The sequence below is a fragment of the Ochotona princeps genome, chromosome 3 (assembly GCF_030435755.1).
Source record: "Ochotona princeps isolate mOchPri1 chromosome 3, mOchPri1.hap1, whole genome shotgun sequence".
Classification (NCBI taxonomy): Eukaryota; Metazoa; Chordata; class Mammalia; order Lagomorpha; family Ochotonidae; genus Ochotona; species Ochotona princeps.
In genome coordinates this window covers 86,765,417-86,909,595 of record NC_080834.1, presented here as the reverse complement: position 1 = coordinate 86,909,595, position 144,179 = coordinate 86,765,417, and the positions used below count along the sequence as shown (strand labels likewise).

Sequence of the window (144,179 nt, the reverse complement as noted above, 5' to 3'; positions counted from 1 at the left end):
TGTTTTGCCTAATGGTTAGGCTACCAGTTAGGATGTCTTCAATATCAGAGTGCCTGTTTGATTCCAGGCTCTAGCTCCTGCTTCCAGTTCCTGCTAAGGTAGACTCTGGGATACAATGGTGATGGCTCCCACAAGTGGATTCTTACCTGGAATGAATTCCCAGATGGTAGCTTCACTGAGGGTATCTGAGGAGTGAACTAATGAATGAAAGACCTCTCCCTCTATGCCTTTCAAGAAATATCAATAATCTAATTAATTAAAATGTACAATGTAAGGGAAATTAAAAATTAAGATGAGTGGCTAGAACAGGGCTGCTGAGGGGTGATCCGGGAATTGGCATCCCTACCATCACACAGGACCCTGTAGGAATAATGGCCGTTTAGTCCAGTAACCTAAGTGGTCAAGTTTGAAAGTCTTGAATGGAGGATCTGGAAAAGTTTCTTGGCCAGGAAAAAAAGACACACCTGCTCCCCAATTAGATTTGACCTCAAAATTAATATATTTACAATAGGGTTATTAATTTAGAAAGAGAACCTTGGAGACTCAGCAGCGAAAGTAAAACTACTGAAAAGGGGCCCAGCACAAAGGTTCAATTCACTACTCTGTCACCTGCAAGTGCTGTGATCCAATAAGGGCAACAGTTCCTGTCCCAGCTGCTCCACTTCCCATCTAGCTCCCTGCCTGTGGCCTAAGAAAGCAGTCAAGGATGGCCCAAACCCTTGGGACCCTGTACCCGCATGGGAGACCCGGAAGAAGCTCCAGGTTCCTGACTTCAGATGGGTTTAGTTCTGGCTGTTTTAGCCATTTGGGGAGTGAATCAGTGGATGGAAGATCTTTCTGTCTTTCCTTTCTGTAAAAATCTGTATTTCCAATAAAAATATTAAAAGATAAAAAATAAACTATGGGAAGAGTTAAGATTGATTACAACTGCTGACTTAAGTCAGAGTAAATAAAGGAAGCCAATTTGTGTCAGTTCAGTCATATGTGCGTGTGTGCTAATCACAGCATTGAAAGTCCATTGGCTTTCTAGAGCTTTAGGGATTTTGGAATTGTAGGCCTATACTGATTTAATTCACATGGCCATCCTATCTGGCAATCCTCTCCTCATCCCTGTTGTTTGGATGAGGAAAGTAGGGCATGAAGAGGCTTCCAAGGTTACAGAACTGATACATGGCAGAGCCAGGGTTTGAACCCAGGATTCGAACCTGAATCCAGACTTTTCACAGTTGGTCTACATGACTTCTCACTGGCCCTAAAATAGGTACCCACTCCCATATTATTGGATACACATGTGATTTCTGGTGTTCCTGTTTGAAACACACACTGAAAAAAACAGCTTCAGAGGTAAGCCTTCTACTATGTTCTCAAATTACTTTTTGCTGATAGAGTCTCAGAAATAAAATTTCTTGGTCCAAGGCTGTAAATAGTTGTATGGCCCTGTTTTCTAAATAGTTTGATTTGAGGATAAGCAACCTATCACATTTCACCAGCACTATCTTAAAAGTCTAATAAGACTTGAGGAAAGTAGTGTACCAATTTTAAAATCCTTACTTTTTTTACTCTAGTAGAGGAAAATATTTTTATGTTTCACCATTTACGTACTTTCCCTCATCTGACAGCTGTCACATTTTTTGCTTACTTAAAAAAATTCATAGTCTGATTGTTCTTCCTTTGGAGTGCTATGATTTCTTCATATATGAAGATTTTAACTTTTGGCGCTGCAAATTTTTGAGCTTTTCTTATAATTTAATCATGACTTAGCATTTAGTGTTTAAGACACCTGTCATAAATTCATCAACAGTCTCTTTCATTAGTCGTTCCTATTCTCATGCTTAAAAAGTTCTTTCCTATAACGTGTCTACTGTCCCTTTCTCCTCCAAAATACAGAAACTTTCCAAGTTTCCAAGTTTTAGTTTGAAGCTACAACCCAAGTGAGTACATTTAATAGTAAGACATTCATTTCTTCCAAAAGCCAAACAAATATGTGTGTTCATTTTTGCCAAGGGATATTCTTTGAATTCATGAAATCTCTGTTAGAGATGCAACCAGTCGGTGGGAGTGTAGGACAGCAGGATGGGCGGCTGGGTGAGCGGCAGGAAGGACAGATCTGGACAGTCACCAGATCTGTCATGCAGAATGTGCTTTGATGGACAAGCAAGTCTATCTTTTCATGTCCTGGGTTCCTGGTTTTGCACAATTTGCCCATCTCCCTTGTTCATCTTCTGAGACATTCTGAAGAGCCAATGAGCTAACGACAGGAAAGCACTCCATCAAACACTGGCTGTTCCTCTGGTTCACACACTGAGATTTGCTCATTGACTGGTCAGGTTGTTTAGCTCCTCCCATCTACCAGGCTCTATGATGGTTCCTGGGTTTTTAAGATATGTTATCTATGTTTGATGACCTCAAACAATGCAAATGAGCTCAGCTAAATCTTTCAGCAACCAAAGAATATGAATGATTTCAGCTTTAGATAAGAAAAAGGGGACCCAGAGTGGTTAAGCAGCTTGTGCAAGGCCACACAGTCAGAAATCTAATATGAGCCCCGGCACTCCAACTGCACAGCCCAGCTTTTAACTATTCTATTGTACTGTCTTCTCAAAGTGATGGTGAAAATTGGCTGATAAGTACATATAAATAAGTCCTTATTTGGAATATTTTAATTTTTAAGAGTATGGAGAAAGAAGGCAACCTGGCCTCCTTAGCCCTTTTTCTCCCGATGTCTCCACTGACCCAGCACAAAAGGGCTCCCATGGGTAGGGGCTTTGGACACAGGTATGGGCAGACCCAGATGCTGACCCCCAAGGGCTTATGATGTGATGGACTTTGGGGCCTGCTGTTGTGGTGGAGAACCTTGGCCCATCGGTCTTCCTTTCCTTATACCCCTCTGGTTGGCTCAGACCAGCTGGCACCTACCTCACTGCTTTTCCCATCTCCTGCCCTCCTCCACAGGGCTGCCAGACTAAAGATTTGGGTGCCACATTGGGATCTATAAAAGCATAGGATCCACTCTACTTCTGGCTTGTTACTACTGATAACTACATGAAAAGTGTGCGCCAGGTTGCAAAGTGTTAGAAAGACTGTGTAATGGCTATGATTTTTCATTCAATCATCATCTTGTGTCAAGAGGTAGGAACCAATGGTGGGTATTAAGATGCAATGGATTAAGTCACTGTTTGGAATGCACACACCTCACATCTGAGTGCCTGATATGGAGTCCCAATTCTCTTTGTCTCCAGCTTCCTGTGAATGCAATCCTGATAAAGCACATGGAGATCTGAATGGAATTCCTGGCTCCTGGCTCTGGTCTTGCTCAGCATATGGGAAGTGAATCAGTGGATAGAAGATCTCTGTCTCTCTCTTTCTCTGTCACTCTTTCAAAAAAAGGAGAGAAATATGAAGCTTTTTCCTAAGGATAATAGCTCACAATGAGTGTGCAAAACAATTACAATCTGTTTGAACCTGCTTCTTTCACATAGACAAATGATAAATCAATAAGAAACATGTCTGTGAGGAACCTTGCTGATAGGAAATACGGGAGAAAGAAGTCAAATTACGCTGTTTTCTATTTCTTAGTAATTTTGCCTGTGTGCGTGTGAAAGGTTTGTTGAAAGAATTACTAAAATTAGCTTCCTCTTTGTAGGTGTCACATTACCTTCACCCCCATGATCATTGCTAAACATTCACTGGGAGGGCAGGAAAGCATGTTTCCACTCTAGTCCCCAGGGTGGGGGTGGAAATCAACTGTAGATGAGAAACACACAAAGCAAATTAATTCGGGTTACCCAGCCTACTAAGTCTTGAATCCTCCTGATGTTTTCATGTGAGGCAAGACCTCAGGGCATAGGTGAGCCAAAGGATATAAGCACTGTGTTAACCACTTTCTGAAGATAACTTATTTGAACCTTAGCAATCCCCTCTCACTTTGACCTTTGAACTAAACTTCAGTTTTACAGTTATAAAAGAAATGCCCACCAGCAAAACCTGAAGTTCAGCCAGGTTGATGTCTTGCCTAAGGTCACAGAAATTTGACAACTTTTAGATTTATTTGAGAATGAGAGAGAGAGATCTTTCATTCCCCAAATGGCTTAAAACAGCAAGGACTGGGTCAGGCTGAAGCCAGAGCTAGCAATTCTATCCTGGGTTCTCGCATGGGTGGTAAAGGTCCAAGTACTTGGGCCATCTTCTGTTGCCTTCCTAGGCACATTAGCAGGAAGCTGGATAGGAAGTAGAGTGGCTAGGACTTGAAGCAGCACTGTGATATGGAATGGTAGCATCTCAGGAGGTAGCTTAAGATTAGCAGAGGCTAACCACATGTGGCTGCCTCACTCACCTGGCACTGCTTAATTATGCTGTCTGTCATTTCTGTGACTTCAAGTAATAATACAATTGTTCAGGCAACTGAATCCAATAGTATACATTTAATTAACACTTTCTAGTATCCATTTTTGATGGACACAGGCACACTGTTCCCAGCAACTGTTCAACAAATGACATCACACAAGCCTGAATTATTTTTGCCTTATGAGATGAGGCGGTTACCAAGACTGCACTACCTTAGAAAGTAGTTGCCTCTTAAGACTTTGATACATTTGTATGGACACCACAATCAGGGATTGCTGGACTGTGGGAGGATGCTTGAGAAAAAGAGAAAAAATAAGTCAGGTTGGCATTAGGTGAGAGTGCATCCAAGTTAGCAGATGCCAGAGAAGGTTTTACGTGCCCTTCGTGGCAATGACAAATGGATGAAATCTACAGTTCACTTACCCTGAATTAAAAGCCTCCCAGAAAGAAGAGCAAGAGCCAGAGCCAGAGAGGATTCCACCTGCTATGGATCAACCCGACCTTCCTGATTCCCGCACAGAAGTTGTCAAGGAGTCTTCTGAATTAGAAAGTCAACATTTTTGGTACCAATCATGGCCTTCTGCATATAAGTATGTCCCAGACTATAAATTCCCATCCTGGTGGATACCCAGTTTCCTTCTATTTATTCCAAGAACACATAGGTGACAGAACTAAGGGATGATAGGCCCATGTCCCAGGTGTCTCCCTTCCTCCTATTGTCCTCCATAGCATGGCTGACAAATATCTGAATCCCATGGTGGAACCAGCTTTGGGGCTACCTCAAGCACTTCGCTCTTTATTTCTCCATGACCACTGATACAACCACCATAGCTCAGGGGCCATCATCATGAGTCCACAGGTGGCCAGAATGATTAGACTCTAAACAAAAATGCTAAGTTATCCCTCTAGGCCAAGTCCCCCGGCATCTGCCTTTGCCCTCAGAGAAACAAGGAAAATTGGGCCGAACCATTCCTGAGTGCCTGATCTGTGCCAGGTACTGCAGGTCTCATTTCCATGTTCAGAACAACCATGAGGGAGAATCACCTTTGTCACAGTTATTTACCGAGGCTAAGTTACTTGACTGAGGTCCCACAGCTAGCAAGTGGTAGACCTCTGACTCACACGTGGTCTGCAGGGCCACGCAAGTGCATCTTACAGCTATCTTACCAGTTTGTCCCTGGCGTCCAGAGCCTCATCACTCAATGAACCCTCTTTGTTCCGCATGCTTCAGGTTTGCAAGTCCCAGACCTTGACCTCTGCTGTTGCATGTCTCTGGTTTTGCATTGTGGTTGTTTTGTTGGGTATTGCAAGAATCTTTCTTTCAGAATTCTTTCTCCCCTTTGCCTGTTTGGTGGGATATCTCATCTTTCCAGATTCAGATCAAGTGTTACTTCTTTCATGAACTGTTTCCTGACCTCTTCTGATCTTAGCATGATTGACAGCTCCTTCCCTTATACATGGTGGTTCCTTGATTATACATCCATTATAGCCAGCACAATACTAACTGCCTTTATAGCAATGAGTCTAACTCTGCCTCTTAGACATCTATGAGTTCCTGCGAGGCTGGAGCTGTATCTTACTAATCCATTTTATCATAGCATCCAACACAGTGGTGGTTATATAGAAATTTTACTGCAAATATTATTGGATGAATCAAAATTTTTTTAGTATATGAAATATCTTGCTTGGTTGGAACATCCCATATACTACATTGTGTGATTCATATTACTTCCACATATAGCATCAATGCAAATGGTCAACAGTATTTCTTCTTTGCTGAAGAACTATGCATGAAGCCTTGGAGAGGTACATGCAGCTTTAGAATAATTAAAACTTTGGACACTCTCCCAAGTAAAGCAGTGATTAGAAGTCAAGAGACACTGTACCAGTTATCTCCCACACCTGTGTTTACCTGCATAGCTATTAAGCTGGTACAGTAAACCGTTATTTACATGCCAAGTTTGATATTATGGTTAAATACATATTTTCCTTCTCAGAGTACAGATTAGTTACTTTTGAACATATGCACACAATAAAATAAACTGTTAGGAATAAAATTCATCTAAGCATGTAATTCAAAAACAAGGATGCAATATGGAAAACCATAAGTAAACCCAAGACAACACCATGATGCTGGGCCAGAAAGGCCACTTCTGTGCATGTGCCCACGTAGTACAGCAGAGGAGACAGGATAGCCAGTCTTCCTGAGGACCAGCAGCCAAGTGTGGTTCCTGACTCATATACTGCAGTCCGACCTCAAGGCCAAATAGATCTCCAGTATGCCCATGTGCCCTTGAGTCTCAGCTCACTGGCGAGTCCCTGGAGAAAATGTCCTGGTGTCTCACGATCCAGTTTATCTGGAAACACTCAGAGAACTTTGCTTTTTTCCTACGGGAGCTTGTCTTAGTGTGTAATTTCACAGTAGTGACTTAGTTATTTTCCTAACAGATGCCTTCCCCAAGTATCTGTGAGCTCCAGGGCAACAAGGGCCTTGCCTGGTTTTACTCACAAATTTTACTCCCAATAAGTAGTACCTTGATAGGCTCACTCAAGACATTTTGAATGAATGAACGATGATTTCTTTCACTTCCTACCTACTGACTGCCCCGTTCCCTTAAAAATTACATGCAACTCCTTCCACGGCTGGAACTTGTACTCACCCTACCCCTCCTCCTCATTGGGAGCCTTCTCATTGGGAGCAGTCCCCATTTTCTCATCCGCTCCTCCCTCCCCACACCCCCACCTTACGTTCAATGAACCTCACAAGTGGCAGCTTCTAACCAACTTAAACTTTCCAACGTGTGGGTTCAGTTCAAGGTCATGCAACATGAAGAAATGAAGAAAAAGCATGGTGGCTGGAATAACTATTTGATTATTTTAAACCATGTGCACATCTTTTCATTCAGTAGGAATCATTTCAACCACTCCATTTCAATCACATAAACAAACATGGGCTGACTTGCTGACTTTTTGCTTTTTTTGCAGTTTCTCAATGTCTCAGCCCAGCACAGAAAAGGTCTTGGAAAAGAATTCAGGGTGCCTTTTGTTGGCACAAAGCATCCACCTTCCTAATCCTAAGTACCTACAGGTGAAAAACCCTAGGTGAAAAACCTTAGGAGAGCTGGGATGGAGGCAGGAGAGACCATGGGAAGATGGAACTGGCCAAGTTCTGCCTTACAAAATAGGAACTAGTGTGTTTTTCCATAGTGTCGATCCAGAGTATTTCAGGAAATACCTTTCAGTGCACCCTCCTCAGTCCCAAACTGCATCCAATGCACTTGGAGGGCACTGTTTCCTGGAGAGAAGAGGTGGGTGTACCTCGCTGCGGGAGTTAAGGCAAGCAAAGGAGATGCCTTTTCCTCAGTGTGCTCCCACCTTGAGGACCCCCTTGTGAAAGACACATGAGGACGGAAGACACTGCTCCAAGCAAGAACACTGGAGATGAGGGATGTGGGCAGGGCGGTGACATCATTTCCTGCTGTACTTTCCTTAGGCAAGAGGGGAATAAAGAGCCAAAGGCGACTAGAGGACAGGTGAAGTAGGTTAGGGATGACGCACATAGAGGGAAGTAGGAACTGGGCTGGTCCACTTTGCATTGTTGGATTTTTAAAAATCACGTGTGTGTTTTATCTGTTTAAAACTACAGTCTTCAATTAGTAAGAATAAAAGACCTCATCATCTCTTTCTGCTCAAGAAACAGGAGCTGGTGATCACGCCTGGGAATTAACACCCTCATTTGGTGTCCCCATGCAAGGCAGCTGGTGGCTTGGACCAGGAGTCCTGCAACGAGTATGACAACCCAGAAAAATGGGTGCTGACAGGTGCGCAAGCCTCCCACCCCACCTCCAATTAGGTACACTTCAGGATGCCACCTGTTTCCTTGTTAACACAGGAAACTTTAGTTTTCTGGCCGCATCACAGGCAGAGGCCAAGCAGGGATACCAGACAGGACACCGGGTCTGAGTCTTGAGCTCAGTTCAATCCTGAAGGCGAACCCCAGCCCCTCTGGCTGTCACTCAACAGTCAGGTCCCCAGCCTGGGTCCTGACTTTCCTCCACGCGCCAGCACCCAAGACGCACAAGTCCAGACTTCCCAGGTTAGCACCCCACCTTTGCCCAGACCCCGGTCCACCCTCTCTGCGCGCCTTCGGGATCCTACCTGACGGCCAGGCCTGGGTTCCCTCGCACAGGGGCAGGAATGCGTCTCAACTAGGATGGGCTAGGGGTTGCGCTCGGGACGGCACATGGGCCCCACTCGCGACACCAAGGTCACGATTTGGCAGGGTCGCGCGGCTCCCTGAGGCGCCCGGATCCTGCCCTGTACGTCCAGTCACGGCCGACCCCGCAGACCCTCTGGCGCCGACTGCGGTGGGCCGGGGCCCGGGAGCTCCGCCCCTCTCGGGTTCCCCGCCAGTCGGCCGCCTCGGGGTCCCGAAGAAGTCCCGCGCGTCTGGAAGCTCACCTGCAGGCTCCCTCTGCACCGGAGCCCGATTCCCTCACCGTCCCTCCAGCCCAAACTGAACAGAGCTGTCTCCCCCGCAAGCTGCCTCCGAAGGCGGGCGCGTCTTCCCTCCTTCTTAGTGCTGCGCGGCAGGTGAGGTGCCCGGGCGACGCGCACTGCGCGCTCAGGTCCTCCACCGTCTCTCCGAGGTCGCGCCACCAGTCCACAGCCTCGGTTGCTGTGGCTGCCGGCAGAAAGAACTCCCCTCGCCCTTTTCCTCTGCTTCCTTGGAGATGGAAAGAGATTTTTGTTCTTGTGGGCTTCTGATGACGCCTTCTCTGTGCCAAGCATGGGATTTTTTTTCTTAATAGACAAGTCCACCGATTCACAATGAAAGACATAGAAATATCGCGCCAGGACTCTTACTCATTCTGCAAGACTGGTCAAGTGCGTCCACGCGGCGGCCCTGTGGGTGCTGCAAACAACTTCTTCCGGACACTCCTGCGCCAAAGCACGCTCGGCGCTCCCTTTGCCTGCTCCGCCGTGGCTCCTCCGGCCAACGCCGAGCGCACCTGGAAGGCCAGCGCGCCCTCGCCCTGTCCTGTCTTTGGCACAGCCCCTGCCACCTGTCATCATCCTTCAGCGTTTTCTGAATACGCGGGGGGAATTGATTGGTTTTATAGAGAACATTTGTTTTGTTTTGTTTTCGCCCTCAATGCAGTTTACTCATTTGGGTGGACCATTTGTTAACTTCTGTAACAATGTACCAGATCGGATCTCCACACAAAACACTCCCTTCAATCTAGTAATTCCACACTTGTGGGAAGTTTTCATATCAAACATTTATATTCATGTACAGATGTTCATAACAGGAGTTTATATGACAGAAAGCAACACCTTTAAAAATGCGAATGAGGCTCAACTGTTACCAGTAAGAAACTGGCTAGATTAATTGTGGTAAGATGGCCTAATGGAATAGTATTATATAACCATCAGAATGATAAACACCAAGATGAAAGTGCCTTAAATTTCTTTTTGGACTAATACTTCATAAAGTTTTAAAACGGCAGTGATGAAGTGTTTACAAAATAATATCAAAAAAACCTAAAAATTGCCTAGAAACCATGCTCAATAATCTTAAATACAAATGCAGGTTTTTTTCTCGAATTGTACCTTTCAATTGAGAAATTCAAGAAAAGGACCTGATACATAGTTGATTAAAATTTTTTCCTTTTGTGTCTTTGAAGGAATACTAACTTGAATCCTGAGAGTTCAACACTATGTTCCACTTCTGCCCATGGGGCTTCTTTCCCTCAAATGAAGGGCAGGGGTGGAGCAGGCATTGAGTACCTGGTCAATGCCAGGATGAAGTGAAGGGGAGAATCTGGTTACTGAGAAGGAAGGCAAGGCCTCCCTCAGGGCCAGACACCCAGCAGAGCAAGAGTACTCCTCCCAGGACATCTCCGACAGCTCCCACAGCTCCAAGGTTTTTAGCTGGCTACCAATAGCAGGCAGTCAGTGAGCAAAAGTGGATCAATGATGTTCTGGATTCATCCTCTTTGATGACTAGCTCCCGCCTGGGCATGATGTTCATTTCTGGGAATGCTCTGAAGTTCTGTGAGTGTTCCCTACGTGAAAGATGAAGAAATGGTATGACGGCCTCCATGACTGGGCAGCTAGGAGGTCACAGAGTGGAGACTTGAACTTGGTCAGCTTCACCAGGGTGCTTGATGACTTTGCCAGTGTAGCCCAGGGTGTGCGACTTCCCCACAGATGATTTTGCAGGGCAAACAGACAATAACATTAAATAACAGTGGATGGCAACAAGAAAAATCTTAGGCCTGTTTTGATTCTCTTGTGCCTAGGGATTACGTCAAGGAAGAAGTAGCAGTTCTGTGAGATTTGTCTTCACTTCTCTCTCTAACGTGGGCTAATCTGTCGTAACAGGCAAAACTTGCCTCTCCTTCTCTTTCTCAGAACCTTTGCTAGGCAACAGCTCCTAAGTGGAATTTAATATCCTCACTTTCTCTTCCATCTGCTGTTATTCTTTGTGCTGATAATTTCCAACTGACACAGGTTTTCCGCTTACAAGGTGGTGTAGTTTTTATTTAAGGCAAGTTTAACTTAAGCAAGAAATATGGACGATTTGAAAGGAAACAAGAGGACCAATACTTTTCATGTTGGAAATTTACTTAGGAACTGTATGATCTAAAATCATAGTGTGCAGAATCATGGTCTAATTGGGTGACATACCTGAGTGATTATCTGAACCCCTGCATGCTGAGAGCAAAATCCCCTGAGGAGCTTATTGGAGAGGTAAGCTAGAGGGAAAAGAACATTCAGGCAGTCCCACGGGAGGACAGATTGTTTCCACTGGAATAATTGCAGCAGCTCTTGGGGTTAGAAAGTTCTTTCTGTTCTATTATGATCAGAGAAGATGGAAGATATAGTAAAGCAGGTTTCAGCCCAACTATCAGAGTTGTCTGGGAAGACAGTAAGGGGCTGCCTGGGGAGAAAAGGGGGAATGGAGGAGAGGAGAGGGTCTGTTGTCCACTTTTTCTTCATTCCAGGGCAAGAATCAGCAGCAGTTGCCTGATTGTCAGGAGTGGTATCCTGGGAGCTCAGATGTGCAGTAAGTTAACAGCTGCAGAGTCCTACCAGCCAGGAGAATCTGAGGCTGCTGACAGCAGGCCTTCCCAGGCACCTGACCCCTGGAGAGACAGATTTTGGCTTAAGATATCTTATGTCTCTTTGAGGGTAAACTTTAAAGGGGAGCCCCAATAAGCCTAGAGATACTGGTAGTAACACTTAACATGTGTAAGTTAACAGGGCACTAGTAGATTCTCCATAAGGTAACTGGTTTAAGAGAGAAGATGTTCTGGAGTATTTGACACCACTGGAGAGTTTGTTTACAATTCAGTTCTTTGCTCCCTCACAAAGCCTTCTGATGTAGACCTTATCTGACTGTAAACATCCCCAAGAGCAATTGCATGGGGCTGCTCCTCTTTCCTTTTGCATATCAACAGCCCCCAACCCCAGGCTCCACTGATCCTCCCAACACAGTTGCCCCTGTTGTCCATTTAAACCCGTTTGGACAAGAGTCTAAATACACATGTGGTTAAAGAGGTACAGCAAGTTTCCAGCAGTTAAAAAACCACCTCCTTGAGGGAGAGCTGGCGTTGGGTTTCATGGGTTAAGATGACTCTTGGGAGGCCCACACCCCATATCAGAAAGCCTGGGTCCAGTCTTGGCTCTGCTCTCAATTGCAGCCATCTGCTAATGAGAACCTTGGGAGGCAGTAGAGGATGGTCCAAGTGGTTGGGTCCCAGGCAAGTAAAAGACTTGGACTGAGTTCCTGGCTATTGTGGGCATTTGGGGTGTGAACCAGTAGCTGGGAGGTCTCTGTCTCTCTACCTTTCAAATAAAAAATTTTAAAAACCACTTTTGGTGTAGGTAATTTACTTTGGAGCTGTAATTATACCATTAGAGTCATGGTCCAATTGCAATATCCTAGAGATGTTCTGGGCTCCTGACCACTAAGAACAGAGTTTCCCTAGGAACTTATTTGAGAACTGAGTAATATTCAAACAACCCCAGAAGGACAAACTAATTTCACTGGAATAATTGCATCAAAGGTAAGCTTGTTCAATTGGCAGCTCTTTGGGCTAGAAAGTTCTTTGGAAAGGCATCCAGCTGCCTTTCATTGCCTTATCTGTTGAATCCATCCCAACTACAAGTCCTACCAGCCCTATCCTAGCTGTTCTTCTTGTGTCCACCTTTACCCCTGGAATCTCTTATTTCCAAAGCAACAGGAATCATGTATCTAAAACTTGAATTAAGTAATTTTGTTGTTCAAACCCTGTCTAGGAGTTGGCACTGTGGCAGAGCAGGTAAGGCTTCTCCCTGCAATGCTGGCATTTCATATGACATTGGCTTGTGCCATGGCTGCTCTGCTTCTGATCCAACTTCCTGCTAAAGTGCCTAGAAAAAGCAGCAGAGGATGGCCCATGTGCTTGGACCTCTGTACCCACTTGAGAGCCCAGGAAGGAGTTTTAGACTCCTGGCTGTAGCCTGCCCAAACCCTACCCATTGTGTCCATTTGGTGGATTTAAGCAGCAGATGAAAGCACTCTCTGCCTCTGTGAACCTCTGTTTTTCAAATAAATGAATAAGTATTAAAACAAAGCCACCCCTGTCTGTAATGACTTTCTTTCTCACTTAGAACATAACCCATGGCTAATTATTTTTTATTAATCTCCTATAGTCTTGCTTGCCTTTGCATACTGGTTTTCTGCTGGTCTTTGAAGGTACCCAGCTCATCCTGCCTTGAAGTCTGCATTTTCTTCTTTGGAATGCATTTCTCCCTTACTTCTTTCACTCTCTATTCAAGTATTATCTCTTTAAAGAGGCATTCATTTTGAGATGTCTATCCTTTAAGGATATAACCCTTTTCCCATCTGATTCCTTTCCTATTTCCTTACCCTCTTTTGCTATTGTTTGTAGGGTGTTTGGTGTGAACTTCACTGATGGTTTTGTGGCTTGGATGCCAGTTGTGTCTACCCAAACTCTTACTGATATTTTATCCCCAGGGTAGTCGTATTGAAGGTGGGAGCTTTTAAGCAGTGATTAGTTCATGGAAGCTCTGCCCTCACAAAAAGTAGAATGCAGCCTCCATGGAGTTCTTGTTGCCTTGGGCCTGGATTGGTTGCTGAGATTGGGTTTTGCAAAGTGAGCCTGATTCTTCCCTCATGCTTGTCACATGTGCTTATTTCTGCATGCACCTGCTTGACTTTCTGCTTTTCTGCCCTGTGTGGAGCAGCCCTGTTACAGCAACAGAAACTGGACTAGGACAAGTAGTTTGAGACCAGTAAGGTTGGATTGGAATTGGGATGGAGTCACAGATTAGAGAAAATTGCAGCACAGGAAACAACCTTGAAACTATCATATCGAGAAGTGAATATACATTGCAGTATTCACCTCTACTTCTGAATAAAACATGGATTCCCAATGAAACTGTTAAATATATCTTGACAATAGGATGCTGAACTTTCTGCCACTGTCTATACCTATAATGTCATGACACATTTGAAGAGCAAAATGATGGACTTATGACTGTTTTTGAAGAACTATAGCATTGTACTAACAACTAATGAAATCAGTGAGGGGAGAGAACATAACATGGGGAGGGGAGAAGGGAAGTACCTGAGCCTATGGAACTATGTCATAAAAAAAAAAAAAAGAGTTTAAAAAAACTTCAGCAATCCAGCTAGTGTGAACTGCTCATTGGCTACTTTTCCTCCTGGTTCCCAGTTTTCTACCTCATCCTGAGTTTTCTCACTCTCCCCTATAGCCACAACCCTTTCAAGTTATTCTAATAAACTCAAACCAGGGGCTGACACACAGTTGTGAGCCAATAAACTCAAAACAACCTATCTACTTCCAGGATACAACAGTGAGTCTAACTCTGGGCATACATTTTCATTTTACAAGGAGGGAGATTGGGTCTCAAGCAAGTCCCAAACCCAGCAGCACAGACTTTGAAACTTAAACTCTAGGTCTTGAATTCTGTGCACACGGGGGCTCAGAGTGAACACCCAAGGCCTTGGGCAGCCTTGCTTTCATGATTTTATTAAATGTAGGCCACACTTTGCATGTGTAGGCTATCCTGGGTTGGAGCTGCACATGGGTGGTTGTCTACAGCTGGCCCAGGCTGGCATTGCATTCTGCTGCTGTCATTCTGTGGTTCCAAAAGCATTTCTACATCCACGGCCTTACTAGCCAACACTGTCCTACTGTAGTCTCTCTGTGGTGGTTCTGGTTCTGTAAACTTCCCCATTGGTGAATTCAAGGCCACCTTTGAAATTGCAATGGAAGCCACCATGACTCAACAACCCACAAATTCTATACACCTCAGAATGTGGACACCACCAAAGCTTGCAGCTTATGTCCTCAGGAGCAGTGGCGTTCACTGTGCCTGGATCTATTTGAGCCCTCTGGTCAGCCAAGCCCTGTACTAAGGAACTGAGTCTCAGTGCAGTTGTGGGCTGTCTGTGGAGAGTATGCCAGTGCATTTTCCTAAACCCCAGCCTTGTAGTCTCTGGACCTGTGATGGAGAGGTGCTGGAGATCTGTGAAGGGCTTCCTGGCCATTTCCCCCTTGTCTCGGTGGTGAGCACCTGGCTGCCATTCACATTGAGTTCTTGAACACATGGCTGCTTGGCCATACCTTCAGTGTTCTTTGCCAAAGCTGGTTTTCTAGCCTTCACTTTCTTCCAAATCGCATGCTCTGCTTCGCTCTTAGTTGTAAAATCTGTGTTTAAGCTATCCCTTTGCTTCCATCTTTTGCTGTATGCATGGAAAGTAACCACAGAGCTGCCTGCATGGCTTATCATTTAGAAATTTCTTCTAAAAATTTCTTCTAGAAATTTCTTTCATTGCTCATAAATCTCTCTGGGAGGGACACAGTGCATCAAGTTCTTGGTGGGGCTGTGGCAGGGATGGCCTTTTCTGTAATTTCCAATAAGATATTCCTCACTTCCCTCTGAGACCTCACATCATGGCCTTTACTGTTCCTGTGTCACCAGCATTCTAGTCACAACCACCTAACCAATTCAAGCTTCCCTTGGGCTTTTTTGTCACAGCGTCCTCACCAGAATTGCCTGTGATGTTCAATGGTGACATTCTAGGCTTTTTTTCCTAGCTGCTGTTTCAAAATATTCTAACCTCCATCCATTGTCCAGTTCTTTGCTTGTTTGTTTGTTTGTTTGTTTGTTTTTTGGAGTTTTCTTTTTTTTTCTTGAATAATCTTACTTAGTTGATTAGGGTACAAAGGGTCAGGGGCTACAGGGTGAAAGTGGGTAATACCATTGTTTCCACACTAATGTTATCATTTTTCCCTGTATCTGGGGTTAGGGGAGTAACAAAGGGAAAAGCCCCACCCAACCTCCCACCCATCCCAGATCCCCAAGGGTCCGAGGGTCCTGCTCAAACAGTTTTGATATTTCATTAGTTCTGGATTGCTGCCAATCTCACAGTTCCATTGTCCAGTTCTAAAACTGCTTCCACACTTTCAGGCAGCATGATAGCATCAACCCAACTCTTGCTACCTAGTTTCTGAGTTCATTACGTGTTGTAAAAACAAGCTGCCTGTGGCTGGGTGCTTTATATTAAGAAGAGACATTTCTTTGGCTCATGACTCTGAAGAGTGGGGAGTTCAAGACTGAGTGGCTGCATATGGTAGAGTCTTTCTTGGTGTTGAAAACTATGCCGAGTCTTGCGGTAACACAGGGCATCCCAAGAAGAGAGCGACAGGGCTATCTAGCACGGACCCCTCCATCCTCCTCCTAAAGTCACAAACTCATTGGATGAGGCTCTCTCTCTCTATAGGAACATCTCACCTTAATGACTTTCTCAAAGTCTCATATCCTAATACTGAAGTCAGATTAAAACTTACATGCTCTGAGCACATCACCACAGGGATTACATCCTAACACGTTTATTGGTGGAGATGTTCAAACTATTGCATTTCTTTTTCTTGCCTCTTTGCTTTCATGTCTTCTCATTCTTCACCCTTCCTCAGCTGGGAAGAAAAAGACAAAGAGTTGAAGGAGCTCCCAGTGGCTGGACAGGAGCTGGAGCTGAGCCAGGGCAGCACTGTGTCACTTTTCTTCATCCAATTTTATGGTGGCAACAAAGGCAGATAACTTTTTGAAAACCACTAGAGGAACATCAAAGCAAAGAAAACTTGATCAAGCAACAAAGTCCAGCAAATAGAAAAATACAGCCCTCAAAGAAAGCATAGTAAATGGAAAATGGGACTGGAATAGATCCAACATGTTAATTATAATAAATTATTAAAGGGCACACATTGTTATTGTGGTTTTAAAGAAATCTAGCTAAAAGACACAGCAAAAAGAAAATAACATAAAGAAATTTAAAACCAAAGGAAGAATGGAGAACCTCCTGAAAGAGGAATGCAAAATAAATCTGACAAATTTGCTCACAAAAAGAAGATATATTCATAACAAGGCAAACATAAATTCATGGCTGAAAATATTCCATGAAAAAATAAATATGATATGTTACCACAGCTTGTAACAAATTATCAAGATGATTGACAGTCATTGATTCTTTTTTTTAAAGATTTGTTTATATTTTTATTACAAAGTCAGATATACAGAGAGGAGGAGAGAGAGGAAGATCTTCCATCTGATGTTTCACTGCCCAAGTGATTGTACCGGCCGGTGCTGCGCTGATCTGAAGCCGGGAACCAGGAACCTCTTCCGGGTTTCCCATGCAGGTGCAGTGTCCCAATGCTTTGGGCCATCTTCAACTGCTTTCCCAGGCCACAAGCAGGGAGCTGGATGGGAAGTGGAGCTGCCGGGATCCTGGGACGTTCAAGGTGAGAACTTTAGTCGCTAGGCCACGCCACTGGGACCAACAGTCATTGATTCTTTATGAAAATATCGAATTTGAAAAAGTTGTGTGGGTATTTTTAACCAAGTTAGATATAAAATTCAGATGCAACATTGGGCGTGGATGTTTGGTGCAACTGTTACGATGCCACTTGGGACCTCTGCATGAACATTGGAAGGCCTGGGTTCAAATCCTGGTCACTCCCAATTTTAACTTCCCAATAATGTGCATCTTGGGAGCAGCAAATGGTTACTGAAGCAGTTGGGTTCTTGCCTCCTATGGTGGAGACCCAGACTGAGTTCCCAGCTCCTGGGTTTGCTCTTGCCCAACCTTGGCTGTTGAGAGCATTTGAGAGGTGAACTAGTGGATGGGAGTTCTCTGTCTGTCTGCCTCTGTCTTTTTAACAAAGTTAAACAAAACAAAATAAAAGGTACCTTTAAAAATTTTTTCTGTAAGTGAATTGAAGTTCATTTTTAGTTTTAAGCTTCATTTTTAAGTTTTAAGTTCATTTTTAGTTTATGATCTTTGGTTCAATTTAAACTCAGGTTTTCCACACTGGATTTAATTACCTTCTTGGACTTAAATTCTTGGATTTAAACATATTCCAGGAGGCATACTTCACACCAAGTGGGTATGATATCTGTCCATTGTAATATTGGCTACCATGCTTGTTCTTGACAAGTCTCCCTTCACTGGCCCCTCATAGTCATTGAGGCAGGATCCTTCTTCTCACATCAATGCTTCTCCAGGTTCAGCTCTCTCCATTGGTGACCTCTTTTCCCCTCTTGGGAAAATCTAGAAAATTTTCCAAAACTATACAGAACAGTGTCCTAGTAAACGCATGGTACTGCCTCCATGTCACTGGTTCCAACACAGCAGAACTCAGGGTACTGATCACCTGCTCACGCTGTGCCTAGGAAGCAGATCTCAGGTCTGGAACCTTTCAATCCTGTCTGGAGTTGTTGGTGTGCCCTGTAACCATGGTGAGTCAGCCCCATCCTGTAAGGAGTGAGGGAGCTGCTGAGCTTCTCCAGGAGACACACTGATCCAAAGCTCTCCTAATTGCCTCCTCCAAAACTATTTGCTTACATTGGAATGATGGTAACTATGGGTTATGATAACATCAAGAACTCCTGTGATTCCAGTAGCGGCTTTGGGCCTCTAATGGCTTATGAATTAGGACTTTGAAACATAGGTGAATATAATTCACAACGTTTGATTCTGATGTTAGACTTTTTTCTGTTTTCCTTAACTGCTTTTCTCGCTTGAGACAATGAGTTAGAACAAAAGAGGAAAATACCAAAGCAAAAAGTATGTAGCTCACATACCACAAAGTTACCATGAAACAGACTCCAAAATCTCAAAAGTTACCTTGAAACAGACAAAGATAATCTATTAGCAGTACAAAAATAATTGTCAAATTGACAGAGGGAGAATTAGAAAACCCTTTTAAAGAAATAAAAAGGTAGAGGAGATAAATAAGAAGGCGATGAAATTAAGATGGGCTGAAAAAACACATAGGTATTAAGCTTCGTATTTAATAGAGAATAATCTTTTTCATCATTTCTAGCACGTATTTAAAAAATTGATCATGTGTTCAATCTCAAGGAAGATCTTAGAAAATTCTGTAACGTAAACCTCACAAAACATGTTTCTTGTCATAACACAACTAATAAAAATCCTCACACTTGGATATTTACAAAAAATGTTGTTTAGCCATCTACATATTTTAATACCAGTTGAATTTAACCAAAATATCATCTAGAGAAAAGTTTTTCAGGCTTAAATTTACCTCTTTGAAAAATATGGAACATAAAAATAATACTGAAGTTAATAAAAAAGACAACAATAAACCTTAAAATGTAGAAGACAGAAATTAATAGATGTCTTTTTATATAAATTAATGAAATACAAGCATTTAAAAAAATCAGTGCTTTGATTAAATCTGACACAATATTTCTGAAAAAAAAAAAAAACCAATAAAATGGATAAATTTTGCCAAGTCGAAAAGCCGCTAATGTCAGTGGAAAGCAAATTATATGTAATTACAATGATAGATGGGAAAACATTCATTAAATTAGTATGTTGATGATGCAAATAAGTTGTAATCAGAAAGCATAAGTAATCCAAATGTAATCAAGGCTTTGACTTTTGAATGGCAGAGTAAAGGCTTCAGCAATGAAAGTAATTCTCTGGGACCAGCACTGTAGCATAGCAAGTGAAACCACTGCCTATGATGCCAGGATCCTTACAGGTGTCATTTTCTGTCCCAGTGGCTCCACTTCTGATCCAGCTCTCTGCCAATGGCCTGGGAAAGCAGCCAAAGCTGGCCCAAGTGCTTAAGTCGCTGCCAGTGGCTTGAGGGACCTGGCTTCTGGTTGCAACTTGACCCAGCCCTGGCCATTATGGCTACTTGGGGAGTAAGTCAGCAGATAGAAGATACTCTCTGTCTGCCCCTGTCTTTTTGTAACTCTGACTTTTAAATACACAAATACATTTTTTTTTAAAAAGTAATTATTTTCCACAAAAATGACTAGAAACAAATTGACAAAACCGAGTTTCCTTTTTTTCAGAATCCTATATATTACACTCTTACAACAACCAAGCAAACTGGCTGAACCTCAGTAGGAATAGCAGTTTTTGTAGTACTTTGTTACTACTGTTGTCTTTCTCTACCCAGTCTTGTGATATCCCTGCAAACGGACAGTCTTGTAGTTAGGGAGATGCTCAAAATCAGCAGACTTAGAAGTTGCTGGAAAGCGCAGAAAGGGTTGGGAGTTCTCCCAAGTTCTGTCTGCAGACAATGCTCACAATCATGTTTACGTGGAAACTCATTAAAGCTTTCCTTTATTACAACTTTTCTTATTTAACCTGACTCAGAGCTCAAACAGTGCAAACTGTCCTACCTTGAGTTTGTAATTCAAAGCAATCATCGACAACAATTGTCTTCACAACAACCTGGGTTGGCAGTATCATTTAAGCCTTAAAAAAGTTAATCAAAAAAAAGGTTAGCAGAAAAATATAGTGACAAGGATGTCCACAGGGGGTGGAGAGTTTACAAGGTTTGACGTATTTCTGGGAAACTAGCAGGGCTGTGCATATGCTTAGGAAAGACATCTTTGGAACCTTCACAACTGATATTATACTTACACGATGTTTGTCGTTACACTTAGACAATGCTTTCCCTTTTGGATGGTGAAACATGCGAGTACATCTCCTCACGTTACTTCCATCCAACCTTGTTCTGGAGGTTCTAGCCAAGATCATTAGGAAGGACAAAGAAATAAAGAATATCCTGATTTGAAAGAAAGAAAACAAACAATTTTCATGACACACAATCCTGAGAAATCCATGAAAATATTAGAACACGTAAATGAATACATGAAGGTTGCAGAATATACAAAGCTCATATGTATTTCTATATACAAACAATGAACAATCTGAAAATGCAACAAAGAAGTCATTTACAATAGATTTTAAAAAATGAATCACCTTGCAATAAATTTAACAAAACAAGACTTTCACCCTGAAAATGACAAAATACAGTTGAAATAAATGAAGGAACACTTTACGGAAGATGTTTCATGAGGCAGAAGAGTTCATATTAAGGATGACTGTACTCCTTGGATTGGTCTACAGACTAAAGGTAATCCAATCAAAGCATCAGCTTCTGGGGTTTCTATTCTGTTACGGCAGAGAAGGATAGCCTAACTTCTTGGCTTTCATTGGAGACCTGGAAGAGGTTCCTGGCTCCTGGCTTCAACAAGCTCAGCTCTGACTGTTACAGTCATTTGGGTAATGATTCAGCACATGGAAGATCTCTCTCTCTCTCTCTCTCACTTTCTCTATTTCTTTCTCTTTGTAACTCTGCCTTTCAGATAAATAAATAAGTACTTAAAAAACAAAATATTTTGCAGAATATATGAATAGGTAATTCACAGATGAAAAAATATAGGTGGTTGATAACATAAAAGACATTAACCTTTCTAGAAACTGTGAAAATGTTAGTTAAAACCACAACATAGTTGACATCAGATTGACTAAAAAATAGCTAAATCTGATAATACCCATAGTAAGAGACAGTTTGAATAAATACACATTTTCATACATAGTTGGAAAAGATTTAATTGGCATGGCCTCTTTGGAAGCAATGTGATATTATTGACCAGAAGTCAAAATTTCGTACTTTTTGTCCTCATAATTTTTTTAAAAATTTGTTTATTTTTATTGGAAAGGTAAATACACACAGAGACAGAAAGACAGAAAGATCTTCCACCTGCTGCTTCACTGCGCAAATGACTGCATTGGCTGGAGCTGAGCCAATCCAAAGCCAGAATCCTGGAGCCTCTTCTGGGTGTCCCATTCAGGTGCAGGGTCCCAAGACTTTGGGCCATCCTCTACTGCTTTCCCAGATCACAAGCAGGGAGCCGGAAGGTAAGTGGAGCAACTGGGATTAGAACTGGTGCCCATATGGGAACCTAGCGGATTCAAGACAAGGATTTAGGCACTAGGCCATCACACCAGGCCCAACTTCATAATTTTTATCTGTAACAATGTGCCTCTACAAATGCCTGTCAAACTTAAGAACATCTCTCAACAAAGAATAAGTTGTAATCATTAGAGTTTTCCTTGGGATTCCCACTGGCATCTATGGAAGTATAAGCCATGTCATCAATATTCATCGAAGCTCAAAAATATCATATCATCAGCTCTGGTAAATTCCATTGTTCATAAGCTGTAATGAGGATTTTTTTCTGAAAATAATAGAAGCTTTGTGCCTAAATATGTTCATAGAGTCATTGTCCTTGATAATTTAGAATTCAAATTTATTTAAGAGTCCAGGAGCTGATGTGATGGCTCAACTGCCTAAATCTCTGCCTGCAAGTGTTGACATCCCTTGTGGGTGTTGGCTTGTGTTACAGCTGCTCCACTTCCCATCCATCTTCCTGCTTATGGCCTGGAAAAGCAGTATAGGCTGGCTGCATCAAGACCCTGCACCCGTGAGGGAGACCTGGAAGAGGCTCTTGGCTTCAGATTGGTTCAGTTTCGGCCGTTGCAACCATTTTGGGAGTGAATGAGTGGATGTAAGATCTTTGTCTCTGTTTCTCTTTCTCCCTGTAAATCTGCTTTTCCAATTAAATATGCCAATCTTAAAGAAAATTTTATTCTACCATAATTTTTTTAAAGAGTCCAAAATGGAGAAATGTTAAATAAATGATGGTGATTCTGCTAAGTAGACTATGATCATACTACCAAATGTTATGTTTATGAAAATAGTATGTTTTCTCTCATTGGCAGAAGCTCAAAACCCCAATCTGAATTACTAGAGGCTGGGTGGGTGGAGGTGGATGGAAGGAGTTTGGATCACAGGTGCCAAATCAAGGTAGGATCAAAGAAATCAGTTCCTAATATACCACAGCATAGTGAAGTGACTGCTGTTCACAACAACCTGTATGTATTTTATGAACAAACAGAAGAGCTTTAAGTTTCCAATCATAAAGTCAAGCCAAAGAAGATGAAATGCTGATTATCCTGCTTTGATAAGTAGGCATGAAATACATGTATTAAAATGTCACGCTGGAACTCAAGATGTGCACAACTGCTATTACTAAGGGAAAAAAGGAGTATTTAAGAAATGTGATTTCGCAAAAATTCATGGTATTGGATCATGCACAAGTTATCGAAACACATGTGTTGAGCAAATTTTCAATGAACTCACATCTGCCTTTCCACATAACAACAGTAACATTGATCATTTATCTGTTTCCTTGTTTCCTGTCCTCTGGTCAGCAATGTTTCTCTTGTGTCCTGTCTCTGAATTTGCTGAAACTGCAGGCCATAGCCTTTCCAGTGTTTTCTGACTTCTCCCATCTCTCAGTATCTGTAACTGCTCTCCTGTCTGCTCTGGCACCACCTCTTGCGTTCATTCCTCAAGGCTCAAGAACACGAAATGGCTATGGATATATAGCTGAATGCATGTTACAATGCTCCAGCCAAGGACAGATCATATTTAAGATGGTGGTTCCATAAGAAAATTGTGGAGTGGGAACTTTTCTCTCAACTAGCATTTTTACTGCTCTGAGTTTAGATACACAAAAAATCATGGAAATGTCCATTCTGTCTTGATTCCATCTTCTACACACTATATGAAGCCCACCTGAAATTACCATCACCTAACAACTGTCTTCAGTGTTCAGCTCAGTAAGGTGCTGTATACATTTGCATCCTAGAAGCCACAAGCTGGAATATGTATATATACACACACACACACACACACACACACACACACACACACACATATATATATATAGAGAGAGGGGGGGGGGAGCTTATGTGTGCAGTGGGCTATGCCACATAGGTAAGTACTGCACACTACTATGATGTTCACACAGCAATGAAATCACCTTTGGGCCCATTTCTCAGTTCATACCCCTGTTGTGAGGCAGTGGATGAGTGAGCCAGACACCTACCAAGCATTTAGGGATGGGAGACAGTGGGGGAGAGTGTGGAGGGTTGAGTGGACCACTGAAAGTGCATCAAGAACAAATGCACAATAGTGTTGCTAGAGCTAGTTATTCTTGTCCCTCTGGTGTAAACTGTTCAGAGTACGATATATTTTGCTCTTCCTTTAAAAAAGCATGCCTCGAAAAATAGCCAGGGACCTCCTCACTGCCTTGAGGCGGTGGTCCTGGCATGCTGAGCCCTCGTTCTCGGATCCGGCCTGGCTGGGCCGCCCCCCAGGACCACACAGAGTCCTGTGGGGCAGCCCAGCGGCTTCTGGTCCAGGTTCCAAGGTTCCGATCCCTCCCAAACTCGCCCCGCTTCTTAGCATATGGCCGTGGGGCGGAGCTAGCCCTAAGGCCCCGTTTGTTCCCCAGGTTCCCACGTGGCGCGCTTACCCAGGGGGAGGTGGTAGCTCCTGGGCCTGGAAAATAGCCAGGGACCCCCTCACTGCCTTGCGGCGGTGGTCCTGGCATGCTGAGTCCTCGTTCTCGGATCCGGCCTGGCTGGGCCACCCCACAGGACACCAAATGGTGCCAGGCTCTGGCTGCTGGCCGCCCGGCGGTGAGCTTCGGAGTTTTTATTATCAGAAATCGCTGCTTAGGGCCACCCTTAAATAAGGCCAGCCTTTGTGTAGGTGAGAGATAATTTTCTGTGTATTCCCAGTAATAGTAACCATAAACACTAGGGCAAGAGTGGGACAGAGACCTGAAGGTTTGAATGAGAGCACCCATAAGAACTATTAGAACCAGACTGATCCACCAAACAAACCAGGACCCAGAAGCTCGAGAGGCCTAGTAGGGAGATAGTGGGCACCTCCTTCGTAGTTTCTTTTAGGATCCCCGCAATCGAGCTTTCGGTCTCTGGAAGATAAACATCAAATGACAGAGGACAGAACAAGTCAATTGACCACCTCAGCTGTGTGTTGACAATGAAAAAATCGGGCAACTGGAGACTCTATGATGGACAATGTCAATCGGTGGATTCTCCAACGAGCGCATCGTGCCTAAAGTGGTGAGACTGGCAACAATACAGTTCTGTAGAACTATCAAAACCACTTTGCCGGCTCTGCCTTTGGACCAGAGATGGTCTCCCGAAGAAACTGATGGACATTTTTGGACAATGGGATGTGGGTCTTCTTGCCTGGTGGATGCGCGCAGTGAGGGAATCCCAGCTGAATTTGATCCGTGGTGGTGCAAAAAGGTTGAGGAATACATTATGGTGGTGGTGGGGGAGAATCTCAGGGCCTATAGAACCATGACACATAATGCAATGTAATAATAAAAAAACAAAAACAAAAACAAAAAACCAAAAATGTAATATGGCAACAGGGTGGGGCGGTCCACCGAGGGGGGAGGGTACAGGGAGGGGTTGGGCAAAAAATAAAAAATGAATAATAAAAAAAAGCATGCCTCTTTGAATTAAGAAATATATGATGGTATGAATTACTGTGTCCCCGGTAGATGGCAATGCTGTCAAGAGTTCTGTTCTCTGAGGTTGGGCCCCACTTGGGTGAAAAGGATTAGACCCACCTGCTGGCCCAGGGTTGCGATTCTTTGTTACTGTTAGGAGTTGGTGATTCACTAAGGACTATGTGCTGAGTCCTTGTCCACAGGCAAGAGAAGAAAAATGGAATTCTCCAACCTGGGTCTGCGCTGTCTTAGAACCACCTTAGACAAAATATACCATGATCTTGCCTTGCTGTGAAACGGGGCTGTATTTCATATCCATGTCCGTAAGAACGACGCACCTTGGGGCTCTGCGCCCTGGTGAGCCATGTCCGGAGGCAATGACCAGGGGTCAAAGACAGGGCAGGAAGTGACACTGAGCTGCCCACCATGGTTTGTTGGAGAAGACACTGGCTAGTGTTTTCCGGGTATTTAAAGGGACAATCATTTTAAGCACCTGTTAAAAAGCACAACTTCCTGATTTGTCAGGTTAATGTAATCTGAAATTAGAGAAGAGCCTAGTCTAGCTATTAGAATATAAACTTTTTTTCCATGTTGCCCGGCAGCTGTGAGGCCAGGATCAAGCATTTTACTGCCACAGTATTGACCTTAACTGTGATGTGCCAAGCTCATATCCGAAATTTTGTTTCTGTCTCAATTCTTGATTTTTAAAGTTATTGCTGGGCTGATTACTAAGGCAATTATAATTGTAAATATCAGACTTGCTTTCCAAATAGATCCAATGCTTTTCAGAAGAAAAATTTCTGGCATTATTTGATTTTGTGATAGAAAACATCTCAGATTTAGGTGGTCCAGTGACTGTGTGTCTTTCCTAGAGTTTTTTTTCATTTCTTTTCAGATACAGCAAGCTGCAGAAGCCTCTCTTTTTCTCAGAAAACTCCTTCTTACTCCATGCCACAGACTGGACTGTGACTGGGTGCCTCTCAGAGCGAGTCCCCTTTGCTACAGGTGCAATAGCTCTCTCCCCAACCCCAGGCAGCATTTAAAGACTCAAAGAAGTAGCCAGAAGTGGCAGCCACGCAGGCAGGCCCTGATTGGGCATTCTTGTGGGTAGGAGAAATGAGGCAGATGATAGAACAAGAGTGGTAGTTTCTGGTGTTCCTGCTAACTCAAGACCAGCAGGGTGCAGGGTGGAGTCCCTGGCCAGGAAGGAGGGCTGTGTGATGGGTGTGAGAACCAGGTACAGGTCAGTGGTCTGCTGGGTAAAGCAAATACTGGGCAACTTTTTTTGGTTAAGATTTATCTATTTTTTATTGAAAAGTCAGATACATAGAGAGGAGGAGAGACAGAGAGGAAGATCTTCCATCTGCTGCTTCATTCCCCAAGTGGCTGAAATGTCTGGAGCTTTGCCAATCCGAAGCCAGGAGCCAAGAGCCTCTTCCGGGTCTCCCATATGGGTGCAGGGACCCAAAGCTTTGGGTCATCCTCAACTGCCTTCCCATACTACAAGCAGGGAGCTGGATGGAAAGCAGGGCCTCCAGGACACATACTGGTACCCATATGTGATCTTAGCACATAGCAAGGTGAGGGGTTTAGTCACTAGGCTACTGTGCCAGGCCACATTTAAAAAATTTTATTTTTGATGACATTTGCATATTTGATTAGGGTACAAAGGATCAAGGGCTAGAGGAAAGTGGGTAAGCACATTGTTTCCAAATTCCCTTTTTTCCCTTGCTGTATCTGGGGGAAGGAGGAAGATAAAGGGAGAAGCCATACCCACACTCCCAACCATCCTAGGGTCCCTGATGTGGGGCATGCTCTGAGGGCACTGCTCAAGAGGTTTTGATAGTTCAACAGTTCTCAATAGCCACAGTTCTCACCACTCCAAGCACAAGGAAATCTCTCCAGAATCCACTGATTGACAGTCTACCTGAAAGTCTCTTTTTGCCCAGATTATAACTGCCAACATTTGGCTGGGGTAGTTGACCAATTTGTTCTGTCCACTGTTCTCTGTTATGCTACCAAGTGTCCTCTGCAGGCTCCAGCGTACTGCCATATCCTTCGTGTGCAACTGGCTATGCTGTCCACTGCTCCATCTGAGCCCCTGAGGAGGCCCAGCTCTGACACGTGCACTCCAAGTTTGGACCACGGAACTTGCAATTGTCTCCATGGCTGGAGTTCTGAATCCAGTGGTGCAGTTGGGGAGATCCCCAGAGAAACCTCATCTGAAGTGATTCCAGATCTAATTCTTGTGCGTGTTTGCCAACACAGTGTCCGACACAGTCCATCGCCCCAATCAGTGTACACGTACACTGGTGGTTGCAAATGCTGTGATAGCTCTGTCTTCAGCCCTGTCTTCTACACAAGCCAATGCAGCCCAGCTTTATCCTGACTACCACACACTCAGACTTCACGTAAACCAGTGGAAGCTGCAGCCTACAATATTGGGGTGACCTACAATAACTCCCACAAGGCTCATCCTCTGTCCTGGTTCCTGTACTTGCCAATAGGTACAGCTGACTGGTCCAGTCTGTCCCAAGTTCCATTCAACTCTCAAACTATCAATGGGCATTGAAATCTAGTTCAACCCAACCAGCCTACACATGTGCCGGTGAGTGCTACTCTGTCTAGCCATGTCTGCCCCTAGTCCTGGTTCTTGTGCTCACCAGTGGGAGTGGCAACCCAAGAATGGGGCAACCTTTTGTGTGTGGAGCAGTTGATGGGTAAAACTTCCTTACAGCCTAGATTCCCTTAAAAATTTTCAAAAGCATCACCTCAGACGTTGAAGTTATATTTTAAAACATAAAAACATATCTAAATGCCTGCCTGCCTAGGATTTTAGAGGATGCCAGCATTAGGTAAGAAATTGTGGAAACTCCTTTCCTTTCTTTGCTCGGGGTGCCTCTAAGTTTTGGGATGCCATTTGCAAACCATCAGAGCCTCTATGGGGGCCAGACAGACCACTCATTCATGTCTCTTGGGAATGCATCCTCACATTTGAATGATTTCCCAGTCATGATGCATGGCCAAACAATCCAATGTCAATTAAAGAGTTGCTTCAGTGCTGAGCACTGAGCTGAATGCCAGAAGACATTATAGATTATAAAACCAAACAGCCTCTCATAGATTAAACCTTCCAAAAAGACTTCAGCTGGGTTGCTCTTCACATTTACAGCTGAGGAACTGACGTGGCATGAGTGAGGTCAAGCAACATGTCCAGGACCACACAGCTAGGGGAGCTGGGATTTGAGTTTGCGCAAGGTGCTGGGACTGCAGCATGAGGAAGAGCACAAGATTTTATTGCTTCTGGGACTCTGTAAAAATACAGAAACCCTGAGGGGTTGGAGCATGGTGACAGAGTAAATGTGGAATCAGGGATTGCATACTTGGTCTTCTAATTTTCTCATAGTACAAATGTTTAGGTTTGATTTTGTGACAAGAGTTCTATTTTTGTAGGACACTTTTTAAAGTAGAGGAGGTGTCTGTGGGTTACTGTTTCAAACAGTCCTTAGAACGGCCTTTGATTTCCTTTACCGTCCATCTGTTCATCTCAGCACAGAGTATTTTATCTGGATCAGGCTCATCTGACAACCCCAGAGTGATTTTTCCACCCCTACATGTTCCAAATCCCTTACGCTAGGAGTTTTCTTTTTCTGTCACCTGTTTGTTGGCTCAGTTTTCTCAGAACTTTGCTTCTCAGAGCAGGAAGGACTCACGCTGTGCTAGGTCAGCAGTGCAGCTTGGAGAAAGAGAAATGTAGTCCAACCCAGAGCCCATCCCTCTTGGAGAGGAGTGGTGGCAGACAAGGTGTTGGTAATTGAGGTTTAAAAGCCAGAGTTAAAACAGGATGGCTCTTCAAGGAGTTCATGAAAAAATGCCTATTGTGATCCCAACCATCCCCAAATAACCCATGGATTCTAGGACATTTTTGCAACAGAAGAACTCAATTCCATTTTCTCTATGGACTTCATCACTTATTTAGGATTTGTTCTTTCCACCAGAATTCAGGAACTCTGTGAGCACAGGAGTCTCTTCTGCTTCATTCACCACGGCACATCTAAGGCTTAGCACTGTGCTTAGCACATGGTGAGGACTCATCACATAGTCACTGAATAAATGAACAAATGTGTGGCCACCACTCAGTTACGGGAAAGACCCAGGATTGCATCTCACAGGAGCTGTGCTGCACATTGAGGTGGGTGGTGATGATTGGGGGGAGAGAGAGAATCAAGAAGGGATTTATAGGCAGTGGAAGTCACAGGTGGTTTCTAATTTCTGTGTCGCTAATTCACACTAATTAAACAAAGGCTTTTCCAGTAAGATACCAAAGAGAAACAGAGCGAAAGAGTGATAAACTTGACTATATAGAATGAAAAACTTTGATATATTACTTGGTGCCATACAGAAAAGACATAGCAAATTGGAAAAAAAAAGCAATTACAACTCATAGATAGGTAAATGACTCCCATGACATATGGAAATGAAATAACTCTTACAGAAATAATTTTCAGAGTAAGTAAAGGGCAACTTATTGGAAAATTGGATGAAACCATTAACATCAATGGTCATTGAAAGTGAAAAGCAAGCTCCAGTTTATGAAGAACCAAGAATTGCAAATTCAAGCAGGTGGCATTATTATATTTTGTATCAAAAAAAGTTAAAAGATCGATAACATTCAGAATTGCTGAGGGATGCAGACACAAGTACTTTTGTAGTCAAATGTGCTTTGAAATATAAGTGTGAACAAAGGGATTGAAAGGCAAGTTTGTTTTGGTAGAAGAAATTTTGAAATCCATGCATTTTTCATAATATTCACTTCCTGTAAGTGTTTGTAAGCCCCTTCCTCCTTTTTGGAGAAGTACAAATTAATAGAACTACTGTGGAGAGCAGGTTGGTAGTGTCCACTCAAAAATAAAAAGGTGCAGAACTGGGCACAGCAGTTAAGATGCTGTTTGGGATGCTCACATCCCAGGGAAGGGTACCCAGTGCAGGTCCTGGCTCTGTTCCTGATTCCAGCCATCTCCCAGCACATGCACCCTTCAGGAGGCATCTGCTGATGGCTCTAAACCTTGGTCCCTCCCAACTGTGTGGGAGAACTAGACTGCTTTTCCAGTTTCTAGCTTCTGCCTGGCCCAAACCCAGCAGTTGCAAGCAGGGGAATGAACAGCAAATGAAAGGTTTCCCATTATCTCTCTCAACCCCTTTCTCTGGCTCCTGTTTTTCAAATACATGCAATAAAAAAACTACAAAGTTAAAAAATTAAAGTTTCCATGTAGTAACTCCACTTCTATAAACATAATAGTAGAGAAACATGGGCTCATGTACCAGGATGGCAAAGTCGCTAATGAGGTGTGAATTGATAAGCAAATTCACATGATAATTAGTGGGGAAATTTGATAGAATGAAGTAGATCTACAGGTATGGATACAGTTAGAAATCTAAGGTTCACCCCTGTTAAGTGTATGTGGGGGACGGGAGGGGAGAGGAAATAGGAACACTCCCTCTGACTGTGTAATTCTGCTTTTTAAATAAATACAATGAATTTTCCAAAAGAAAAAAAGAGCCATTTGAGGAATAATGTTGTATATGCATAAATAAGCACTCTAAATTATATATTTTGCATCATAAATATATGCAAATGTAAAAAAGAACTGAAAGAATATATACTAAATTGTCACTAGGTTCATTGAAAAATGTATTTATTCTTTTATTTATTTATTGGTGCTTGTTTATTTTCCATGTTACTGATTTATAAGCACATTGGATCATCCCTCTTCTCCTTTCTCCCTGCATCCCTCCTTTTAATTGTGGGATCCTGTTGATAGATGAGGAGGGAGGTAGTGCTGAGGATGGGAGTCTGGTGAGACTTCTGAGTTCTCTAGAATGTTCCAGCCTTTGCAAGAAAATGTTCATATATACTCTTGTGGTGAATGGAAGATTTCTCTCCCCCACACTCCCACCCCTCTCTCTTTCTTTCTGTCCCTAAATCTGCCTTTGAAATAAATTTTAAAGACCGTAAAATAGGAAGACAAAGAAGATAGCAAATAAGCATTAATCAACAAAAGCTACTATAGCTAATTAATATCACAAAAGATAGATCTAAATTATGGCCTGATGTGGTAGCCTAGCAGCTAAAGTCCTTGCCTTGAACGCACCCATATGGCCGCCAGTTTTAATCCTGGCAGCTCCACTTCCCATCCAGCTCCCTGCTTGTGGCCTGGGAGAGCAGTCAAGGATGGTCCAAAGCCTTGGGACCTTGCACCCAGGTGGAAGACCCAGAAGAGGCTCCTGGCTCCTGGCTGCTGGCTTCGGATCAAGTCAGTTCTGGCCATTGTGGTCATTTGGGGAGTGAATCATTGGACGGAAGATCTTCCTTTCTGTCTCTCCTCTGTGTATATCTGCCTTTCCAAAAAAATAAAAAATAAGTCTTTAAAAAAAAGATAGGTCTAAGTTTCAAAAACATATGCAATGACAATCACTCTATAACAACAAAAGGCTCAATTCAACAGGATTGTTTTGTAATTTAAAAAATTATAATGCACCTAATTACAGTGACTCCAAGTATAGAAAACAAAGATTGACATTACAAGGAGAAATGTTCACAAAAATCACAATAGATGTTAAACTTTTCTCTCAGCAATTAATAGAATAAGCATAAAAAACAGTAAATATACAAGTCATTTAATCAATATGATCAATAGATTTAAAACAATGGGCCTCCTGTATATAGAAAACTGTAGCCAGTGGCTTCCTTTTCCAGCCCCATTAGGAAATATTAAAAACTTCTGACCACAGATTGAGCTAAAATTAAAGGCTGAATATCACGTAGATTATGTTCTTTGATTATCCTGTAGTTAAGTTAGAATGTTTAGATAATAATTTTAAAAACAGGTACCAATTACTCACAGATCATATTAGAAATAATAGTGGAATTTAAAAAGTATTTCCAACTATTCAGTATTGAAAATGCCGCCCAGGGGGCAGACATACAACTCGGTATTTGAGATATTCATCCCACGTTGTTGTTATTGGGATTAATACCTGGCTCCAGCCTGCAGCTTCCTGTTAATACAGACTCTGGGAGGCAGTGGCAATGGTTCAAATCATTGGGCTCCTATGGGAAATTTGGATAGAGTTCTGAACTCCCAGTTATTGCTCCAGCTCAGCCCTGGCTGTCTTACAAATATTTGGTGAATAGCATGAATAATCTCTCTCTCTCTCACACTCTCTCTTTCCTTGCTTCTCACATACGTAAGTATTCCAAAAACTAAAATACCTCTTTTGAGATTTAGTTACAGTAGTTTTTAGAGGGAAACTTATAATCTTAAGTAGATCAGGAAAGAATATCTGAAGATAAATAATCTTAAGAAGTTAATAAAAGAATAGCAAAATACACCTCCCCCCAAAGTAGCAGAGACATAATATATTTCAGAGCTAAAATTAATGAAGTAGGAAATACACATATAAGAGGGAGGATCTACCAAACTAGAAGTTGGTTCTGTGAAATGGCTAATTAACAAAGCACTGATGTGGATGGAGAATCAAGATGGCGGAATAGGGTAAGGACACATTTATGCAGATGGAAAAACATTTAATCGGGATGAAGCAGAGAGGACATATTTCAGGAAATAGGAAGGGACAGAACAGCAGCAGAGGGGTACCTGGAGACTGACCGACACAGGAAAGCAGCAGACACAATGGTGTGGTGTTGCAGAGACTGATACTCCAGCACGACGATCTAAACTCCAACAGCATTTGGAACTCCACCAGCAACCAGGAGGGAAGGGACTTTCACTGGGAGCTTGGGTGGTGAACCCAGACAAAGAACTGTCTGTCCTGCTGGTCCGTTTGATTTGATCAGAAGCAGAGACAGAGCAGCAGATCTCAGACGGGCAGTGCGAGAACAGGGTGGATTTCACAGCCCAGTCAGCCCCCTAGAGCTGAATTGGGCGCCATTTTGCATAAGGAGAAAAGGGCAAGGGAAAGGACTGAGCATACGCTGAGCTGGGAGTGAACTCATTTCTGACTCAGTGAACTGCAACAACGTGGCATTCTACGGATTCCACCCAGGACAGGTCTGGATAGCCCTCGGATCTGACGGCCAGCAGATCAAGAACTTTAGTGGTTGTATATCAGGCACCATTTTGGGCACTGTGGCAATAGCTTTGGGACTGCAGGGGACAATAGTGAACTGCGCATGTGCTGATCTCGCAAGAACTTGTTGAGGTCTGTGGATTGCACTGGTCGCACAGGAAAATAAAACTGACTCTGGCAGCGTACCGGTCAAAATAGGTCCGTGTGGCACCCAGACCTAAAGTCCAACAGGTTCCCGCAAGATCAGCGCCACTAACAACCTAATTATATAGGACACCTGGTGTCTCTCTAATCCTGGGACCTGCTCCAACTGGAAGTGGGAGAAAGGTTGCAGTGACAACAGTGCAGCCTCAGCACGGTATCACAGGAGGTGGAGAGTGGTGAGCCAGGAGCTGGGGCTGTGGAGACCATGGTGGAAATCTGACATAAGAACCCAGACGTGGAACTCGCTGGAGGTTGTGGCACAAGTGGCTGCAAGCAAAAAGTTGTGTACCAACCGCAATAAGTAAAATCGCATTATAGACCTGGTGACAAAGCTTAGAAACCTGCCCCAAGGAATTCAAGACTCTGCTAACCAGAAGTGCAATGACCAAGAGCAAAAGAAGAGACAAAAGCACAATGAATATTACCGAAGACTCCCCTGCAAAGGAGCAAAACCCTATGCCAACTTCAGAGTTAACTGAGGAGAACATCGAGAAAATGGGGCACATAGAATCTATAAGACTCATTTTAAAGATTCTGATCAACAATGAGAAGCTCATGCAAGAGTTCAAAGAATTTAAGGAAGCAATAAAGCAAATCAAGGCTGGTATATCAGAAATTAAGAACACAGTAAAGCAAATTAAGAGTACAGTGGAGAGTCTCCAAAATAGAATGAAGAAAGCAGAAGAAAGAATCTCAGAATTAGAAGGTATTTCCTGTCATCAGGGGGAAGCAAACAAAAAGCAGGAAGCAGAGCTGGATCAGGCCAAAAAAAGTATTCAAGAATTGAAAGACACTATTAAAAGGCCAAATACAAGAGTTATGGGAGTCCCAGAAGGTGCAGAAAGAGAAGCTGAGGGCCCGGCGGCGTGGCCTAGCGGCTAAAAGTCCTCACCTTGGAAGCCCCGGGATCCCATATGGGCGCCGGTTCTAATCCCGGCAGCTCCACTTCCCATCCAGCTCCCTGCTTGTGGCCTGGGAAAGCAGTTGAGGACAGCCCAAAGCATTGGGACCCTGCACCCGCGTGGGAGACCCGGAAGAGGTTCCAGGCTCCTGGCATCGGATTGGCATGTACCAGCCCGTTGCGGCTCACTTGGGGAGTGAATCATTGGATGGAAGATCTTCCTCTCTGTATATCCAGCTTTCCAATAATAGTAAAATCTTTAAAAAAAAAAAAAAAAAAAAAAGAAAGAAATGCTGAGTTTGCAAATGTGTTTAATGATATAATAAAGGAAAATTTCCCTAATCTAGAGAAAGAATTGGGAAACAAGTTCCAGGAGGGGCACAGAACTCCCAACAGGCTTGATCAAAAGCGATCTTCACCACGACATATGATAATCAAGCTCTCTTCAATCGAACATAAGGAAAAGATCCTTAAATGTGCATGTGAAAAAAATCAATTGACATATGAAGGAATGGCAATTAAGCTCACAGGAGATCTCTCAGAAGAAACTCTACAGGCAAGAAGAGAATGGAGCAACATATTCCAGATTCTAAAAGAAAAAAATTGTCGGCCTAGGATCACATATCCAGCAAAGTTTTCTTTTGTCTTTGAAAATGAAATAAAATTCTTCCACAGTAAAGAAAAGCTAAAAGAATTTGCCTCTTCCAAACCTGCCCTACAAATGATACTTCAAGAAGTTCTCTTGACAGAAAAGAGGAATAGCACCTACCAAAACCAAAGGCAAATGGGAAGAACATCCCAGTAAAATGACAACAGAAGACTAAACCAATGAACAACCCATTCCTAAAATGACAGGACCAAAGTAACACCCATGTATTCTAAACTCTGAATGTAAATGGCTTAAGCTCAATCAACGCCATAGATTAGTGCACTGGATTAAAAAACAAAACCCATCTGCTTAATGTCTGGAGGAGACACACTTCAACAAAGATCAGCAGAAAGTATTTCACATGGGTTTTGTTGTTTTCTGTTGTTTTCATCTCTTCAAAACACTTCCTTCTGATTGAATTATTCAATGACTCGTAGGTCATTCAGTGGCATCATTTTCTTCAAGAAGGTTCTTGATTTTCATTTCTTCAGCTACACATTAGTCATTTAATAGCATGTTATTTAACTTCTTGATGTTGTTAACTTCTTTTTTCTCCCAGATGTTGATTTTGTTTTGTGGCTTTTCATTTAAGGGGATGTATAGTAGCTGTGTAATGGAGACTGTCATATCTAGCAACATGTCATTTAACTTCAGGCATTGTCAATTTCTATTTTTCTTTTTATTGCTGATTTTGTATCATGACTTTTCATTTAAGGGGATGTATAGTAGCTGTGTAATGGAAACTGTCATATCTAGTAACATGTCATTTAACTTCATGGCATTGTAAGTTTCTTCTTTCTATTGTTGATTTTGAATAATGACTTTTCATTTAAGGAGATGTACAGTAGCTGTGAAATGGAGACTAACATTCAGATGTGAGGATGTAGTGTAATATGCATTTCTACTTCCAAACAAAGATGGACTTACAATGAAACTGTTTACTATATCTTGACAATAGGATTCTGGACTCTCTGCCATTGTCTATGCCCGCAATGATGGACATATGACTGAGTATGAAGAACTATATGTTAGTAATGATATAGAGGAACTGGGGAGGGGATAAAGGAATATGAAACTGTATTATAAAATAATAACAATAATAATAAAATGTTTTAAAAAAAACAAAGCACATTGCCACCCACAGCTCTCATACCTGTTGATATAATACCAAAAAAAGGTTTTTTTTTTTTAAGATTTATTTTGTTTTGATGTGAAAGATAGAGTTACAGGAAAGGAGAGATTAAGAGAGCTCAGAGCTGAGCAGGTCTGAAACCAGGAGCCAGGAGCTTCTTCCAGGTAACCCACATGTGTGCAGGGATCCAAGGACTTGAGCTATTCTCTGCTGCTTTCCCAGGCTGTAAGCAAGGAGTTGGATTGGAAGTGGAAGAGCTGGGACTTGCAAGAGCAAGAATGGGTATAGGATAGACCAGGTTAGGTCTTGGCACTCACTGAGCTATGCGAAAACTGGGCTGGGAGATGGGCAGGGTAGGGCTGGGTTGTAGCATTCAACAGTAAGAGTGGAATGGGTATGGGCCAGTTGGACAAGGTTGCTATGTCTGCTAGGATAACAGGTAGACCAAGTCAGGTTGGGCCAAGAACCCACCTGTATGTGTGAGATCTACCACTGGGAAATGACTTGATAGAGGAGCTTGGGGAACTCCTCTGTCAGGATGCAATCCCTGCAGGTAAGCACAAGATCCAAGGCTGGAAGCAGCCCAGACTAGGCCAGGTTTACAGTACCCTCTGCCATAAGTGTGGCTCAGGTCTGGGGATGGACCAGGCTGGGCCAGTCCATGGCACCCACTGACAGATCTGAGAAACAGGATGGGGTACAAGACATGTCGGAATAGGCCTCAACACAGCCAGTTCACATCAGTGCTGGGTTAGGAGGCAGTACCTGCCAGCTTGAGCTAGAACTGGGGGCAGACCAGACTGAACCAGGCTTCAGCACTCATTGATGTGTGTGAGAGTCTAATGGGACATGGGACTGACTGGACCAGTCTGTTGCACATACCAGCATGCACACGAGCCAAGGTTGGAGGCAGGCCTGGTGGGCGTTTTGGGGAATCACTCTGACTAGGCTGCAGTTCTAGTTGGTGTGCATGAGGGCTGAGTATGTGGTGGGCAGTGTTAGGCTGGGCTACAGCATTGTGTGTGTGTGTGTGTGTGTGTGTGTGTGTATGAGATGGGAGAACCAGTGTGTGTGTGGGCTGATGTGGGTGACAGACTGAACCGGACCCCACACTGGCTGACATATAAAGAGATCAGGTCTGAGGACAGCTTTGATGAGGTTTTTTTGGAGGTTTTTTTGGAGACCCACCCATTTGGCCTGCTGGACTCAAAACTCCAACCACAGGGAAAAAGTACAGGATCTGTGATCTGACTGTGTGTCAGAACTGGGTCTCCTTGGCCGCTGAAACCTGTGCAGTAGATAGCATACTCAGATACACGTGGGAGACATGACAGATCATTGAGGCCTGCGAGAACATCTACTACCATGGAGGGCAGAACAAACTGAACAACTCTCCCAACCAAGCTTTGACAGCAGGTATCTTGGCTAGTTGAGACTCTAAAGACCTTGGAAGGATTTCCTCAACCTTGGAATGACAAAAGCAACAGCAACTAAGAACTATTGAAACCACTTAACCAGTACCGTTGGAGCATGCTCCAAATCAGAGATCTTAGGATGACACTGAGTGGCCGTTCTACACCCCCAAGTACTGATGCACTTAGGCTGCTGGGAACAGCCCTCTTCCCTTCTCTTCTTCTTTCCTTCAGATAAAGGAAGAAAAAAAAATTGAAAACAATGCTCTCATCCATAGTCCTCCATTTCATCCTAATTAGTGGTCCACATGCTTGCCCATCCTTATCAACTACATAAACATCGTCAAAAATAAAATTTTAAAAAGAAGACAGTCTGTTAATTGATGATGAAGATAAGCTGTAGAGTTAGAATATTTGTAATATATATTCCTGACAAAAATTAGTGATCAGAATATATGAAGTTCACCTAGGAATCAAAACAAAACAAATCAAACAAACAAAAATAATCCACTGTGAAAATAAGCCAAAAACTTACTAAGCACTTGATAACAGAGAAAGTCAGTCAGCCAACAAGCTTTTGAGCCGTACTTAGGGAAATACAAATTATCATCATAAATGAAATATCATGCACTGGCAACATTGGCAAAAATTTTAAGCCAGGAAAACAGCCAAAAGCTGTCATGGTTATACAGGTAAGAATTCATATAGTACAACCACTTTGGAAAATAGTTTGGTTTTACCCAGTGAAACAGAAGCTAAGAGGCCAATGTTTGTGGTGGAGCTAGTTAAGCCATCACCACCTACAAAGCTGGTACACTATATGAGCAGCTGCTAAAGTCCTGGCAGCTCCACCTCCCATCCAGCTCCCTGCTGGGCCCCTGCTACCTAAATGGCAGATTTGGATGGAGTTCCAGGATTCTGGTTTCGGCGAGCCAGTAGGTGGCTTCAGTATCTACCTCTCTCTATAACTCTGCCTTTCAACAAACAAATGCTAGGCAGACTCCATAGCCAGCAATTCTTCTCGTATGTGTGAACCCTAATGACATTTGTGCAAATGTGTACCAGGATGTGTGCATTCAAAGAGTGTTAATATAAGCAATCTAACAACCCTAACCAGAAAAATTTCATCTCTCTAGTAGATGCTCAAAAACCAAGTAGAGTGAAAGAAAGCAATCATAAAAGAGGAAAAACCAAACAATTTCCCTTCCATCCAGTGTCTCAAAATGGATCAATGATACAAAAAAGCAGGTCAGGGTTTGACTTTTGTAGCCAAGTGGAATAATGAGCCAGTAAATGGCATATTTCTCTTTCTCTTTCTCTGTGTCTCTTTCTCTCTCTTTCCCTGTCATTCTGCTTCTCAAATCAATAAATATTCTCTTTTAAAAAAGAAGGAAAAATGTGTGTGTGTGTGCGTGTTCTGTCAACGTGTCATGATGTTTGTGATTTGCCATTTGAGATCATGTTCCCTTGGGCACAGGCACATACCTGGGGCAGATGTGGATCCTCATGGGCACTGAGAGGCCTCACTGCATGGCTGTGCTGGAGCTCCGGCATGAAGTCCTTGTCTTCCTCCTGCCATCAGACACATGTTCCTGCAAGCTGAGCCAATCACACCCATTCCCCCTCCTTGGGCTGCCACTCAAAAACACAGGGAATAGGCCACCCACAACTGTACTATATTCAGATCTGGACACACTAGGTTCCTGGATAGGAGTGTGGAAGAGGTTTGTTCCCCTCAAAGGCCCCTATAAATGCTCTGTGGCACTGCCAGTCTGGGACAGGAACAGCCACCACCACACCCACCTCACCTACTGCAGCTCACAGTTTTAATCATCTCTTCACTGACCATGGGCCATACTGCCTCCAAGTCTTCCAAGAGCCATCCCAACAATATAGTGGAACTGCTCCTCAGGAGCCTTGGTGGGAGTTAAATCATTTGTTTACCTTTTCATTATGCCTTCCGGGATCCAGCACCCCCTGACTCACTCACTGGCTTGCCACCCAGGTGTTGCCAGCACCTGTAAGCCAGGCCTAGCAGTGCCTCACACTTTCCATATTTAGTAGGCCTCCTGCTTCCTACAGACTCTAGATCATAACAGCATGTCTGCTGGCCAAATGAGAAGAGGGGACAGATCCTGAACAGGGAGGGGTAAGCATTGTGTCTAGGTAGGCTTGCCAGATTCAGCAAATGAAAATGCAGGACATGGGAGAACAGGGTACTAAAAAAATCACTCACTGTTTATCTGAAATTAAAATTTAACCCGGCAGTAGGTGTTTGATCTGGGAACCATACCCCCCAATAAAGCTCTGTCTCATTTGACATCTCCTTACAGGCTGCAAGCAAGGCATGGGCTTAGTCTTTCAATAAGGGGAATTGAGTCACTTCGGCAAACCTAGAAAATGAGATCGTCCCAAATTCTCACTAAATCCTCAGCCTGGTCTTCAGCCAGGCCTACCCTGTCACTACAGAAAGGAAATAGCTTGAAATGCTGCCCAGGAGGTACTGTGATCAGTTCCATGGTGTTTTCTTCTAGTTGCTATGACCCCCACAGCCCTCCACTGGCTCAGACAGGAATTGTCAAGCTTGTCGGCTCCCAGGGATCATCTGGCAGCTTCGAGAATTACTGGTGCCTACATTCTGCCAGAGACTTTCACTGTGATGTAGTTGGTCTTATAAGTGATTTGGGCTTGAAAATTAAAGAACAAATAATGCCCCGCCCAGCCCCATTGCTTTAATGTATAATCCACTGGAGCCACTGGCTGGTGGCTTCAAATTGGCCCGGCTCTGGCTGTTGTGGTTATTTGGAGAGTGAACCAGCAGCTGGAAGACCTCTGTTTTTTCTCTCTCTCATCCTTCTCTCTCTCTCTCTCTCTCTTGCTCTCCCTGTCTCTCCCTACTTCTCCATAACTCTTTCAAATACATAAATAAATCTTTAAAAAACACGTTATTTTAAATAACTCAGAATTAATAAAAAAAGCTTTATGCTGAATAAATTCAAATCTAAACCACTGATACAATTAGGTAAAAAGGTTCTTGTTTGGCCAAGGGCAAGTCTCAGAGAGAGACAGAGAGGACAGTTTTGGGTTAATATAGTGTAGAGGACAGGTGCCTTGCCAGGTAGAGGGGACTGGATGAGAAAGCGAACAATATTCTTTGTGGCTTAGGGATTGGATCATTCCCTTTGGTGAAAGCAGAAGAGGAAAATAATTTGGTCCATTAAGCAAGGTCACAATTCCCGGGCCTTGTTGCTCCAAGGATGAATTTGTGATCCAAGCAAGCTAAGCCAGCGTTCTCTCCAGGATGTTTCTGATGGAGTTATCAGGAAGGAGGCTCGGGGCAACCCAAGCTGGCTCGGACTACAGCCATTGTTTCCAGTTGCAAGAAAGAATGAACCAATTCCAGAAGAGAAGGAGGTTAACATGAAAAGAAAATCTGAGCAACAATGCAACTAGAGAAAGACAAGGGCCTGGAATTATTGACTGTGCCTTGACTTCAGCTGACTTTTCTGTTCCAGGACATATCCTTTGGAAATGTCTGAAACACAAAACTGGCCATGAGGAACTAGAGTTGAGAAACAGAGAGAGTATGAGAAGGAAGAAGGAGAGGGGAGAAAGAGAAACCCAACTCATTGGCTCAGACCCCTGAAAATTCCGGAAGTGGATTTATTTAGGTGTGGCTGCAAACAGGTTCTGCATGACATCATCATCATCATGGTCTAGCTGCTGACTCTCCTTTAAATTTTTTTCTTTTTAATATTTATTTTTATTGGAAAGACAGATCAGATTTATGGAGAAAAGGATGGACACAAAGAGCCTGCATGCTTTGGCTCACTCCCTAAATGGATGCAACAGCTGAAGCCGAGTCAAGCTGAAGCCAGGAGCCAGGAGCCTCCCACAGGCTTCCCACTTGGGTGCAGGGTCCCCAGGCTCTGGGCAATCCTCCACTGTGGTCCCAGCCTAGCTCCTCTGCATCTGATGCATGAATGAGGAAGGGAGCAGGGAGAAGGATACTCTGAGTTCCTCCAAATCAACTCACCCACTTGGGGCATTGGTTCCTGATTCAAAGCAGCCACATCTGGATGGATTGCTGTCATTTAGATGAATGATGCCTGTGGACCCTTGTTTGTCCAACACCTGTTGTAGCATCTTGCTCTGAATCTTACTGCGGGAGGAGCTGGCTGTCAACTGCCCTTCCTTATCCTACCCTAGTACAGCACTTATGGGTCTCCTGCTGTTAGGATTTTTTTTTCTTCTCTAAATTCTTATAATGCCTTACCTTACTTTCTTTCTTTTGCTTCCCCTCTTAATATAACTTCTTAAACTGCTGCAAAATGATGCAGCCTCTTTTAAACTAGGCTGGTTAACACAGTGCCTGGCATGTATTGTGTCTTTAGATAGCATGGTGATGGTGCTGCTGATGGTGGCGGTGTAGAAATAATGATAGAACATCATTCTTTCTTGCAGGTGTGGAAAAAGATGACAAGCTTTCCCAATGCTTAACATTCTGGTGATTCAAATTTCCCTTGTAACTTACCTATATTTCCTGCTGAGAAGAAATCTTCTCTTGTAAGTTAAGAAAGAATGAAAATTCATAACTTTCTTATTGATCTGCCATCTTGTTTCTTTAAGTTTTGCTAAAATACTTTTTTCCCCCAACCATAACTCTGTATCCTAAGGACATTCATATGCATGACTTGTTTGGATACAAGTACAGCAGCTATTTTTAACATTAAAAGAAGTATTTCTTCTTTTCTTTTTCAATTGATAAGAGAGGTCTCCAATGTAACTTTGAGACTGTGAGTCCAAGTCCACCAAATAATTGAAAATTAAAATAAAAATTAGCTGATCAGGAGAAAAAGAAAACTATGACAGAATTAATTTAACAGAGTCAGCTAGTTTTTTAAATAGAATCAACCTGAAGTTTTCTCACAAGTAGAAAAAGCTCAACTGTTCTTATAGAGATCCCTGGACCTGAAGCCTGAGGACAAATATTTGATGTGCATGATATACAAGTCGCAGGTGGGCTTGTGGAAACAGCAGGGGATTGGCTGGTGTTGCCAGTTAGCACGGAAACAGTATCCTACCATGTTTTTTAAAAGAAGCATTGGGTACCTGCTGTGAATTGCAGCATATGTAGGAAGGGCAGCTTTATCCTCCATGCCCTCCGTGCCCTCCGTGTCTCTGCTGGCCTTCAGGTCTGAGACTAACCCCTGCCTAACCATGTGCTGGGTCTATCATGGAAAGAAAGACCTTTTCTTTGGTGATAGTCAATTGCTGAGGTTTCTCAGACCCCTCCCATCTGTTGACCAGGCCTGGATTACCCAACTGTTGCAATGCCATGTGTTGGGATTTCTTCTGCCCAGAGTCAGTGAGAAGGCTCCTATGGCCCACCTTTCCAATAGCTGCTCCCCTAAGTTTACTTAACCCTGTGATTCGGCTCTGCATTAAAAAAAAAGATTTATTTTTATTTGAAAGGCAGATTTTAGAGAAAGACAGAGAGAGAACCATATACTGGTTCACTCCCCATACGGCTGCATAGCCAGAGATGAGCTGATAGAAAGTCAGGAACCAGGAGCCATGACAACTTCTAGGTCTCTCATGTGGGTGTAGGGGCCTAAGGGCTTAGGCCAACCCCCACTGCTTTCCCAGACCATACGCAGGGAGCTGGATGGGAAGTGGAGCAGCCAGGACTTGAAATGGTGTCCATATGGGATGCTGTGCTTGCAGGTGGAGGATTAGTTTGTCAAGCCGTGGAACAAGCCCTTGGTCTGCATTGATCATGGATCCACATGGTCTGCCCTCGGTCATTGACCCTGAGTACCAGAATCCAATCTAGAAACTTTCTGAGACTTTCCTATTTCAGATCCTTGGAGATGTCACATTTTTTGAGGCTAGTTATGCCATCGTCCTAATTGAGTTTCTGGCTCCAAGTTGTAAATCCCTTCCCTTAGACATCCCCTACACGACTGCCCACATGACAGCAGAAGCTCGAAAACTTGGTCGGGTGCTGCTGGCTTTTCAGACTCTCTTGTAAGATGGCTTAGAACTTCATGAGCTATTTGGCAGAAGAAAGCTTACTGCCACTTGGACAGATATATTACCGAATGTCTGGGGATGATCTTAACAGAAAGGAGTAAAGGAGGTCCCAGGAAGATGATTTTGGTGTCAGACAGTAAGGAAATGGAAAGGGCCAGCTTGCATAATGTGAAGGCATGACTTCTAAGGCCCAGGGGTGAGGTGGATGCAAGAAACATCTCCTCCTACTACCAGGGCTTATCCCATTCCACCTTCCTCGGCAGGACCAAGCCACCCAATTGCAAGTTTACTAGTGCTCTTTCCTTTCTTTTTGAAAAAACTTAATACTTGGGACTGTTGCCATTGTGCAATAGGCTAAGTCTCTGCCTGAGGTGCTGGCCTCTCATCTGGATGCTGGTTCATGTCCTGGCTATTCCACTTTCCATCCAGCTCCCTGCTTATGGACTGGGAAAGTAGTAGAGGATGGTCAAAGTCCTTGGGACCTTGTACTCACTTGGGAGACCTGGAAGAAGTTCCAGGCTCCTAGCTTCAGATCGACTGAGCTCGGGCTATTGCAGCCGTTTTAGAGTAAACCAGTGGATGGAAGATTTCTCTTCCTGTGTCTCTTCTTCTCTTTGTAATTCTGTCTTTCAAACAAAAATAAAATAAATCCTTTAAAAACCTGTGTATTGATCTTTTGGATCTCATGAGACAGAAAGATTTTATTAGCCCAATTTTGTAAATAAGAAAACTGAGAATCAGAGTGGGTGGAAGTTGCCCAAGGTCACAGAGTCAAATACAGCAGTCCTGTCATACTGAGATGTGTCTCCCTTTCCTCAGCCACTAAAGGCAGTGTACTAATTATTATAATTGAATGTATATTAATATAATCCAACATGAGAAGCAGGAAATCTGAAATGCTTCTTTTGTTAAGAATCTTAAGTTCTTTTTATTGGAAAGGCAGATTTACAGAGAGGAGAGACAGAGAGAAAGATCTTCCCCCTGCTGGTTTACTTCCCAAATGGCTAGAACTGAGCTGTTCTGAAGCCAGGACTCAGAAGCTTCTTCTGGGTCTGCCACGTGGGTATAAGAGCTGAGGAACCTGGGCCATCATCTGTTCCTTTCCCAGTCCATTAGCAAGGAGCTGAATCAAAAGTGGAGCAGCCAGGACTTGAACAGACACCTGCCCATGTGGGATGCTGGCACTTTTACGCAGAGAATTAGCCAATTGAGCCATCATGCTGGCCTCTTTTTAATGTTTCTTAATACACAGGAAATTTTTAAAAATATTTTTGTTTATTTTTCACTTGAAAGATTTAGAGAGAGAGAGAGAGAGAGAGAGAGAGAGAAAGCAAGAAGGAGAGATTTTCTATCGACTGTATCACTTCCAAAATGTTAGCAATGGCCACAGGCAGGCCAATTCGAATCCAGGAAGCATGAGTCTCCTCCCGGTCTCCCACCTGGATACAGGAGCCCAAGGACTTGAGCCATCCTCCACTGCTTTACCAGGCACTCATATGGGATGCTAGCACCACAAAATGAGGCCATGTTGTCAGGAAAATGTTTTCTTAAGAAGCATGTAAACAATATAGGCCTGATGCGATAGCCTAGTGGCTAAATCCTCTCCTGGCATGTGCCAGGATCTCATATGGGTGTTAATTTGTGTTCCGGCTGCTCCACTTCCCATTCATCGCGCTGCTTATGGCTTGGAAAAACAGTATAGGATGGCCTGGAAGCTTGGGCTCCTGCACCCACATGGGAAGAAGCTCCTGGCTCCTGGCTGTGGATTGGCTCAGCACTGGCTGTTGGCAGCCACTTGTGGAGTGCATCAGCAGATGGAAAATCTTTCTCTTGGTCTCTCCTCCTCTCTGTAAATTTGTCTTTCCAATGGAAATAAATAACTCTTAAAAAATGTAAACAATAGAGATAACTGCCTACATGATGAGAAGCATTTTGTTACATACAGGCAAACAATGTATAGCAACATTCCACATTTCTCTGTGAAGGGTTGGTTTTCTTTTTGTGTTCTGCACTAAGCATGCCAACATTCTACACCAGGTTGTGCATACCCACCTCTGAGTGAGGCTTTATTCTCCATTTCCCATCTTTCTAGATCCCGTTTCCAAATACCTGTGGTAACTAGTTCCTGTATTTAAGAACGTCTTTTACAGTCCTACAAGTATAAGAAATGACAGGGTTTGCTATAGTTAATAAGCATGTCTACTGAAATTGAGGGCTAGATGCATAGCACACTTTTACCTCCTGTGAAGAGAGCTGTGTACTCTGTAATCCTGCTTCCTGTAGACTGGGAGGAGCAGGTGGTGTGTTAATGCTCAGAAATAATGGGCCATGGATGCTGGGATGGGTGGGGAAGTGGTTACCTTGGGTGGCCAGCAGAATCAACCCAAGTTATATTTAAGTGGGAAATCAATGGTCCTAACTTTGGAGGAGAGGCTGGTTGTCAGGTTTAAGTAGCACAGCAAGAATAGGTGGCAATTTGGTGGTCAGAAGCTTGAACAGTTGGGGGCAGTTGGTGCATAGAACACATGACTGTAAGGTCAAGGGATTCAGAAAAAGAAAATCTCTTAGTATGTATTATTATATTGTTTTGAAGGATAGTTACAGAGAGAAAGATAGAGGGAAAAGATCTTCCGTCTGCTGGTTCATTCTATAAATGGCTGCAACAGCCAAAGCTAGGCTGATCCAAAGTCAGGCTTCAGGAGCTTCTTCTGGGTATCCCATTAGGGTGCAGGGGCCCAGGACTTGAGCCATTCTCTGCTGCCCTACCAGGCCATTAGCAGAGAACTGGACCATAAGTAGATCAGTTGGGACTTGAACTAGTGCCCATATGGGATGTTGGCTCCACATGCAGAGGCTTAGCCTGTTATGCCATGGTACCAGTTCCCAAAATATAGGAAATCTTATTTGGTCAGTGGCTTCTTCAAGTTCCGCCTGCAAAAACTGAAGCTTAGCTCTATATTGGCCAGTGGCTAAGGTCATGGTACAAGATAGGGAAGGAAAGTGTTGGGACAGAAATTGTGGGAGACAGAGCCACCGCTGGCTTCCTTCTGTCCATGGAGATGGAACTGCTGGTGGTTTTGTTGTCTTCTGCTGGCTCCAGGGCCTGGGGACTCACGCCAGGGATTGTCTAAGAGGGCCTAAGAAATCACACATGTATTTCAGTCCCAGGCGGGTAGAGGGGTGAGGTCCAGGTCAGCATATATGCCAGAGTACTGGGTCTATGCATGAGCTCAGTTCCCTGGTGGGTAGGCAGAGCTCTAGGCCAGCATGACACCCCACCAGAAGACTGGGCTTGAGAAGACTGAGCTGGGGAACTCATGCTCTCCTGGGCACAAGGACTGTGGTTTTCTCAGGGAAGCGGGTGCAGAGATGTGAGGCAGGGAGGACTGCTGAGGGAGTATGTTGCAGGTGAGGAATGATGACTTCTGGGGGACTTCCACTAACAATGCCATTGCACTTGCAGGTAAGCAAGGGGGCTGGGAACAAGCGGTTTGGAGGAGGGAAGCTGGAAGACCTTTCTGGATCAGACTGATCCACCCGTCCACACGGGAGACCTAAGCTGAGCTAGTGCTAGCTAGCATTTACCACCACCAACCAACCACTGCCCACTGGCACACAATAGTTATGGCTGGTGTTGGGGGTGGCTACCTGCAAGGATATATCACAGTACCTGCCGGTGAATGTCAGAACAGGGGATGGGTAAAGTTAGGCTGGGCCATGACACTAACCAGCAAGTGAGAGAACAAGATCTGGGGACGGATTCTGTGGGGGATATGTGGGCTTATTCCTGTTGAACTTCAATACTTGCTGGTTTGCTCAAGAGCTGGGATGGTGACAAACTGAGCTAGGCATGATCATGAAATCCTGCAACACTCATGGGTACTGGGGTTGGGAACAGGTTAGACTGGTCTAGACTACAGCACCTGTAGGTGCACCCAAGAATTGGGTGTGGGGAAGGCCAGGATGCAACATCCCCGGTACACACAAAAGCTGAGATGGAAGGAGCAGACTATGTTGGGTAAGGTCCTAGTACCTGCTGGCACAACTGAAATCTGGGTCTGGGAGTGGGCCTGGTTGGAGAACTTGTGAAACTCCCCTGGTGGCCCATAGCTCACGGTTAGGGTGGTGAGCACATGAAACAGGACAGGGTGTGAGCCAGGCCAGGCAAGCCTGCTCCATTTGTTGGCACATGTGCGGAGTGACTGGGGGTGGGGGTGAAGGAAGGGGCCAAACAATAGCACACTGACATACACAGGAGCCAAGATAGGATGTGGACCATGTCAGGCTATCATACCTACTAGTTTGCATGAAAGTCATGGAGAGAAGCAGACTGGGCAGGGCTCATCCATAGTGCCCACCACAGCATGAACTGGAACTGGGGGCCAGTGGGGCTGAGCCAGGCTTTAGCACCTACTGACAAATACCGAGGTGAGGTATGCCAGACAGGGCCACAGCACCCACCAGTACTCACAAGACCCTGGTGGGGAGTGGGGCAGGGAGCTCAGTGGTAGGGCTGCAAGAGCACCTATGTTCGGTCTCCTGCTGGTGAGCATGAGAACTGCGATTGGGGGTAGATCAGACTGGGCAGCATGCAATACCCATTGGCCTGCATTTGCGCTGCCTTAGGGGAAGAGCCAGGCTGGGGCTAAGCTACTGTATCTACTGGTACATGTATGAGCCAAAGTAAGTGCAGGCTGGTCAGGCTTTGCCACAGCATCAGCTGGCAAATGGCATGATTGCAAGCAAATTCTGTCAGGCTGGAGGGCCTGGCTGGAGAGGTGGTAGCACCCACCAGCATAAGTTTAGGTTGGATAGTGGGGTTGGTCAGGCTGAGCTAGGCTGAAGCACCAACTGATGTGTATGAGAATTGAATGGGATGTCGGACAGACCAGACTAGTCTGCTACACATACCAGCATGTGCATGAGCCAAGGTTGGGGGGCAGGCCTGGCGGGAGTTAATTGGGAGGTCACCTCAACTAGGCTGCAGTTCTTGCTAGTATACATGAGGGCTGAGTGTGTGGTGGGCAGGGTTAGGCTGAGCCCCAACATCCATTAATTTGCAAATGAGGTAGAACAGCATTCACCTGGTGGCTGCAACCACCAGTGTGTGTATAGGCTGGTGTGAGTGATGCACTGACGGGGACCCTGAACTACCTGGCACACACAGGAGTCAGGTCAGGGATCACCTCTGGTGAGGTTTCTTTGGGGACCCCCACAAATAAACTGCTGGACTCAGAACTCCAACCATGAGGAAAATCACAGCATCTATGGTCTGACGTTGAAGTGCATGTGTCCGCATTAGGCTTCCTTGGTTGCTGAAGCCTGTGCAGTAGACAGAACACCACATGGAAGGCATGACAGATCATTAAGGCCTACAGAGAATGTCTACTACCATGGAGAGCGGAATAAATTGGACAACACTCCTGGTTGAGCTTTGACATCAGTTATCTGGGCAAGTCAAGACTCTGAGGTGGGCTACGTCAGCCAATGGACTTTAGAGGGATTTCCTCAACCTTGGAGAAATGAGACCAATAGAGTTTCTGAACTATCAAAACCAGCTAAGCAGTACCCTTGGAACATGCTCCACGTTGGGGAGCCTAGGATGATACCATCCCACATCCTCAGGTACTGGTATAGTTAGGCTGCTGGAGCCACCCTCTCCTTCTCTTTCTCTCCTGTTCCCCCAGAAACAGAAAGAACAGTAAGGAAGATGGAAAGCAGTTGTCTCATCTACTTTCCTCCATTCTTGGACACTTTCAATCCTAATTGGTGGTTCACATGAACATGCATCTTTCTCAACTATGTAAACATTACCAAAAGTAAAATAAACCTATTATGAAGGAATAAAAAGATAATCATTGTTAGGAAGGATAGTCTGTAATCCAAGGATGTGGTGTCACTTGTCAGCAGTCTGGGTCATAGTGATTCATGTAGTCCAATGGAAGTAAACATAGGAACCATGCTTTAAGGACAAGCATGTTTCCAATGAACAGAGAGAGGGAGAGAAATTATGCAGGAATGCTGAATAGCACACATAATGAAAACTCAGATGTTAGCTGATTAGTAACTAAATCTGGCAGTCTCACACTTATTTGATATAGCTAAAGGGATAAATAAGGTTGGCTAATAGTTGAGAAAGTTTGAAATCACACTTCTGATAACTTTGAATTCTAGGTGAAGGATGGCACCAATATGAGTACAGAAACGGAATTATCCTCCAAGTAGAGGGTGTGATGGAGTAAACTCTGGAAGAAAGACATAAGAAGCACAGGAGACATATGATTCAGCTCAGCCGTGGCTGTTAGTCACCAGATCTTGGGTGTAACTTGTTCACATTGGAGCAGTGCCTAAAGACACCGGAGGACTCTATATCTGCAAGCATTTTCCCCTTTGGAATCAACTGGCATATTGAATCAAAGTCAATGGAACTTTTCTCTTTGATCCACAATGATAATTTCATAGGGACAAGACTGCAAAAACTGCCACAAAGACTTGTGCTTTTAAAATGCAGGGATACTATTGTTGCAAGAGTCTGCTAACCTCATGTGTGGTTTAGAATAAAATCAAGCCTATCTGAAAAGGGGGACCATTTATATGCATACTACTACTACACACACACACACCCCTCTACATGTGTACACACATGCATGCAAGAAGGAATGTTTAAACAAACTCATTTAAATGCACATTCTCATTATCTTTCAGTTTCATTTTTGACACACTTCCTGAAATACCGTCACAAATATGTGTAAGTGTACTCACTTGTGTATAGGCAGAGTGTGTCTGAGAAAGGTGTGTAGGAAACTGGACATTGGAACTGCATGCCTGGGAGAGAAGAAAGTGAGATCTTTTTTTATCTCCTGCTCCTCTTTGGGTTTTAAGTAGGCTGCAGGGGAAGGGAGACTGGCAATTGGCATCTGCTGGGTATTCACTGGGGATACCACTGGGGATGAGAAAAACAAAATGCCTGTGGACTAGAGCTACAAGATTACCTGATTGGCCTGGTGATGACCAACTGTGGCAGGAAGGTGGGTGGTGAGGGAAATGTCAGGCTTGACTCTTTGCTGTCAACCTGGCTTAACAAATGTGAGGACACTTCATGGACGAAATGGAAACTGGTTCCCTAATAGCAGGGGGAGGAGTATGGTCTGCCAAAGAATAATAAATGACAGGAGCAGAGGTAGAAGAGCTGGAGGCAGCAAATTCAGTTCACTTTCCCTCTGACCCAAACTTCAGATTCACTGGTCTTATCACGTGCCTCTCTATTCAGTTTCTGACCTTGTGAGATGATGGACTGGTTACGGGAAAGTCAACGATGAGTCCCAGGAGTCACTGTGGGATACTAGAGGCTGATGTAGTGTAATACTAAATGTGGCATGGGCACTCAGCCTGCTACTGGCCAAAATGCTGCCTGGGCTATGACCAGAAATCACAAGCTTGGGAAGCCAAGGGTTAGCAGGGAAATGCTTTGCAAAGGCTTCCCCTGTACTGCTACTTCCAAAGTGAACAATGTCAAGTTGGTTACTTTGACATCTGTGCTTATGTCACAACATCAGCAAAACAGTCACAGAACTCTATTACCTGCCATACCTGGTCATGGTGAGGATCACATGGCGTAATGAGTTCATAGGTTTAAAATCACAATGTTCACTAGTACTAGTGTCATGCCTCGTGACCTCTTTAGCCTGTTTTTCCCAGCTCCCAGACTTGGAACACAGAAGGATAGATAGCTTAACAGACCAAGGATGGATGTTTTTCCCAGAGGGCATATCCATGTGTCATCCACTCTTCCAACAAATGCATTTTGAGACACAATCCAAGGTGGCCAGGATCCATTGGTGAGTACTTAGACTCATCACTGCCATAACATAATCTAGTTTTCTTTTTTTTCTAGAGTGTTCCTGACTTTTCTACTGTATGAGTAGAGGCACACATGCATCTATTTTGCAGTCAGTATATTTTCAAGGAATTTTTTTTTAAAGTACACAGCACAAAAGGTTGTGGACTGAAAAGCAAGAAACCCTTCCTTTTTAAACATGTCTTAGGTATGCTCATAAATGACTCGTATTTGACTTTTTAAATGTCTGATTACTGAGATAAATACATGAAATATATTAAAGCTTTTCAGTCTTACACAATAAGGCAAAATGGAGGAGGATTTGATTAGGGATAAATAACAGGCTTCTAACTTTAGAGATGTTAAGAGGCAGGGCATTCACAAAGGGGATGGGGCTGGTGGACATCGGATTGCAGAGATCAGTAATAAGTATTGTTGACAAGAAAGCAGAAAGTGCAGTTGACTCAGTACATTTCATAAAATTTTATTGAGACAATCTATGTACAGAGCAAGTTGGAAACCAGCCAGGTGCCAGAAGTCTAACAAAGGCAGGGGTAGGGAGCACAAACGGTAATTTTACAAGAGATGTGCATGACTAGCACAAGCTGTCTACAACCCTCAGAGGTCCTTTATGTAAAATATAAAGAACTACTTTTGTGACCTGGACCTCCCAAAGTTTTGTTTAGGTTTGAATTGAGGCTGTTCTATCTTTTACTGATGCTGCCTTGGGAACTGAGATTGCTAATTCCTCTCCACCAAGCTAATCCTCTCTTGTGTACAGTATTTGTGTCTTTGCCTTGAATGTAAACAGTCCTCAAACTCAAAGTGCACTAACTTTATTCTGAACCATTCCGAATCTGCAGACCAAGAAAGTCTCTGGGTAACTGGTGTCCTGCTCTTCCACTCCAGCTTTTTCTCCTACCTGGGTATTGTCAGGCTCCTCAGCCTCCTTCAGCTCATCCCATTGTCTAAATGGCAGGCATCCCTGCCCAGCTTAACTTCCAGTCAGATGAAACATCATCAACAAAACTTGGATGTCATCAAAATCCTGTACCAATCACCAGGAAAGCTGCTACCTCAGCTTGTTAGGGCAGATGCTCTCTGCTGCTTATTCCAAGATTTATAGAAAGACTAGGTAGAGCAGTATGCCTCAGTTGGTTGAGCTCTTCCCACTCTTTTCCTCTGAGTATTTGATGTATCACCTGCGTCACCTTTTCAAGAATGGACTGTGGGCTCCCCTGATATGATCTAGCACTTCCCACCTTTGCTCAGTGCTCTCTCCTGTGGCTTATTCAAAGCTTGGTGGGAAGCTGGATGCTTCTCACCATTAGATACAGACCAGAAAGAAGTGGCTCCAGGGACCAGAGTTAATTCCATCACTGATGTTCCTGATTTCCCATAGATAGGGTAGGTCGCTCATATCTGCCTGTATCCCAGGCTACTGTTTCCCTGACTGACCATGAGACCAAGGGATAGGTACTCCATATCAGGAGCAGACATTCAGAGCATGGTAGTCACATGATTGTAGTATTTCAAAATGTTAATACTAATACAGTACAAGTCATAGTATATAACTCCCAACTGACCAAAGAGGTAGATGTTCAGTCTCAGGCATAGAAGGTGAAATTAGGCACCATCTTACAATTCAGAGCAGATAAAAGCCAGTATTCTAGGAGCTGGGAGTTCGTTATAGAAACATGACTTACAAAATTAAGAGAGGAATTCAACCTGAAACAGAGGGTCCTAAACATTTTCCCCAAATCAGACCCAGTAGGACTTGGCCCACAGTGTGCTCTGAAATTAAAAAGAGCAGTTGGAGAATTAAAATCTGCTCCTGGCATAGGGAACAGAGCTAGCACTATAGGGAGGCTGTTGCATTGACAATAAGTCCTGGAGCTCCTGCTATTATGAGTGGTAATGTATTTTTGTTTTCTGGGAGACACCAAAAACTTCTTCATCAAAAACTTGTAAAGGAAACTGTATAAAAAGTAGATATGAATATATCTTTTACACATTAATTAAAAATGTGTGGCACATTTGTCACTTGAGGGTGTCTTCAAACGGTGAACACACTGGGCTGTTTTGTCCAATTTTTCAGGTTCATGGACTTTTACTCTGGAAAATTAAAAAGAAAAGATTGGGTGATATTTCAGAGCAAATCCACTTTCTTCTCCCAGATTTCAGTGATACAGCAGAGTATAGAAGGACATTGTAATGGGAAGGAAGAGAAATCAACTGTGAAGATAGGTGGAGAAGGCAGAAGATAAGAAACTGTGGACACTGTCACCCACATTCCCAAGTTCTGTGCTGATTTATGGCAACCTTTGCTGTGCAGACTCCTCCAGACCATTTTGGAGCTAAATCTCATAGAGTGGGTAGGACCTAAATAACTTGGATCACCATCCAGAACATCTGGACTGGTCGCAAGAAGCTGGTGTATCCAGGGGACTCTGATGGCCTTTGTACTTGGAGGTCATTTCCCTGTGTCAGAGACCAGATTTTTGAGTAAGGATTGCTTGGATTCTCACAACCACACATTCAGAGATTTGATATTCTTGTAAGTCCAAATCCTCAGAGAAGATGGCAGTACAGACAATGGGATTGCATCATGTTCTAAAAGTACTGATTGTCCAGGAATCTTTGTATATCCTTCCCACATTTATTCATTCTTTCAACACATATTTATGAAGCGCCAAGTACATGCCAGGCACTCTGCTATGTGCTGGCAGCAACATAAGGATGAGACCAGCAGCCTTCCATGCAGTTAGGCTAGTTAATAAAACTCAATAAGCCAATCACACCAATACTAAGTATAACCTACTATTAGGAAACGAAAGTCAAGGGATGCATTTGACACTGACACAAGTGGACAAGACGTAGTTTGGGGAAATATTTTAAAAGAAAGCTCTACTTGGCGTAAGAATTGCAGAATGATATGATGAAGTAACCAAAAAACATTTTCAAGTAGAAGAGACAGTAGACAACATCAGAGCTGAAGAGAACACATGACCACTTCTCCCTCTTTCATTTATTCATTCCATATTTGTAGGATGCCCAGGTCTCCCCACACTGTGCTAGGCACTGGGGTTACCATGGTGAAGAAGGTGCTGCCCATTCTCACCACATCAGAGCCCTTCATCACTGATACCCACCTGCCCATGATTTGGCTTACCTTGCCCTCTGGGTGTTGTGCACTGGGTATTCGGCCGCTCATTAACAGGCAGCTCATCACCCCCCTGCCCCACCCCAGACCCTGTCTAGTCTCACTTTCCTCCCCATCCCCCCGTTTGCTAACATAGGCTGAGGTCTCAGAATCTCCCTGGCTCCAGACTATTCAACTTCCACACATCCTAGGGCATTAATCCTCTCAAAGTGGTGCAAGACTCAGACTCACATTTCCTCCATCTTCTCATTGTCTGCATTTTCCATTTTGGTGATTTCTGAAAGAGATGCAAAATAACTTCAGAGGATGCATTCTCCATCAACACTAAAGGGAGGCGCTGAAGTCCAAGGACTCAGAGAGAAATTCTTATGACCTTCTGTATGGAACAGATGACTGTTTAAATGTGATTTCATGGTGGAGTTTCTTGCATCCAAAAAAAAGTAAATACTTTCTCACTGTGTCTTAAGTTTCACTGTTGTAAATAGATTCCTCACTTATTGCCTCTATCTTTGCTAAAATAAAGATATAACTGGGAAATTCAGCACATTTAATGTTAACAGTCACTCAATAACTTCAAAAGAATCTCTGGAAGCAAAGTTTACAAGGAGGAAAAGAAAATCTTGCTTAAAAACAAACAAACAAATAAACAAAAACCAAAAAACTTTCCAATAAAAAAAAGCCTAAATGGATTACCTGAATGGTATTACAAAATGGTGCACACTGCTGTAGGTGTGGCCCAACTGGAAAATCTTTAGCCAGCTAGACTTCCCAAACCTTAAGTTGCTATTAGCCTTGAATACCATGGACTTGGGATGTAAAGTCTCTTTGGTTAGCTGTTGTGTTTGTGCTACTGTTTCACTCAGAGCTTCTACTGGTATTGTTACCTTGAGTACCTATGGAGGAATTCAGGGACCACAGGAATCCTCTCAATGATGCCCCTAATGTGTTTTTCAAAAGATTTATCTCAGGGCCCAGTGCAATGGTTCAGTGGCTAAAGCCCCACCTTGCATGCGCCGGGATCCCATATAGGCACTGGTTCATGTCCTGGCTGCTCCATTTCCCATCCAGCTCCTTGTTTGTGGCCTGGGAAAACAGTAGAGGATGGCCCAAAGTCTTGGGAACCTGCACTTGCGTGAAAGACCGAAGAAGCTCCTGGCCTCTGGTTTCAGCTAGGTTCAGCTCCAGCCACTGTGGCCACTTGGGGAGTGAACCAGTGCGTGGAAGATCTTTCTGTCTTTCCTTCTCTCTGTGAATTTGCCTTTCCAATAAAAATAAGCAAATCTTTAAAAAGAAAAAGATCCATTTGAAAGGCAGAGTTGGAGAGAGAGAGAGAGAGAGAGAGAGAGAGAGAGAGAGAAAGGGTGAGAGGGAGGGAGAGAGAAGAAGAGAGATCTTACATCTGCTTGTTCACTCTCCAAATGGCCACAATGAGAAACTGCACCAATCTGAAGCCAAGATCCAGGAGCTTTTTCTGGGTCTCTTGTGGGTACACGCGTCCAAATATTTGAACTATCTTTGCTGCTTTCCCAGGCACATTAGCAGGTGTCTAGATTGGACGTGGAGCAGCTGGGACACAAACTGGTGCTCATATGGAGATGATGCCTTTACCCACTAAACCACAGTACTAGCCCCACCTCTGATTTTTTAATTCAATCTATACTAAATAAAGTCTTCTTGGGAATTTGTTATCGATGACTGTTTTCTTTTATGAGTGTGCTATATTTGGAAATAACGAACTTTATGGAGGCATAATCAATTGTTAAAGCGTCTGTTGTTAGTACACCCAGAAGCACAACTGCTCTTAATTATGTTTGCAAACCTTGTTTCCTGTAACTCTGCTGCTCTCACTTAAGAGTTCTGGTAGCTTTCTTGTCCCTTCCGAATCCGTCTCCCTTTCCTTTCTTTTTCTCTTCCTGTTGCATTGACTAGGACAGCCCTGATCATGCCGACTGGAAGTCATGGGGATGGGCATTTTGCTTTATTCCAATCTTGTGGGGAAAGCAGTCTTTCTTTGTTAACTATAATGCTGACCCAAAGGTTTTGGTTAGACATCCTTTGATCGGTTAAGGAGATACTCCTGTATTTACTCCAGAATTATAAGACTATTTTCTAAATTATGAATGAGTATTGGTTTTGTCAGAAGCTTTTTCTGTCTCTTTCGACATTATCATATGGCGTTCCTTTTAGTTGCTAATATGGTGAATTTTATGTTTGTGTTTTGAATATTGGATTTACCCATGTTGCCAAAGTAAGACATATTTGGTCATATGTATCACATGTTGAAAATAATGCTATTTTGGTTGATGATTTAGTTAAGGATTTTGATAACTGTGTTTACCAGGGATTTCTGTAACATCTTTTCTAGTTTTGGTATAGAGTTCCCCACCTTCCAATAGCTGGGACACTGATTCCAGGCAGTGGGTTACGCACAATCCTAGAGCTCACCTCATTTCGCCCCCTTCTCTCAGGGACTCTCATTTTTCTAATGCTTGTTCAGTGTCAGAAAACTGCTACTTTGGGCCTGGTGCAGTAGCCTAGTGGCTAAAGTCCTCGCCTTGGACAGGCCGGGATCCCATATGGGTGCCGGTTCTAATCCCGGTGGCTCTGCTTCCCATCCAGCTCCCTGCTTGTGGCCTGGGAAAGCAGTTGAGCATGGCCCAATGCTTTGGGACCTTGCACCTGCGTAGGAGACCTGGAAGAGATTCCGGGTCCCTGGCTCCTGGCTATTGCAGCTGCTTGGGAAGTGAATCAACCAAAAGATCTCCCTCTCTCTTTTCCTCTCTGTATATCTGACTTTTCAGTAGAAATAAAATAAATCTTAAAAAACAAAGAAAACTGTTGCTTTGTTTATGTTTTCAATTCTAGTGGTTTATGGAAAGAAATTCCTTGTAGCAGCTAATTCTTCATGGGAGGCAGCAGAAATCTGCTGTTTGCTTAAAATTCTATGGTATGCATGATCATTGGGTACGGAACATCATCCTCAGAAGATGGGGTGGGTTAGGTCTTGTGGGATTGGACTGGTTATCCTGGAGCCTGGAGCTTCCTCTCAGTCTCTCAGTCACACATGCTCATTCACTCATGTATGTTCTTACTATGTCACGTCATCCTTGCAACATATGATGTCATTCTTCACACGCAATGCCATCCTGACAGGTGATGCTATCTAGCATGTTTTGGTGCAGAATGAGACCCTCACCAAGCTTGGCTACCTGCACTTAGACTCTTCAGCCTCCAAAACTTGAGCCGAAATAAGCTTCCTTTCCTTCTAAAGTCCATTCTCAGCTATCTTGCTATAGTAACACAAAACAGCTTACTTGACAGAGCTCCCAGACACTTCGTGAATCTGGGTAGGTTCTGTTTTTGTCAAAATTCCTTCTAAAAATAATAATACTATAGCTGAATTCAATAGTTCAAATGTCTTTCACACAGAATAATTAAATTATCCTTTCATATGCATGACAAAATTATTACCACTAAAAATAACAAAGAAACACTACATTTCTTTTATAAATGAAAGCAGATTCTAAACTTTTGTGTTTGGGTCCAAAATTAGCTTTTTATAGAGCAAGTCTGGTGAAAGTACCAGCTTTTAGTTTTTCAAGCCTGGGAAGTTTTCTGTTTCAATGCTGGTTCAATTTGGAAAAGACACTTTGCTTTTAAGAAATTGTATCTGAAAGAGCTGAGACTCTTCCAGATTGACTCTCGGGAGGCAAGTGGTAAAAAAATGCTGGTTTCAGTTCAGATGCTCTGCTTCAGACCCAGCTCTCTGCTAGTACAGTACATACGGGAAAGCACTGAATCACGGCCCAGCTATTTGGACTCTTGCCACTCACACCAGGCACCAGCATGGAGCTCCTGGCTCCTGGCTGAGACCTGGCCTACCTTGGGCTACTGCAACCATCTGGGGAGTGAACAGTGGATAGATGATGTCTGTTTCTCCTTCTCTCTCCATAATTCTGTGTTATAATCTTCCTTCAGTTACACAATACACAAATGAGGAAATAAAAGGAAAGAGCTATTATGTCTTTACATCCAATGGGTAAACTAATACGGAATAGAGTGGATCAAAACAATAATAGCTATGACTTCTCATGCCTTATCTGTTCTATTTGATTAAAAAATAAAGTGAAGAGAAATTAGAAATTAGAAACCAAGTGAAATAACTATGACATTTTTGTCTGGTCATTTAAAAAGCTAAAACAGAATAAATATATGAGTAGTTGACACATAAAAAAAGAAAAAGAAACTATAATTAGTGAATAAACACTTGATAGGACTTTTGATATCAGATTTGTTACCTCCTCTGAGAAAAAAGATTATTGTGGGATTGGGAGGAACTTGTAATTTTAGAAAAATTTCAAGTGGTTATCAGCAAGCTCCTCTCTCTATGGATGGATCACACCTGCTTCCACATCTGTCTGTTGGCAGTTTCTTGGGGTCCCAGGACTGAGATCTCACTTTGTTGGTGGCTGGCAGCCGGCTGTCCCCTGAGTGCCATCCCTAGCTTCCAGAGGCCATCTCTTAGTCTCGGCTCAAGGCCTCCTTCCTTCATCTCCAAAGCCAGCAAGGGCAGATTAGGCCTCCTTCAAGCTTTAGGCAGGCCTCATGGCCTTCTTCCCACTCAAACAGTTCATGGGAAATGCCTGTCGTAAAAGGACTTTACATTGCAGGCATTTGCTGCAGCACTGAAGACCCTGCCGGGGGTGGCCAGAACCCACATTGGAGTGCCTGGTTTGAGTCTTGGCTAATCCACTCCTGATAGTTCTAATGTGTACCCTGGGAAGCAGCAGATGATGGATCAAGTTCATAGGTCCCTGACCTTCCTATGGGTGACTGGATTGAGTTCCAGGCTCTGGCATGGCCCAGCCCTGGGTGATGTGGACATCTGGGGAGTCAACCTATGGATGGAAGACCTCTCTGTGTCTACTTCTCTGTCCTTCAAATAAAGTAAACATAAATAAATAAAGAGCTGTACATGGTTTCAGAATTTCTTTGTACAGAAATGAACTTATCCTCTAATTCCATTTCTCCATAATGGTTTCCAGGTACTCTCATTTGTGCTACTCTCTCTTGCCTTCTGACTTCTACCACCCATAACTCTAAGCCCATCTCATGCCTCCCCCCAAATGCAGCTTTTTTAGTCCTCTTTTGACTTCTCTCACATACACACACACATCTTTAGCTCACTCATCTAAGACCCTACATTTTTGTGTTTGCCTCCTGGGAGAAGGAACGTTCTTACTCCTCTTATCCAAATGTCTTTCTTTGCTTTGACTATAAGCTGGTCATTCCCATGTGAAAGCAAATTTAAGGAAACAGTTAACTTCCACGTTGAAAGCCACTTCTGCTAATGTGACTCATGCTAACACGGCAATGTGACGAAAACAAAGAGAGGTTCAGAACACATTCCCTGAGAAGCCAGAGCCCAGGCAAGCAGGACTCACGTGCACGCCCGGCCCTGGCTCTTGTTTTCACATATTTACATCAGGGACATCACTCAGCTTACTGCACACTTCAGCAGGCTGAGTGACTGTACCATATGTTTTGGTTTTTGAAACAATTTCTTGAAATATGTTCATTATTCTCCCATGTTCTGCTTTTAAAATACGGGAGGATGAAAACAGTGCCTGATACTGGTATCCATGTATGTCCTACATTGACCTTGGAGTAAAGCCACTGCAAGCTTCACCAAGACTCTGGCAGAAACCTTACTCTCACCTGTGCTCTCTGCCATAAGTTCCTGGGCACGTTATCTTACTTACTCACATCAACCAAACTGACCACTACAGTAGGCAGTCTCAGATCTGACCCAGACTAGCCCAATCGCCAATAAGCATGGGATTATTACAAAGTCAGGAACTACTTTTCCATAATTAAACACTTCAACAGCAGAAGTCTACAGAATGCCTGTTCAATGTAGTGCTGCTTAAAACACCAACTCTATCAAGATGAAATGTCCAAGAATGGGATTGGTAAAATAAATAAGTTGTATATCTCTCACTCACTGAACGCTGTTGATGGGCATTTCTGACGTTGCAGAGTGTCTTGTTATGTTTCGTATAACGAGGTAACAATCCAATTCAAATGACATTTTCCCCATTGTGAAAAACAAACCTTGTATTATTATCCCAATGACAGAAAATAATGTAGCTTTCTACATAGGTAAATCTGAAAGAAACATGCCAAAAATATCAGCTGTATAATTGTGGTGTTTTTACTAGGAGAATTATGGATAGTTTTTATTTCTAAACTCTTTGATAACAGAGAAGTGGTACTTGGTAAACAGTGAAAGCTAGTGTCAGTTTTGCTACACCAAGAGGGAATACACCTAACTTCCTCACAGGAAACCTAGACCCTAGAGATGAGGAGGTCAACTCCGTGGTCCCTGGCTGGACACCTCCAGGTTGGTAATCGCGAAAATTTACAAGTGTTTTCACATCACTGAATTGACACAAGACCCTCCGGAAGTGACGTGCGTAAAGCAAGTAAGGGTCAGCTTTGCCTGAACACCTTGGGTTTCACAGAGGCCCCGGAGTGCACCACGAGCTGCTGGGTAGGTTCTCCAGAGGGCCCCTTCCCCAAACCTTTCCCTCCAGCATTTTACTGACTCCTTCCCATTTCTGGGCGCAAGGGCAAAGAGCCCCCAAAGGCAGCCAGTGGAGAAGCAGCACAGCAGCGATGGCCTGCAGAGGGTCCCAAGCTTGACTCACCGCACTCACAGGCGACACCCGGCTGCTGCTCCATGTTCCTCTTCCTCACAATGAGAAAGAATACGATCCCGGCCACGACGAACAAGGTGACAATCGCAGCTGCAATCCAAACTCTTGAGCTCTCCTTAGGCACAGGGGGGTCCACTGGCACTGGAAACGAACACAAACTTTCCATCAGCAAGGACTTTTCAGAAAAGTTTCTACTTGTTGCTGTTCTCTTTATTCACCTGCCTGCATGTGCCAGAGCTTTGGGGGCCAGCGTAACCTGAAATCAACACGGGGTGGTAGGAAGCTTCAATCTTCCCGCCTCCTCCACAGCTGAGGACCAAACCAGTGCCTCTGACCCGTGCTGCCTTGTCATTCACACGGTGGAGGTGACATTGACCATGATTTGGAAGAAGAGCAACAGCCTGGCCAGTGGTTTTGGAATTTGTGGCTCTCAGGGTGCAATGATGGGGCAACGTCCCTTTAGCCCTGTCCTTTGTGCAAGCTGCCCGTAGGCCCTTCTGCCTGCACCATCCACCATCACCTCTAGATGGGGCTGCTGACACCTCTCCCTTGACAAGCAGATCCTAGGAAGCTGCAACATCCAAGTTAAATTTGCTTGTTTGGTTTTTGCTGAGGTTATGACAATCTTCCTCAGCACTGCTTTCATCATGTCTCTCCCGCTACACATCCGTTTGTATTTGTGTGTGTGAAAATTCCTAGGCTTCTGGGAAGGTTAAAAAACAGCCTTTGGGAGGGGGGGCAGTGGGAGGACTTAGACCTGATTGGCTTAGTTATCAACATTGTTGGGAATAGCTCTGGTGGTCAATTTCAAATTTCAAGACCAATAGGACCTGCTGACCTCCTGTCAGCTTCACTGAAGTTTGTATGTTGCATTTCCTATCTGTGCAGTCAGTTCCTGCTTTTTGAGCCTGTTCGTATTGCCTGTAAGGCAGGCTGTATCTGTTGTCTACAGACTGCTGTCCTTGACATCCAAAAGGTACCTTGGCCAACCATCTGACTTATCTTTGATCAGGCCACAGAACAAGAACACAGACAGGCAAGTCCAATCTCCCAGAGGAATTAGAAGAGAAACATTTCTGAATATAGTAGCAGGTGGTACCAGGAACAGTTACCCCGCAGCAGTGAAGCAGGAGAAAGGAAGTGAGGCTGTAGTCTTGGCAGGCCCTTGGGTAGGCTGCTAGAGTCATAGTGGTGGGCCCCAGGGCATGTTACCTACAGTGAAGCTTGTGGCTACAAGAAGAGAATAAGCTTCAGGTGTAGTTCAAAGAAGCTTCTATCAGGCCGAGAGAAAGCTGTGGTAGAAGCAGCCAGGACTGGCTGGGTGATTCCATCTTTTACCAAACCCTGAGAAACTGAGTGCCTGGGTGGAAATGAAATCAGTGCCAGGAGAGAAGGCTGGCCCACTCATACACTAGGTTAGGTTGGTAAGCACTGGCCTGTGCCTGTTCCTAAGAGGACATCCACAGGCCCTGTCAAGTTGAAACAATGGAACACTGTGAGTGTGAGAACAGCAAAACCAGGTTGGATCAACAGATTGGATGGATGTCCCAGGATGTGTGATAAAATAAAGACCCAGTGCTGGCGAAGGTGGTCAAGGGAAGCAGAGGGAGAGGACGGGCAGTGTGGGCACAGAGGGTATGGCAGAAGAAAACGCTCCAAACACTGCTCTTTAAAAACATTCTCAGAAAAATTCATGAAAAACAGAATTAGAGGGTACATTTATTTTGGTACCAAAAATATTTCGTAATTCAGGTCGGATTTTTATGTAAGGCACATTTTCTCATGCATGTTGGAAAGAGCCATTGTAAAGAGTTGTGCCCTTTGAGACACCCCTTTCCTTCAGGTGGATTGGTGCCTGCAGCAAGTTGGGAGCCTGCTGCAGGCCTGCTGCCTCTGACTGCGTGTGACACACCTTCTGTGCTTAGGGCAGCTGTGGGTCATCCCTTGAGATCCTCTCACCAGCCTAGTCTTCACGCCATCGCCATTTTTCCATTCAGGTGGAATGGAATGCCCTCCTCCTCTCGTCACCACACTTATTAAGGCAAATAGTTTCTTTGACGCTGGTACAAGGTCCCCCTACCTTCAGGAAGTCATCCTTAACCCTCCAGGTACTTACCTGCCTCTGAACACTTGACTATCAAGATAGGTGGGTGGACTGTTTGCAACCCACATGGGAGCAGTGGGACCTGGATTCCAGCTTCCTGCCAATGCAAATCCTGGAAGGCAGCAGGTGATGGTTCAAGTAGTTGGTGTTCAGTCACTCACCTGGGGAAGTCTAGGTGGAGTTCCCAGCCCCTAGGTTTGGCCTGGCCCAGCCATTAAAGACACTGGGGAGTGGAAACTAGCGGATGGGAGCCCTCTCTCCTCTCTCTACTTCTTAAATAGATGGGTAGATAGATAAAACAAAGATATCGATTGCTTTTGTTTTAATTTAGTCCTGTATTTCCAATCTTTTGAAAACTGATGTCCACGTGTGCACATCTGGAGGTCCCATTCTATCAGATGGACCTCTAGAGGAGGGAAGATGTTTTTTCCTTTGAGTTTTCATCATTGACGCAACAATATCCTAGAATGACTCTGTATTCATTAGAGTACCGTACGCCTCTATGCACTTATCTATCCTTGATGTGTCCTATATGTATGCATGCATGTATCATGGTGTAGCATATATGTATGTATGTATCTCTGGTGTGTCCTACATGCATGTATGCATGTCTGTATGAATGGTGTGTCCTATATGCATGCATGCATGACTATTTGAATGTTGTATCCTATATGTGTATATGCATATCTGTTTGTATGGTGTGTCCTATATATATATACATAGGTATTCTTGGTGTGTTCTACATGTGTAAATGCATGGTGTGTGTGGTTGAGTGTTTAATCAACAGAAGTACTCTAGCTTCAAAGAATATTATGATTTTTTAAATCAAAAGTTCAGAATACTTCACCCAAAGACAACCCAACAGACAGAGCCAGTTTCAGTGTTGCCTCCTGCCCTGTGTCATTCCAATGCATCGGGTGCTCTTGGTCTGATTCTTTCCTAACAGCATCACAAAATGGTCCAGCTAGATTTCCTAGTACACGGGACACATGGCACAATCTGCCTTAAGCATTTATGTATAATTAATGATGAAAAAAAAAACAACTTGGGTAGCAGCTTTACCTATAATGAAATGTGGAGAGTGTGCCTCCATGGATTCAGTTTGCAGAACACAGTAAATGGTCGCATTTGTTTTATCATCTGCAAATGTGAAAGGCCAGCTAATGGAAACACTGTACAGTCCTGTGACATTATCTTGAGATTTCTGCATGACACCATCATACTCAGTAGTTGAATTATCAGTTTGTAGCACAAAGAACATCTTCTTAGGTTCTGGGTAGCCTTGTACAGATGAGCAGGTCAAATTTATGCCAGAGTTTATTGTCATATTAGAAGCTGATGCTATTTCTGGTTGACTGAAATTAGCTGAAAGCAGAATAGAGACAAAAGACAAAATTAAACAAAACTCCGTCTAAACTTTGATGTATCTAGAAGGGAACATTCGTTAACTAAATATCTAAACTGGGAACTCATTGCAGCACACCTGGGAACCTCATGGGTTCTCAGCCCATAAGGAGAGCCAGATGTAACTCCACATTTATCTCCAGGAATGGAGTTTTTAGTTATGCTTATGTCCTGCTTACCAAAGTGCTGAAATAAAGTTACCAAAGACTGACATTGAAACCACTCTTCTGGGGAATGAGGACACCAGAGGTGACCTGAGCCTGGGATCCCAACATCCTGTGGGAAAACCTCCAGTTCACCAGCCTAAGCAGGCAGAAGGAGATGGAGCGGGAGCAGAGTTCATGATCCTGACATGCTCTGGGTTTTACCTCCCAGAAACTCAAGCAAGATGGTGTTGAGCAGGTGGGTAGGGATTTGGAACTTAGAAATTGAAAATACTGGTTTGGGGCAAGACTGTCAAGGTATTTTCAACACATTCTATGTCAGATGAAGACCAAAAATCCAGCCATTTTGTAAGGAACATGCTAAGCTTGAAATACTTAGTGCCTTTGTTTGCCATTCATATTTCTGTGGCTACCTCTGGCACCCAATGCCTTTGAGGAAGGTACTTCAAAAAACGCATGGAAGATGTGGATGATGGAAAACAACATGAATGGTTGCAAAATTCTTTTGCACTTAAATAAGCTTATCGTTCAATCCTAGATTGAAGCTTTCCGTGAGCATTTGTAGGTGTCCACATAGCTCCTTCCAGCTGTCCTTGCTCTTGCTCTGTTGCTACTAAATAGTTTACAGGAATCCCATAGTAATTTCTATATTGGCATATTGTTCCAACATGTTAGTCACTTGCTTGTCATTTTCACAGGTTCTGCCATATCAACATTCCACCTAGCACTGCGCTTGTACTTTAAGTGGACTGTAGAAGGTGCATTGCCAGATCTTATTCAAACTTCTTGGCAGTGTCTGTGAATTCAGTTTGGATGGGTTTTCTAGTTTTCTAATATACATGAAAAGACATGTAAAACTTTAAAAGAAGTGCTTGTTTATGTTTCCTAGTATGTTCTTCCAGGAACCTAAGGTACCTGGCCACACTTTGCAAACATTGATTTACCAATTGGTTAAATATCTGGAAAACCCCGTAACCTAGTTTGAATCACATGATGGAGAGGCTCTCTACTTTATTTCTACTTTTTCCTCTGCTTTACTTTGTGGTTTTAATAGGTATTGATCTGTCTTTTCCAGTTGTGTGAAAAGTTGATCTAGATTTAGAAATACCATGTCAGAGCATCAGCCCTGGAGAAACGAGCACTAAGTTGACACCCAAGCCTGTACCTGAATGCTTACAACGGTTCTGGTCCTAACATCCACAAACTGGGAACAACCCCATGTTTTTCAAAGCGGTAAATGGACAGACAATGGAATGCTACTTAGCAATTTAAAAACAAAAAGAACAAACTCTGATAGATGCAATAAAATGAAAGAAACAAAAAGGCTTTGTGCTGAATACAAAAAATCAGTCTCAGAAGTTTACAAACACCATACTTCCATTTATGAGATATTCTCCAATCTGTAGGATGTTTCAAAAGAAAGCGCAAAAGATAATTTTTAGGTTGATGGGATATTCTGTGTTCCATTCATGGTGATAGCTATGCAAATCTATATAATCTATAAAGTTAATAAATTTTATGCTAAAACAGAAATGTTCATTTTACCGTATGATGATAATGAAAATAAGTCTGGGGTTTCGCATTTGGCACAGCAATTCAAGGTGCTGCTTAGAACACCCACAGGCCATAGTGGAGTGCCTAGGTGCAAGTCCCAGCTGCACCCTTGATTCTAGCTTTCTGCCAATGCACACCTTGGAAATCAGCAGGTGATGGTTCAGATGGTTGAGTCCCTGCTCCCTACACAGGAGAACTGCATGGAAGTTTGGCTCCTGGCTTTGGCCTGGCTACTACAGACCTTCAGGGAGTGACCAAGTATATAAGAGATTTCTCTCTCATATCATCTCTCTGCCTTTCAAATAATAGTAAATCTACCATGACCTTTAGGCATGTGAAGATCTGATGAACAGAGGAGCTGGTTTTCAGCTCAGGGGGTTGTTTCTCAGGTCATTTCCCTTCTGACTCCTGCCTCATCAGCAAACGACTCATAAGGAACCAACAGGAGGCTGGAGGGGAAAACCCCAGTCAGTCAGCTGTCTCCCTTGCTGGGTGCTCTAGGCAAAGATTAGTAGATGAGAAATCTTGGGCCAAAGTAGAAGATGCATGTAAAAGATTTGAGGCCTCTGTGGTTATACAAACTTAGCAATGACCAAAATACACATGGTTTTCACTTGGCCACATTACCTTTGCTCAATTAGCTCTATTTTGTCCCCAAAAATGAGTCTGACAGATCCTTCTGAAGCAAACTATACTAAGTGTGAGGATTTTCAGTTCCCTGTGCCCACATTCTGTATTTCTTTCAAATGCACATCCCCGAAACAGCTATCCTCTGCCTGCTCTTTGCAGACCCGCCCCCTCCCACCTGGCTGGTCCCCCATGCCCATCCCTCCAACATTTCACTACCCATTTTGTAGTCTTCTCTGAGGAAGTGAAGGATCTGAACATACCACTGATCACATACCAAGCACTGACAGCTCAGAACTTATCTGTTGAAACGGAATCATTCCTTTGGACCCTTTGTGATGGATGTAACATTGATACAAGCCCTTGTCCGTGATCTGAACGTTGTGAAGCCGTAGGGTCAAACTGTCCTGGTCAAAGCTTGTGCGGCCAATGTACTTAGAGGCCACATTATCAGGCTTCTCTCTACCCAAGTATAGCTCATACAGAACCCGCCTCTCCTGGTCCTGCCAAAACACAACCAGCTCACTCAGGCTTCTGTTTTGAGAGTTTGTGAATTGGCATGGCAGGTCCGCAGTTTTGTTGAAATAAGCCTGTGTCTTCAGGGAAGCAGCACCTAAGAAAGAAAAGTGGGGATTAGAGAAAGAGGAACAAGTGAAAGAAAAAAAAATACAAAGCCAAATTCCATTTCTCTTTCTACAAGCCCTGGCATACCATCTTATCAGTAATGGCCACGCAGAAGTAGAGCTCAAGCTTGGAATGTGTGCACGTGCTTGGAGCACCTGGACACGAAGGCTGAAGTTGGAGCTCACTGCCAACTAAATGTGTGTGAGCTTAGGCATACCACAACCTTGAGAAGCCTCAGTTTGCTGGTGTGTTTAATGAAGGTTTGGATTTGGTGCTCCTTCTAGTACTAGGGTTCTGTGGATTTTCATCTTAGGAAAGGGAAAGTCGGCAGAATGGGAAACACATTCACCAACTTTTTTCTAGGACCTGAATCTTGATTCTCCCGGTTGTAGTTGTTCTCCTATAACTTCTAGAGCATCATCAAAAGTTCTTCCCTTCACCTCCTTGGCCCTTTATGTTTTGGTCCACTATGGTGAAAAGGCTGCTGACAATAGCCTCATTCATTGGTGATCACAGAGGCTAGTACCTGTGAGATGCAAATACTTCCCCCTAACAACTTTCCTTCCCTCACGACAGCTGCTCCTTTTATGACTAGCTCTTTCTAGGATATGAAACAGTTTGGAAGTGACTTGAATGGGCCACCAAGGCTGCGATTCTCAGTGACCTCTCTAAGGTCTTTCAGGGACCAGAAAGAGAACCAGGTAAATTTGAGGGTTGTTTTGGGATTGCAGTGGTCAAAGGCTACTTAAGACACTTAAATGAAATATTGCCAGGGGATTATAGCTGGGAAGGTGAGGCTGAGCCTGACAGTACTGGGGGCCCCAGGCACCCCAAACTTGATGCTTCTAGAATTCATGCTCCCTGGAAACTTTACCAACTGGTACAGAATATGGTGCAAGAATTCAGAGAAGGGCTTTGGTTATGATGGCTCACTGAGGTTTGTGGGAGGGATTTGGGTCACCCACTTCCTTAAATGTGATGAATACATTTTAGGGCCTTTTTCCAGGTCACAGAATTACATGAGACAACCAAAAATCTAACTAGGGGGCATGAAAAGTACAGGGCATAGAGGCAGGAATGCCTTGGTGAATTTGAAGTTAGATATCATCTTGGGTGAGGAAGTTGGGTTTCCTGACTCAGGATTTTAACCAAGGGACACTCACAAGGAAGGAGGAGCCTGGGAGGGAGGGTCAGCAGGGACAGGGAGGTGGAGGGCTGGGTTGGTGAGAGCTGAGGAAGCTCCATGTGACATTCTCTGGGTAGGGGAAAAAGGAAGTCGATCTGATAAATGATTTCTCTTCAAAGAAGGAACAGGAGGGCGAGAAACAGATAATGTCCACAGTCAGGGATGCACACCACATGGGCCTCCAAGTAGGGTGGGAGGGTATGGAGGAAAGAAGGTGGGACAAATGTTTCAGTTCTTTTTTTAAAAATTCTACTGTGTTGTAGGGTAGGGAGGGGAAAAGGGAGGCGCTCCTTGCCGTCAGACTACATTAGCACCTGGGGATAAGGGCCAGTCATTTGATGATGCCTTGGAGACTGATGTGGGGAAGAATTTCTGAGGGTGTTATTTGAGTGGTTTTGATAGTTCTGAGATAGCTGTCAGCTTCATTGCACCTGAGTTGAGAAAATCTTTCCACGATCTATTGACTGAAGAATTTCACTTTAGTGATCCACAGACCCAGAAACTTGCCGCAAAGCTTGGCCAGAGTTGTCCAACCTTTTCTACTTTCCATCCTTTGATGAGAACTCCTCTACATCCTCTACTGGCCTAGATGAGCTGGCTATCATGTCCCTCTTGTGTATCTGGGCATGCTGTACACTAAACAGACATCAGCCTGAAGCGATCTAGTCCCAGGGCATGCACTCCAAGTTCATACCACATATATTGTGATCTTCCCTGTGGCTACAGTTTCAAATCCAGTGCTCTAGGTGGGGATTCTCCCAAGAAACCTCATCTGGGGTGGCCTCAAACTTGACTTTTGTGTTTGCCAGTCAGTGCAGGGTCAGGTTCAGTTCATCAACCACACCAACCAATGCGTATACCAGTTGATGCAGCTGCCTGATCAGTTCTGCTCCAAGCTCCATCTCTTATGCAAACTGACAGGTGTTGTGGCCTTACCTAGCCCAGCCCACCACAGGCCTGGTGCTCACTTACACCAGCAGGTGCCACCATGGCCTGGTCAGGCTGACCCCCCAGTAATCCAAACTAGGCCCACCCCAAGCCCTGGTTTTTGCATGTGCTCTGTCAGCTTGTGCTGTGCTCTAGCCCTGGCCTGCCTGCATTCCATTTGGCTCTTATGCATATCCATGGATGCTGTTGGCCATGGTCTTGACTCTAAACTTCAGTGGGAATTAGCCCAAGTTTGAATTACTGCCTATCACACTGTGCCACCCTTACCGTAACTCCACAAGACACTCAAAACACAAACTGCAGACATCAGTACAGGATGCCCGTCTATACTAGAAGAAGGACAAAAGCCCTATGTGAGAAGCCAGACTAGTAAAAGGAAAAGGGTAGCATAAGGAAGATTCCTTGTGTTGGGCAGTTATCTCACAAGGCAAACCAGAGATTCTTGTTTCATGGGTGTAAAGCATTTAATCGTAGCGCAAGAGCACCACCTACTGTAAATACAATACTGTCCTTCAGCAGGGCAGTGGAGGAAGTTAAGGGCAGGGAAGCACAGGTTTGGTCTAATTTGCCCTATGATATAGGGAAGGGGATATAACGGAGAAACAGAGCACAATGAAAAGTTCTGCCAATTAATGCTTAATGGTATATTATTACTGAGCTGTTTGTTGTGCCTTCTGGGGTTGGTAATGACTTTACCCTTAGCTTTGCTATCTTCTTGATTCATGTGTTTCCCCTACACATATCTCACGTTTCTACCTACTCACTCCACTTCAAAGATTGATTCCATGTTCCCAGCCCCTCCCCCAGGGATTACAAGTGGGTTCCCCTTCAACCATTCTAATTGCTGTCCTCTTCATCTCCCAACCAAAAGCATGCTCTGTGGACCAGTGGCATGGACAGCACTGAGGGGCTTTCAGGAATGCAGAATCCTGCCCCATCCCAGCCTAGTGGACCAGTAGCTCCACTTTGAGAAGCTACTTTACTCTATCTCCAGGTCAGATCACAGAAAATGACAGCAAAGTCTGCTGCCAGCTGTTCCCCTCCCCAGTACTGCTTCCCTCCCACCTTGTGCACTGGGTGGAAATCACTCAAGTCCATTCTAAGTGGAACCGAAAGTATTTCACCACTCACACTCTGCAGCCACTCCCTCAACCGCGGGCTTTCATGAGATCACTCAGGGCTGGCAGGGAAGATCCAGCCGAGCCCCTCTCTGACTGTGGTAGGGGAAGATGTGGTTCAAGATCTGTTTTCCCCAGGTATCTTCTCTCCTCCTTTCTACTTCCCCAGATGTTAGTGCACCTAAAGAGCACACTCCCCAAGACTTCACTGATGGCTAAGGGTTGAGAATCTTACTCTTCCCCAGTGCTTGGGCCTCAGTGTAGTAATAACAATGGCTATGATGAGATCAGAAGTCTGGAGGGCCCGGTGGCGTGGCCTAGCGGCTAAAGTCCTCGCCTTGAACGCGCCGGGATCCCATATGGGCGCCGGTTCTAATCCCGGTGGCTCCACTTCCCATCCAGCTCCCTGCTTGTGGCCTGGGAAAGCAGTCGAGGACGGTCCAATGCATTGGGCCCCTGCACACCCGTGGGAGACCCGGAAGAGGTTCCAGGCTTCCGGCTTCGGATCAGCGCAGCACCGGCCATTGCGGCTCACTTGGGGAATGAATCATCGGACGGAGGATCTTCCTCTCTGTCTCTCCTCCTCTCTGTATATCTGACTTTGTAATAAAATAAACAAATCTTTAAAAAAAAAAAAAGTCTGGTGAGGCACCTCCCTAATCAGCTGAAGGAGACTGAAGTTCTTCTCTGCAACATACTGCTCAAATCTCATCCAAAGATGACTCATCATCCTGTGGATCTCTGATCCCACCACCACTATGGTGTTCCTGGGAAGTTGCTCCAAACGCACCATACCTTACATGTTCCAGGACCATCTACTCCACTGGGTGTCCCTCCACGTCTCTGTGCTCTGGTCTCTTCCTTCTGCTGCTAAACTTTCCTTCAGCACTTGCCTGGGCCTCCTGGAGGTCACAATCCTACCAGAATCAACCCTTGTAGGTTCCTTCCTCATCACTGAGGTGGTGCTTTCGTTGGAAGGAAGAACCCTGCCCATCATTCACTGCTGGTGCTCTCCTCAGGTGTTCGAGCAGCATTCTTCCCTTTTCAAGTGGTCTGCCTGCCATTGTTCTTAGCTCCTAACCAGTGCTCTCTACCCTTCTGCTCACTGGAGATTGAGTTCTTTTCTAACCAGTTCTTAAGGTCATGTGAGTGAGTTCATCATGAAGCAGTCCATCAATCACCTTGCCTCTGAGTTCCTTGACCTCGTCAGCCCCTAAAGTTTTCATCCGCAGGTATGTCAGCAGCCTCCCACTCATGGTACCACAGGGCCTGGAACACCTCCGGTCCCAGAAACTCAACCTCAGTACACTCATCCTGGTTTATAACCTCTTGTTCCTCCAGGCTTGGCTTTTACTTACTTGGTCTACATCTGTTCTTCAACTTGATCAAGAGCCTATATATATCACTGACTCAACGTCAGTGACCCCATAATGCAGTGTTTTCCAAAAGAACTCTCTGTGATGGTAGAAATATTCCATGTCTTGGTTGAATTAGCCCCTGGTCATGGTGGCTAGTGAGCACCAGATAAAAGGCTAGTGTGATTAAGAAATTAAATTTTTGTCTTAATTTTAACAAATTCAAATGTAAATATTCACATGTGGCTAGTGGTTATCACACTGGACAACACACAGCAGCATATCTTTTAATTACTCCTTGCCAGCATCTTTAACAAATGTGTCCCTTTGTCTCTAGAATTCATCCTGGGAACATTCTACTTTTAAACCGCATATGAGGTTACTTCAGCAAGTTCATGGAAACTTAAATTCAAAGAGAACTTTCTTTGGGTGCAAAATGATTTTGCAATCCATGCATTTTTCCATCATATGCACTGTCTATGACATTTTGAAGACCTCTTACATATAAGCACAGATTTCAAATAGTTTCCACCAAAATAAATTTCTGTTTCTGTTTCATCTTCTGTGAACTTCTGACATGATACTCCCTCATCTCTTCCTACCAATGGAATGGCTGAGCCCTCCCGCAACAAGTCATCCGATTGTGCAGACAGCCTGATGACATGACACAAAGGTGATGTCCAATCTCACTCGACTTGGGCTTTGTGCTGCTCAGCCTTGCCTGCGCCCTTTTCTCAGCAGTCACTACACACACCACCCCTGCCCCGCTTTAAGTCTCTCTTTCCCTCACAAACTCCCTAAAAGAATAAGCAACTATTTTGCCTCACCGCTGCCTCCTACCCTCACTTCTTTACTAAAACCAACCTGACAATGGTTGGTCAGTGACTTCCCGCTGTGGCAAAGCTCAGACCTCTTTTCAGACCTCAGCTCATCTGAGCACTTGGCCAAGTCTCACACTGTTGGCATCTCTCCTTCCCAAAGTGCTGTACCATTTCCCAGTGTCTGACTTTCTAGCAAGTTTCCTCTGATCACTCCTTCGAGACTGATAATATCAAATGCCTGTTCTTGGTCTTAGACTCTGCAAACTGTCCTCCTGGTTTCCTCCTTATAACCCTTGGGTTCAATTGCCATCTCTCCTCACTGATCATCAATCAGCACACATCAATGAAGTTATCTACACATGTTCTTCCAAGCCAAGCCCCTGTCACCTCTTGACTGCATAATTACAATCACCTCCTGATTGATGGGTCTTCTTCCACCCTTGCCCTCTTGCCACCCATACACAAGTCTAGTCTATCAAACCAAAACAATCCCTTCAAAGTTCATCTCCAGTCACATAACCCTTCTATTCCAAAGTCCTTGATGACTTCCTCATATCCCTTATGAAAGTCACCTGACATGATACGCGATGTTTGATTAGTATCTTTCTGGCTTGAGGAGTTTAGCTCCTGGGTTTAAAACAAAACAAAACAACTATCTGTGATTTTCTGCCAGGCATGGTTGGCAATTACAGAGGTCTCATGGGAACGCTGCCTCCCCACCCTGGACTGTGGGTGCACAGCCAGTACTGGCAGTCTCTAGAGGGGCTGCAGTCACGGTCCCAGCCCCTAGCCAGTCATGCCGTTCACATATTTGCATTCCTAGCCTGGGCACTTTCACTCTTAGGTCTCTTCATCTGAGACCTCGGGCAAAGACCTTTAGGTGCCTCCCTCCAAAGCATCCTTTTGGGGCCTGAAGATGTTTCCCCTTTTGGACTCCAGACTCTGTATCCAGGACTTTCCTACTCCTGACCCTCCTCATCCCTCATCTTCTCCTAATCTCCTCACCCCCTACATTGGATCCTCTTACTCTTGATCCATAAAATTGCCGGAGCCTTTTGTTCGGGGCCTCCTCCACAGTGAGTCAAGCCCTCTGTCTGCACAGATCTACCTGACCCTTCCCGGGTGTGAGATACAACAAAGGAAGTCAACCCTGCCTCCCACTGCAGCATCCTGCTGATGCAGCACAATAACAAACTCAAAGCTTAGCTCTTTCATTCTTGTCCAGAGCAGTCTTCAGGGCTCTAACACCTGGCAGTTCAGCTGCATCTCCCCCAGCTCAGCTGACACCTGACATCTCCTATTACAACAGGCACAGGGCTTTCATCTTGTTTCTTCACTGCCACATTTCCAGTATCTACAACTGTTTCTCACACATATTAAACATTCAGGAAACACTTATGGAGGAAATGAATGACTGACTTTCAGTTGTCAGGGAGATTAAATTTAAATCCAAACGAGAGATTTGTTATATTTTTTCACAGATATTTTAAAAATGCCAAAGAAACCCACTGCCTGTGAGAGAGTGGGGAGATGGGTCCTCTTACGCACTATCGGTGCAACCTTTTTGAAGGACAATTGGTAAGATGCATGAACATTCATATAAACTTAAACCCTGACTTAGAAATTTAGTCTCTAGGAATTAATTCCACCAAAAGACACACATACACAAGATGGCATATCGTTCTCACTGTTCATGAGAACATGCTAGAGATAAGTTAAATGACTTAATGAATCATGATGCAGTCAAACAAATGAATGCTACATGGTTGTGAAGCAGAAAGCCACAGGGTGCTATAGCACTGCAGTCAGGGGTATGGATTTAGATAGCATGCATTCAGTTGCAGCTCAACCCCTACTGTTCATTTGCCACAATAGGCTAATTACCTAACTCAACTGCATCCTAGTTTCCTCTTGTGAAAACTAATAGAAATAATGGCCTCTCTACCATATTGCCATTGTAACGATTAAAAAGGCCATATTTTGAGATTTCAATTAATACTGGCCCATAACAAGCATCCACAAAAAGTTACACAGTTTTGGAGCTGATCTCGCAGAAATTGTGAGTGGAATAGTACTCACCAAAGGCTGTAGAGAGTAGAGGGAAGGAGAAATGGACAAAATTTGAGCAACCAGTACCAAGAGCTAGATAAAAGAAAGACGTTGTTTTGTCCCCCACCTGTTGGTCCTCATTTTATTTGAAAAGCAAGATACAGAGATGAGGAGAGAGATCCTCCATCCTCCAGTTCACTCCCCAAATTCCTGCAGTCTCTAGGCCTGGGTGGGGCCAGGAACTCAATCCAAAGTTTCCCACCTGGGAACTGCATGAGCCAGACTGCTGTTAGCGAGGATCCACATTGGTGGGAAGTTGGATTCAGCACCTGGAGTCAGGGTTCCACTCCAAGTGCTCCAATACGGAATATGGAACACGGCACCCCAGCCCTTGTCTGAACTCCTGGGCCAAATGGCTGCATCTGCCTCTCTTCATTCTTCAAGGAATGAAGAAAGAGTACTTACAAAACAAAGGTCACTAAACAGAAAGCTCCTCGGTAACCAGAAACCCAAGACAATGGGGTAACAGATCCAAAGGGCAGGGGAGGGGGGTGGGGTGGGGGGCGGGACACGGAGAGAAAAAGGAAGTAAGTAATAACATTTTAACTCAGAGGATTGTTATAATTTCAAATACAAAAAATGAAAGGCCTTTAGAAACTTAAGGAAGTATGTTGAGACAATACTGAATAAAAATATTCAGTGATCTTTTACATAAATACTGTGGTTATAATTATATATAACTTTTTACTTTCACTTGCTCTCTATAATAAAGATCAGAAAAGTGAGTTTTAACTAGTTGTTATTGGGGCTGAGTAGAAGTGACCCCAGTACCCTGCCAAAGCCAAGCAGACACTCCATCCAAGAATGGCTGGAATGTGGAGTCCACATGGAAGGTCAACATCTGCCATGATGATCTATCTGCCACCACAGAGGCACCCCAAGACATTCCTCAACATGGAGGCTACATATTCCTGTGCAAACCTCAGGAAGAACTCAATCCACTTTTTCAACAGGACTTTGATGAGTAACCGCTCCCTCCATTCCTGTGTTATCGACTCAAGTGTAAAAAGAAAAATCTAACCAAATTATTAATCAGCCTCTTTTACTGGGATAGCGGCCTCTCTCAATCTCCCATTTCTCCCCCACCAGACTGAGACCTCTGCCTAGAGAAGACTGTACCCAATCTCAGTTCAAAGAAACCATGGAGAACAACACCCCCTTTCCTTTATATATAACAAAAAGGAGGAATGTGAGGAGTGACTTGAACATTGGCCCTAAAGGCCTCAGTTATTTTGCATTTGCTTCTCCTTTCCCACAGTTCACGAAATTAGCATCATTCCAGTTTTGAGATGTGACCTCATGACACCACCTAAAAACCCCACCCCCAAAACTCTTGCAGCCCCAACCTCTAATCCCCATCCGCCTACCAATCACCTGTGGTTCCAATAATCTCAGTCTTCAATCCCTTGGGGACACCCATATCCCCTCCAACCAATTCCCCACAGCCCCCACACCTTCCAGGCTCACCTGGGTTGTATAAAATGAACCTCCACTTGTGCCCCCTTCCCTTTTTCTTGGCTCTCCCACTCCTCCTCCATCTTGCCGCCTTTCCCTGCCCTGGCAGCCCCTCCATCCTGCCATTGTGGCAGATGTTTCCTTTCTTGTTCTTTCCCCCTCCACCCCTGCTCCTATTCCTATCCTGCTGGAATAAGGGACCTCCTAAATATCTTGTTGTGTAAGTACCTAAGTATTTCGGCTCGTGGTAAACTAATCATGAAAAGAGGACTTGACTGCAGCAAATTAGCTGCCTGTGAGGATTTACTATGGGTAAAAACTGTTGCGAGAGTTGAATATTTTTAATAAAAGTATCTTTCTGTCTAGGAAGAAAGAAAGACTTAATAATAATTTTTTAAAAATGGGTAAGTACTTTTAGAAGGTGTACTTTGAGGTCCCTGGCCCAATGGCAGGGCTAAGCCAAAGCCAGACAGTGGGAACAACACCTGGTCTCCCATGTGGGTGGCAGGGACCCAAATCGTTGGCCTGCTTTCTGCTGCCTTGCAGGGTGCACGTTAGCAGGAAGCTGGATCAGAAACAGAGGAGTCAGGACTCAAACCAGGCACTCTGCTAGGAGATGTAAGGATCAGAGCAATAGCTTAGCCTGCCACAACACTGTCCCTACATGTTTTATTTCCATAAATCTCAGCTACCCTGGGGGTGCCAAGATTCCTGTATACATATATTTTTGTCACACAAAGGAAAAATAAGTCTCAGTCTTTCCAATCCTTGTTCCTTTCCCTGCTGAATGCCTACCATTGCAGCTTCTCTCTTCCCTCCCAGTTTCACTCCCAAACAACCCTAACATGCCTGTGTTTGAGAAACAGAGGCATGAATTGTTCACTCACCTCCAGGTACTACAACTAGGGACTGTTACCAATAGCAGCCAGAAATCGGTGTCAAAAGCAACTACATACATATAACCAAATACAAAGGAACCTGTAAAAAGCAGACATGGGCCAGCGCAGTGGCATAGCTGCCACCTCTGAGGCGGGTGCATTATGTGGGTGCCAGATTGAGTCCTGGTGTTCCACTTCTGATCCAGCTCCCTGTTAATTTACTTGGCAAAGCAGCAGAAGATGGCACAAGTGTTTGAGTCCCTGCCACCCATGTGGAAGACTCAGACTCAGATGGAGTTCTAACCTCCTGTCTTTGGCTCAGGGCAGTCCTGGCTGTTGTGGGTCTGTGCTGGGGAATGAAGCAGCAGATGGAAAATCTCTCATTTGCTCATTCTCTCACTCTCTCCCTTCCAAATAGATAAATAAATCTTTAGAAAACATAATAGTGGACTTTCACCCAGGATGTGGAATGAAAAGTTTGAGTACATTTTCCACAGATTTTAAGATAAAGAAATCTCTCCAACTACCCACCACTCTAGTGCATGAATTGAAGCAGAAGTGTTATTCAATAAGAATGAGAAGCTTTGGACCCAGAAAGCCTTCAGACAAAAAGAGACTCATGGTCAAAAGTCAACCTGGAAAGATAACCCTTTCTGAAGGGGGACCTACGCTTTCCTCCACACACTTCAGTGCAGTGCAGAAGTGTCCCCAGTCTGACAGTGGCACTCAGACCCTCCCCCAGTTTGGAACAAGCTTGCAATGGCAACCTCATGCCATAAGGCCAGAGCGGCATCACTTGCCCCTAGGCCAGCTAATCTTAACCAGGGTGTCGCCATTTCTGTCATCAAATGAATTATTCAGACCTGCATTGTGGCTGTGGACTATCTGGGCCAACTGCATCTCCTTTCTCTTTTTGGATGCCTGCCTTGTGGCTAAATCACTAGATACCAGCCCAGTAAATTGAGATGTGTCCTGACAGAAAAACAACTCTCATGGATTCTTCTCATTCTTTGTAAAAGACTGCAATCTATTTGGTTGTTGTTTTTGGCAGTGGGAAAAGTACTGGCAATGTCATTTTCTCTTTGGGTAACTCTTTTTTTTCTATTCCCCTTTAAATTGTATTGCCAATATATACTTATCCTCTCACCACCATAAAGTTTAAAGAGTTGCTGCTGGGAGAGACTTTTTTTTTTAAAAAAAAGATTTGTATATTTTTATTGGAAAGGCAGATCAGATTTACAAAGAGGAGAGAGAGTCAGAAGGAAAGATCTTCCATCCACTGGTTCACTCCCCAAAAGGCCACAATGGCCAGATCTGAGCCGATTCAAAACCAGGAGCCAGGAGCTTCTTCTGGGTCTCCCATGTGGGTACAGGGATCCAAGGCTTTGAGCCACCCTCTACTGTTTTCCCAAGCTACAAACAGAAAACTGCATGGGAAGTGGAGCAGCCAGGATACAAACTGGCACCCAGATGGGTTCCAGTACTGGCAAGGCGAGGATTTAGCCATTGAGCCATCACATCGGACCCAGGGTCTTACTTCGGCACAGCTGAGGGGACAGTTACAGGAAAGGTGGAGGGCATACCTGTGGAGAGCTTGTGAACACAGGAGAGAGGAAGAAGCACATTTCCACCAATTCTCTCCAGTGCCTACAGCAAGAAATCAGCACCTGTGGATGGATCACCAGCAAAGGCACAGAGAAGCCAAGGAATGCAGCTGTCAAGGGAACAGTAGTTGCATCTGCACTGCCAAGTGTGTGAACATGAGCTCTAAATCAATAATTATGTTTGTCTTGGGAAAATTAACCTCTTCTGGGCTTTAGTGTCCACGTTTTAAATTAGGAAACAATAGTGAGACTAAAAGCTGAAGTCAGGTCCAGCATTGTGGTATATCTGGTACAACTGCCACCTGTGGCACCAGCAGCCCATATGGGCTCTGGTTCAAGTCACAGCTGTTCCATTTCTGATCCAGTTCCATACTAATGCCTAGGAAAACAGCAAAGGGTGGACTACCTGCTCACTCCCTTGCACCCATGTGGGAGACCTGGAGGAAACTCCTCACTTCTGGTCTGAGGTTGGGCCAGTTTCAGCTATTGGCAGCCATTTGGGGAGTATACCAGTAGCAGATGGAAGATCTCTCTGTTTCCCTGTCTCTTTGGCTCTTTCTCTCTTTCTATCTGTAACTCTACTTTCAAATAAATATAAGTAAGCCTCTCTTTAAAAAGCAGAGGTTACTGTGATGCTTAAATGAATTGATATTTACAAAGTACTTGGGATACTCCTGGGCATAAAACAAGTGACATGATGGATACACATATAGTTATATCTAATAATAAAGGTACAAAGTGGGGTGAGTAGAGGGATTTTTTTTTCTTTCTCTTTCTCACCTCACTCTCTTGTTCAGACACACACAGATGCACACACCTCCATCTTCTACCTCCTCAAGAGTCAACATAGAAGGCCACAGGCCCTACGAGGTAGAAGCTGCTGTTACTACTTAAGTCAAAATTTGATCAGTTAGCACATCTACAGACCTTATATTCATGGCTTCAACAAAATCCACGATACTAAGTCCCCAATTTTTTTTTTTAAATCACAGAAAGTGTACTTCCATTAGCATAGCTCCAAAAGAGCAACTCTGCCAAGTACCCTGACTCCTCACCTCCACAGTATGAGAAAGGACTCATGGCTGAGCCCATGGTGTATGGCAATCCAGAGGAGGTGACCTCAGGGCTGGGCCTGTTAGCAGTGGCTTGGGGGCTGCTGAAGCCAAATAGCAGTTGTAGGTCACCTCTTAGCCTGTCTCAAACCGTAACTGGGAGCACTTCCCTCTTGGTGCCGCTAAGAATGAGCAATAGGAAGGAGCGGGTCAGAACAAACAAAGGGCACAGGATACACTGGTAGGGACCTCAGCCAGCCTATACAGACACAGAAACTGAAAGAGGAGCAATAAACAGGGAAGGCCTAGGTTTCAGGGGACTGATGCCTCTAACTGCGTCAGTTGGAGGCATCATTAAGGGAAGATTGCAGGAGCAAGGGTTAAGATGCTGTTTAAGGGGTCAACATTGTGGTACAACAGGCTGGGCTGCCTGAGACTCTAGCATCCCATATGGATGGTTCAAATCCTAGCTCCTTTGTTTCCAATCCAGCTCTATTCTCATGTATTTGGAAAAGCAACAGACTGGTCCAAGTGATTGGGCCCCTGCCACCCACATGGGTGACTCAGATGCAGTTTCTGGCTCCTGGCTTTGGCCTGACCCAGCCTTGGCTCTTGTGGTCATTTGGGGATTGAACCAAGGAAGGGAAGACCTCTCTAGTCTTCTCTGTCACTCCCTGTCTCCTGATAATCTAACTTTCAAATAAATAAATCTTAAAAAATGCTGATTAAGCAGCCTGCATCCCACATGAGTGTGCCTGGATTTAATACCCATATACAGCTCCTGAATACAACATCTTACTAATGCAGAACCTGGGAGGCAGCAATAATGACTCAGGCAATTGGTTCCTGCCAGCTCGAGCCCAGCCTAAGCATTTGAGGAGTGAACAAGAACCAGTAGGTAGGCTTTTAATTTCTGTCTCTCTCTCTCCCTCCCTCTCTTTCTCTCTCCCTCTGTCTCTCAAATGAATGCATCGTTGATTTCAGAATCCAAATACAAATTCCCCATGACCACTGCAGCATTGTGGCATCAAGAGAATGCGATGGAGAAACAATTTCTCTTATTGTGGTTAATACAGCTTTTCCCCAACCACCCACCCTGGGGAATTGGTAGATGGTTCAATTGGCTAATTCTCCACCTGCATGTACCAGCGTCTCATATGGGTGCTGGTTCTAGTCTTGGCTGTTCACTTCCCATCCAATTCCCTGCTTATGGTCTGGGAAAGCAGCAGAACATGGTCCAGTTCCTTTGGCTCCTGTACCTGTGTGGCAGACCAGGAAACAGGGAACTGGATGGGAAGTAGAACAGCTGGGACATGAACCAGTGCTCACATGGGATGTCAGGCAAGCAAGGTGAGGACTTTAGCCAATAGACTACTGTGCCAACCCCACCTGCTCCCAAATAAATAAGCCTTTAAAATATAGTTTATGACAATTATCAAAGTCTAAGATACGTGGCCACACTGCGGTGGACCCTCCTGAGGCTGTGACAAAGCCCCAAGTTTCAGCTTCCTCAGTGGCACTGAAGTCTTCATTGCCTGAGGTAATTAGCTGTCAGTAAGCAATAACAACTCAGATCTATGGACAGGGGTTGGTGGTGAAGGAAATGGGGAAGGGAAGGCAGGGGATTGTGGACATCAATGCTCGGTAGTGGGGGGAGATTTTGAGATGCCCATGAGTTGTTTCCCAAGAATCCAATGGTGTTAGATCTGAGGCAGAGGAGACCAGAGGGTGTGGAGAAAAAGACCCAAGTTACGGAGGACTCCCCTGACTTCCCTAGGCAGGCCAACCCACCCTCTTCTGCATGTCCAGGCTGCTGGGGGTGAGCTCATGCAGTGGCCATGGGCACTGGCTGGGGCTGCATTCCAGGTGGGGACTGCTTGCCTTGGCTGAGATATCTGATTTCAGTCATGGTGGTTCCTTCTTCTGCAGGAAGCCTTTGGCCTGCAGCATTTCGCAGTGCAGAACCAAAGGGGAATGGAAGCAGCCAAGCCTCAGGCCTGAGCTGGCAGGGGTTGGGAGATGGTGGAAGGATCTAGGACTTGATAACGTGAAAAGATGCTTACCGGAGAGCAGGAGGGCCATCACCATGATAGTGACACTCAGTCCCATCGTGCTAGAGTTTACAAAGAAAAGACAAAACTGGATTAGAATATGAAACTGCAGCGCAATATCCACCAGGACTTGACCTAGAAATGGGGGGTGGGACTCACTTGGGTTCCTAGGTGTGGCACAGATAATGCTATGTGCTCCCCGAAACCATGTGTTCATCCCCTCAGCTCCACACCCTTCCCTAAGCTCGGCAACCCTGTGACCAGGTTCTGATCCATGGATTGTGGGTAGGAAAGATGCATGTTACTTCCAGTCATGGATGCTAAGCCCACTCCTCCCTCTATTTTCTCTTCTGCTTTTCAGCAGCACAGAAGATGAAAGAGTCACAATGGAAGGGATCTGGCTGGCTAAATAAATGAGTAAAAATGCACTCCACGTCCACGCACCATGTCATTGATTCACTGTGCACAGTAACATGAACCAAAAAAATTACATCTTTTTGGCATTAGGTTAATGAGATTTGGAGATCTCTTACTGCAGTAACATGAGTTACTTTGATCAATATGCAAGGTATGGTGGGACACATGGAGAGCATTTATGTTTAGAAATCAAATTTCTCAGATTTCCCTGTGGATTTGAGACTTTCATGTGTGCAAAAACATAGAGAATAAGTGAAACATTCCCCTGGGCCTCATCCACACTGAATCTGATTTAGTAGGTTGGGATGAAGGTCATTAATTTTAATGGCTAACAAACACACAGGTGAGGGCAATGCAGTTGGTCCACTTGAACTGCACTCATGCCCTGCAGTTAATCTAAACAACAAGTAAAACAGCACGCATGGCTCCATAACCTCTGCCCTCAACGTCCTCATCTCCCTTTCTCCTTCTCTACCCAACTACTTAGAGAAAAATCATTGCAGAGTACCTTATAGGGAAGCAAACAGTAAGGAAGGATGACCAACAGTAAAAGCAGGTGAAAAAGAAAAGCCAACCCAGGAATACGAAGCAGAATCAAGGACATGGTCAATGCCAGACGCTTGCCATAGGAAATCTACCCACCTTGCCTAGAGGAGAGCACATGTTTGGCGACCTGACCAATGGATACATTCCCACATCTGTCAACCAATTCACTGGTTCATTGATAAAAACATGCTAATGTTTAGGAGCAGATGTACAGCTATGCTTTATCAATAGTAGAAATTCCTCTCCTGGGGTGTGGGGTGTGGCTAGAATCCAATCCTGACGCCTTTGGGCTGTGATCTGCTGTGCTCCCACAGCACCCAGCAAAGGATATTGGCTTCAGAGCATCTGTTTTGTTTCTACTGTTCTAGACCATAACATTCATATCTGGAATAATACATTTATTTAACTTGATCTTCCTGGCACACAGTATACACTTTAACAGGTGAAGGTGATAAATTATGGAGCAGGAGTCTCTCTTCCAAAGCTAAATTTTCCTCCATAAATGGAACAAGTGGTCATTGCTCCCTGCTACCAGTTTTTTGCTTCTGCTTAGAGTCACTTTATATATATATATATATATGGAAAATACATATCCATACGCATTTTATGCTTTATCCCTAAACACCAGTGAGAGTACATAGTTTTATGCACTTGCTACTATTGATATCGTTCTGTGTTAAGGCATAAATAACTGCATGTTGACAATTTCATTATTATCCACTACATTACATCAGATGGTAACTATTTATTTTTCCAGCATGCATTAATGGACACTTAAATTGTTTCTATGAAATGCAGTGAATGAGAGCCACTGAGCCCTGAGGGAGGGGTGCCCCAGCAGGTCCTGGGGTCTCCTGCCTAGGCCCGAGTGCCAGTTGTGCCAGGTGAAGCCCATGGACTGCCAGACGGTGCCTTCTGGGCACCTGAGCGTGTGGGCTCACAGGGGGTCTGGGGGGATGGCACAGGTGGGGGTGTGCAGGGACTTGAAGGCTCACTTCCAGGTGAGGAATGACCTCTGAGAGAGCTGCATGGACAAGGCTCCCGTTCCTGCAGATCTGAGCCTCCTCAGTGGCTCATCTGGAGCACAGAATATCACACTCAGATTCAAAAAGAAGTTAAGGCATCCACTGGGGCCTTCAGAGAACATCTGCTACCATAGCAGAGGAGGGAGAGCAAATGGCCCAGGGAAGGGGTGGGCAGATGTGTGGGAGGGAGGATCAGTGAGGGAGTGTGTTGCAGGTGAGGAATGAATGCTGAGGCACTTCCATTGACAAGGCCACTCTACTTGTAGTTAAGTGAGGCGGCTGAGACTGAGTGGTTTGGCGGGCAGAGTGGAGGACATTTAAGGGCCCGACTGAAACACCAGCCCATGTGAGGGACCTGGGCTGGGGTAGTTAGCATTGACCACCACCAAATATCACTCACTGGCACACACTAAAGCTGGAGCTGGAGGACCACCTGACAGGGCTAGATCACAGTGAGAGCCGGAACAGGAGACTGGCAATGTTGGGCTGGGCCATGATAATAATTAGCATGTGAGGGAATAAAGTCTGGGGGTAGAATCTGTAGGGGTTTATGTGAGCCCACCCCTGTGGAACTGTAATTTCCACTGGTTTGCTTAAGAGCTGGGGGTAGTGACAGGATGAGCTTTAGGTATGACCATGGAACCCTCAAATACTCATGAGCACTGGGGTTAGGTACAGGCCAGGACGGACCAAGATGCAGCACCTGCAGGCACACCCAAAAACAGGGTATGGGGTGGGCCAGGCTGCAAAATCCACCACCTTATACATAAGCCAGGACAGAGAGCACAGACTATGTTGGGTAAAGGCCTAGCACCTGCTGGCTCATGTGGGATCTGGGTCTGGGGATGGGCCTGGTGGGGGAACTTGGGAAACTCCCCTGGTGGGCCATAGCTCCCACTGGAGAACATGTGATTCAGGCCTGGGTATTGGTCAGACTGGGCAGGGTAGTGCCATCCGTTAGCAAGTGTGTGGGTTAGTTCTGGAGAGGGTGGATCAGGAAGGGCCAAGCCAACCTTAACCCACTGGAAAATGCAGGAGCTAGGCTGGAGTGTGGGCCATGCCGGGCTAGGCTATCATACCTACTGGTCTGCATGAATTAGGAATGGGAGCAGATTGGGCAGGGCCAGGCTGTAGCACAAGCCAGCCAAGAGTTGGGACTGGTGGTGGACCAGATCAGGCCAACCTGCAGCACCAGGTCTGGGCTGGACCAGGCTCGGCCATTTCATAATACTCACTGGCAGATCTGAAAATCAGGACAGGGTGCATGATGGAGCACTTCTGGCTGCAGTACTAGCCAGGACTGGGGACTGACTGGGCTGGTTTGGACAGCAGCATTCACTAGCACACACTAGAATTAGGGGCAGATTGGTCTGGGCCAGGCCAGGTTACAGCACCCACTGACAAATGCCAAGGTGAGTTGGACCACACCAAACTGGGCTGCAGCTTCCACCATCACACGAGAGACCTGGTTGGTAGGAGGGGAGGGGAGATGCGAGCCAGGTAGGGGAGCTGTGGGGACTCTGCTGGGCCACTTCTCCTGCTGGCAAGCATGAGAGCTGGGACTGGGAGCAGGCCAGACTGGGCAGGGCTATCTATATCTGTTGCCCTGCATATGAAATAGGTTAGGAGGAAAAATAGGCTGGGCTAACTGCACCATTGGTGCAGGCATGGGCCAATGTTGGCAGGCTGGTTGGACTTTGCCACAGCATCAGCTGGCAATGGCTGTGCCTGGGAGCAAGTCCTGTCAAATTAAACAGCAGAAACACCTGGAGAATGCAAGATCCAGGGCAGGGAGTAGGCCCAGTAGGGAAACTATGGGCATATCTCTAATGGGCTGCAACTCCTACTGGTGAACATGAGAAATAGGGCTGGAGGCAGGCCTGGCTAAACAGGTGATGGCACCCACTGCCTTGAGTGTGGACTGGAGGGTGAAATTGGTTGCAATGAGTTGGGCTTCAATGCCAAATGATGTGTACGAGAATGGGAGATGGGCCAGACTGGACCAGTCCGCTGCACATGGTGGCAGGCACAGAAACCAGGGCTGGGGGCCAGCCCCGTGAGGGCTATTGAAGGTCGCTCTGGCTGGACTGCAGCTCCCGATGGTGCATGTGAGGGCCAAGTGTGTGGAGGGCAGGGTTAGGCTGAGCCACAGCACCCACTGATTTGTGTAAGAAATGGGGCTGGACATAGATCTGATCTAGCAATTGCAACTGGCAGTGTGAATGTAGGCTGATGTGGGTGACAGGACGAACTGGACCCCAAACAGGCAGGTGCACACACAAGAGATAGGCACCTCAGACAAGATTTTTTTGAGGTTCCCCCCAACCAAACCGCTGGACTCATAACTTCAACCATGGGGAGAGTGGCAGGACCTGTGGTCTTACAATACAATACACAAGCCAAAACTGGCCTCCTCAGTGGCTTTGACAGAGCAGTGGACAGCATGCAAAGAGGCACATGGAGGATATGTCAGTTCATTGGAGTCTGCAGAGGACATCTAGTATCACAGCAGAGAAAGAGGGCAGAACAAATTGGTCAACTACCCCAGTGGAATGTGACAGCAAATTCTGGGTGATCAGAGACTCAGATGTGATGGATTATGTCAGCCAATGGACCTTGGAAGGATTTCCTCATCTTTGGATCTGCAAGATCAACGGTATTTCGGAACTATTGAAACAACTTAAGCAGAACTCTCGGAGCATGCTCCACATGGGGGACCTTGGAATGACATCAGGTGGTATTCCCCATCCCTGGGTACTGAGGTGAGTGGGAAGCTGGGTGTGGTTTCTCCCCTTAACTCCTCCCTTCCCCCAGAAACAGGAAAAAGTAAAGAAAGTGAAAACAATAATCTCACCCACTTTCCCCTGATCCTGAACCCTTCCCAACCTAATCATCTGTGTAAACAAACATCATCAAAACTAAAACTAAAAAGAGAGAAAGAAAGAAAGAAAGAAAGAAAGAAAGAAAGAAAGAAAGAAAGAAAGACAGACAGTGATGGTGCAGTGGGGCCTGGGGGGGGTGCGGAGGGGAGAACCAGGAAGGGGTACAGTGGTATTGCGAGTCAAGTGGCATCCTATATGGGTGCTGGTTTGAGTCCTGGCTGCTCCTGTTCCAATTCAGCTCCCTGTTAATGACCTGGAAAAAGTAGTGGAAGATGGCCTAAATGTTTGGGCCCCTGACATGCACCTATGGGACAGTTGGATGAAGCTCCTGGCTCCTGGCTTCAGGCTGCTTCAGCCCTGGCAATTATGACCATTTGGGTAGTGAACTAGCAGATACAAGGCCTCTGTGTGTGTGTGTGTGTGTTCCATTTTCCTCTATGTAACTCTACCTTTCAAACAAACAAAATAAATATTTTAAAGGGTATAAGTCTGATTTCACCAATATTGATAACTTGTTCTCCTATAAGCTTACATGTTTATGCTCCTATCAGTAAGAGAATGCTTATTTTTCCTCTTTTGCTAGCATAACGTATTTTCTACTTTGTGATGCCTATTAGCAGAAAAGGCTACGGTGCATTTTATTGTAATTAAACTTCTTTTTAGTTGTGATAAAATGTGCTTCAGATGCATCATCTTCATCTTTTTTTTCTTTTGCTCCCTTTTTATTTTATTTGTATTTTATTTGTTTTTCATCTTCATGTTTAAGTGTACAGTGGCACTCAACACATTCACAATTTGCTTTGTGCAGCCGTCACTGCCATCTGTCTCCAGAACTCATTCTTATCTTGTTTGATGAAAATTCAGGCAATCATGAGTGGTCCCTGGGAACCACCAATCTCCCTGATTGAAGCCGACTGGTTTGTGACTGACTTTCTCCCTTAGCATTATATCCTTAAGGTTCACCCATATAGTAGCCTGAGTCAGCACTGCCCTCATCTTGAGGAGCAGACTTTCACTATATGCATAAGCCACGTTTTCTTTATCCACGCACCTGTGGATTACTCACTCCCCAAGCTGCAGCTCCACTTTGACTGTTGTGAACAGAATTGCTACAAAACTGTGCATACAACTACTTAGCCCTCTGAGCCCCTGCTTTCACTTCCTTGTAGTACAGACCCAGAAGTGAAATTTCTGGATCACATGGAAATTCTAATTTTAGGTTTTTGAGGAAGTATTGGACTTTTCTCCCTAGGAGTGGAACCATTGTACATTCCCACCCCCAGTGCAGAACTTCTCCACATCTCTTAGGTTTTTTTTTAAATTTTAGTTTTTAAACAATAGCCATCCAAATGGGCATGAGGGAAATGTCACCATCATTTAAAAATGAATTTCTCTAATTCTGAATAGGAACATCTTTTCAAATATAGAAGAAATGCTATTTTCTGATGCATGTAGTATCTGTACATTTTTCTCATCTGTTTTTATAATTTGAATCTTTGGCCTTTTCTTAATGGTTTTGTAATGTATCAAAAAGCAACACTTTGTGACTAGTTGGAAATACACACAGTTACTGAAGTACAACGTAAGGATTCAGTATGTGAACTACATGACTGGCTTTCATATGTTCTTTCCCTCTCTCCCAGTCATTGTTATAGGTATCATCCTTTGGGCCAAACCCCGTTTGGTTCCTGCACACTGCCTCACCCAAAGTCCCCACCATCTTAGTCACCCTTACACTCCAAGGCAATCTCTACCGATTCTAGGAATCTCTCATTGTCTATAAGCCAACAACCCAGTATGCTAGACCCAACCAAAAACAACATTTTGGTTCTTGGGTGACATACCCAACAGGGACACAAAATCAAATTAAATCTTGATATACATTTTACAGACTACCTTTAGTTCAAACAAGTGCATGAAATCAGTATGACCATGAGAAACCCTGGACAGGTAGTCACTGTAATTCACATGGTAGGGAGGCGCATTGACCCCGACAAGGAAGTCACTGTCATGTCTGACTTCTCTATTTGGAAACTCTTTTCTTCCCTTGGGTTAGAAACTGCATTGACTTTACTTCCTCTCCTTGATACTGAGTGTGTCCTCTGAAACTATCCAGAGAAAGCCTCACTCTGTTCAGCCAAAGTCCTTTGTGGACAGCAGTCACCTTCCCCACCTCAAAACTCCAGCCTGGCCCAGCAGTGACAGTCCTTCCTGCAAACTTCAATAACATAGAGGTGTAGGCTCCTTATCAGTCTGGAACACCCCTGGACATTTATCTGACCAGCGATCCTATTAAAGATGATGCTAAAGTCCGCAAATCAAATGCAATTCTCTTCCACAAAGCATAGATGCCAGAGGTTAAGGATTCCTGTCAACTCCAGCGATGTGAGGGTGGAGACCAGGTCAGGTGCCAGTTGCTCCAATGGTGCTGGCTCTGAGGAAGACCACAAATGCTATGGCTACTTCAGGAAAGAATCCACAACCATACCACAAGTTACGGTTTGCTGCAGAAGGCCTGTGGCGTGGAACCTTTTGAATTTGATTGGGAAAGAAGGAATTTGAGAATTTACAAGGGGGTTCTCTGAAAAGAGACTTCTATAGGCAAAACGAGATTTAAAAACCTAGAAAGAGTCCCGTCCATGTGACTAGAGGCTTACTCCAGAAACTTCAGAACAGCACCGGAGAGCGGTGTTGGGTGCGGCAGCTGAGACACTGGGTAGATGCCCACATCCCACTGGGGAGTACTTGGGTTGAAATCCTAGCTCCTGCTCCCAGTTCCAGCTTCCTGCTCTGGTACATCTGGGAGGCAACAGGTGATGGCTCAAACGAGTGGATTCTTGTCACTCACATGGGAGACTGATTGAGTTTCCAGCTCCAGGTACTGGTCCTGGCCATGGCAGGTATTTGGGAGGATGCATCAGTCGATAGGGATGCTGTCAATCTCTGTCTCTCAGGGTTTGCTAGAACATCTGCCATGTATCACTTTTACTTACTTTGTGATCCTGCTGCACAGAACAAGAGTAAGAGTTGGATGAATGATTAATCACACCATGATTCATCGCAACAATGTGAGATTCTTCACCCCCATATTCACATGGAGGAACGGAATCTCAGAGAAGCCAGGACATTTACTCTAAACCACCCAGCTGTTAGCTGGTAAAGTTGAGATTGAAATACATGCAGCCTCATTGTATTTGTTTTTACTACTGGTGTATGTTCTTTCTTTTTTAAGCAATCCGACTCATCCTCTGTTGTGACAGGGGAAGAACACATCCGAGGGTCAACTGTGGTGGTAGTTTCTGGAACAAAGAGGATGCTCAGAGAGACAGGTTGAGATGGAGGTAGAAGGAGCCAGAAGTGTCCCTTTGCATCAAGGGAATTTCCATCCTGAGCTGTCATTCATTCTACAAACCACATTTTAACATTTACCATGTGTAAAGCACGGATAGGGCTTTGCTCTAACCCTAACAGGCAATTCATTTCCTGGCATGGGTTTAGCTTCAGACACACCTAGCAGAGATCTAAGAAATAAGTTACTTGGGCAGCAAAACGAAAGTACAAACAGGGAATTAAAAAAAAGAGGGAATACTTTTTACTTGTGAGATCTACTACAAGAGACATGGGACAAAGATGGAGTGGTGGGGATCAGAAATGAAGTGAGACACTGGAATACAGAGATAGTGAAACAGAAAGGAAGAGAAGGTTCCAAGGTAGAAGCTGTAGAGAAACAAAGAACAAGATTTCCTATTTAACTACTGGGTGCAGAACGTGAGCGGTGCTTGCAGGTATGAGGAACAATGCTCGGGAGGGTCCTGGTAGTTCAGACAGGCTATTCATGGTCTTTTGGGCCAATAATGAATTTATTGAGTATCAGCTTTGTTCTAAAGGTCGTGTGAAATGTGGTGATTCCTCACACCATACTAAAAAGACAGACTGTCCAGAAGTAGCTACAATACAAGATCCAAGAACATAGTGGAAGGGAGCAACTCACAAGGCATAGGTGAATTCTTGAGGCAAAGTGTCTATAACCTCAGTGGAAAAAGGATTACATCTGTCTCTATTCAGCACTCAGGGTCTAGCCAGTGTTTACCGACAATTCACCCCTGTGGCTGGCAAGGCCCCACTTGCCAGATCAGCCCAGCAGCTGGGAGAGCAGAGTCCTGGAGAAGCGTTATCTGCTCGGGGCCTTGGCATGTCTGTGGGTAACATACTGCTTTAAACCCTTCTCAGAGTGCCAGAGGATGAAGCATTGACTTTAGCCAGCTGTTTGTACCTTTGAGGTACTAGGAGGAATAAGACAGGCTTCCTTACTCTTTTTAAGATGTATTTACTTATTTTGAAAGTCAGAGTTCCATAAAGAGTGAGGTCTACACTCTCCTGGTTCACTCCCCAGACTGCTGCAATGACCAGTGCTGGGCCAGGCAGAAGCTAGCAGCCAGAAATTTCATCCAGGCCTCCCATATGGGTGCAGGGACCCAAGAACATGGGCCATCTCCCATTGCTTTGCCAGGCCCATTAGCAGAGCGCTAGGTCTGAAGTGGAGCAACTGGGACTCAAACTGGTGTCCTTATGTCAGCATCATAGGTGGCTGCTTTACCTAATACACCATAATGCCAACCCTGCTTACTTCTTTTATGATCTGTAAAATAAGCAGGTTGCTGGGGGTGTGGTGGGAATAGGGGAGAGTAGCAGGGTGGGAGAGTGGCAGTAGGTTAAACTGATCTGTGTGAAGCTGACAGTCCATGACAGACTGGTCATTCAAGTCCCAGCTGCTCTGCTTCAGCTCCAACTCCCTGTTACCATGTTTGGGAAAGCAACAAAAGACATTCCAAGTACTTGGGCCCCTACTATCCATGTGGGAGACCTAGATGGAGTTCCAGACTCCTGAAATCAGCCTGGCCCAGCCCTGGCTGGTGTGGCCTTGCGGGGGTGAACCAGCTGATGGAAAATCTCTCTCCGCTCTTTCTTCCTTTCTGTCCCTCTCTCTGTAACTCTGACTTTCAAATAAATAAACCGAAGAGAAAAAAGAAAAAGGAAGGCGGAAGTTTGCTGGAAATTGAATATATTCCCTTTTAACTAGGCTTCAGATAGTATCTCATGATATGTATCACAGAAAACGGAGAAACGTGAACTCAATATTGGTTCATTTATTCATTTCCATTCAATCACCAAATATTTACTGAAACATTCATTGTGTTTGGTGTTACGAATAGAATGATGAGCAAAACCAGAACATCACCCCTTCGTGAGCTTAGCAGAGCAGCAAAATAATAATCAAATCATCAACAGGTTAAACATGACATATACAATTAGGATTAATATTACAAAAGAAAACTTCAGTGCATTTTGACAGCTAGTCACAGTACTAGACCAAACTGAACTTTGAATAACGATGGACATGCATATTTTGTTATTCTTCTTATGAACAGGTGTAGCCTAGGCTCCTCCCCAGGAAGCTGGGTACTGACTTGCTTGCCCAATAAAATGCAATGAAATGGAAGGTTTGGGGACTTCTGAAATTAGATCACAGAAAACCTTGTGGTATCTTTTTTATTTCACCATGTTCTTTTGGAACATATTTTCTGGGGAATCTGAGTCAACACATAAGCCATCCCCTACTCTGAGATCAACAGGTTGGAGATGGGTTTGGGTCAACTGTCTCAGCTCAACTCAGACTTTTGGCCATCTCTGCCAAGTCGCAAAGTCACAGGAACAAAACCTTGGATCCCGGGGATTAGGGATCAGCAAATCCTAACCTGAAGACTAAATCTGGCTTCCATCCACTATTATCAACAGTTTGCTGAAACAGTCACATCTATTTAATGACTGTTATTGTTACTTTTACATTACAGCCGCCGGGCTGAGAAGCTGTGACAGAAACCACTGGGTCTGCAAGGTGGTATCATTTTCTACCTGGCCTTTTACAGAACAAGCTGTTTGGGGGTTGGCATTTGGTGTAGTGACTAAGATGTCACTTGAGGGAGGTGCCGGTGTTGTGGCATGAGAGATAAAGCCATGGCTTGTTGTGCCAGCATCCCTTATGGGTTCTGGTTGGAGTCCTGGCTGCTCCACTTATGATCTAGCTCCTGGCTAATGGCTTGGAAAAGCAGTAGAAGATGACCCAAGTGTTTGGACCCCTATCACCCAAGTGGGTAGCCTAAATGAAGCTCCTGGTTCCTAGTTTCGACCTGGATAAGCCCTGGCCTTCTCAGTCATTTGGGGAATAAAGTAACAGATTAAAGATTTCTCTCTCTTTTCTTCTTTCTCTGTATCTCTTCCTTTCCGTTTGTAACTCTTTCAAATAAAAAGAAAATAATTAAAGAAAAAGGAATGCTGATTTCATCTGGGATACAGCATCTTGTGTCTGCTCCTGACATGTATGGCTTCCTGCTGAGAGGCAACAGGTGATCAAACAGTTGCATCCCTGTCACCCACATCACAGAGACCCAGACTGACTTGCTGGTCTTGGTGTTGGCCTGGCCTAACCCTGGCTACTGCAGGAATCTGGGGAGTGAATCAGCAGATGTGCAGCTCCCTCAGTCTCTTTGACAGACTAAACGGATAAAAATTTAAAAGAAGCGCCCCAGCATGAGGGCTCAGTGGCTAAATTCTCACCTTGCAAGTGCCAGAATCCTATATGGGTGCAAGTTCCTGTCTTGGCTGCTCCACTTTCCATCCAGCTCCCTGCTTGTGGCCTGGGAAAGTCTTGAGACCCTGCACCCACGTGGGAGACCCGGAAGAAGCTTCTGGCTCCTGGTTTTGGATTGGCTCATCTCTGGCCATTGCGGCCACTTGGGGAGTGAAGCTGCAGACAGAAGATCTTTTTCTCTGTCTCTCCTTCTCTCTGCAAATTTGACTTTCCAATAAAAATAAAATAAATCTTGAAAAAAAACTTAAAAGAAAATGAAAGTGATAAAACAGCAACCCTAAAGCTTCTGGGCTCCTCTTTTAAATCAGCACTGTCCAATGGGAATACAGTTCAAGCAACAATGACTTAAAAGAACATCTAATAGACACATTAAAAACTACAAAGAGGAATGGGCATTTTGCGCTGCAATTAAGTCATTGTTTAGGAAGCCTATACACCCTATTGGAGTGCCTAGATCCAAGTCCCATCTTCACTTTGCATTTCCACTTTCTGCTAACGGGCACTTTGGCAGGCAGTAGATGAAGATGACTCAAGTGATTGGTTTCCTGCCACCCACATGGGAGGCATGAATGGAGTTCCAGGCACCTGGATTCAGCTTGTTCCAGTCCTGGCTGTGTCAGGCATTTGGGGACTGAAATAGTGGATGAAAAATCTGTTTCTCTGCCTTTTTAAGAAATAAAATGAAATTTAAAAAGAAGTAGGTGAATTAACTTTAAGATATACTCAATCAAACATATCCAGAATATAACCTCAATATGTAATCAATAGAAAGTACTCTGTGCCCAATTTTAGAAACCCTTAGAGTATTGCAGCTGGTTACCTTCAGGTGATCGGTAACCACATGTGACTGACTAGTAGGACTGAACTGTCCAGTGCAACTCCAGGGCAGCTCTTTCATCAGCTGAGTATCATCCAGTGGTGTCACCTGACCCCATAAGGAGCAGAAGAATCATTCTGAAGCCTGCTCCTATTCTTGGCCTACAACACTATGAAAGAATGGAATAGCCATTGTTTGTGTTGACTATGGGGACAGTTAGGTAAATAGGACAGACTGTATTCAATCTATGCTAAGCAGGCAAAGGGTTGGGACATGGCTAGGAAGGATTCTAGGCACAAGGAATAGGATATGCAAAGGCACCTAGACAAACAAAACGTGAGAGATGCTATGAGGAGGTCTATGTGCCGAAGAGAGACGGAAGGAGGTAGGCGGGGCCAGGTGATATTTGTCTTATGGATTGGTTAAGGATTTCGGCCATTACTCCCAGAGCACTGCAAACCATTGATTAAAGCAGATGACAAATCTAATCTGGTTTTCCTTTTAGAAAGATGACTCTGCTTACCAGGAAGCAAATAGATAGTAGCAAAGCCAGAACAGATGTGAGAAGACCAATTAGTTGATCATTGCAGTTGTCCAAGTGAAATAAGCCTGCTCAGCCTAGCATGGTAGTAGCAGAACTGGATGGAAGGAATTGATGCGGAAATATTTATGATTATAGTCAGCAGGATCTAGGAATGGGTTAAATATGGGGTATGAGGATCTAGCATGGATTAAGCAATTGATTGATTCAATGTGAAAACACACAACTGTGTAGCAGGCTAATAACCACTGTGGTTGCTACAGGAGTTTTTAATTTTTAATTTTTTCACATTTGCATATACAGTAAAACTATGGATGAGACAGAAATCATTCTTGTGTTATCAAATATGCAGATGAGACAAAAATGAGCAAAACGTTGGTCAGCAGAGCTAATATTCATAAAACCTGAAGACTAATAATAAAATGATGAGTATCATGAGAGTAAGTGTCAGAGCTGTGCTTCTATTTGAAATAATAACTGAGGGGAAGGAGGGGTGACGCTGGAGAGATAGCAGATTATAATAATCACACAGATGCTGGTGTGGCATGGTTAGCCAAAAAGCGAATACAGCCTTAGTGCAGCAGGAGTATGCCGTCTGCTGTGTTAATCAGAGCACATAGCTTGCGGTGTCACGTTCAGCAAGGCCGGTTATACATGAATGCTTCCGACACATGAGAATCTATCAAGTGAAAGGCCACCATGATTCACTGGGGAATAATGAAATTATGTCAAATGAGGAAGCATTGAAAGACCTGGGGGCAATGAACCCAAAGAAGAGTGTAAGTACGTGAAGGCAGGACAGACAGATACACATTCCACACAGACACACACAGTGTTGCTGAAGCGAAAGCAGTTTCAATATCTGAAAGTTATGGGGACCCGGATAGCAGCTACACAAGATGAACAATGAAGAGAGAGCTACAGCCAAAAAAATGACATTTCCTCTGCAGTAACGAGGTCTCTGTCACCAGCATGGCTCAAGTGAAAGTGGGGCTGTGTTGTGTTCAAATTAGGAACCCAGGTGTCTCACACAGGTGGCAGAAATCAAATTACTGGAGCTCTTGTTGCTGTCTCCTGGGAGCATTTACAGGAGGCTGTGCAACTGGCCCCAGAACTGGAAATTAAATCCAGGCACCCTAATGTAGAACTCAGACATCTTAATCACCATACGAAATGCACAGCCCAAACTGTCCCTTTTAACTTCATCATTGAGGATCCCACTGCATTTCTCGGAAGGAGGGGAAAGAAAGAAGAGCTGGACATTTCACTTCCTTCTTTGCCATATCTGAGAATATCCCTCTCACTGTTCACACAGCACACGGCATAATGCATGGAGAAGCTCCCCTGCCTTCGTGTTTACTACAAGCAACCCAGAGCTTCAGAAGACTGGCAGAATCAAGCACTCCCATAGTCCAGAAGATGAAGAGCAGGTACTGATATTTAACATGTGGATCAGGATCAAACTAGGACTCAGAACTGACCTCAGTGGCAGGAATAGAGTGAAGCAGGTATGTCAGTGCTTGTGGGGGGGGGGTGGTGGTCAGTTTCTGCTAGAGCAGAGGAGGGCACTCCCAGCACTGTCTCTTTCGTGGTCCACTCATGTTGACATTCCCACTTTCGAGGCTCACCAGGGTGGACCACTGCAATGCTTGCGTCTTCCCCTGAGAGTTGCTGTCTTCCCCTAGAAGAGGTCAAGGGCAAGACTGCCTCTGCCCTTGAAGGGCTTTACAACAGTTTTTCCCTAGACAGGTCATAACAAAGGATCTGATAACATACAACCCTTCCTCCTTGACATCTGCATAAAGTGTCTCATAGAGCTACTGCCTCCTGTTGAATCACTTGTAAACCCTGATTGCATTTAATTGGGTAAATAAGTCAACCATATTTGATTTCGAGAGATGGATTTAAAAGGCAGCATTACAGAGCGAGAGGGAATCTTCCATTACTGGTTCATACCCCAAATGGCCACAACAGCCTAGATTGGGCCAGGCCAAAATCAGGAGCCTGGAACTCCACCTGGATCTCCCATGTGGGTGACAGGGGTCCACGTATTTGTGCCATCCTTTACCCCCTTTCCAGGAGCATTAGCAAGGAACTGGATTGAAAATGGAGCAGCTAGGATCTAAACTGGTACTCAGATGGGATGTCGGTTTCCTAGATAGTGGTTTAACTTGCTGTGTCACAAACGCAGACCCCAGAGTCATATTCTAGATACACATGTAAGCATGTGTGAAGACACATGGTGTTGCACACAGACGTAAGGGGACTCGCAGCAACAACGCTTAGGGACAAAGAGGAAATATTTGTGCAGATGCATAGGAGCAGAGGCGGCTTTGATTCATCCTCTGATGATGTAAGTAACTAAGATTATTAAAATTAGGAGGTTATTCCCTCCTAAGACAGTGTGGTGAAAGGGCTCAGCTTTCCCAGTCCCCCGCACCACATTTGTGTACAGGAAATATATCTAGTTCTCCTACTTGTATCTAGAATCAGGCCTTTTCTGAGTTAAAGATTAACTCCTTTTGTAAGCTATTAATAGTTTGGAAAGCTCCTCACCCAACTTCCCACCTTTTGCCAAAGCACCCAAGGGTAGGCATCGTGCAAAGTCTTCGAGGTGCCTCTCCAGTCAGTACACATTTGGTCAAGGGCTCAGCCTGTCAAGAACAAGTCCCCAGAGCTCACCAAAGCGCAGCCATGCTCATCCTGGGCACGAGCCGCTCTCTTGTTCTCTCAGAACCAAAGTCATGGTCAAGGAGAGGAAAGTCAGTATTTCAGGGCCCCAGTTAGAGGGACAGCCCCTTCTCCCCATTTCATGCACCAGCCCTACCCTGGTGCTTGGAATTCCCACATTACTCATTCCTTGGCTGAAGCCATTTTTTTGAAAGCCCCTGCTAAAATGCAAATGCTAGCTGCAAGGGAGAACTGAGTTTTTCTGCTTGTTGTTCGCTGTTAGAAGTTTAGTTAGTTCATGCTAATTTCTTTAAACTGGAAATGGAACCTAGAAAGGAATCACATCCACTAAGCCGGGCGGATTCAGAATGCGATGCTCTCCAGGGCTGAAGCTTCAGGAACTCCTTGGGGACACAGAGTATACTGACGACAAGCTGTTCCTCCTCTGCACAGGTTCAAAATGGCGCAGTAGGCTCAAACCTCAGCTTGAGCAAACTCCAGTGGACAGCTCAGACATGACTGTCCCTAGGAGATCAGGTAACAGGGTAAGGATGGAGAGCTGAAACCAAGGGCTCATCTTTCCTTCCATTCTTAACCCCAAATATTCCCAGCCTGGCATTGAGTCGGTGGATTGCCCACTCCTGTTTAGACTCTAGGGGAATTCCCAGGAGTCTGCCTTGCTTTTTCCAGACCTGGTTTTAGTCATGATTCTTTCTCCTCACTCTTTTATTCTCCTGACCCAGAGATCCCCTCAACCTCAACTCTCTATCTGATTTTGGAAATCAGATAGATATTTTTTTACTACCTGAACATTGATTCCCGCCCCCGCCCCCGAAGCATCCGGTATGGCTCACCACTTCAGCTTTCACATTTTCTCCACTCCTATCCTAGCTGCAATCCACAAAATCCAGTCCTCCTTCCCACCCAGAAGGGGCCTTCAATAGCCAGGGACAGTAGAGCAACAAGCACAGACGTGAATCATTTGGCACAGTCATGTTCAATCATTTCCTTCCCTTCAAAGCACTAGGGCTAGCAGTCATTTTTCTAATGTGATTATTTCACTAACATTCTTTTCCTCTAGGCTAAAAACTTCAGTGGGATGACTTCCATTTACATCTTTCATGCTCCCTGTTAAAAACACATTATTGCAGCATCATGAGCACCCAATACACATATCCAAAATACACGAGTGGACAGATTCATAAAAGCACTACTTATGTATAGACTAACTTACATAAACATTAATGGCTCTTGCAGCGGCACATGGCAGACATGAGCATGGCGAATTGGAGCACAGGAAAAGGTTCATTGCCATCCAGAGCCACATCCCCCAAGACTAAGATTTTCTATAAGAGGAGCAGGCCATCTCCTTGGTTATTACAACCTGAGTGAGCAGTGGGAAGGTCCCGTGGCCAAAAATTCTTCTCACCTGTCTCTCCAAAAGCTTGCATTACTATTAACAGGGATGATATTTTAAGCCTATTTGCAAATGCAAATGTGTTCACAGTGTGCAGAACACGTTAACCCACTGCCTGAGCTCTTTTTGGACCCAAGAAGTCTTTCTTCCCAAATAACCCACTGCTCTCTGGTGCCAAGAGGCTGGTGTTCATGCTAGAATGGGGCACCTAGATGAGAAGAATTAATGGGGAATGATTTCAGGACTTGAGAAGGAGAAGGCCAGACAGGAAAGCAAGGGCCTTGCCAGGAGGCTGTTGGGTTTCACCACTCTCCTCTGGGTCTCCCATAGGAATGGGGGGCTTGGGCAGGGCCAACATCCTCGGACAGTGTCTCCCACAGCAGAGCTGCTTGGAGCCCTCCACTATCCCAAGGCCAAGAGCAGCTAGCTGCCAGCTTTTTGGTAAGTGGCACCTTCTATTTCCTGCCTTCCTGCCTCTTAACTCACTGAAGCAGACAAAAGGTGCTGGGTGGAAGAGACCTCTCAGTCATATTCATCCACAATCAACACAGACAGTCTGAGAATCAAGCCTGACAGGCAAATGCTTGCTTTTATCTCTCTTTCTTAAAAAAAAAAAATTAAGTTGAGAGACAGAGAGAGGAAAACAAACTAACTAACAAACAAACCACGCATTTACTAGTGTACTCTCCAAATACGCAAATGGCCAGGACTAGGTCCAACAGAAGCTGGGAGCTGGAAACAAACTGGGTACCTGGGTGTCAAAAACAGTCTTTGTGAACCACAGGGAATCTGGAGCCTGCAGCTGGAGACAGGACTCACACCCTCAGGCACTCGGTGTGGAGCCCGGGCATCCCAGGTCTGAATGCAGTCTTCTGGGCTATGGGCCCACTGCCGGACAGAAGCTTGAAGCCCGGCCTCTGTACTCCCTCTTCCCCATTCGCTTGCCAGCTCCCTGCCCCCACCTCTGCAATCTGCCCCCAGAAACCACTTGGTCTCTCAGGGGCACTTCCCGGGCGGGCAGCCAAGCTCCGTAAGAACATACCTGTCACAGACGCCCATCCACTGTAGCTCCCACAGACCAGAAGCAGAAACCCAGCAGCATTCCCAAGGAACACAGAGGCCAAGGATTAGGAAGGCGCTCTAGGGAGCCTTGGCCAGCTCCCCATGCCTCCTAGGGCTCTGCTCCGAGTAAAGCGAGAAATAACGTTGGGACCGAGGCTTGAACTCAAATACAGAAAGGGGAACTGACGAGAGAGAAACACCACCACAAACAGGGGCAGCGCTCTTGGTTCCAGATAACTTCTGCTGGTAGGTGGGCATTTCCACTGATGAGAAAGACTACCAGCGCACCCTCGGACAGCTAGCGAGTGTAAAGCCCTGAGGAAACCCCCAAAGACAGCCCCGTCCACAGACTTGGCGAAGACACCTTCCCTGAGGGCTTGACTGCCAAGCAACCTGGGGAGCCTGGAGACAGTGAGCTCAGTTCAGTGAGCGTTTCACCCGCCAATCACTTCCCTAGCACCAAGTCTGGCTGTGAGAGACCACGCTCTGCAGCAGCAACTCTCCATGGAGCCTATTTAGGAGGCAACTGACTCAGGCATTCCCCCATGTTAGCAGAGGCTCCTGATCTGATCTTATTTACAGGAGTCTGGAATGTTCCTGTTCCTTGGTTCTACTATTCCTGGAAGTGAGAGGGGGGGCTCTTGGGTGTAGGGACAAATCAGGAGCAGAAGTGGGAAAAGCATGTGAATGCCCTCAGAGATTTCACCAATGGTAGGGCTCCCCCCGGCCAGTTTTACATGGGAACACAAGTCAGTCATCCTGCCCTGGGCACACAGCCCCCTCTTCTGAGCCACTCAGGCTCTGCAAGCCCTTGCCTCCTTGTAGAGGAGAGTTACATATACCATGAAATGTGTACCATTTGAGCTCAACAGGAGAGATGCAGCCTCTCTCAGTAGGTCTTTCTCCCTCTCCCTCTCCTTATCTCAATCTCTATCTCTCCCGGAGGCTAGTTGTCCTTCAGAGTTAGAGAGACTACAAATGACAAATTTAAAATTGCTAGTGACTAAATGCAGGAGGTGTGATGGTTCAGCAGAAACAGCATGAGTTTGGAACTGCTCGTCCCAGCGCAGATGCACGCATGACCACTGCACCTGTGTGAGCCATTCCCCATCTCTGCATCTCAATTTTCCAACCCAGGAGCTCTGACCAGTAGCAGCTTCCTTGCTGCTGCACGGTGGAGTAAAACAATGCAAAGCTCTTGTATGTTAATCACATGCCCCAGAGTTGTGAAATGGAGCTACTTTCCACCATCACGGAGCTCTTTGCTTTTTAGATTTGCTTGCTCCTGGCCTTGATCTTTCCATAGTTATTCCCCAAATCATCTGTAAATCTCTTCACTGTCCATTCAGGGCCGGCATTCAGCCCACAGGGCTCCTGGGCCCTAACACGCAGGGTCATCCCTTCCATTCAGCCACTCTATGTCCTAAGCACACCCTGGAAATCTCATCCTTCTTTCAGATGGGCTCCACTGGGGTTTTCCTCTGGATTTTACAATCTCTCTCTTTTTTTCTTTTTTAATTAGAAATGCCCATTCAGGTTCTGTATTTTAACATATGAAATTAGATACCCGTTAGAGCCCAGGGAAAGTAATTTGCATTTCACTTCATTTTCAAGGTTCCTTCTTCTCTTTGTATTCGGCAGTCAAAATGCAAGATGGGCTACACGGAAAGTCCTGCAATCAAAATATTCAGGGCAGGGCCTGGAATGGTGGCTCATAGGCTAATCCTCCGTCTGCAGGAGCCAGCGTCTCCTGTGGGCACCAGTTCATATCCCAGCAGCTCCACTTCTGATCCAGCTCTCTGCTTATGACCTGGGAAAGCAGCAGAGGGTGGCTCAAGCCTTAGGACACTGAACTCATGTGGGAGACCTGGAAGAAGCTCCTCCTGGCTCCTAGATTAAGCGATCAGCTCAGCTACAGCTGTTTCAACCACACGGGAAATGAAACAGCAGATGGAAGATCTTTCTCTATGTCTTTCTTTCTCTCTTTGTAAATCTAATCTGCCTTTCCAATTAAAATAAATGAATCTTTAAAAAATATTCAGAGCAGTATTTCCAAACTTCATTCTGGGCATCAGGACCACTGCATATTCATATATGAACTATACTATTATCTACATAGGATTTTCTATTTAACTTACTTTAAGCACAATTCTTTAAAAAAAAATCTTTGTGTTAATACGAACAATGTTAGAAAGCAGTGTCATTTGCCAGAAACTATAGATGAGTCAATATAGCACATCACGTTGGAACCAGAGAAACCTGTATTCAAACCATGGATCTACCACAACTTGTATGTTTCCAGGGAAGTTGCTTCATCTGTCTGAGCTTTGGTTTTCTCAATAGAAGTGACACGAGAGGGCCCAGCATGATAGCCTAGTGGCTAAAGTCCTCACCTTGCACGCACCAGGATACCATACGTGTCCTGGCTGCTCCATATCCAATCCAGGTTCCTACTGGTGGCCTGGGAAAGCAGTAGAGGATGGTCCAAGACCTGGGAGACCTGGAGGGAGCTCCTGGCTCCTGGCTTCAGATTACCTTAGCTTTGGCCATTGCGGCCACTTAGGGAGTGAACCAACAGATGGAAAATCTTTCTGTTTCTCCTTCTCTTTGTATATCCGCCTTTCCACTAAAAATAAATAAATCTTTTTTAAAAATTGCAAAAACAAAAAAGTGAGACTACAATAAGTATTTCACAGGCTTGTCATGAAGGTTAAATATGATGAAATACATACATAGAGTAGGTTAATTAAAAAATATTGCTTCATTGTTTTCCTTTTTCCATATCCTGTCTTTGGTCTTTTTATTTCAGTTTTGCTGAGAGCAGCCTCATTCAGTGCCACATCAGAAATGCATGTTAAAGGAGTAAAGGGAGAGGCAGATGGGGCAGGCACTAAGAAGGACAAGTGATATGATGCCATGCAGTTCTCTTAGCTCCATGACTGAGCTGGAGGCATAATGGCCCTCACACGCCATCATTCTGGTCTCCACTCTAGGAAATACCCCCTGTGACGCCATCTCAGTCATGTTCAAGTCTCGACTTTGCTTTCTCAGTTGTATTGAAAAACTCTCTGCTTGTTCGGAGGGTTAAAAAATGTATTGTAAAACAGTTGTTTCAGATCTATTACCCCGACTCTCCAGCTAGAACTACTATCTAGCTGTCCTGGTCCTGCTTTCTTGAATTGCAAGAATATATCCTATATCCTCTCTCTGTCTCTCTCTCTCAAGTTTATGTGTTTTTTTTCTTTTTTCTTTCTTTCTTTTTTTTTTTTTTTTGGAAAGAAGATTTACAGAGAGAAGGAGAGAAAGAGAGAGAGTGTTCACCAACTGGCTCACTTCCCAAATGTCCACAGTGGCCAGAGATGAGCCAATTTGAAGCCAGAAGTCAGGAGCTTCCTCTGGGTCTCTCATGTGGATGCAGGATCCCAAGGACCTGACACATTCTCTGCTGCTGTTCCAGTCCATAAGTAGGGAGCAGGATCAAAAGTGGAGCAGAAAGGAGACAAACCAGCACCCATATGGGATGCCGGCACTAGCAGGTGGAAAATTAGGCTGTTGAGCCACAGTGTCAGTCCAACAAGAATATATTCTTTTATCCTTTAATATAAAACCCTCCAAATAGCCGAAAGCAGATGTCATTAGTTTCCCTAATCGTCTCTCCTCCCAACTGGATATTGTCAGCACCACCAGCTGCCCCTGGTGAGATGTGGGCTCTAAGGCCTCCCACCAATTCTCCTACTGACACCTTCTCCCTGAGTCAGTCAGCATACCTCCTAGCACAGAGGGCTTGCAGAGCAGAACAGGCACTGATTGTGGGTGAGTCAGAGCTCAAATTAGCCCTTAAAGACTTGCAAGAGTGTGACTGGCCATGACTGTTTTCAAGCCAGATTGCTGCCCTCTTTCCCTTTCTGATTGGTGAGTCAGGATTGACCAGCAGCACCCAGCCAATCGAGACATGCACAGACAATTCACATTTGGCTTCAAGCCAAGGGTGGAGACGTTGCAAAAGGATGACAATCAAACAGGGTAAATGCCCAAAGGAGACTGCACAGCATGAAGATCAGTTCCTTGTGCTTGGTAAGGAGGAAGTTGCTGGTAACCTCAGAAAGCTGATTATGGCGGGGGTGTGTGTGGGGGGGTGGGGGGTGTATGGGTGTGGGTGGAGGCAGGTGCTGCTTCCTCCAGAGCCTCATTCCCAGATGTTCTCAGTCTGCCACAGGCCAAGGCTGTGAGAAAAGAGTCGGGAAGGAGAGTGGCTACTACAGACAACAGTTGGGGGAGGGTACAGCTACTTTCTGGATGTCCTCGCTCAACTTTGCCTGAGAGATTGTTCCCCTGGGGTCTGCATAGTCAGGATCTAGGCTGAGTGGTAAAGTGCAAGCATTGGCATCCAAATACTTAGTTGGATGTTCCAACTTCTGCTACAGGTTCATTGCTCTCTATAAATGATCTCCATGGCCAATGGGTAAGATGCAGTCTGAAAGAATTCTAGGGAGCAGTGGTGGTGCTTCTCATATAAAATAATACAGTTTCTATGGATAGTCATAGTAGCATTATTCATTGAAATATTAACTAGCTTTTTAAAATGAACTTTCTTGATACAGAGATTTGGGCAAGGGAGAAAGAAGTATGCAAAAGGTTTTTAAACTTGGGTGTAAGCCCTTGGAAGAAAGGATACAGGTGTCTAGAAGGTAAGAAGAAAGAGAATGTAAGAAGAGAGTAAGAGCAATGGAGTATTTCTGAGATAAGAAACGAGGGTAGGAGAGATGTAACTTTCAAGTACTCCACCTCTGTGCTCCCAAGAGGACAACCTTGGAGATGACGGCTCAGACCTAGGGAGCCAGTGCCTTTAGCTCAGGAGTCTGATATCAGTAGACGTCTTCCACTGTACCATGGGGCAGGGAGCTGCCATACCTCACAGAGGACCAAGGCTCAGATAGTGAGGGGACCAGTGGCAACCAGGACAAACTAGGGACCGGGAGACCTTCTGTCATGTACCAAGTACCAGGTGGACTTCTTGAATTCTGACTGGGCTGCAGGAGGGGAAGAGCATCCCAGCAGGACCAAGATGGAGTCTGTCATCCAACTGGCAGAGAAGAGCCTCAATGTAGGGTTAGATTGCCTGTGATCTCTCATGTTGCCAGGATGCACAGACAGGATTCACATCCCAGGCATAGTGCAATCCATGCAAAGAACCAGGATGGGACTGTGTTTCAGAACTATTCTTAATTAAGCAGTGCATCTCAGAGCTGGACCATCTTATTAAACTCATGCCCACTGCACAACTTTAAAAAATGATTTATATATTTTTATTGGAAAAGTAGATTTACAAAGAGAAGGAGAGACAAAGAGAAAGATCTTCCATTTGCTGGTTCACTTCCCAAGTGGCCACAATGGCTAGAGCTAAGGTGATCTGAAGCCAGGAACCAGAAGCTTCCTCCAGGTCTCCTATGCAGGTACAAGGCCATCCTCAATGCTTTGAACCATCCTCGACTGCTTTCCCAGGTTAAAGTAGGGAGCTGGATGGGAAGTAGAGATCTGGAACATGAACCGGCACCCCTATGGGATCCTGGTGCATGCAAGGCGAGGACTTTTGCCACTAGGCTATCGCAGTAGGGCCTATGCACAACTTTTAATGAAGCAGGGTCTGTAGTCACAGTTCCCAGAGCCTGACTTTCCCATTTGAATAAAACTCTGCTGAGCCCACAATTCCCTGTTACTACTAGAGGAAGAGCAAAGGACACTTGTAATGAATTTTCCCCTCTACTGTTGCAGTGCCATTGTCTTTTGAGAACTCATTCTCCTTTGAACATAAGCACACACTCACTCTGAAGAAAATGAAGACACACCACAAGCTGGAAAGAGACATTTGTAAAAATAAATAAATAAATAAAGGATTAGTCTATTAGTACCCAAAATATACAAGGAGCTCTTAAAGCTCAAAGAAAATATACACCTGATTTTAAAAGGGAACAAAGGATGTGAACACAGACCTGACCACAGCAGGTGTATACACCATAACAGATGTATAGATGGCAGCAGATAACAACATGAAAAGTGATCAGCATCATCCGTCATTAGAGAATTGTAAAGTAAAATAACAATGAAATGTCACTACATATCTCTTAGAATGGTTAAAATCCCAAAACCTAGTACAAGATGTGTTACCATTCTTTGTTGATCAAAGTGCAAAAAGCATCAGTTTTGAGGAAAGTTTGGTCATTTTTCACAAAACTAAACTTATCTTTACTCTAGGATCTGGCAACCATGCTTCCTTGTATAGTTATGCATGTGGATTAAAAACTCAAATATACTTTTGAATATTTGTGTAAGATATACATTTCTTAAAGTTCTGTGTGTTTATTTGAAAGAGAATGACGCACAGAGAGATTGTTCTGTCCTCTGATTCATTCCCCAACAACCATGTGTGGGCCAGGATGAAGCCAGGAAGTCTCTCCAGGTCTTCCAAGAAGGTATCAGGGATCCAAGTGCATAGCCATTTTCTGCTGCTTTCACAGGTGCATTCGCAGGGAGCTTGATAGGAGTGGAGGAGCTAGGACTGGAACACCTACTCTGACGCAGGTTGTTGGTGTCACAAGCAGAACACCAGCCCCCACATCAAAAGTTATAACCATCCAAATCTTAAACACAAGAAGTGAACAGGTAAGCATAGCATGATACCTTCAAAAAACAGAATGGTATTCGGTGAGGAAAGAAAATGAGTTATCAGGACAGGAAAAGCAATGAAGAGAACTGAAATGTGCATTGCACAAAGAAGCCAGTGTGAAACATTACATTCTGTATGACTCCAGTGACACGACCTTCTGAAGATAACAGGATGATGGAAACGGTGAAAAGATCAGTAGTTGTCCAGGATAGTGGGAAAGATAAGAGGGGTGAAGGCATGAACTATGAGATATTTTGGGGGTTGTGAAATTAGCCTATGTGCTACTACTAGCAAGGGTACATACATGACACTATACATTTGTCAGAACTCATAGAACTGTACAGCACAAAGATGAAACCTTAATATAAAGTGTGAATATTAATTTAAAATACATCACTAATAGTTCCATTATTTGTAATATATATCACACATTGGTGCAAGAATGTTATAATGAGGACACTATGCTGAGAGTCAATGGGAATTCTCTGCTGTACCCTCTGTACCCTCTGCTCAGTTTTTTGTGTGTGTGTAAATCAAAAACTATTCTAAAAATAAGTTCATTCGCAATAACAAAAAACCACGCCAACATACTAACCACATGCACTGATTCCTGGCAAAGCGACTAAATTAATGATGTGACATTTTAGAGGGCTTCTAGACCGGTGGGAAAGAAAATCAACCTCAATTTCACAGACCCAAGATTCACTTCCCCATGATGCACACTGATAATCAAACGCCCCCCCCAACCCCACACACACCTCAGTCCTGAGAAAATTCTCCAGGTGTGTCCATCTGTGCTCTGTTTCAACAGTTTTCTGCTTCTGTCCGATGCAGAGCCAAGGAATTCTACAGCAATTCCTTAGGTACGTGATGAGACCCCTCCCCCTAGTGGTTTTCTAGGGTCCAACTCGACGTTATAAAGACTTCTCAGTTCCAGGTTTCTGGAGGAACATTCTTAGAAATGTAATAGGTTTCTTCTTCTCTCCTTGGGGTTGGGGAGGTGGGGTGTGGGTGAGCCCTGGCATACAATCTTTGCCTATGTTGAAAAGCAAATGTTGCCAAGTTAAAAGTAAGAGATTGAATCTTGATCGAATCCAAATGTTGCAGCTGCAGTATTTATACCCCAAGCTGGAGTCACTCAGGACAGATGGGGACCTTCGTTTTCACAGCCTCTACTGTGTGCCCCATTCTGGCCTGAGGCTGGCTCTTTACTTTTCCTAGTGGCTTTGGGCTATCGTTGTTTATTTGCTTTCTTCAGATACAAATCAATGAAGCATGCTTCAAAGAGGTGATATGTATGTATTGCTTCTTGCTGTTCGAGCTTACAAGGAAACTAGGATGCAGTGACACACATATGACTTGATCTCCTCAAGGGAGAAGTCAGCATAATATAAGACAGCAAGAGATAGTTTCAGGATTCATCCAAGTGACGACAAAATACTCTGCACTTTCAAACTTGAAATGGTGACTTAGTGAAACCTATCTGAACTTGAGCAGCAAAACACACTTATTCAGATTGAAGATTATATTCACTTATATATATGTACATATATATATTATTTTTTAAGTTGATTGAGGGAAAAGCTAGTTAAAAGGGGTAGCCATCAACATTAGGAGTTTCTTGGAGGTGCTGTGGGACAGAGGCCATCTCTAAAGGGACAGGCCACAGGCACTGGAAGGGGCAGGTGGCGGTGGGCACTGGATTAGAGGATCAGAAAGCAAGGATAAGCTGGAGAAGGACTGCAGCTCGGGGAAGTAAAGGATGCACCCCCACGCTGCACCCTGGACACCAGAGTGCACGGCAGAAAGACCACAGGGTGGAGCACCCCTCCCAGCTCATCCACCTGCCCTGTGCCCAGACCCTTCAGGGAAGGAGCTGAGCCAAGCTTCAGGGGCGAGGCCAAGGCTGCAGGGGAACTGCGGTAATTGCAGTCTCTAGTGACACCCAAGACCACACATTTGTATGCTCCACTTTCCCTTTATTCTTACCCATCTTTGTAGCACATTACTAGTTCCCATCTCCCGATAGTACCTTAAAACCCACAGATGCCATTTTCCCACTCAAAACTGCAATGCCTCAGTTTTCCTTCATTTACTCCATAAATGGTGGACTAGACACAGCTGAATGCAGGCCCTGGGCTGCTGATGGAATCCCAGGTGAAGAGCCCTCATGGAGCCTCTTTCTGTAACAAGGTCAAGGTCCTTGCCAGCAGGTGGTTTTCAGCATACTCAACTTGAGTTACATGATATCCCAATGACTGAGGCATAAGGTAGATTCTAATTGGGCAGTGCAGGGCTCAAGTAAGAAAACCTCCCAGGTAGGGCCCCTGTGTCAGGAAAAGCTTAGCCACAACCCAGAGGCCTGGGTCTCCTTTGCTTCATGCTGTAAGTGGTCACAGCATCTGTGTGATCATTAGCTGTGGATAGCATAGTAGAGAGAACCTCTGGAGTGAAGGGTGAGCGACCCTTAGCTTTCTGTTCACTTTAATAATTTTGTATGCTAGCTGTTTAGTAGGATTCACGATACAGTCTAAAAATTATCAGGAATTTCTCTGATAGCATACACATAAGATGACCTACATGAAATACACATTTTAAAAGGGAGATACCAACAAATCATTAGCACCCATGCGGTCTCTTTTCAGAACTCAGCCCATTTCAGGTTTGTAATCCTTCCCATCCTTCATGTTTCCTGGGAACGTGAAACACCAATGTCGCAGGCTGGGAGTCTGAATTCCACGAGACTATTTGCATGAGGGCATGCGCTTACACATTCCGAGAAACGGTCATTTCTTTCGCCAAGCATTTGACATTTGCCATTTCCTTTAGAATCTGTCAGCAGAAATAAAACGAGACACTATTCTATGTGTTGCAAGGTGCTGAACCAGTAAAGTTTTTAGGTTGTTTTTTTCTTCTTATATGTGCAGAGGAAGGGATGTCATACATAACAAAACTAGCACATTTTGACAAATGGCAGCATATTTCAGATTTAGGTAAGCATGACGGTCTGTGAAAGCACCCTTTTATGCAAAATATTTATGTACAAATATAAATGAGATGTGTGCTGCCAAGCAAAAGAAAATAGATTGTGGCATGCAGAACACAGCCCATGTGACTAAGCTTGTTAAAATAAAAAAAAAAAGAAATGCTGAATTTTTTAAAAGCTTTCATTTTTGTAACACGATGTGAGAGAAGGCATTGCATACTCAGAGACTCCCCCTTGCATTAATCAAGAACATAGCACCGAGGACTTCTGGGACCCCTGGAAACGTGCATTCTTTCAGCTGGATTTGCAGGGATGCTGTTGCAGGTAAATTTTTGTACATTTCTACTACTTTCTTCACATATCTTTGTCTGGAAGATTCTACTTGTCCACCAGCATGCAAAGACATTGCATCTTGAACTACATCTTCAGGAAAAACAAGATGTTTCTTGCTACCCTTCAGTGATGTCAGTTAGGTATGACCTCTTTAAAAACTGCCTTAATCACACTGATGCGCTATTGTTGTAATGCAAACTGGCATTTCTTCATAAAGACAGTGTTCAGAAACCCAGCTGGCCTCTGAATATCGCAGACTGTAGACTGTATGGAGACATGCAGACAACATGATAGTTTGGCATATGAGTTGCATTTTCACTGTGCCTGGGCTATTTGCATACAAACAAAAGAGATTCTTTTGAGAAGAAGTTGTGTGTGTTTTTGTTTGGGTCCCCTGGGATGACTGTGGTCTGCAAGCAAGACCCAGGCCATTTTCATATCTTGGATGTTGCGTGTTGTGTTGTGCTTACGTCACCACTCAGTGCCATTTCTTCCTGATTGCCCACTTCCCATTTCACAGGCAGCCTAGTTTGGGGTGGTGGTCACCTGCTCCCTGGACAATTACAATAGTATTCTAGGTGCTTCCTTTCATCCTCTTTCCTGGAAAACAGTCCAGGGATTTGAAGATCATTTGCTCTTTCTACAGAAACTGGTGCTTAGCAAGACAGACAGGTCTTTCTCAACCTCAAACCAATTTTTCGCTTCTTTTTCTATCACCCAGCTCCCACACATCCTGCCCACACTAATACCATCCACTGTTTCCCCTGAGCCCCAGTTCACGCCCCCAGACTCCATGTTTGCACGAGCTTTTCCTCCGCAGGTGCAGTGGGGGGGGGGGGGGAGAGGAAGGCGGCTTTTCCTCTTTTACTGCAAAGTACTCCCCTTCCTTTGAGTTGGGGATCTCACCACTGTTGCTAACTTTTCCACCACCCTTCGCTCACTCCCAAATCACATTGCTTGTTCCTCCATTCCACAGTCTTCTCATTGCATTTGGGGGAACTTAGCCTAGTAATAGGAACTCAATAAATACCCATTTATTACAGTTAATATCTATAAACCAATTGTTATAAGAAAGACACCCTACTAGCATACAAAGGCATTCAAAATACCACAAACACATTAGCCTATTTAATCTTCACAATGATATAAACACTTACAGATGGAAGAAACAGACTCAGAGAGAGCAGGCCACTGGCCCAGGGTCACACAGCTAGTGAGATTAAGCTGTTAGCAGGACATGGAATAGACCCTGCTTTAAGATTTATTTATTTTTATTGGAAAGTCAGATATACAGAGAGAAGGAGAGACTAGAGAGAAAGAGCCTCCATCTGCTGGTTCACTTTTCAAGCAGCTTAGCTGAGTCGACCCGGAGCCAGGAGGCAGGAGCTTCTTGCAGTCTCCCACATGGGTGCAGGTCCCAATGTTTTGGGCTGTCCTCTACTGCTTTTCCAGGCCATAAGCAGAGGTTTGGATGGAAAGTGGGGCCACCGGGATACGAACAGGCACCCACGTGTGATCCTGGCGTGTGAAAGGCAAAGACTTTAGCCACTAGGCTACCACACCAGGCCCAATAGACTCTGATTTAAATTTCAGCTGACAATGCTATGATTTTTATGTCGAACAGAAGTTACAGAACTTTTTCTGATGTGAATGTTGAACTGTCTGGCATTTTCTGAATAAGTCTGTGTACTCTGACCTACAAGTTGTGCAAATTTGAGTAAGTAACTAAACCATTCTGAACCTCAATTTCCTCATTTTTTTTTTCAATAGGGAGAATAATATTTAACCTATGTGGTTACTATGAGGACTCAGGAACAATACTCAGGTAGCGTTTACAGCCCTGTCCCTGGTCATCACGGTAATCACTTATTCCATCCTGCTCAGAGCCATGCGTCTGACATACCGTCATTCACCTACTTGACCTTTACCCTCTGAAAATTTGCAACTAGTCAACCTTCCATTAACTGAATGAACTGAAGCACAAAAAAATTATCGTGACAAATGTTCCAGTAACATCAGGACTTCCCTCCCCCCCGAACACCCTCAATCCTACCCAAAGTTTTAAAACAATGGCTACTAATTATGACTGTATTTTTTGAATATTCTGAGAGCAATTTTTAGTTCTCCAGACCTTAGCTTTCCACCTCTACCCCACACAGGCTCTGTGGCTCTCACCTGTGGCCAGAGCTTACTTCTGATCCTCACCCAACACAACTGTCTCTCTTCAAGCACAAATTCTTCCATCCACACACGTTTCCTGCTGCTAGAAAGAACCTCCGCCCTGAGGTTTCCCCAGCTGCAGCATGTTTACGCCATGTTTGGGCCTGAATCTGCGATTAGGTCAGAGTTTGGAATCCTGGTCCTGCTACCAGGCAGTGTGACTGGGCGGGCCTGAGTTTTCACTTGCTGAAGCAGAAGCAGGCAGCAGCAGCGCCTGCCCTCTGCAGTCCTAGGGATTCGATGGCACTTCAAGAGGTCTTGAGAAAATGAAAGCAGAAAATGCTCATTTTTGGTACCAAAATTGTGTAATTCTTGCATCATATTTTCATAGTACATATTTTCCACTAACTTTTGATGGCCCCTTGTATACTGTAATTTTTTTAAAGATTTATTTTATTTTTATCTGAAAGGCAGAATTACAGAGAAAGAAGGAGTGACAGAGAGAAAAAAAAATGATTTTCTATTTACTGGTTCACTCTCCCAAATTGCCACAACAGCTGGAGCTGGGCTGGTTTGAAGCTAGCAGCCAGGATGTTCCTAGAGATATTCCCAGCAGGTACAAGAGCTCAACGACATACGCCATACTCTGCTACCTTCCCAGGCCATCAGCAGAGAACTGGATTGGAAGTGGAGCCACCAAGACTTGAACTGGTGTCCATGTGGGATGTTGGCCCCACAGGTGGAGGCTTAGTTGCAACACCGTGTTTCCAGCCCAATGTATATCATAATTTCTGTGATGGTAAGAAATGCTAGTGTTAGTGGTCCTCTTCCCTGTGGTAGCTTCTAAGCAGCAGCTGCAACAGATTCATCTTCATTTTCCCAGTATTAAACAAAACTTCACTGAATAAATTAATATGTTCATAGTTCCAGGCCACTTCTTTCTGGCTCTGAGTCATTACTGCCTGGGCACCAGCATAATACATTCCTCAACCACTTCATTTACCACGATCTCACCTATCCCTGAACCTCTTCTTATTAACAGAGGTCAGAGGCAAAATTGGTGGCCTACACCAGCCAGTCCCACCAGACCCCAAGCCATGACATGAAATTCAGGAGGTTGAAGCCCGATGTTTACTTTTCTCAATCTCTTGCAAACTAAAATGATGGTGTCCCGCATCACATGGCCAACACGGGACAGTCAAGTGGTGACAGGAGCTCACCTTGAGGACATGAGAGTCACGCCTGAGTGTCACGTAGCCACCGCTGTTGATACATTGTGAGGGATAGACCGAGACCCCAGGCCTGCCTCGCTTGGCCCTTGAGATGGGCCACTCCCACCTTCCAGCCTGCTCCCCACCACCAACCACAGGAGCACTGGGTGCCATCCTGCTAGAAGCACTCTCAACCCACTGCACCTCGAGCAACATCTGTCACAAAGCCCTAGTCCCACCATCTCACTCACCAAAGAACAGCCACTATGCTTATTTGGATGCATGTGCTTGCCATCTTGTTCCTATCCATTGTTTTTAACTCCATAGCCTTTTGTTATCTTCTGTATTAAAGAGTCGTTACCAGGCCCTGCACAATAGCCTAGTGGCTAAAGTCCTCGCTTTGCACACTGGGATCCCATATGGGCGCCAGTTCATGTCCTGGTTGCTCCACTTTCCTCCCAGCTCTCTGCTTGTGGCCTAGGAAAGCAGTTGAGAATGGCCCAAAGCCTTGGGACCCTGCACCCATATGGGAGATCCAGAAGAGGCTCCTGGCTCCTGGCTTCAGATTGGCTCAGCTCCAGCTGTTGTGGCCACTCGGGGAGTGAACCAGCGGATGGAGGATCATTCTCTCTAGTCTATCCTCCTCTCTGTGTATCTGACTTTCCAATAAAAGCAAAAAAATCTTAAAGTCATTATCAACTTCATGTTTAATTTACTTAACCACTCATCTAATAGTAAAAGTTTGGCTTGATTCTTATTACATAAAATAATAACATAATAAACATTTTTGAGCAGTAACATGTTTCCACATTGCTTATTATTTAATTGGCTAGCTCCCTGGAGCTATTAGAGTAATATATTACAGTATTTTGATGACAAGTGAAATGGGAATGTATATAACATCTAGAAGTGAAAATCAGATAATGACTAGTGAGTAAAACATTCTTTATAAGTTAAAAGCAAACATAAAATAATTGAAGTCTGGGGCCAGGCACGGTAGCCTCGTAGCTAAAGTCCTCACCTTGTATGTACTGGTATCCCATATGCGTGCCAGTTCATGTCCCAGCTTGCTCCACTTCCCTTCCAGCTCCCTGCTTGTGGCCTGGGAAAGCAGTCGAGGATGGCCCAAAGCTTTGGGACCCTGCACCCACGTGGGAGACCTAGTAGAAGCTTCTGGCTCCTGGCTTCAGATTGGCTTAGCTCCAGCTGTTACAGCTACTTGGGAAGTGAACCAACAGATAGAATATCTTTCTCTCTAGTCTCTCCTTCTCTCTGTATATGTGACTTTCCAATAAAAATAAATAAATCTTCAAAAAAAAAATAATTGAAGTCCGGAATGCTAAAAAGCAAGTTTTCATAGATAACTTTCTGAAGCTGCCAAGTATAGGATAGAATTCCATTTTAAGTTTTCGCCATCCAACCTTACGTACAACGGCTTTAGGTGGCTTTCATCCTACTCACTGTATCTGCTCCTTCTCTCGCCTATAATGAGGAGATTGAGGATGGCAACTTTCAGGTAACAGGTCTGATGCATTTGCTAAAACTCAACCAGGAAAGGCAGAGTAAAGAAATCTGGGACAATTAAAAATAGGGAAAATAACAGACTTAAGGAAAGGAATATGAATCTTAACGTGTTTTGTTTCCATGGGGCTTTGTATCTCTTGTGCAGTTCCTATAATCCTGGCAGCACTGGGCGGTGCTGATGGCTTTGTGTTTAGAGAGGTTCAGGGGGCTGAATCCCTTTGAAAAGAGACACCATTGCTCAGTAGAGAACTACTCATTACCTGATTATTACTTGGCAGCAGCCCCAAACTCTGGCAGACTCGAAACCCAGGCAGGTGTATAAGCCACAGTGTCACCTACAGACACAGGGACAATAGCTATATGTGTGAGCTTTTTGAAATCTGCATACTTCCCTGTGACAAAAAAGTCACCATATTTGAGATATTTACCACTGAATTGAGTTTCCTGAAGATAGAAGGCATGTTTCTAATATGTAGCACAGGGCCTAGGCACAACACTGCTGAATGAACCTGAAAATACTAAGAACAGAAAGAAACAGTGTCCCAATGGATGCTTCCTTGTGCCATCTCAATACGGACGTGCAGGTATGTTGCAGTAAACATCTCTACTCCCAGATTAAAGGAGGTCTCCCAATGAAACAGCTAAATATACCTTGATAGTATGATGCTAGATTTTCTACATTTTCTACCTTTCTATAATGTCATGATGCACTTAAATAGCGAAATGTTAAACTTTCAACTGTTACTAAAGGACTATACTACTGTGATAATGAGGGGAAGATGGTGGGAGGGAAGATGGGATGGAAAGTTAGGAAGTTAGAAATCCCTATATCTACAAATAAAAATTTTTATTATGAAATAATCACAGATTCAAAGCACTCAAAAAAAAGTATAGCCAAGTTCTTTGTTGCTTCACTTGTCTTCCCAGTGTTGCCATCCAGTATAATTATTTTACCACCTAAGTACCAAGAGATGGATACTGATGGAATCCACATGCACTCTATAAGTGTGTATGACAATGTAATTTTATCACATGTGTAGATGTAGATTAATGTAATGTTGCCATGATCAGGATATAAGACTATTCCAGGAGCCAGCACTGTGGTGCAGTAGGTTAAGCCTACACCTACATTACTACATCCCATGTGGGTACCATTTTGAGTCCTGGCTGCTCTACTTCCAATCCAATTCCCTGCTAATGCTTCTGGGAAAGCACCAGAAGATGGACCCCATCCTTGGGCCCCTGCACCCATGTGGTGTACCTGTAAAAAGCTCCTGGCTCCTAGTTTCAGCCTGTCTCAGCTCTGACCATTTTGGTCATTTGGGGAGTGAGCCAGCAGGCAGAATATCTCTCTCTCCATCTCTTTTGTAATTCTGCCTTTCAAATAAAAAATGAATTTTAAAAATGATTACATCACCCCGTATGTTCTCCCTTTATAGACACACACACTCTACCACCACCATCTGAAACCTTGGCAGCCACCAGCCTGCCTTTTTGTTTGTTTTTATAATCTCAAGAGTGTCACGTAAGTGCAATCACATGGTATAAACCTGTTGGACTTGGCATTTTCACTTGGCATTATCATTCCCTGGAGGTTTTTATTTTAGATTTTTTTTCAGATTTATTTTTATTCATTTAAAGGGCAAAGTTACAGAGACCAAAAGGGAGAAGAGAAGGAGGAGGAGGAGGAGAAGAAGAAGAAGAAGGAGAAGGATAAAGGGGGAGAGAGAGAGAGAGAGCAATCTTCTGGTTTATTCTCCAAATGGCTGCAATGGCCAAGGCTGTGCTAGCCCAAAGCCAGGAACCTGAAGCTTCTTTCAGGTCTCCCACATGAGTGCAGGGCTCCAAGCATTGAGGACATGTTGTACTGCTCTACCAATTCATTAGCAAGAAGTTGGTTAGGAAATGAAGCAACTGGGACGTGAACTGCATCTATGTAAGCTGCAAGCGTGGCAGGTCGTGGCTTAGCCCCACATGCCACAACCCTGCTCCCACTCATTTACTTATTTTATGATTTATCTATTTATTTGAAAGTTAGAGTTACAGAGGGCAGGGAATTGAGAGGAAAGACGAATGAGAGAGAGAGAAAGAGAGAGAGAGAGAGAGAGAGAGAGAGAATCCATCCATTGGCTCACCCCCAAGCTAGTCACAGGGCCAACACCAGGCCAGGCTGAAGCCAGGCATTTCATCTGGGTCTCGTATGTGTGTGACAGGGACTCAAACACTTGGGCCATCTTCCACTGCATTTCCCAGGCCGTTAGATTGGAGCTGTATTAGAAGTGGAGCAATCAGGATATGAACAGATGCTCAAAAGAGATGCCAGTATCTCAGGTAGCAGTTTTATCAGTTATGCCATCATTGCCAGCCCTGGCTCCAGGGTTTTGTGTGTGTGTGTCAGTAGTTCCTGCTCTTTCACTAGCTCAGCATTACTTGCTGGTACGTTCTACACAATCAGTTTAACTGATCACTCAGTGAAGAATCTTTTTCCCCCAGTTTTTTACTGTTGCGCATAAAGCCAGTGTGAATATTCATATGCTCTGTGTGTGTGTGTGTGTGTATGAACACAGATTTTCGTTTCTCTGGGAGTACGTCTGAGAAGGCACTTACAGGTTGTGTGTTTAGGCAGTGTTTAATTTTGTGAGAAGCTGTTTTCCTTAGTGATGGTATCACTTTATGTTCCCAGCAACAATTGGTGTGTGAACTAGTTTCTCTGTTTTCTGTCAGCTGTTGATGTTGTCACTGTTCTTATTATTTTAACCATTCTGATTGGTGTGCAGTGATATCTCACTGTGGTCTTAATTTTCACTTCCACGATGGCCAAGGATGCTGACCAGCTTTTTGTGTGTTTACTGTATTTCCTCTTTGGGAAAATGCCTTTTTAAAATTTTTTCTCAGTTTTCTAACTCATGGCTGTTTGAATTGGTATTTCTTTACTGTTTAGTGAGAATTATTATGTCACTTTTATTTCTTTTTATTTAAAGTCACTAAATTATTAACTGAATTAAACTGCCCATGTACCTTCATGATTCTTGGTTTCTATTCTCAATTAAACCATAAAAATAACAGATGATATATCAGATATTTCATTCACATTCTTTGCTGTGTCTTAAAACTGCCAGGTTCTTGATGAACCGTTATTAAGTTGATTAAATATGGTTGTTGGTGACAATAATCAGGCTTAACATTTGGGTAGTTTTATAGTTCAAGATTATCTAGTTTTACCAACTTGTGAATCAACCAAATGCTCTTTCATTTTGTTTTCCTTTGATCTTCTAGTACAGTTTTAGGTATGATTAAGTTGCTCTCTAATAACCAAGAGCTGTGACATTTGAGTTGTCAGACCTATCGTATCCCTAGCCCTACAGGAAGCAAATGTTACACTCATTTGGATTCAAAACTTTCTAAGAAAATGCCTTAATACTTCTCTATTCCAGTGCAACTGTGGTCTTTAGTTCTCGTCGTTGTTCTGCTTAGTGACACGAAGAAATGACCTTTGAAATTCCATGTGGGCTCACTTTCTTCTTTCTATCACCAATCTTGTCAGAGCTCTCCTCGCTGAGAAGCCCCAGATACCAACTTTCCCATGACTTAACAGCATAGAAGGAAGCCATGGCAGCACCAAAAACTCTATCCTGGGGTATGACAGGTGCCAACATCCTTTCCTTCCTAAAATCTTTCCCAAACTGGTTTTGGGGTGGAAAAAGGAAGTATTGACTTTTTGCTCTTTTGTTCATGTAACTACTAAATGGAGAAGAGGACTGTGGGTCTGGCTCATCCACTCTGCGTTATACGCACATGACTCCAGTGGGCAGCAGAGTTTGGTTCAGTTTCCTTGCCAGTCTTTTGGTAGCAGGGGCTGCCTTCTGGGCTGCCACCCCGCTGCTTCCCTGCAGCCCACAGGCCTCTACTCAACTACAAAGGTCACCAAGGGCCTCTGGATTGACCTTTGTGGTCATTTTCCTACTTCAGCTTTCTGTGGAATCTGACACGGTGACTACTATTCTCACTCCTGTGAAATCTTTTTCTCCAATTTAATAACCAAATCCTTTGCAATGTCCTTCCCATCTCTCTAACGCTCTTTTTCCCAGCTTCTCCAGCTGTCTGCATTTTCACCAAGGGTATTCCACTCTGAGTACTATGGCAATAAAATGGTGTCAGCAGAAACGATTTGTCTTCTTTATTATTTTTTATTTTTTTAGCTTGGAAATCCCAAAGGAGGGCCTTAACAGTGCTGCTTTTTTCTGAGGACTGTGCAGAAGCTTCCATTCCAAGCCACTCCTATAGGCTTCTATATGGCTTGCTGCTTGTCTCTGTCCAAATTCCCTCCTCTGACAAAGACCCTGGTCCTGTCAGATTAGGGTCCACTCTAACGACCTTCTTCTAATTTGATGAGCTCTGTGAAGACCCTTTCTTGCTGTGGTACCAGGGGTTAGGATATCGACGTATAAATCATGTGGCAGGAGGAGGGGAGAACGCACCTCACCACTTAATCACCAGAGCCAACTTATCCGCTGTTTCTCAAAGTGAAGAGGTTTGGTAAACATCTTTCTGTGGATATGTCCTTCTTTCTCTTGCATCGCCCCCCTCCTTTCAGTTCTGTCACATCACTTTTCTCCCATTTACCCCAGTCTCTAGCTCTGTCTTGATGGTGTGTGCTTTAGGCTTTTCTTCATCATCTACCCCTTCAAGGATACGCTGAGCAGCTGTTTAGCATAGTCATCAAGACATTAGTTGAGACATCATATTTGATGACCTGGGTTTAATGGCCAGCTAGTCTGGCTCCTGACTCCAGCTTCCAGCTAGCATGTACCTTGGGAGAAAGCAGTGATAGCTTAACTAGTTGGGTTCCAACCACCTAAATAGGAGACCTGGGTTGAGTTCCCAACTCCCAGCTTCAGCCTGAGCCCAGCTTTGGCCATTGTGGACTCCCGGGGAGCGAACTAACGGTTGTGATTCATTCTCTCACTCTCTCTCCTCCCTCCTACTTCTTAAATATACAAATAAATATATTTTTAAAACATATTATGTCTTCCAGGTCCCATCCTTGACTTTCTCCCAACATATCCTCCCCTCTCCGTACTGATTTCACCTACATTAGCTGTACTTACACTGAATATTCTTAGAGTTCCCTCCAGCAATTGCTGCTTTCTGGAGCTTTGCACATGAATATCTGATTTTTTAACTAACTGGATACCTGGCTCTAGTTCCTCCAATTCTATATGCTTTAAAAAAATGAATTCATCATCTGTCAGCTCTTGACTCCTAGCCCAAACTCCTTCCACTTTCTTCATGCCCCATCTTGGAAGGGATATCACCATGCAGTTAAATCTTTCTGCCAAATGCCAAATCCTATCCACTCCAGTTGTTAACATCTTTTAAATGCATTGTCTCCCGTCCTCTTTGGCCTCACCTAACTGCCCTGTTTTCATGCTCACATCACTTCTGGGATGAGTCTAACAATTTCTTGAATATCTCTTTGTCACCCCAAATTTGATTTGCACCTACTACTAGATGAGATTTTGAAAGCAAATTTTACCACATCCCTGCTTATTTATGTATCTTCAAACCTAGGCTGTGCCTTTAAGATACTAATGACTGGATGCCTGGGTGCTGGGCCCCTATTCTAGGGCCCACCTAGTTTCATTCTCTATTACCATGTGCACTGTATGATTGATTCCACTTCTGTATGATGTCATCTTTTATTGTGTGCTTGAACTCCTCCAGGCACCTAGACCCCATCTCTCTTCTAAACCACTCAGACATTGTGTCTTTGACCTCCCATGAACCCCACGGCTATAAAAGTCCCAGCAGGGCTCTGAGTCACCTCCTATCCCTTCATCTTCCTCTTGGCTCCAGCTTCACCCTTGCACTTAATTTTGCTCTTCGTTTCCTCAGCTGTCCCTCCTTTCCAGCACTTGGAGTGCCTCCTTGAAGGCTGGCCTCGTCCTTAAGCACCGCCCATTGTAGGTTAGTTCCATTAGGAGTCCCAGCCCAGCCTAGTCTGGCTAGGCTCAGAGGGTAGTGAACACTTCTGCTAGGGGGAAAAATCTTCCTGCATTCTGGTCTTTCAGTAGTTATGCAGTCTTATGAAAGATCACTTCCTTTCCAGCTCTTAAACCTAGAAGTAATTAGTACTTAGTAATTAGTAAAAAAAAAAAAAAAGCAACTGGTAATAATTACCGAGTACTTGCCAAAACAAAATATGAACTGTCTAAGTTCTATGCATTATCTCATTAAAAGCTCATAACCACCTGTGACCTATAGTCAACAGATGAAGGAAGGCAGTGGTTAAGCAACTTGCACCTAGAAGCTAGAAAGTGGGAGAGTTGGTTCACCCCCAGTATTCTGATTCAAATGCATGGCCCACTGTGCTGTCACTGCTGTTAATAGGCAATCACATCTATAAAATAAGGAAAGGAAATGGGTGCCTAGGCCTTCCAAATACAGCATAACATGCCACCAAAAAGCATTTCTTAGCATCTGGAAAGTTACAAATGCAGTGAATGTATTTTGAGAGTGAGCCAATGGACTGCAAAGTAAAGCACAAAGAACTAAAGTGGAAACCTAGGGACCATGGGCACTCCCAAATCACTAACTAACTTGTCTGCTTCTGTGAAAAAAAAAAAAAAGAACCCAACTCTTAGATTCTTTTTTCTGAATTATACCTAGTTTTACATTTCTGCTTGAAGATGTGATGCTCAAAAGTACACAGTGGGGCCCGGCGCCATAGCCTAGCGGCTAAAGGCCTCGCCTTGAAAGCCCCGGGATCCCATATGGGCGCCGGTTCTAATCCCGGCAGCTCCACTTCCCATCCAGCTCCCTGCTTGTGGCCTGGGAAAGCAGTTGAGGACGGCCCAATGCATTGGGACCCTGCACCCGCGTGGGAGACCCGGAAGAGGTTCCAGGTTCCCGGCTTCGGATTGGCGCAGCACCGGCCGTTGCGGCTCACTTGGGGAGTGAATCATCGGATGGAAGATCTTCCTCTCTGTCTCTCCTCCTCTGTGTATATCTGGCTGTAATAAAATGAATAAATCTTTAAAAAAAAAAGTACACAGTGGAAGGCAAACACCACCTAGATTTCTGTGTAACATTGTGTGTCCACATCTGTTCTGTCTAAAAGTGGGAGCACTGTATATTCTGCTTCTTTTCTACTAAAGCTGAAGACATTATGACTTGTTTTGAAAAATGGTTTTTTAATAACAGTGTAGCATTTCATTATGGATGCTCTATAATTAACCAATGCCTAATGTTAGACATTGAAGTTGCTACAAAGATATTCCTCATTAAATCAGTGGCAAGAAAAATACATGTGTTATTGAGACCTTAAAATACATGATTCCCAGAGCCTATGAAACTGTATTATAAAATAATAATTTAAAAAAGATATATGTGATTATATCTGTAGAGTACATCCATAAAAAGTGAACTGTTGGTGAAAAAGCATTTACAATGTAAGAGCTTTTGAAATACACCATCAGTTTATTATTGAGAAAGGTTTATCACCATCAGAGGGCAATATACCTAGAACTATTCCTCATTCCTTCACAATATGGGGGAGTATTGCTTCTTTCACTTATTTATTTAAGAATTATTTATTTGAAAGACAGCGAAGGAAAGAGAAAAAGAAAGTAGGAAAGAGAAAGAAAGAGAGAGGAGAGGAAGAGAAAGAGAGACATCTCCTGTCTGCTGGTCCAGTCCCTAGATGCCAGGAACAGCTGAAGCCAACAGCCACAAACTCCATCTGGGTCTCCCACATGGGCAGCGGGAGCCCAAACACTTGGGCCGTCTTTTGCTGCCTTCCCACACACATTAGTTGGAAGTTGAATGGGAAGTGGGGTAGCTGGGATTTGAACCAATCCTCCAATACAGGGATGCTAGAGTCTCAACTGGCATCTTAAAACTGCTGTGCCTCAACTTCAATGTTAAATATCAAATTTAATATTTACAAGTTGGACAGAAGAAATAAGACACTCCATTCTCTTAATTTGCACTGATTTCTGATGAAACCAAACATAGCTTATTGGCTGTTTATTGGTTCAGACCCCTTTTCAGCTTTGAAACAGTCTTTCCAAGAACATTCTAGACTGTTTACATGGACTTCACAGATAGCATGGCAGAAGTCAAAGGGGTTGTCTCTGTGGTGCCAGAAACACGACAAACTCTGAAATTATTTTTTTCAGACATATGACATTTCAAAATTCCACAGAAGGCAACAAGAGCCCTTATCTGGAAATTCAAATCCGGTCTTTTGACATCAAAGTAACAAAGCTGTTTCCCCCTCACTAAGTCCTGGGCAAATGAAGATCACGTAGATTTTCAAGGAACAGCGTAATACATCATGAGTGTGACATCAGCAGCCACTGAGCAAGAGAAGGACGGGTGTGACTCCTTCCAGGAAGTCCCTGCCATGGGGACCTGCCACAGGAGGGGGAAATCTTGTGCCCTGTAAGCAGGCAAGACAATTGGCAGCTCTACCCTGTGTGAGTGCTGGGACCTTGAGCAAGTTTGTGAGGCTTACAACTGGGCCAAAGAACACAAGTCCCCACGATGTTCACGTATGCTCAACACACAACTGCTAATCAGGTTATGCTGCCTCTTCCCATTCTCTCATGCTGCCCAGAATCCGTCATGGCTGGCATGTGACTAATGTCTCTGCCAACAGTCACCTCTCCATATCCACGGGGATTGGTTCCCCCTCAACCCAAAGACACAGAGTTTCCACAGATCCTCAAGCCGCTTACATGAAATGATCTGTGCAATCTTCTCATATCTATTAAATCATCTCTAGAGTGCGTGAAATGCCTAATACCACATAATGTAATGGAAATCATGGCTATGCTGTATTGCTTAAGCAATGATGGTGAGAATACATATGTTTGCTCATTCTCAGTCCATCCAGACACACTATCCCAGGTCTAATGATGATCTTAAGTGGGTTGAATCCACGGATGTGGAACCCACGGAGCTGCATTTCCTTCTGCCTGTCTTTTCCTAGAGCCCTCCTTCCACCTTCCCCAGATCACAGTCCTACCCTTAGGCAAGCCTGATTCTGATACACACACCAAAATTACTCCCAATCATTTGTTGTGCCAAAGTTCTTCAGCCCAGGAATCTAAAGTCAATGGTTATAGCATTTAATATTTGAAAACCAAATTTCCAAAGCCAAAATAAATTGCTTGTCTCAGCCACCACCACTACCATCTACCATCACCATCAACCCTACTAAATCAACTATGTTAGACAGCCCCTGGAGCATTCTCGTTCTCCTGTGGCAAAGATCCCGTTAGAATAAAGCAGGTCTCCGCGCCTAGAAGCCACGCTGGCAGCCTCAAGCAGCTGCTCCCGGAACAGGAGCGTGACTTCTAGGCGCTACCCTTTCACGGGGGCCCACGACCTTCTGTCTTCCAGGTGTTTTCACTTTTGGCCTCTGACTAGACGAGCCCGACGCCCACAGAGCGCTCTCAAGCAGGAAGGGCCGCCAGCATCACACCGTGCTCCAGCTCAGCTTCCCACTGGGGTCATGGCTCCAAGGGATCACTCACCAGTGGGCATTCATCTTGGTGGCTTCTGCTGGGGCCCGACGTCTGGAAATGACCTGCCTGGTCCGCCGGCCTGAGGTAGTCTGAGCTACCCAGAGGAGAGAGCCTCCCACGCCTCTGTGAGGCTTGCTCTCCGATGACTGGGTAGCCAGTTCGCTTTCTTTAATAGAAGCTGTTCCTCTTTTCTCTTCAGATTTTGCCCACACTTGAGGAAGACATTTAACCCTTTCCTTGCATTTTGAAGTCATTAGCCTAGGTCCAGATGTGTATTTATGGTTTTTTTGTGCTTACCTTAATCATTTAGTAGCTTCAGTTCCAGAATGATATTAAGATGAGGCTGGCTGAAACCACAACTATTGAAATTCCTTCAAAAAAGAAAACACACCTCAGAAAATAAATTAAGATTGAAGTGTGCATGTGTGTGTGTAAGTGGGAGGTTCTCAGGTTCTCGGCATCTGCAAGATAGAATAAAAAGGCCACCTATTGTCTTCCCCTATTTGGGGGGAAAAAAGTGGGGCCCGGCGGCATGGCCTAGCGGCTAAAGTCCTCGCCTTGAACGCCCCGGAATCCCATATGAGCGCTGGTTCTAATCCCGGAAGCTCCACTTCCCATCCAGCTCCCTGCTTGTGGCCTGGGAAAGCAGTCGAGGACGGCCCAAAGCCTTGGGACCCTGAACCCATGTGGGAGACCCGGAAGAGGTTCCTGGTTCCTGGCTTCAGATCAGCACAGCACCGGCCGTTGCGGCTCACTTGGGGAGTGAATCATAGGCTGGAAGATCTTCCTCTCTGTCTCTCCTCTCTGTATATCTGACTTTGTAATAATAAAAATAAATAAATCTTTTTTTAAAAAAGTGATTTATTCTGTGCGTGGATTGGGAGTCAGTAGCAGTCTGCTGCCCGCTTCTACCACCAAGTAGAAAGAGGAAGATTCCGCAGAGCCTGGGTGAGGGGTGCCCAGGCAAGGAGGGCCAGCACGGATGGTTTCTTGGTCCTTCATCCCTCCTACAGCCAAAGTCCACAAGCTGGAACAACACCTGACACAGAGGTGGAGGGGGGGAGTGGGACAGACAGAATGGGACGCAGTACAAACCTAATAGATTGTACACAAGAGGGAAGCATAGACTTTACCAAACAGAAGCTACATGAGAAGAAATGTCTTACACGGATTAAAATGGGTGCTATCTAGAAACTTAGAGTTGAATACAGCAAAGCAAAATCTACAAAAAAAAAAAAAAAAATGGGCTCACTTTCAGGTAAATTATTGCGACTCTTTTAAAGGCCAAAGACAAATAACAGCAAAGGTCAATGAAAAAGAAAGATGTCTGCAGAGAAAAAAAGCCAAACAGGCCTCTTACTCACCCCTAAATGACAGAAAACCGCGGGCCAGGATCTCTAGTTTTGAGTTAGCATTTGTACCTCGAGAAGGATAACAGTTGAGTGAGAAGATGACAGAAGTACCAGGGAGTCCTCAGAAAGTTCACAGAAGATGTGTATAGGAGACCATGAACTCACTTCAAACATTCCTTTCATCAAAATAAACTTTTAATTCCATTATCCACGACTGTTTTCAAGTGTCCTTGTATTTCTCTGTCCTTCTAATAGAGAAGGAGAAACACAGAGAGAAATCTTCCATCAGCTGGATCACCCTCAAACAGCGGGGCCAGTCCAAAGCCAGGAGCTGGGAACTTCTTCTGAGTCTCTCATATGGCTTCAGGGGCCCAAGGACTTGGACCATCCTCTGCTGCTTCCCCAGGGCATAAACAGAGAGCTGGAAGGTAGCTGGAACAGCTGGGACTAGAAACGACCTAGCCCACTATGCCATGGTGCCAATCCCTGAAGTGTCCTTGTATCTTTGCAAGCAGATAAGAAAACAAAAATACTGTTGCCATGATACCATTCCTGAATAGATTGCTGAAGGATGTGTTCTGATAGAGTAACAAATGAACTAAAATGGAAAACCCAGGGGAAATGGCATGGTTGTGATATAGCAAGCAAATAGCAGAGGCCTGGGTCCAATTTGAATATCCGCTGCTCCAATTCCAATCCAATCCAACTAATGTGTTTAGGAAACCATGGATAATGATCTGACTCCTTGGGCTCCTGCCACCTGTGTGAGAGATCTGTTTGGAGTTTCAGGTACTTGGCTTCAGCCTGGACCAGCCTAAGCTTTTACAGTCATTTGAGGAGTGAACCAGAAGATAGAAGATTTCTCTCTCTCTCTCCCTTTCTCTCAGCACTTCAAATAAATTAAATAAATAAATAAAATAGATAAAAATGATGATTGGAGTAAGTAATAAAAAATGAACAAATTGTCCATCTTCAAATAAAAAGATGGAGCACTTTTATTTTGTCAACTCAAAGAAGTTTAACTAGATTTGAAAGTTCTTTTTAAAAAAACATAGAAACCATAATATTAACATAACTAAAATCATATTGCAATAACTACTAATATAAATAAAAGTTGCTGCAGAATAAAGCAAATAAAACAGTAGCAAATCTACAATTAAATGGCACATTGGAAATGACGTGGTGGGTGTCCATGGTAGCACAGGGTTGTCTCATCCCTTGGAATGCCTGCATCCCATGCTGCAGACCTGGGATAGTCTTCTCCTGATGTATTTCCTGAGAACGCAGCACATCATGGCTCAAGTGCTTGGGACCTATCACCCATCTGGGAGACCTCAGTGGAGTTTCTGACTCCTGGCTTCAGCCTGGACAACCCCAGCTACGGCTGGCATTTGGGGAGTAAACCTGCAGCTGAGAGAAAACGTCCCCTCCTCCCTCTGTCTCTATTTCCCTCTGACTCACTCTACTTTACATACAAAAAAATTTAACTTTTGGGCCAGGTGCCATGGCCTAGTGGCTAGAGTCCTCACCTTGAAAGCCCCAGGATCCCATATCGGTGCCGGTTCTAATCCCGGCAGCCCCATTTCCCATCCAGCTCCCTGCTTTGTGGCCTGGGAAAGCAGTTGAGGATGGTCCAAAGCCTTGGGACCCTGCACCCTTGTGGGAGACCTGGAAGAGCTCCTGGCTCCTGGCTTTAGATCGATGCACCACCGGCCCGTTGCAGTCACTTGGGGAGTGAATCATTGGATGGAAGATTATCCTCTTTGTCTCTCCTCCTCTTTGTATATCTGACTTTGCAATAAAAATAAATAAATCTTTTTAAAAAAATTACAGAAATGAAATCATAAGATAAAAATAAAACATGTAAATCCCACGTGTTATAGATACTAAAAGGTATACAATGTTTTGTCAGTTTTTGTTGTCAATGTGTATTCTAACTTTTATTAAAGATGGCATAAGCATCTCTTATTATAATTTTTTGGTAGCCACTAAGCAATACATTAATGGTATATCAAGGGGGTACATGGTGGTAAATCATTTTCCTAAAATCAGACAATATATATTTCTTAGTGTATCTGTACTAATGATTTTATAATTAATATAAGCTTTTAATATTCATTGTTACTACTACATAAGAAATTATTCCAACGTTTAATTGCTCAAAAACACACGTTTAGGAATCAATATCTAGAATATATGAAGAATTCCTACAATTCAACGAAAGTAAACAATCTGATTTTTTAAATGGGCAGAGGACTTGAATAGACATTTCTTCAAAGAAGATCTACAAATGACCAATTAGTACGTGAAAATATGTTCAAAACCGCTAGTCATTAGGGAAATGCAAATCAAAACCACAGCACACACGTCAGCAAGATGGCAGATTAGGAAACCCCAGACCCTCCTTCCTCCCACGGAGACAGCCTTTCCACAGCAATGCACAGACCAGTTCCCTCTGAGAAATCCGTAAGCCCGCCGAGATGCTCCTTCACACCCAAGAGCACAAAGCCAAGTGCATGGAAGACAGTGGAAAGTGCAGGCACCCTCTCACCACAGGCCCTCCTTGGCACAATGCCACATAGTCAGGAGAGAATTCTCAGGTCACAGCTTCTCCCTGAGGAACAAATGAGAAGTGCAGAACATACACACTAACTTTGGACTTTCTGAGAATGCATCCTGAAGAAGGTGCCTCAGCCTTACAGGTCTCAGACCCAGCACACTCTAGATACCTGGGGGCCACTGCCAGAAAACAAAACAAAACAAAACAAAAAAACCTGAGTGCTGTGCTGCTGTTCCAGGCCACTCTCAGGGTAGTAGACATAAGCTGGTCGCTTTCCTTGGCTGCTGTCTCTCAGGGAGAAGGCCAAGACTGCAGTGTGTCTTCAACATTGTGGCTTTTCTGGGTCATAGAGGATCCCAAGGATTGGGCGCTGTGTAGACCCAGCACATTCTGGAGGGCTGGAGGCCACTGAGGGAGTTGAATGGCATGACTTGGCTCCACAGGTACTGTGGGATAGCAAGAGGCCAGTACATCTTGACAGCCCCTCCCTCAGAGAAATAAAAACATTAAAATGATCATGATCAAACAATCAGAGCAAAAAGATTGTGTCTAGCTTTCTGGATTCTCAGGGTCTGTCAAGCGATTCAAATGGCCCCCAACTGGGGACACTGACAAGGTACAATATATTAAGTAACTGAGAATTCCTAAGGAAAAACAGCTGGAACATGTGCTGCTGCCTCAGAGAGCAACATGGTAAACAAACACCAGAGGGATCAAGAGATGATGAATGGTACCAGTACTGTGATGCAGTGAGTTACACCATGACCTGCAATGCTGGCATCCCTATGAGCATTAATGCAAGTCCCAGCTGCTCCACTTTTGGTCCAGCTCCCTGGTAATGCACCTGGGAATATAGCAAAAGATGGCTCAAGTCCTGGGGCCCCTGTACCAACACTGAGACTGGATGAAGCACCTGACTCCTGGTTACAACTGGCCCAGCCCTAACCTAACCATTGCAGCTATTTGAACAGTGAACAAGTAGCGCTCTCTCTCTCTCTCTCTCTCTCTCTCTCTCTCTCTCTCTCTCTCTCTTCTTTGAGCTTTATTTATTCTGGAGGTCAGACCTGAGAGAGACACAGAATGAATTTTCTAGCCACTGCTTCACTCACCAGATGGCTGCCACCACCAGCACTGAGTTAGACCAAAGCAGAAGCTTCATTTGGGTCTCCCATGTAAGAGGAAGGGCCCAAGCACTTGGGCATCTTGGGTCATTAGCAGGAATCTGGAGCAGAAGTGGAGCATCTGGGACTTGAACTGCTGGCTATATGGGATGCTGACATTGCAGCAAAATTATTTTTTTCCTGTTGTACTATAGCTCCAGTACCCATTCTTTAAATGAGCTTCTTGTAATTTTCCCTATTTCTTCTTATTGGATTTCCATAATGCATATATTGGTCCACTTGGTGATGCCCTGTAAATTTCCTATGCCTTCTTAACTATTCTTTTTAACTTCTCTGATTCGATACCTTCAATAACCTGAGCTTTTCATTCTTAGTTTTGATCAATGAAGTTGGCTCTTGAAGCTTTCTGATTAATTTTTCAGTTTAATTATGGCGTTTTCCAACTCCAGCACTTGTGTGGTTCATTTTCATGACTTCTGTCCTTGTTCACATTTTCATTTGCTTCATGAATCATTTTTCTGGACTAACTGAGCAACATGATAACTTGAATTCTTTGCTCAGTAACACATTTCTGTATCTATTGTACAGTCAGTTTCTGCAGATTTATTTTGCTCCTTTGAGGTGTCATTTCCCCCTGTTTATACAGGTTTTTTTTTTTATATTATCTTGGTTTGTAAATATTTAAAGAACCAGGTCCCTGTGTCAGACTTCACTGATTGTCTTTGTGTAGAGAAAGACCTTCACTATTAGCCTAGTTGAGACTTTAGGAACCTCTCAGCCTCTTTTCTGAGTGCACATTTTTTAAAAAAATTTACTGTATAATTGCATTTCATTTTAAATAATGAATAGAAAATCATAAAATATTAACAAAGAAAGGCAGGGTTTAAATTTTAAGAAATAACAAAATGAATACTTCTATTTTTAAAGCCAATTAATTATGAATTAAATCTATAAATCTATAATTTGGACATAAGATATAAAAATATACAAAGCTTTGGGCCATCCTCCACTGCTTTCCCAGGCCCCAGACAAGGAACTGAATGGAAAGTGGGTCGCCAAGATTAGAACCAGCACCCAAATGGGATCCCAGTGCATGTGAGGCGAAAACTTTAGCCACTAGGCTACTGCACCAGGCCCCAAAATAGATTTTTCATTAGCATGTTTTATTATTATTATCATTTTATGATACAATTCCATAGACCCTGGGATTTCCATTATCCCCTCCCCAATTCCCTACCCCCTCACTGAGTTCCCATATATCATCACCATAGTACAGTTCCCCATACACAGTCATATGTCCATCATTGTGGGCATAGACAATGGCAGAGTCCAGCATCCTATTGTCAAGATACAGTAAACAGTTTCATTGGGAGTTCAACTTTGTCTGGAAGTAGAGACGCATACTGCATTATATCCTCACATCTGGATATGAGTCTCCATTACACAGTTACTGTACATCCCCTTAAATGAAAAGCCACAATACGAAATCAACAACAGGAAGAAAAAAATTAATATACCATAAAGTGAGTTAACATGCTACTAAATGACTACTGTGTCACTGAAGAAATGTAAAAGAAAATCAAGAACCTTCTGGAAGAAAATGATGCTGCTGTATGCTCTATAAATCATTGAAGAATTTAATCAGATGAGTGTTTTTGAAGAGATGAAACTAACAAAAAGAAAATCAAAGTCCATGAGATACAGTTTCTGCTGATCTTTATTGTTGAAATGTGTGTCCTGTAGGCAACAAATACATGGGTTTTGTTTTTCAATCCGGTCTACTAATCTATGATGTTTGATTGATGAGTTTAAACCATTTACACTCAGGGTTCTGTCATTTTATTCATTTCCAGTGCAACTTATTCCTTAAATTCTTTGAATGCCTGCTTTACGTGCTTCTCGTTGTTGATAAGAAGTTTTATCACAAGTGTTTTGAATTCTGTATCCCCCATTTTCTCAATGTCTTCCTCAGTGAATTCTGAAGTTGGCAAAGTGTTTTGCTCCTTTGCAGGGGAGTCATCAGTACTATTCACTGTGCCTCTGTCTCTTCTTTTGCTCTTGGTCACTGTACTTCTTCTGGTTAGCAGATTCTTCTCCTTGGGGCAGGCTTCTAAGCTCTGTCAACCACAGGTCTACAGTTTGATTTCACTTATTGCAGTTGGTACATGGCTCTTTGTTTGCAGTCACTTGTGCCACTCCCTCCAGCAAGTTCCAGGTCTGGGTTGATGTGTTAGATTTCTATCATGGTCTCTGTAGACCCAGCTTTTGGCTCACCAGTCTCCACCTCCTTTGATACCGTGCTGAGACTGCACCGTTGTCTGTGCAACCTTTCTCCCACTTCCAGTTGGAGCAGGTCCCAGGATTAGGGAGACACCAGGTGTCCTATACAGCAAGGTTGTTGATGGTGCTGATCTTGCCAGAACCTGTTGGCTGTTAGTTCTGAGGGACACATGGAGCTATTTTGACCCGTATGATGCCAAAGTTGGCATTATTTTCCTGTGGGACCATTGCAATGCACTGAGCTTGTGAACTCTCCCTGAGCTCAGTGCAAACACACAGCTCACTGTTGTGCTTGCAGTCTTACAGTTTTTCCACACCGTAGAAAATGGCACCCAATTCAGTTCTAGGAGTTGGACTCGGCTGTGAAATTCACCCTGTTCCTGTATTGCCCATCTGGGACCTGCTACTCTGTCTCTGCTCCTGATCAAATCAAACAGAGCAGCAGCATGAGCAGTTCTTTGTCTGGGTTCACTGCCTGAGCTCCTGGTAAATGTCTCTTTCCACCTTTTGCTGGTGGAGTTCCGGCTGCAGGTGAAGTTTAGATAGTGGCTTCTGATTGCTGCTGTGGTTTCAGTCACGACAACACCACACCATTGTGTCTGTGTCTTTCCTGTGTCTGTCAGTCTACAGGTACCCTTCTGCTGTTGTTCTGTCCTCTCCTGTTTCCTGTAATGTGCCCTCTCTGCTTCGCATTTCTAGTGTTTCTCCATCTATTTAAACATGTCCTTACCCTGGTCTGACATCTTGCTTCTCCCTAAACTTTCTACAGTGTTACAATGCAAGGAAGTCCATAGTTCTGCTATTTAAGTGAATCATGACCTTTTGTGGAGTCCAGGTAAGTCTCAGAAACAACACGGGTATTAGGATTTCTCCCAGCCTCATAGCTGTGGCTGGGGGTACCCATGCCAACCCAGGTTTGTTGCTGGGGATCTTACTTCCCCATCCCTGCTGCTGTGGGGGGGAGGGTCCTACGCTCTAAACCCGACGTCCGAGAATTTCCTCTGTCCACAGCAACAATGCTGGGGATGAATCTTGGACAGCTCTGGGCTTGCTCAGGATCATGTTCTACCCACTCCTGGCATGCTAGTGGGCAGAGTCCAGGTAAGTCCGAGCAGTACTGCAGGTGTCTCAATCCCCCAGCCACGTGGCTGTGTTTTGGAGGGCAGGGGGCTGGTACCTGTGCTGACCCAGGTTTCCTGTTGAGGATTCTAATTCCCCATCCACCATTGCTAGACTAGGGCAGGGCCTGGGCTTGTGGGCCAGAGTACCAATTGGTGCTGGGCCCTGCCTACTGGTCACCCAGCAGTGAGCTCTGGGGTCTTGGGGGTATGGAATTTCTGCCTAAAGACATTCATGAATAAGACCACTGTGCATGTAGGTGAGGAACAAATCTTGAGGGACACCCAATGACAGGACTTCTGTACTTTCAGGTAAGCGAGGGGACTGAGATCTGGTGGTTTGGGAAGGGGAGATCTGAAGATCTTTATGGGTCAGACTAATGCACCAGTCCACATGGCAGTCCTGGGTTGGGCTTATTAGCATGGCACACAGCTGACTACCACATGCCAGGGCACATGCACGTTAGGGCTCTGGGCCTGTCTGGTAGAGCTGGTGCCCAGGACCTGACAGTGAGTGTCAGATCAGGTGATGGGTCACGTTAGGTTGACCTACCTTACTGCCCAGCTTTCCCCCCTGTAGGAATATAGCCAAAGGAAATAAAATTTGTATATGATAAAGTGACCTGTAATCCTACATTTATAGCAGCACAATCTACAACAATGAAGACATGAAAACAACCAAAATGTCCCTTGAAAGAGGAATGGATAAAGAAATTGTGGTATATTTTCCATAAACTTTATTTTAAAAGATTTTATTTATTTTTATTGGGAAGACAGATATAAAGAGAGAAGAAATACAGAGAGAAAGATCTTCTGTTCTCTGGTTCACTTCCCAAGTGGCTGCAATGGCCGAAGCTGAGCCAATCTGAAGCTTACTTCTGGTCTCCCACATGGGTAGAGAGTCCCAGGGCTTTGGGCCATCCTCAACTACTCTCCCAGGCCACAAGTAGGGAGCTGGATGAGAAGTGGAGAAGCCAGAACATAACTGGTGCCCATATGGGATCCCAGCGTGTGAAAAGTGAGGATGTAGCCACTAGGTTATTGCTCTGGGCCCTTCCATGAACTTTTAAAAGCATTGTGTCACACTAACATTAAAAATTTGAAAAGGAAGTAAAGAAAAATATTTAGTGTACAGTAACATCAGAAGGATAATATACTTAGAAGCAAGCTTAAATAATGAAATTAAATAATTTCTGTTGAAAATTGTAAAATACCGATTTAAGAAATTAAAGAAGATAAATAAATAGAAAGACATTATGTGCTCATAGGTTTAAAAACTCGGTATTGTCTAAATATCAACACTGTGATACAAATATTCAATGCAATTCCTACCAAAATTGTATGTTAGAGAGACATGAAAAAAGAATTTTTAAATCCATATGGTACCACAAAGGATCCCAAATAGTCAAAACAATATTGAGAAATAACAAAATTGAGGGTTTCAAACTTCCCGATTTCAAAACATATCATGAAATGACAATAGTAAAAACAGTAAATATGGGTATGAAATTAGACATAGAGAAAATGGAATGGAATGGAACAGACCAGGAACAAATGTGATCAAATGAGCTTTGGTAATGATGAAAAGAATATTCAAAAGATGTGTAATATTCTACTGCATTTATACAAACAACCTTCAAAAATTTGGGGGAAATGTGTATTATGTAAACTTCAAAGATGTTTCACCAAAACAACCATATCTTTTAATTCAGCTTATATTCAGCAAAAGCATAACCAGACACAAAATATTTCTCGATACAAGGTCAACATGCAAAATCATCTGTGTGCCTATGTACCAGTAATAAACAATACAAAGTAAAATTTAAGGAGCTGGGGTGGTGACATATCAGGCTAATCCCCTGCCTGCAACACTAGCATCCCATATGGCTGCAAGTCTGTGTCCCGGGTGCTTCACTTTCAATCCTGTTTATGGTCTGGGACAGCAGTGGAGGATGGGCACCTGCACCCACGTGGGAAACCCAAAAGAAACTCCTGGCTTCTGCAGATAGACTCAGCTCCAGTCATTGTGGCCATTTGGGGAGTGAACAGGTGGATAGTAGATTTTTCTCTCTGTCTCTCCTTCTGTCTGTAACTCTTTCAAATCAACATAAAGTAACTCATAAGAAAAAGCCACTCAATTTCACTTGCCAGGAGGGTGATGCAAATCAAGCCATATTGCTATACTCTTCCACACCTGCCAGCAGAGCTGTAACTGATAAGGCTGTTGGTTCAAATGTTACCCATTATGTGAAACAACTGAAAATCTCAAACACAAGTAGAGTGCATATAAATTTGGAAAACTCTGAAGCATTTCCACTCACATTGAATATATGCATCCTATATTGGTTATGTGATATCACACAAATTACACGAGACTTAGTGATTTCCAACAGTAAGGATCTATTCACTCTATTTCTGTGTACTGGGAAGCTGACAGCAGCTTTGCTGTGTGCTTTTGTCCTAGAGCTTCTTAGGAGCTTACAGTCCAGCTAGCAACATATCTGAAAACTGCACCAGAAACAATGTGCTCGCCCAAGGATCCCCTCCCATGAATGTTGGTAGACGCTCTCATTTCTCACAGTGTGGACCTGTCCTGAGGATGGTTTCCGTGCTTTCAGGACAAAACAACCAACTTCCCCCAAAGTGTGCAAGGAAGAGGCCATAATGTTCTGGATGGCCTAGTCTAGGAGGTAGTACATTGTCACTTCTGCTATTCTATTCATTAGAAATGAGTCACTAAGTCCAGCCCACACTTTAGAGTCATGAATTTAGTCTTCCTTACATAACAAGGATGGAGGTGGTCATTGTGGCACAGTGGTTAAGACCCTGCTTGGGAAGCTTGGATTCCACCTTACAGTGCTTGTGTGTGGGTCTCTGCTTTGCTTCCCCTCCAGCTTCCTGCTAATGCACATCCTGTGAGGACGAGACAGCAGATGATGGCTCAAATGGCTGAGTCCCTGCCAACCATGTGTGAGACTCGGATTGAGTTCCAGGCTCCTGGCTTTGACCTGGCCCGGCCCTGACTGTTGCAGGTATTTTGGGAGGGAACCAGTGAATGGAAGATCTATCTTTGCCTCTTTGTCTCTTTGCCTTTCAAATAAAATAAAAATAACTTTAAAATTTTTAAAGTAAATAAAGTGGGTTGAAGAATTTATGGTCACATGTTAACATCACCACACATATTCTGTAACCAAAAAAATTTTACCCTGAGTGACAGAAGCAAAAGTGGCTGGGGGTACAACTCCCAAAACATGTACAAAAATGTTAATGGCTTTTTTTTTACTATAGCCAAATAATAGAAGCAAATCATATGTCTATAAACAACAATGGAGATAAACTGTGTCATGAGCATAAATTGAAATACTTACCAGAAATGAAAACAAAGTACGGATACTTCCAAAGACATAGATGGAGCTCACATATTATTGAGCAAAGGGACAAAGATACATACTGTAAGTGTTATTTTATATAAGATAGTAGAACTCTAATCCATAATGTTAGAAGTCAAGTTGGTGCTTACTTTTGGGAAAGAAAAGAATGATTAAGAGGGGCTTTCAGGGAGAGTTTTTGAAATATTTTGTATCTTACCCAGAGTTGGGGTTATAAAGCTATGTTTCCTTCAGGATAGTTATTTGAGCCACAAATCTCTGATTTGTTCACTTTTCAGGATTGTCTTACTCAGTACTTTCATTTTTTTTAAGTTTTAAAAAGATACCAAGGCAAGAAAAAGAAACACTCTTTGGGCAAACCCAAAGCACGTCTGCATGTTGGATTTGATTTCCAAGTCTCAGTGCATAACACCTGGTTAGACTAAGCTTGTCATTTGAGTCTGCTCTGGCTGCTGTAACAAACTTCTATAGACACTGTGGCTTATAAATAACATTTTTTTTTCTTTTTCACAATTCAGAAGCCTGGGAAGTCCAAAGGCAAGGTGGGGGCAGTTTCACTGTCTGGGGAAGGCTTGCTTCCTGGTACACAAACGGCCATTTTGGGGCTGAGTTTTATGTGGTAGAAAAAGCAGGGTTCTCTGGGGGAGGGGGATAGGAATTCATTCATGAGAGTTGCAGCCTCAGAACTTCAACACATTACAAAAACCCCCATCTCTAAATAAAACCCCCACTGGGGATTGGTTTTAACATACGAGTTTTTGGGGGAAAACATATACACATTCAATCTACAGCAGCTGGCAAATAGAGTATTCAGCAGGCTATGGTAGATTTCTGGTGGTAACCTTCATCTACTTTTTTAGAATTCATAAGCGTAGAAGTTGGTTCTGGAAAAGACCTTAGGTATTATTTGGTCAATCTCCCCCAGTACTACTAAACTTTGGGGTAATCCAGAGAATGTCAGAATTTCTCAGAACACAGTATGAAAATCACAGATACAGTTGATTCCCTGGTGCTGTAAAGAGGGAATCATGTTCAGCGAGACTGTGTTGCTTATCGAGGATTGTAAAACTGCTTGTTGGTGATATCCTAAGATTCTCTCCCACTCAAATATTCCAGGAGCATGTTAATGTGTTCTGATGGAAAAGCAAGGAAGAGGAAAAGTTATGTGGTTTTGAGTGGAAACTCTCCCAGTCTGTCGTGACAGGTGATGGCAGACTGAAGATGCCGGGGAGAAGCTGAGATAGGAAATATGCTGGAAAGTGGTTTATTTAGGGACTGTCCTGGGAAATACCCTATTTAGTCACTGTGTTGGACCATCCTCATCATTCAGCTCACTCTGTTAACAAGTTTATCAACTCTGGTTGCACATTAAGAATCACCCGGGAACTTTTAAAAAAATACTGTTTCCCGGGCCTCCCCCAACATATTCACTGAATCAGAATCTCTGGAGCAGGCTGGAAAGAACAGGATATTCTGCCCCTACTGAACTTCCCAGGGAAGTATAAAGACTGAGCTCATCATCTTAAAGGAGCTCTGCACCGGACAGCAAGCTGGGCCTTGCTAGAAGATTAACACTGGAGGAGAATAAAGAAAATCCCCCTCACCTTCTGAATCTGGAGCAGAGCTCACACAACTGGTGGGAGGGGGATCACCGAGGCCTGGCCATCCATGATTGGTTGCAGAGAACAAAGGCAATGATTCAACAGGAAGAATTCAGGCCCACCAACCTCTTCAGTTTTTGGTCACAAAGAGGATGCAAAGAGGTGGGGTGGGGGTGACCATTGGCACTGACAGGAAAAGGAAGAAGTGTTTGTTGGTGTTTGTTGTTATTATCCCCAGGCCTTTCTTTCACATGGTCACAGCATTAGTGTCAAACTTCAGGTTCTCTGTTTTTGCTAGAATGACTTGGGCCTCTTCTCAATGGCTCTTGTTTTAGGAATGCAGCTCCTATGCATCCCTGGTTTCCCAATTTATACGAAAATGTCCAGAGAAGCAGATTCTTAAGCCTTGCACAATAAGGGCAAATAAAGTCCCTTGGTTTCATGAGTCACCTGTCAGAGTTCACATCGTGGCTGGACATGGGTTAACCCCAGCCAGCAGGAGCTTCTTTAAGGAGAGCACCTTTAGATATACTTTAGTTCTGCACCACTTTGCTCAGCCCTGGAAGCTGGATACCTTCTTAGCCAGAGTCCTTCTCCGAATGGTAGGATGCCAGAAAAGCAAGACCACAGAAGTTATCTCACCCAGGTCTTCATTTTCTAGATGAAGTGGCTGCTGTCAAGTCATCCTGTATTTCGGTGGAAAGCTCATGACACAAATACACTTGTTTGGATTCTATGCCTTTTTCTCCCTTTTTTGCTCTTAAAAGCACCATCATGTTTTACTGACTGCCGGAACACACTGTAATGAACACATCACTAGGTGATTTCAATCATATACACATGATAGAGTATACTTACACAAGCATAGTATGGATTGTTACACATCAAGGATATATGATGTGTGTGTGTTCTATTGCTCCTATGCCCATGATAAGCAAATCAAAATGAACTTAATTCAAGTGGAAGAACTGAAGAGATTGAAAGATGTAGAATATGAGACTGATGCAAGCTTAATATGGTATGTTGTTTCCTGGTAAACTTCCCATTTTAAAAAAAAGTAGAAGTATACAATAAATACACAAGACATTGCCATTGTCTTCGATTACCAAATTTATTGTGTAGGGAAAATAATTAACATACTATCCTTTTTCTGTGGAGGCTCAACTTTTATGTGAATGGCAATGCAGGTTGGTTCGCACCAACATCACCATAAACGCGTGAAGTGTACATTGTGCTATGACTTCACAATGACTGGAACATGATTAACTGATAGAACGTTTTCAGCTCCATTATGAGCTAATAGAACCATGGTCATCTAGGGAGTCCCAAGGACATTACGTGATTCATAACTATTTTTTAATTACAAAATATGCCCGAAAACACATAAAATTATGTAAAATACTATAACAGCCATAATTTATATTAGATCATCCAAATTGGACTAATTTTACAGAATTGCAGACTAATTTGCATTGGTTACTATTGAGATTAAAATAAAATGTCAAAGATCAGGTTAAGTCCCTTCAGATTCATTCCTCTACCCCCGCCAACAGTAGCAACATTGCAAAATCAGTGAGTTTCATCTCCCTGAATGTTTTTCTTTTTTTGTCCTCTACATTTGAAGGGACTTCAAAAAGCCTGTGACAAATTGAAGCAATTATATGAAATTTAATTTGGTCTAAAAAAATTAATTCTTCCACAAATCTATTGTGGGATCCTGCGTGGTAGCCTAGTGGCTAATGTCCTCGCCTTGATGCACCAGGATCCCATATTGGCACTGGTTAGTACCCCAGCTGCTCCACTTCCCTTTCAGTTCCCTGCTTGTGGCCTGGGAAAGTAGTGAAGCACAGTCCAAGCCTTAGGAACCTGCACCTGCGTGGGAGACCCAGAAGAAGCTCCTGGCTCCTGGCTTTGGACTGACTCGGCTCTGGGCTACTTGGATAGTGAACCAGCAGATGGAAGATCTTTCTGTCTCTCCTTCTCTCTATGAATCTGACTTTCCAATGGAAAATAAACAAATCTTTTTAAAAAATATGAAATTGTTTTATGTCACAATAAACTTATGTGTCAGCCTTCCTCAGTGAATTACTGCTATTTCTATTCAAAATTCCATTCTTTTCTTCAAGGCTGTATGGATATTATACCAAATTTTCTTTTAAAACCTTGAAAATTTTGTTCTTAGCATTTGGATTTTAAGCAATTTATTTTGTATATGATATGAGAAAGAATTTATCTTTTTTTTTTTTTTTTAAGATTTATTGTTATTGGAAAGTCAGATATACAGAGAGGAGGAGAGACAGAGAGGAAAATCCTCCATCCGATGATTCACTCCCCAAGTGAGCCACAACGGGCCGGTGCGCGCCGATCCGATGCCGGGAACCAGGAAACTCTTCCGGGTCTCCCACGCGGGTGCAGGGTCCCAAAGCTTTGGGCCGTCCTCGACTGCTTTCCCAGGCCACAAGCAGGGAGCTGGATGGGAAATGGAGCTGCCGGGATTAGAACCAGTGCCCATATGGGATCCCGGGGCTTTCAAGGCGAGGACTTTAGCTGCTAGGCCATGCCACCGGGCCCAAGAATTTATCTTTTAACATGAGAAGAGCTAACTGTTTCACATCACTTATTGAATAGTTTATGATGGTCTTGCTAATCTATTTATCAAGTCCCCATCAATATGAATGACTACTCTTGGACTTCAATTCAGATTCCCCTTGTCTAATTATCTAATGTCTCAATGCCACACTCCTGATTGATTTAACTAAGTATTTTATTTATTTGGTAGGCACAGTTTTATCTATAATAGTCTGTGTAGTTTATAAGAATATTCTGTGTAGATAACAATACCTTCAATCTTTTTCTTCTTTTTTTTGCCACTGTTAAATTCTGCAGTTAGAACGTTAGAATAACATTGAGTGGGAGTGTTGTGTTTTTTAAAAATATTTTATTTTGTTTTATGCTATAGTTCCATAGGTTCTGGGGTTGCCTGTGCCCTTCCCAAGGTCCCTCCCCTGCCACATTGATTTCCCCTCTAGTCTTACTGGATATCCTTCATGAACAGTCACAAGTGTAAAACTCCTTTTACTAGACTCTACTACCTCCTGCTCTTTTGTTTTCATAATTATGAACCATTTTATTATATTGTATTAACCAAGAAATAAGTCCTCTGTCCCCCGTGGACCTAAACCACTCTGTATGGGTCTGCAGTGCCTGCTGGTGTCATTTAGTCAAGTGTGCTCAATAAATGTGTCCAATAATCCTTGGCCACCTCTTTTGGAAAGTGCATTTTCTCTTGTGATTCAAACCCTGTTATTCTTTCTGCATATTTATGTTCTTAAAAGCATCACTATCTATCTGGGGTCCAAATCAGAAACCTGTGTTCTTGTCTCAAGGCCACACTAACTGATCATCCATCTTTCAAATCTACATTCTCACTATCTGTTGATGTTCAGCCTATTGGTTATAAGGCTAGTTGAAATGTGTATATCCCACACTGGGGAAACTGGGCTCAGTATCCATCTCCTGATTCCAAGTTCCTACTAATGTGGAAGGAGGGAGCAGTGGCTGCTTATGTCATCTGGTTCCTATTACTCATATGGAAGGCCTGAAGTGGATTCCTGGCTGCTGGCTTTAGCTTGGCCTAGCCCAGTCTCAGCTGTTACAAGCATTTGGTGAGTGAACCAATGGATGGCAGCTCGCTCTCTGTCTCTGTGCTTCTAAAATAAATATAACAAAACTAAAAATATTAAATAGCTGCCTAAGTATCTCTCCTCTCCATTTCCAACAGTGATTGAGTTGGGCTCTCAGTGTGTCTTCCACCTTCATTAGCACAGTAGTACTTTCCTCACTGGTCTTCCTGCCTTTGGTTTCTATTCCAGCATACTCTTCTCCTTCCTGCTACCAACTGTACCTTTCTAAAATGCAACTCTGTTTATGCCTTGCCCAACCTGAAACGCCTCTTTGGCTCCACATCGTCCTCTGTATGAAGTCTCAGTCCTCCAGCTGGTCAAACAAGCCCATTTATTTTCCTTGGCTAGCACTCTAACAGACTAGTCTAGCAAAATCAATGAGCATGCATTTTAGCTCTGCTGTTCCCCAGTACTACAGGTTTAACTTGCTGACCCCTTTGTTTGAATTATTCCTACAAAATCTTATTCATATTCAGACCCATATCATATAGCACTTCCTCTAGGGGTTATTGATACACAGCCAAAAAACAATTATTGAATACTGTCTGTTTACCAAGGACTATGCTAGATGCTGGGCACACAAAAATGCGTAAGATATAGTGCAAACCTTAGAACACCAAATCTCTGTTTTCATGTTCTTCCTCCTTTTAGCACTAGGTGCTTGTTTCATGATTTTTATTTGTATGTTTCTTCATTTTCTTTCCTATGAGTCTAAAAAGTTTTCCTTCTGGAAAAAATATGCATACAGATACATATGCATCATATCATTCTCAAATACACATGAATATGCACAATATTCAGAAATACACAGGAAAAAAAGAGATCTTAACTTAATACTTTGTGACCAGATCCTGGATTAGGCAACACACAGAAGCACACAGCATGAGTAGGGTAGTGATCCATAGTGCTGCAGATACTGTGCCTCAGTATTACCACTTACAAGCTGCATGGTCTTAAAAATGTTACTGAAACTTGTGATTGAATTCCTCAGAGTATGGAGAGAAAATTCCCAAGTTCAATACAAAAAGCACATAGAACAGGGTTTAGCACTGTGTAGGCATTTACCACGCCATGGCGATTGTTCTTACTGCGCATGTAAGCACAGTTGTCATGGTCACTGCAAGCAGATCAAGTGATTTTTATTTCTCTATCTAGGATTGAAAGAACCATTAGTTGTTCTGAACCAAATAGACACTTTTATCTAATCTTTACTGAACCAATGGCACATTTTGGAAGAATTACTAGCCCAGAAGAGTCTTGGAGTGGGGAATTGAACTTTCCTTTATATAGGTCCAAATCAAATTTGTAGAAATACATTGAATTAACACATGCTGATCGAGTTAGCTAACTCCAAGCACAGATTTGTACACTGCTAGAGGAGGGTTCATGGAGTAATAGCTGGGAGCACAAGATGTGGTAGAAGGTGGACTCTTCTGGACTCGTGGTTCTACCACCTTCCAGCTTTGTGACCTCGGGCAAGGTATCTCTGGACCCCATTTTCAGCATTTATAAAATGGGATTGATAATAACAGCTTCGACGACATACAGTTATTGTGATAAGTGAATCACTGAGCACACTGGTGCATAACAATGGGGGAGAAAAAAGATGCAAGTAGTAAACAGAGAAACAAAAATAAAAGTAACCTAAGTGCTTGTGGCCATGAAAGTGATGGAGGTATTCAACCAAATGCATGATTTTAAGGAAAAAAATGAAATTCTAGTTCTACTACTCTTTGGATAATATTTAGTAAAGTCATGTTTTTGGTGTGTTTGTTTTCTGTGGAAGTCTCTGATTTATTTACCAATTATTTCCTAAAGTGTGCTCCATGGAACATACCGTAAGATATATTTGAGAAAAAATAAAAAAGGATTTTGTGGTTGATTAACTTTGGGTAATGTTTCATGCAAAGTTCTTATTTTGTGGTTAATTCACTTTGGGTACTGTTTCATGCAAAATTCTTATGAGAGCCAAAAGCAGCCTTACATTTAAAAGGTTTAATAAGTTCTGAAAGATGTTTAATTTAACTCAAATTAATTTATCAAATTAATTTGATCTTAGAGCACTTTTCAAATTTTCTTTATGAAAATACCACGAACCCACAGTTCTCATGGAATAAACACAGAGAAATGCTTGTTTAGGCCAAAGTGAGGACTGCAGGTATGATATAGAAATGGGAGAAGGAAAGTTCTCGTGTCATTTTAGACGAGGATTGGAAAGTTGCTGAGAACAACTCACAAAGCCAGAAACCATGCCAGCGCCTCAGCATCCCAAGTCCCAGACAAGCACTATAGCTCTAGAAGCAGGTGCAGGGCCCAGGGGGGCCAGGAAT

The 144,179-nt window shown here is 44.0% G+C and overlaps 1 protein-coding gene across 2 annotated transcripts; it reads right to left on the bottom strand.

Moving 5' to 3' along the window:
- Positions 1–51,831: 51,831 nt before the first annotated feature.
- CD86 (CD86 molecule) lies at positions 51,832–124,895 on the bottom strand. Of its 2 annotated transcripts, none has more exons than XM_058661969.1 (7): positions 124,755–124,895; positions 82,321–82,370; positions 67,385–67,720; positions 64,421–64,723; positions 61,246–61,395; positions 54,767–54,812; positions 51,832–53,487 (listed from the first exon to the last, which is right to left on the bottom strand). In XM_058661969.1, the coding sequence occupies exons 1-7, from the start codon at positions 124,766–124,768 to the stop codon at positions 53,391–53,393; spliced, it is 996 nt and encodes a 331-aa protein (XP_058517952.1). In that variant the 5' UTR covers positions 124,769–124,895; the 3' UTR covers positions 51,832–53,390. The 2 variants fall into 2 exon arrangements, with proteins under 2 accessions (XP_058517952.1, XP_036350720.2); XM_036494827.2 differs by lacking the exon at positions 124,755–124,895 and adding an exon at positions 100,315–100,472.
- Between the last annotated feature and the right edge of the window lie 19,284 nt (positions 124,896–144,179).

Excerpts from the sequence above, each read along its gene's own strand:
- CD86 (XM_036494827.2), bottom strand. Across the intron at positions 67,721-82,320 it reads GATGGCCCTCCTGCTCTCCG|GTGCTGCTTCCCTGAAGACA; the intron begins GTAAGCATCTTT and ends TTTCTTTCTTAG. Across the intron at positions 54,813-61,245 it reads GGGTGTCGCCTGTGAGTGCG|AAATCACCAAAATGGAAAAT; the intron begins GTGAGTCAAGCT and ends CATCTCTTTCAG.